At 52.3% G+C, this 140,150-nt stretch overlaps 7 protein-coding genes across 8 annotated transcripts; 3 read left to right on the top strand and 4 right to left on the bottom strand.

Moving 5' to 3' along the window:
* Window positions 1-305: 305 nt before the first annotated feature.
* Window positions 306-17,144, top strand: HMGXB3 (HMG-box containing 3; the record flags this gene model as incomplete). The annotated part of the gene is made up of 20 exons (XM_079542264.1): window positions 306-363; window positions 693-840; window positions 1,467-1,641; window positions 2,103-2,663; window positions 3,295-3,393; window positions 4,791-4,922; window positions 7,479-7,891; window positions 8,258-8,433; window positions 8,717-8,814; window positions 9,375-9,473; window positions 9,925-10,074; window positions 11,700-12,001; window positions 13,084-13,211; window positions 13,579-13,710; window positions 13,975-14,159; window positions 14,736-14,955; window positions 15,035-15,168; window positions 15,600-15,716; window positions 16,106-16,315; window positions 16,680-17,144. The coding sequence occupies exons 2-20, from the start codon at window positions 695-697 to the stop codon at window positions 17,142-17,144; spliced, it is 3,942 nt and encodes a 1,313-aa protein (XP_079398390.1). The 5' UTR covers window positions 306-363; window positions 693-694.
* A 3,433-nt stretch (window positions 17,145-20,577) lies between these two features.
* On the bottom strand, window positions 20,578-37,308 carry CSF1R (colony stimulating factor 1 receptor; the record flags this gene model as incomplete). The annotated part of the gene is made up of 21 exons (XM_079542519.1): window positions 20,578-20,709; window positions 20,991-21,096; window positions 21,729-21,828; window positions 22,070-22,181; window positions 22,300-22,422; window positions 23,119-23,234; window positions 23,380-23,480; window positions 23,695-23,857; window positions 24,118-24,228; window positions 24,511-24,615; window positions 25,092-25,218; window positions 26,835-26,947; window positions 27,474-27,655; window positions 27,864-27,984; window positions 28,253-28,368; window positions 29,228-29,417; window positions 29,913-30,072; window positions 30,833-30,969; window positions 31,518-31,802; window positions 32,582-32,821; window positions 37,242-37,308. 21 exons carry the CDS (start codon window positions 37,306-37,308, stop codon window positions 20,578-20,580), a joined length of 2,907 nt encoding a protein of 968 aa, XP_079398645.1.
* A 6,488-nt stretch (window positions 37,309-43,796) lies between these two features.
* PDGFRB (platelet derived growth factor receptor beta) lies at window positions 43,797-56,510 on the bottom strand (the record flags this gene model as incomplete). The annotated part of the gene is made up of 22 exons (XM_079542564.1): window positions 43,797-43,947; window positions 44,318-44,547; window positions 45,034-45,139; window positions 45,284-45,383; window positions 45,690-45,801; window positions 47,219-47,341; window positions 48,251-48,369; window positions 48,618-48,784; window positions 49,613-49,766; window positions 50,132-50,242; window positions 50,349-50,453; window positions 50,857-50,989; window positions 51,248-51,342; window positions 51,972-52,183; window positions 52,347-52,473; window positions 52,982-53,097; window positions 53,320-53,512; window positions 54,050-54,224; window positions 54,534-54,661; window positions 54,946-55,215; window positions 55,325-55,621; window positions 56,462-56,510. 22 exons carry the CDS (start codon window positions 56,508-56,510, stop codon window positions 43,797-43,799), a joined length of 3,273 nt encoding a protein of 1,090 aa, XP_079398690.1.
* Window positions 56,511-70,411: 13,901 nt separating this feature from the next.
* CDX1 (caudal type homeobox 1) lies at window positions 70,412-79,126 on the top strand (the record flags this gene model as incomplete). The annotated part of the gene is made up of 3 exons (XM_079542536.1): window positions 70,412-70,841; window positions 78,640-78,785; window positions 78,920-79,126. The coding sequence occupies 3 exons, from the start codon at window positions 70,412-70,414 to the stop codon at window positions 79,124-79,126; spliced, it is 783 nt and encodes a 260-aa protein (XP_079398662.1).
* A 4,744-nt stretch (window positions 79,127-83,870) lies between these two features.
* On the top strand, window positions 83,871-93,589 carry SLC6A7 (solute carrier family 6 member 7; the record flags this gene model as incomplete). The annotated part of the gene is made up of 14 exons (XM_079542622.1): window positions 83,871-83,903; window positions 87,407-87,587; window positions 87,978-88,109; window positions 88,930-89,164; window positions 89,451-89,589; window positions 89,857-89,991; window positions 90,258-90,361; window positions 90,669-90,793; window positions 91,239-91,351; window positions 91,433-91,564; window positions 91,876-91,975; window positions 92,306-92,406; window positions 92,550-92,717; window positions 93,377-93,589. 14 exons carry the CDS (start codon window positions 83,871-83,873, stop codon window positions 93,587-93,589), a joined length of 1,911 nt encoding a protein of 636 aa, XP_079398748.1.
* A 7,206-nt stretch (window positions 93,590-100,795) lies between these two features.
* Window positions 100,796-120,137, bottom strand: CAMK2A (calcium/calmodulin dependent protein kinase II alpha; the record flags this gene model as incomplete). 2 transcript variants are annotated; one of them, XM_079542201.1, is made up of 18 exons in its annotated part: window positions 100,796-101,028; window positions 101,559-101,653; window positions 102,352-102,427; window positions 103,028-103,076; window positions 104,152-104,184; window positions 107,309-107,349; window positions 108,508-108,550; window positions 109,246-109,329; window positions 109,436-109,558; window positions 109,947-110,041; window positions 110,175-110,258; window positions 110,401-110,503; window positions 110,822-110,894; window positions 111,746-111,811; window positions 112,172-112,226; window positions 114,326-114,385; window positions 115,697-115,791; window positions 120,076-120,137. In XM_079542201.1, 18 exons carry the CDS (start codon window positions 120,135-120,137, stop codon window positions 100,796-100,798), a joined length of 1,470 nt encoding a protein of 489 aa, XP_079398327.1. The 2 variants fall into 2 exon arrangements, with proteins under 2 accessions (XP_079398327.1, XP_079398328.1); XM_079542202.1 differs by lacking the exon at window positions 104,152-104,184.
* A 5,398-nt stretch (window positions 120,138-125,535) lies between these two features.
* Window positions 125,536-128,542, bottom strand: ARSI (arylsulfatase family member I; the record flags this gene model as incomplete). Its single annotated transcript, XM_079542383.1, has 2 exons — window positions 125,536-126,940; window positions 128,223-128,542. The coding sequence occupies 2 exons, from the start codon at window positions 128,540-128,542 to the stop codon at window positions 125,536-125,538; spliced, it is 1,725 nt and encodes a 574-aa protein (XP_079398509.1).
* Window positions 128,543-140,150: the final 11,608 nt, after the last annotated feature.

Below are 140,150 nucleotides of genomic sequence, written 5' to 3'. Positions count from 1 at the left end.
ATATTTATGCCAGCTTCAGGCACCCCAGCCCTTTCCCTCCTCAGTGCCACCGCCACCCATCCCAGCCGAGAGCCCGCAACAAGAACCCAACGACAAACTCCTCTCCCGGCACCGCTTTTTGACCCCGCGGCCCCGCCCCGCCACGACCCGGAAGCAGTTCAGTAAGCACTTCCGGCGGCGCCGGGCGGCCGCGGAGCCACGGGTCCGTAGCGGCGCCGCTTCCCCCGGGGCCGGCACAGCATGCGCGGCCTGCTCCGCCCGCCCCCATCCCGGCCCCCAGCTCCGCCGCTTCCCGCCCCGCTCCGCCGCGTCCCGGCTGGGATGTGACCGCGGCTGCGTCCCGGTGCTGCCCGGTGAGCCGAGGCCTTGCGTCGCCGTGCCGCGGGAGAGGGAGGGCTCCGCGCTGCTGCTGGGTCACACGGCCGGGGATGGGAATCCTCCCGCACCGCCAGAGCTGTTTCGGAGGTTCCCGGGGTGCTGTGGCTCTCAGTGCACGCGTGCTGCTGTTGTGTTGAGCTGCACGGAACGCTGCCAGAGGTGTTCTCTTCTAAAAGTTAATCAGAAGCTGTCATTATCTTAATTGATATCAACCCTTCCAGTGACGCTGTCGTTTCGCAAGGGTGATAAAGAGCAGCGTTTGTGGGGAGGAAAGTGCTGTGTAGGTGAATGCCTGACGCTGTGTGTGTCTTTAGCGATGGAGGCTCCGTACGATGGCACTGAAGTAACTGTGGTCATGGAGGAAATAGAGGACACCTACACTTACACATCACCAGTGCCTTCCAAGAAGAAAAAGAAATACAAAAGTCCTGGTGATCATGGAGAAAAAGCCAAAAAACCCAGGTAAGTTCTTCCTGTCTTCATTTCTTTATGATCACAGAATGGCCAGGCCAGGGTTGGAAGGGACCTCAAGGATCATGAATCTCCAACCCCCCTGCCACATGCAGGGCCACCAACCTCCACATTTAATACCAGACCAGGCTGCCCAGGGCCCCATCCAACCTGGCCTTGAACACCTCCAGGGACGGGGCATCCACAGCCTCTCTGGGCAGCTGTTCCAGTGCCTCACCACTCTCACAGTAGAGAGCTTCCCCCGACATTCAACCTAATCTTGAGTGTGGGAACAGTTTTCCTTCTACCAGTTGATAAACTTTGCAGTGCAGTTGGAACACATTAGTGCCAAACATACATAAAAAGGCAGCCTTTGGGCTCCTGGCATGCCTTTGTGAGTGCTGCCATTGCTTGTTCTTAAGTTTTAATCACATGACTCAGTGTCTTACTCCTTACTGCAAAAGTTCTCTTCAGAATCTTAACTTTCTTCCAGTTTTAAAAATGCATTTACATGTAGAAATGTATCTCACATGCTTGTAGTTTGACCTTGAACCAGTGTAAAACCTTGTGCTTTTCTTTTTTGTAGTTGCTGTAATGACATTAATTTGACATTAATTTCTCAGTCTGTTGCCTTTCAGATCTGCTTACCTCCTCTACTATTATGATATTTACTTGAAAGTACAGCAAGAGCTTCCTCACCTCCCTCAATCTGAAATCAACAAAAAGATCAGCGAGAGTTGGAGGCTGCTCAGCGTGGCTGAAAAAAGCTATTACTTGGAGAAAGCAAAGCTGGAGAAAGAGGGACTGGACCCAGTAAGTCACCTTTTCTGTCATTCTTTGCCTTGTGAAAAGAGAGGCCAATGGCTGTATTTGTTTTGGCAATAACTGGTCTTACGCAGCACCGTGAGAGAACTGTTAACTGCAAATCCAGTTTGTATTTTTGTTTCAGACTGCCTGTATGGAAGCAGTGTGTGAGGCAGTGCCTTTCTTTTGCCTTCTCTTCAGTCAGAGGATAGTGTTTTGAAATTTGAGACAGATGTGTCATTTCATGCTGATGGGAATGGTAGTTATTTTTGTGTTATGTCAGAGCAATCGATGGTGAAGTGGACGATAAAATGAGGGCTGAGAGGGACTCCAAGCTGTCATGTGGAGAACTCTAGTAGAATACTTGAGGGAGCCATTTGAGCTTTCAGCACTAAAATACTCGTGGAGGACTGAGAACTGAATCCCCCTTTTTCTCTCATTCATTTGTTTCATCCTGTTTCTGCCAACAGAACTCCAAGGTGTCCTCTCGAACTACGGTAGTTCCAGACATTCCAGGTTTCCGCAAGATTCTTCCTCGCTCAGATTACATAATTATTCCCAAAACCACTCTTCAAGAGGACAGGAGCAGGCAGTCACTGGAGCTGCACGTGACACAGGGTCAGGCAGCACCTGAAGGGACAGCTTCCACCAACATCACAAACGCCTCCCACGACGCTGTGCAAAATGTCCTTTCCGTGGACTCAAGCCACGTCGGCATTTCTGAGCAGTGCATTGCCATTGAAGGACTGTCAGAAGAGACCACTTCCTTCAGTCAGTCAGAGGCTGTGGAAGAAGTGGTGGCATCCGAGGTTCTCTCTCACTACGTTGCGCCTGTGACAGATAAAGCGGCTGGAGATGTCCTCTTGGATGAGGCTTCTCTGGAAATGGAAGGGCAGCCATATCAGACAACCCGGGTGGTTATTGAAGAGACTCTGGTCAGCGGCTCTGCAGACATCTCCAGTGGGAGCATCGCTGTGGCCCGTCCTCAGATCCCCGATGGTGTGTCTGTGGTGGCTGTGGTGACTGGGAGGGTGAGTTACTCGAGTAATGCTCCAAATCCTGTCAGCTTCTCACCAGAAGTGTCTGACCGCTGTTTATCACATTGTAATTGAGATTCTTGGTGGCTGCGGGAGATCTTGTATTGCTCAGTAGTGTGACAAGTAGCAGCTTTTCTAACTCAGTGTTTACTGCATCTCTGCCTGCAGGTTCTCTGCTACATGCTGCTGTCACTCATATCTTGAGATGATTGGTCAAAGGTTGATTTTTTAAATTATTCATTATTTTAACAGTACCTGAGGTGGCTTCCACAGTTGTATTTCAAGATTTTGGGGTGAAGAAGTATTCTCTGTGCTCTTGAGCACTGTTTTCTTGGTTGCAGAGAAAAGGGAGTCCATTTAATTTGAGGTGTTGGGGATCTGTTACAGAAAACATTGTGAAGTTTTGGGTCTGCTGATTTCAACAGTTTCAAGATGTAAAGAGTTAGATAACTTACAGAGCAGACAGGGTAAGGCTGTTGCATTTGAAATGGTCACTCTTCTCTCCTGCTTCCTGGTCCCATAGATCCTCAAGGTGTACATTCAGTTGTAGTGTTTTGAAAGGGTGGAATGCAGAACACCTCACGCCTCATTTTCTGCATGTAATTTCCCTTACACTTCATTTTAGGATACTGAAGAGAGCAGCTCTTCCACACCTGCTACACAGTTCATTATGTTACCTTTGCCAGCTCATTCTGTTGTGGAGAACCCAACATCAATTAAACTGGTAAGAAACCCAGTCTTGTATTTCAAGATACGGATATATTACTGTAGGGTTGCCTTCTGCCAGAGCAGGAAAGGTTTGATCATAGTCCAACTTGAAATCACCACATCAGTTAATGCATTTCTTATCCCTGGCTTTGTGCCTTGTGCAGGCAAATGGAGGTCTCCAACCTCCCAGAGCATTTTATAATCCTGTTGCCTTTGTCCTCAAGTTCTTGGAAGCAGACAGAGCACATAGTGGTGTTGCAACCCATCTGGTCAACAGTGGTTTCTGAGAGCAAAAGTCCGCTCTTGTGACAGGAGCATGAGTTCCTGGTCACTTGGATGGCTGTCACTTTAGCCATGTGATGGTAGATGAACAGTGACCTCAGGTTTTGAAAATTCACATTAAAAAGTTTGTTCAGGTTATTGCACAAGGGAGAGTGGCATTATTTCATAGTCTTGTCACTCCAGCCACCCGTATTTCTGTAGCCACTGGGAGGCTTCACTGTGCAGTTAGCACAGCAGCTTTTTGTGTTGTGTAAGGTTAGGAAGTCCTGTTGTCTTGCATCCCCATGCTTCTAGCAGGTGGAACACTGCAGATATTTATAGAAGTTCCTAGTGTGATGTTTGCCTAAGTGTCTCAGGGAAGATGGAGATGCCTCAGGTATTTATTCCTGAGAAGCACCTAGCTTAAGTGGCCTATTTTCCTTAATGGCAGCACTTGCATTTCTAGGAAAAAGACAGAGTTACAGACTGACAGCACAACAGCTCCCTCAGGAGTGGCAATATGGAATCCTGAAAAATGATGTGCTGACAGAAATTCCATGTGTAGATTTAATGTTCTTGGCAAAAATGGAAGACTCTGGTTTATTTGTCTTTGTAAATAGTGCCTGGTGGTGCTGCTGGTATTACAGTAGCTTACAGTGAGTGACAGTAAAGCACCAGGGAGTATTTTAGCACTGCATACAACAAATTACCTTACTGATGAAAACTGTCTCCACATCACAAGCATTTGCTTCCTTCAAACACTGTCACTCTGACACGAATGCATCATTTAAATCTTGCCTCACTGCAGACTGCTGTTCGAATCACTGTAATGTACCATTGTATGATGACTTTTTCAAATTCATTGTTACAAGTGCAAGGTTAGCTTCACCTGTAGGTTATATGCATTGCTTATCTCTGCAATTTAATCCAAATTCTGGTAACACTGGATGTCTGTGTATAGACAGAACACTTGAATTCAGTGCAGTGAGGCTGCTGACACTGATACAAATGAGCGTTGGCTGATGAACAATAGTGAAGGCAGGCCATTTGCTAGATAACACTGGTAAAGTACTTTCTAGGAAAAGGGAGTGATGTGCACAGCTTGGTGTCTTTTCAGCTCTGTAGAGAAATTCTTGACAACTCTTGTTTCAGACAACCACCTACACTCGCAGGGGACACGGGAACTGCACCAATCCTCGCTGCTCGTTCACTTATGTCACCAGGCATAAGCCACCAAAATGCCCCAAGTGTGGGAACTTCCTTGGAGGGAAATGGATCCCAAAGGTAAATTTGCTTTTCATTCTCTTTGATTTCAGAGAAAATTGAGTTGGTGAATGGAAGAAGCGTCTCTCCATGTGACAGCCAAGTTGCTGACATCTCTACTAGCCATGCTCTCAAATATTTGCCCCTTAAACCACAGCAGTGTAAACATATTCAGCTCTCAACAAATAGGTTTGTTATATTAGTGTGAAACAAGACCCCTTGGGCTCAAGTTAAGGGATATTCTCTGTAAAAACTTCATGGACTTACATGAATTTGTCTTGAACTTACTTCATTTTGTGTCTTGTAACACAAAGGAAAGTACAGCAGCAACAACAGCATAGTAACAAAGTCCTAGGATGCAACAAGTGAGAACGTGCTAAAATGCAACAGCCACAGAAAGAAAGAAAGGAAAAAAGCTGCTTACCTTTGGAAGTTTGGAAGGCCTCAGTACACAGGGATCTCCAGTAAGAGCCCCTCACCTCCACTGCCAGCCCTTAAATGAAGTCTGGGAAGGGTTGGATCCTGGCTCCACCCCTTCCAGTCACTCAGGAACATTGCATGCACCTGACCTCCCTTGGGCTGGCCCTGCCTTCCCACCAGGTGCTCAATCACTGGTTCAAGCCCTGACTTGCATTTCTGCTACAGTGTCTACAGCCATTAAGTTTAGTTACAAAAAGTTCTCCAACAGATGGTAGTGTCTGACCTGATGGCTGAGCTTTCCATGTGCTAGGAAACAAATAGTGATGATGGTTTATTATCTTTGGTGCTGTAAACATGCTGAATAGGTGGATAGGTGGCTAACAGTAAATACATGGTTCTGCCTGAATATGTCATGCCTGCTCTGTTAAATCCTACACTGATTAGAACTAAAATGAGGGAAGTTTTCCTTCTCTTTTTCAACTTTATTCTGCTCTTCTGGGAACATGTTTGTGTAAACAGTTCCACTTACGGTGTCACGTCTTGGAGAAAAATATGCATCAGCAATTTTTTCTTAGACTGGTAATAACATCAGTAAAACAGAAACTGAATATATAAACACCTTCCTGTTCCTGAGATGAAAGATTAGGTTAGGAGACGTCTGTTTGTCAAAATCTAGAATATTCTCCTGAGTATAACCTCTGTTGAAAGCTTAGAATCCATATGTTTATCATGCCAGAAACTCTTGACTCCATTTCTCCGATAGCATTTGTGGATTACCTGTTCGGTGCTCCATCTTCATTGACCCCAATGCATAACTTCTGTAGCTTCAATGTTGAAGAGAAAACTTCACTTAAAGTTGAAAAACCTTCACGTGTAATTCTGTGTTTCCTGACTCCCTCAGATGGATGCTTTTCTGAGTGCTACTACAGCCCTTTGCACTGTGCTGCAGTTCTGTCCCATAGCTGCACGTTCTGTGTCGAGGGACCTTTAGTTCCCCAGCAGTGTGGAAGAACAGGCAGCATCAGAGAGCTGAAGATAGGAAAGGTTCGCATGCCACGTGGGCCCTTGGATGAATTTGTGGTATTGATGCTAATAGTGATATTTGAGAGAGTTTAAGGGTGACTGTTTCTTCAAAGTGTCTAAAAATAAAAGTAGAGAATCATAGAATGGCCTGGGTTGAAAAGGGCCACAATGCTCATCCAGTTCCAACCCCCTGCCATGTGCAGAGTCGCCAGCCTCCAGACCAGGCTGCCCAGAGCCACATCCAGCCTGCCCTTGAATGCCTCCAGGGATGGGGCATCCACAGCCTCCTTGGGCAACCTGTTCCAGTGCAACATCAACCTCTGAGTGAAAAACTTCCTCCTAAATCTCCCGTCTTAGTTTAAAACCATTCCCCCTTGTCCTATCGCTATCCATGCTTGTAAACAGTCATTCCTCCTCCTGTTTATAGACTCCTTTCAAATACTGGAAGGCCACAATGAGATCTCCCCAGAGCCTTCTCTTTTCCAAGCTAAACAAATCCCAGTTCCCTCTACCTTTCTTCATGGGAGAGGTGCTGCAGCCCTCTGATCACCTCAGTGCCTCCTCTGGACCCGCTCCAAGAGCTCCACATCCTTCCTGTACTGGGGGCCCCAGGTCTGGACACAGTACTGCAGATGGGGCCTGACAAGAGCCGAGTAGAGGAGGGCAATCACCTTTTAATGCAGCCCAGAACACAGTTGGCCTTCCAGGCTGCAAGTGCACACTGCTGGCTCATGTCCAGCTCCTTGTCTACCAGGACCCCCAAGTCCTTCTCCACAGGGCTGCTCTCAAGGGGTTCTACTTGCTCTTGGCCTTACTGAACCTCATTAGGTTCTCGTGGGCCCACTTCTCCAGCCTGCCCAGGTTTCTCTGGATGGCTTCCCTTCCATCCAGTATAGTGACTGCACCGCTCTGCAATGCGCTCTGCACCAATGGTAGATAGAATATTAACAGGGACATTCCCACTGTAGAAGATGTTATCTTTCTGCTCTTGTGTGCAATTCATTGCTTAGGCACTCCTGATATTACTGTTTTGATCCAGCATTGGATAGGGCACGGGCAAACCAGACTGTGAAGGGAACCTGCTTATCTGTAAAAGCTTAAACCTCTGAAACGTGATCATCTCTTTGTTTCCAGGAAAAGCAACCAAGAAGCAAATCTGAGCCTAATTCAAGCACTTCTCTGAAAACTCCTGCAGCTAAAAGAGGTCAGCAGTCAATGTTCTCAGACTCGGCGGCTGTTGGTGAGAGTACCTCCAAGTCTGCCCTGGAAAGCTCTGAAGCGGTCAGCCAGCTGCTGAATGCTGTGCCTGATGGAGGGCAAATGGAGGAGACCGAGTGGGAGGAAGTAATCATCTCTGATGCTCACATTCTTACAAACAATGTGCTTGCTGAAGATGGAGGGAGTGCTGCTGGAGTGACGCTGGGTCAAGAGAGCCAACTGCGAGGAGATTCTTCTGCAGAGCAGGCAGAGAAAGATAGCACAGGGCTGGGAATGCCACCGTCTTCCGAGGTGCTGAGTACAAATGCCTCTGCAAAAAAGCCTGTGGTGTGAGTCAGTTTTCCATATGTTATGGGAATGTGTGATGTCTGTTGTGTATCGATGGGACAAATCCAAGAGATGGAAGACTGCTGGCAGTGCTTCGCGCGAGACCCGTTCTGCGTACCGTCTGCTTTCTGCCAGTTCAGGATTGTTCCTTTGAGACAGTTCTGTCCATCAAAGCTATTTTTTTCTTTTAAGTGGCAATTAAATTATTGTAGTCGTCTCAGCGCAGATGTATCTTTAGCTCAGTTTTCCTTTCTACTACAATAGCTGTGATGGTCGTGCTAATAAAGCACAGTTCAGGAAAGAGGAGAAAATTGAGGGTGAGAAGGAAGACATGGAATTTTTTTCCGATTGTAGCTCTTGTCTTTTAGAATTGATGCTCCAGCTGCTGCACACAAAGGGCAAGAAGTAAAGAGTAAACCAAGACCGAAGCCCTCCTTGCTGGCTGCAGCAAGGCCCATGCGAGCAATTCTGCCCGCACCAGCCAGCGTGGGGAGAGAAGCCAGCACTGAGCAGGCTAGCAAGAGACAGGCGTTTGCGAATACTGGTAAAATACTGGATCTCTGCTATGCTTTGGGAGTGATTGTCTTTCCTCACCGTATTGAAGGGTCTTTGTCAAATAATGACATATGTCTGAAGGGAGACAGTGAGCTATCCTAGGTAAAAAATACCCTCCTTTTCTTTCTAACCAGAAGGGCAGGTAAATGGTGCATGAAACACCTGCTTGGATCATTTCAAGTTCAGAGGAAAATATCTCATGTGGCTGTGGTGTCATTCACCAAAGACCACGTTCCCATGTCTAACCTGCTGTGCTCTTTTCCTTCTTCAAGACAAACATCCTCCTGTGAGAACGTCAGGCTTGAAGCCCAGTACACTGAAGCAGTTGGGCCAGTCAGTTCTGCAGCCTCCCAGTGCTGAGGAGCGCAAGGTAGCTGGGGTTTGTTCTTCAAGTGCACATTTTTTTCTTTGGCATTTTTTTCCCTGGGCAAGGGATCTGAGCTGAGGGATGGAAGATAGAATATGACAGTGTAGCAGCCTGATGGTGATGGAAATCGTGGCTGATGGTTTTTATGAGGTGGCTCTGAAGCAGTGTGAATTCTAGATGGCTGAGGCTAGGAACTGAACTGCTGTTGCTGTTGGACAGTCCCTTGGTTGGTTGCTTTGAGAACTTCCCAGTAGCTTCCAGAAGATGTTACGAGGTCTGGTAGCATCTTGATAATCTGAAATGTAATACCTTATACTGAGGGAGTCTGTGAAAGATGATTGAGTAAAGAAGCAAAGCTTGCAAATATGCTCAAATACTTCTGTTTGAATTGTAAAGCCTTGGTATGCAAAACAGTGCTTTGTAAACCATGGATATTAATGAATATTTTCAGATTTCTTGAGAGGGGAAAAAAACCCAAACAAATGCTAATATGTATTTGCTTACAAGATGTGAGTATTCCATTGTAGGTATCTCACAGGTGTTCTTTTCTGCTTTCCATGCAGCTCCACAGTGCTTTGACCAACAGGGCATCACAGGTTAAAGTAGTGGAGGTCAAACCAGACGTCTTCCCTTCCTACAAGTACAGCTGCACTGTGACTTTGGTGAGAATTTTTCAGATGATCTGAGTTACACTGTGGGAATTGTTATCTCTGGGTTGAGGCTGCTCTCATGGCTTTTGTTAAACTGACTTACAGAAACGTGTTTTGTATTTAATGTGGGGAAGTGCGTGCCGTGTATGTCATCTGTTGACCTATCTAGCCTGACTGTGATATGTTGCAGTCGTGTTAAGAGCTGGATTATTTTCATACCTGCATTGTCACCATCCCCTGTAAGTGTTAGGGGGGAGATTTGGTGGTTTCTGAGTTGAATGTGTGCAGTATCCGTGGTCTCTGGGATTTGACCCAGAACATTTGGGTGCCAGTTAAAATACTTTGTACAAAGTGACAAGGCCATTATGTAACCTTCACACTAAGTGCTGGGGAAAAGCATACGATATTCCAGCAGACTGTTCTACAGCCAAGGTCAGCAAATGTAATTCTTGTGTCCTTCCAGGATTTGGGATTGGCAACATCACGTGGCAGAGGGAAATGCAAGAACCCATCTTGTAGTTACGTGTATACAAACAGGCACAAGCCACGAATCTGCCCCAAGTGCGGCTATAATCTTGCCAAAGACAGAGCTGAGAAAACAGGAAAATCTCTGGTAAGGTTTGATCTTTCAAAGGGATGTTGTGGAGTGGATGAGGAAGTTTGCAAGTTCCCATGAGAACGTGCTAATTTTACTTTTTTTCCCCGTTTGGTAAGTCTGCTTCTAACAGAGTAACGTACTGCAATGCTTGTGATGATGTTTTCTTCTGTTCAGCTTCTGCAGCAGTGGTGCTTCAGGCTCACACTGAGACTGACAGCACCCCGTTCTACCACTGGATGTCTCTGTAGCTTACAGATGCTTACAGCACGTTGGTACGGGCTTGGGAAGCCAGCCCTCAAGTCACAGCTGTGTCAGCTTAGTGGAACTTCAGACTTCATCAAAAAACTCCCAAGCGTGGTCTCCTTTGTGAGCCGTTTGTGGCAAATGTACATCTTGTACATCTGAGTACGTCCTGTGTCAGAGCTTCCTATTTTTAGGGCTTTGTAGTGCAGCTTTGTGTCCAGACTGAATTTATTTCTGGATGTAGTATTTTTTTTTTCTGTTGTGGAAAGATGTTGTTCAGGATATCTCCTGTTGTTGTACATGGGTGTAAATAATGAATTGTGGCCTTCTTTTGGTTTTGGGGTTTTTTTTGCATTTGAAGTTTCAAAGCTTAGCTTTTCTCTCACAGAATTATTATTTTTAAAGCCACCATTTCAGTCTGTGTGGTAATTTGACTCTTGCATTTCATGTATTTTGAAGAGCATGACTTTGTGCATTGTTTAAAAACAAACAAAAAGCAAAATAAAACTCCCCAAACCCAACAAACTGAAGTGGCCCGTGTGAAACCCACACATAAGCAGATGTGTAAGGAACAGTAGCACACTTAGGTCAGCTTGCATTTTGAGAGGCATGTGGCTTGTCTCTTCCTCATTTATTTTGTTGTTTTTTTCCCTTAATTTTCTGCTGCAGTTGTATTCAGCATTTCAGTTGCACGGCTCAGTGTTATCTCCGTGCTTTTGGACTGGTTGTTTGTCTCATTGCTAGACTAGACAGGAAAACAGATCGAAATTTGGCAGAAAGGTTGGTGTGATTAAAATAGGTTGGTCTGTGTATGTTCTCTCAGTTCTTCTGAGTCACCTAGAGTTTGATCCTGTGTATTTGACTTGGTAGAGGGGCATGTGTCTGAGAGAAAGGATTGTAGCAGATCCATTGGAATCCATCAGTGTATTCCACACATGGCAGGGCTTGGTTGCTGTGTAACACTTGTCTGTTCTGGCTGCTGTGGATGCAGACTGCTGTAGCTGCCTGAGCACGGTACCTAGGAAAATGTGGGTGATGGCATATGGAGACAGGCAGGGATATTTGACAGAAGTATTGAAGGCTTTGTTGCCCTCTTGCTCCTGATCCTTCCCGATCCTCAGTCCCTGCAGTAACGCTCCGGCTTAGCGATAAGCCTATGATGAACTAGTGATACAAGAGAAGTTCCCCAAAAGGCCATGCTGTGAAGAAGTGTTTTGGGTGAAGTGACTTAGGCCTGAAACTACAATCTGCGGTCAGTGGAGTGCAGTGAAGTAGAAGTCAAGTCTTCTGGGAACAAAGGTCACTGTGCTGCTGCTACCTTTGGTGACTTCTGTGGGCTTCTTCATATTTCATCCCCACGCTTGCCTAGTTTAAAATGTGTCTTGTTTGCTTTCTAGGAGGTCAGTCCAGGTCAGCCTGATGTGCTGAACACCAGTGAGCCCCTAAGCCCATCCCAGAAAGAGATCCAGCGTCAATCCACCCTCCAGCTGCTGCGCAAAGTCATGCAGATCCCAGAGAACGAATCGGAGCTGGCTGAGGTCTTCACACTCATCCATGAACTGAACAGCTCGCGGCTCATCCTGTCCAACGTGAGTGAGGAGACAGTCACCATAGAGCAGACCTCCTGGTCAAACTACTATGAGTCTCCATCTGCGCAGTGCCTCCTCTGTAACAGCCCGCTGTTCAAAGGGGGACAGAAGTAAGATTCTGTTTTAGACTTGTGACTCTTTAAACCCTGTGCTGATATTCTCTGTTACAAGTACGCAAGAAATGATTTTTGCTTTGACTCCCATTCTGCTGGTGCAAGTGACAGTATGCTGCATGTCTGTGGGAAGGGCTGCTCTGGATAACTAAGCAGTTCCTGTTTCTCCTCTACCATTCACTTTGCCATGGTTGCTATTACCATGCAGCAGGAGAGCTTCATCAAAGTGTAACTGCTAAGTCTAGGTTTGATTTTGTTTTGAATCATTACTCATCCCCTATTTGTTTTCCATTCTGATGTTTTGAGGCTGACAGGCAAAACTGTGGGATTATAGATGCATGTTATTTCCCTTTTTCTTTCTCTTCCCAGTCTGAATGTTTGCCGTGTGGATCGTTTTGCTTATGATGTTTCCATTCTTTTTATAGCCTAGCATGGGCTTGAGTGAAGCTTTTCTTGGACCCAGTGCCCAAAAACCCCAAAGACTCTGCAACTACCAATGCACAGACTAGATTCCCTTACCTAGTTTTGCATAAAAGCCTGTAGGATATCTCCTTCCTGCCTGCATTGGCTCTAATTAAACTGCTGCCAGTGGAAGGGAGAGCTAACTTTGAATTTTAATTCCTGTTTCCTTGGGTGGGCAGCTGCATTTCTGCCACTAGGGTGCAACTGGCATTTTCCTGTCTGAACTTCCCTCTTGGATCCTTGTGGTAAGGGAATGGGCCGTTCTGAAATGGGACTGATTTGGGCAGAGCCTGTTGTTAGTCACCATTTGCTGCTCTGTGGCAGTATGGCTGATACTTCTCTCAGGGCCTGTACATTTTCTACATCTCTCAAATCCTGTGTGTCCAATATGTGGGAGCTCTACTGCTGTGTAGAGAATGTGAACAGTGACCTGACTGTGCCAGCAAAATCTATTTAAAAATTCAAAATTTTCTGTCTGTTGTGAATTTATGTGAAGAACAGGCTGAGACTGACATGTGAGTGAACTGATCTGAACTCAAACAACTTATATTACTGCAGTCCTGGACTGAAAAACCTGTTGGCTTAACTCTGAGCTGTCTTTTGCTTGTCTGTTACAGTTCCCTTGCTGGTCCTCAGGAGTGCTGGCTGCTGACAGCTAATAGATTACAGGTGGTTACAGCTCAGGTCAAGGTGTGCTTGAACCTGCAGTGTTTGGCTCTCCATAGCTTCACTGATATTTACACAGGTAGGAAAAAAATGAGTGTAGGAACTTACACCATCAGAAGCCTTGGGACTGCATCAGCAAATTGTCTGCACAGAAAAGCCTCTTATGTGCTCCGTTGTATTAAATATTATTATTTTTTACTTGAATTTTCCTGTTTCTGTAAGTAAACCTGTATTTGTATGATTGAATACTCGCCTGGCTTCCTTGTTGTCAATCTCTGTCTAAGGGATAAATGCTGGGGACAGTTACGGAAGCACTGTCCAGCCATATCCATCTATTTTTGAGCTGTACCTGTATAAGCTTTTTGTGTATCAGTAAGAAAGGAATGTATTTCATTGTGAGGGATATCTGGAACCATACAGGCAATAACTGTCTGTTGTAATTGCAGGCCTTTTCAACGTGGGTAACAAGTTACTAGTGAGCTTGGATCTTCTGTTTGCCATCCGGAACCACATCAAACTCGGAGAGGATCCCAGGGTGGCTGTTGGCAATATTCTCAACTCTGTTCAGGAGCAAACTGGTGGGTTTTCCCCTTTGTTTTTTACCATACCACGCTAAATTCTGTGACCTGTTGAAGCCTGTTAAGTTAAAAAGGAAAAATCCACCTCTTCTGGTATGGTAGGTTTCTGTTAAATCACTTCCTAAACCCAACAGCACCTTTGTGACCAGTTCTTAGCATTTCTCTGCAGGACAGGTTTGTTTTTCTCCTGCGTAGGAGTGTTCTGCTACCTCTCCACTGACTTTAGGAAGTGAAAGCTGTAACGGTGGCGTGTTCTCCTTTCAGAAAAAAGCCTGAGCCCAGATGAGCAGGTTCAGCTCCAGGAACTGCTGTGCAATGGCTACTGGGCCTTTGAATGCCTCACTGTCCGGGATTACAATGATATGATCTGTGGAATCTGTGGCATAACCCCCAAGGTGGAAATAGCCCAGAGGAACGTAGAAAATGTTCTGGCACTGAAAAACATAGAGGTAAGCTTTTCAGAGACTTTGCATCCTGCTCATGTTCAAAGCAGACCATAAAGACTTCTGCTGAGTCTGGTCTTTGCAATGGACAACAATTACGTGATGCTTTTGTGAGCAGTTTTCTGCTGATGCTTGGCAAGAGGATGTGGCTGGAGTGGTGATGCTTGCACTTCCTCATAGAGCTGTTTGGAGAAAACAAAATCCTTAGTGCCTGGACCACAGCTTTAGTCCAGCAGCCTGACAGTAGGGACCTTGGATGAAATTTTCCTCCCTCCCGTGATACAAAATAATTTCTTTTTAACTTCTTTTTCCTGGAGCTGCTGTCTTTCCAACTGGAGAAAAATGCCCTTGTAGCACTACACAGAACATCTGGTTTTATGCCAAATAAATGGTTTTGACTTTCACCCAAAAAGAAGTGATTGTGGGGAGCTCCAGGACAGAAAAGGAGCCTGATGTCATCCTGCTATACTTGGGATGACCACTCTTCTGGGTAGTCTTTGTGCTTTGAGTGAGGCTGATACCAATTACCAAGTGAGCTGTGGCTATTTATGTTTGACCAGTCTGTTCTATTGCTCTTTCTAGTTTACTTGGCCAGAATTCTTGTCATCAAGTGAAGTGAATGTGGAAGACTTCTGGTCCACAATGGAGACAGAGGTGATTGAGCAGGTGGCTTTTCCTTCTAGCATCCCCATCACAAAGTTTGATGCTTCTATTGTTGCTCCTTTCTTCCCCCCATTGATGAGAGGAGCTGTGGTCATCAATACTGAGAAGGACAAGAACTTGGATGCGCAGCCAGTGCCAGGTAATGGCTGAGGTGCTTATAAGAACTTGATGTGCTGATGGTTTCTCTACCTGAGAACAAATGTTTTCTGCTTTTGCAGGTAATGGGAGTGCCTTGGTGAGGCTCCTTCAGGAAGAAACCTTCAGGCTTGAGCTGATAAGCTCTTACAGTGAGGAAGAGCTGCGGAGCTTTCTGACACAGTGCAGCATTCCCTGGGAGCCCTCAGATACAAAGGTAATGGCTAATTTGCCCTCAGATACAAAGGTAATGGCTAATTTGCCCACATATACCAGTCTGCTGAGTGGAGCTGTTTGTCACTGTCTTTCCCTAAATTGCACTTGCCAGCTTAGATAATGAACTTCTCATGTGACTGTGCCAGGGGCAGGAGTGGTTTAGAAGGGTGCCTGCAGAAATTGTAGGATTACTTACACGTTGTAAAAGAAACTTAACTTTGGAGACTGGAAAAAAAGAAGCCTGTAATTACCTTGTCACAGATTCCACATCATGTAATTGCTTGGCATCCTCGTGGTGCTGACTGGAATTAGGAAGTTACTGGACAATGTGTAAATGAGCATTTGGAAAACCTTGTCTGCAGCCTGCTCTGTCTTTGGGAGAGTCCATTAGTTTGTCATATACAGACTGTCTCTGGTGCCTGTTTTTTCTAGGACCAGCTCTGTTACTCCCTCCTGGCTCTCTATGACTTTGTACAGAATGGGACAGGCATCAGGCAAACTTCTGCTTACCACACAGGAGGAAAGATCTACAAAGTGTGTCCACATCAGGTAAGGAAGGCTGGAGTTAGCAGTGGCCTTCTCTTACCTGAGTGACCAGTGTGGAGTTCCCTTGTTAAATAAAATCAGTCCAGTGGGTCTCTCTGAGCCTCGGGCATGAAATGTGCTGCCTTGGGGGCTGGTGTGTGAGCAGTCCTGCAGGAGATCTTGAGACTGACCAGTGATGGGAAACCTGTCAGATGCCTCTGCTGAGGTGAAACTCTGCACACCATGAAGTGATGAGGTGTGATGAGGAAACAGTATCTTCAGAGAAAGTAGCCGTCTGGTTACTGTATTGTTTGGAATACCTGAAAAGAAGCTTAATTTATTCTTCTTCATTTTCTATTGTTGTAAGTTTTCAGTTTTATTGTGCTGCTTGGTACTGATCCTTTTCTTTCCAGGTTGTGTGTGGCTCAAAGTACATAGTAAGAGGAGAAAATGCTCGGGATCACGTGGACCTGCTGGTTTCCTCACGTCACTGGCCTCCAGTGTATGTTGTCGATACGGCCTCTTCAGTGGCACTGTGTGCAGACATATACTGTCCTGAGTTGACTTCCCAGCTGTGGGGGAAAAATCAAGGCTGCTTCTCTGACCCTATGGATCCTCCAGCGGTTAGTTATGTTCACCTACAAAAACCTACAATAAAACTGCTTTATATAGTGTATGTAGGCAGGGGGAAGTGCCCCGTAGCAGTTCAACTCGTGAACTTTGGAGCATGTAGCTTATTTTGTCTCACTGCTCTCAAACTACTGCTATTGAGAAATGGGATAGGAAGAGGGCCGCTAGTGCCTTGGGATTATCTGTAGGGGCATTAGAGTGGGAAAGGGAGCGTACAGAACCAACTACGTTTGTGCCATTCAGAAGCGTGACTCAGGTCGCAGTTCTGCTTGGAGTTCAGCTGAATGGTAGTTTTATCTTGTTCTTAATTATGGGGAGCTTTGTTCTGGTTCTACCTAGTGTGTGTCTCTCTCCCAGTACGTCTCCTGCCCCGAACTGCTGGACCAGCACTACAGTGTAGACATGACTGTGGCTGAGCACTCCGTTCAGCACCCAATCACCAAGTCGACAGCACGCCGAATTGTTCACACCGGTTCGGAGCACAACAGTCAGCACGATCGGCACCACTGCATCTCCCTGTGCCGAGAGCTGGAGCCTTACAGCACCGTCATCACTGCTATCAGTGACAGCAAAACTAGCAACATCCGCCAAAGGCCCATCACCTTTGAGAATGCCACACATTATTACCTCTACAATCGCCTTATGGACTTCCTCACCAGCAGGGAAATTGTGAATCGGCAGATCCAGGAGATTGTACAGAGCTGTCAGCCTGGGGAGGTGGTAATTCGTGATGCTCTCTACCGGCTCGGAGTGGCACAGATTAAAACAGAAACAGAAGAGGATGAAGAAGAGAAGCAGGAAGATGATAAAGACGTTGCTTAGTAGCAAACCAACTTGCTGGTTTCTCTTTTTGGCTGTGGGCTGGGCCAGCTTCTGCAGGGCTTGGGCAGCTGTCTGGCTCAAGAACTTATTTTTGCAGGTTGGAGGTGTGGTAGCGGTGGCTCTGACTGCTGTTAATGACCAAAGAGCTGTGTGCTTCCAGAGTGTCACCAATGCTGTGAGTGGGTCTGCCTCGCTCCTTGCTGAAGGCTGCAGCTCCCTCTGTGTGAGGTGTGCGACGGATCCACTCTTCAGCTGTGTGCAGTGTTGCCCTCCCTGCAGTTGGCAAAGTGGAGAAGCAAATGATGTTTCGGGTAGCAGGGGGGATGCATGGCCAAGTGCACAGGTTTCTTAATTCTGAATCTTGCTTGCTGACTTCTTTGTGCATACTGGTGGCAGGGCTTGAGGATATGGGAATAGGTTCAAAAGGCAGACAGCTAATTAGTTCCAAAATATTCCAGACTGATTAGGTTAGGACAGTGGCTCCTGCTTGGAAATCCTGCAGAGCTCTCTCACACATAGGTTTCAGGGAGTCCTTAGCTGAAGAGGAGGAGCCATGAAGCTTTAAGGTATCCTGTCTGAGAGCCTCCCTGGAGGCTGCCATTCTGAAGCCAGGATTGAGGGTACTGTGGCTGCTGAAGCTGTCTGGAATTATTTGTCCCCTCACATGAGCACTAATAATTTAGAAGCTGAAACACATAGCAAGTGAATGATGTTCTGTACATTAAGAGTTTACCTGTCAGGCCCCAGGGAATCAAGTTCATTAAGGGGCTGTATGAGGTGTTAGCTGGACACTCCCATTTCTATGCTGTCCTCTTGAATGCTTTCTGTTGTTGTTTTGTTTAAGGACTTGAATTTCTGTTACTGTGCCCTTAGAACTGAGTCACAAAGACCGTGAGATCAAGGAGAAACAACGCAGGATTGCCAGTGAGCAGAGGTGTGAGGCCCTCCCTCAGAACAGGCACCGGAGACCTGCATCGACATGGTGCCCTAGGCGTCTTATCCACCTTGCCTGTGTCCCACAGCACTTGTGAGTTAGAGGAGCCTCTTGCTGTCCTGGCTGCTTTCTCAGCTCCTGCAGCATGTCTGAAGAACACCTCGGGCTCTGGCACCAAAGCTGTGTGTGTCTTGCTGTCTCTTTGGTTGTCGCTGGCACCAAAGCTGAAGGTTTTTGTTTGCTGTGCTGCAGAGGAGAGGGTGGTGTTGAACTGTGAAGGGAGTTTATTTTGTCTGAGTGAGCAGGGGGGAAGATTCAGAGGCTTGTGGTGTGGTTGAAAATTCCCTTCTGTGAAGGGGAACCTACTGAGTACCGTACTGTAAAAGTAAATGTATCAAGTCTGAGCACATGCAGTAATTATGGCTTGGGGTTTTTCTGTTAAGAACATTAACTTATTATAAGAGATGCTAGTGACTTTTTTCAGTCAGTGATAAAATTTAATAAATTATCTCCAATTTTGGGGGTGAAACTGCGGCCGATTGAGTTGTTTTTTGCCTACAAGACCTGAAGACTGCAGTGGGAAAGGGTACAAGCACTGTGTGTAAACTGTGCTTCCAGTCTGCACAGACAGGAAGCCTGGTATTCTCAGAAGCAATGTGGTATGAGAAGAACAGCTCAGGAAATTATTCAGGCCCTTGTATAACTCCTAGGGTTTTCAGGGTGTGTGTGTGTATATATATATATATATACAAAGAGGCTTCTCAGTACTATCAGTGTTTCTCTGACCCAGATAGCTTGGAATGTCTCTCAGGATACATTTGCAGTTTGTAAAAATGATCTAGATCCATTCTTTCACCTCCAGGCTCAGCAGAGTTCAGATGGAATTAACAAGGTTTGTGGAGCAATGGCAGGTCTATGAGAATAGGATGGCCAGCTCCCCTGGTCAGCCTGCTCTCATTCTGCAGTTCCCAATGACTTTCTGCAGCAGGTGACAGTGACTTCTCTTCATTTTTATTATGAGCTACAGAGAGGCCATTCAGAGTAAAGGCCTTGCTTTTAATGTGCTTTTCTTATTTCCTCTCTTATTACACAAGACAATGGTTTTAAGAACTGATGACGATGAGAACTGTGTGTGATGAACTGGAGCAGAGCTGCAGGGTATGAGAGGGCAGGGCTCTGATCCATTCACCCTAAGAACAGCCCTTTAAAGGCCTAGGGAAGACTTACTTTGTTTAACACTTTATTCTTCATACTGTTGACAGATGGAAATAACATTAGCTTTTTATTAGTAAGGAGAAATGAATCACTTGGTGTTAGCATAAAAACGGGTTTAATACAATCAGAAGTGGCCCCCAACATAATGGGCTGAAGAAGGCTAGGTGTCACACTGCAGGTCTGTCTTGCTGCAGTTTTCCTAAGCCATGTCAGTGCCTGTAATGCTGATCCTTTACCACCCAAGTCAGGTGAAGCTAAGAAGATTTATTAGCTACTTCTGATAGCTACACAGGACCATGTGGGTGAGGCATTAGTAACCCTGAACAAAAATGAGATGAGGAGAAAACTGTAAGGGCATTATGCCCTAGCTTATAGGAAAAAAATAATTATTTCAGCTGTATTATCAAAATACATTCAAGAAAATATGTACAAGAGCATGTCTGTAATCAAGAAGGCGGCAGTGAATTGCTACATGTTTAATAATGCAAAAGTTTTTGTAAGATGTGTTACGTCGAAAACTTCCAGGTCAGTTTAAGCTGCCATTCTTGCCTAGATTGGGGTTGTGGTCAGCGCTCATGTGAAGAGCACTTCTCACCTCTTTTGTTTTGCCTGAGAAATAACTGCCCCTCTCCTGTTGTTGAGGCATGTGCAGGTTCACAGAGCCCTGGGATTGGCTCCTTGTTACACTTCACCCACGGATCCCTGCAGAAGCACGAGCTGCAGAGAGGTAGATTGCATGAGGAAAACTAGAGGTTAATGCATCTTTAATGCTTAGTGGAGATTTATCTACATCTAACCACTCATTCTGCAACATCCAGAGGCAGTCTGGGAAAGGGAAGAGAGCAGGACCCCCAAGGCAGAGGTCTGCTTTGGGAAGGGAGGCAGTTCCCACTTCAAGGGCTCATTTTAAGAGGTACTGCGAAAACAAGGTTCAGGCATGTGAGCGACTTCTGGAAATATCCTACATGGCTGCAACTAGTATTTAAAAAACAACCCAAGTCACCTCACAGTCCCCTTCAGGGGTGCTGGGGGCAGGGGCAGGTGATGGGACCTCTGCACCCTGTAGAGATGGAGATAAGGCTTTTAGGGCCCCCATGGTGAGTGTTGGTTTTGAGTCACTCTAGCACTGTCCTTTCAGCGAGGGAGTCAGTGATGTTCATACTCTCATACTTCAGAAAGCACAGAGAGGAGAGCCAAAGCTGAAGGCATCCATGCAGAATCATGCACTCTGCAGAGAGAGAAGGATAAAGATCCTAAAGATCCACCCCAGGGCAATGGCACCAGCTAACAGAACTGATAGTTGTTGCCTTTGAGAAGGGGCTGCCCACTCTCCTCTTGTTCACAGGACTCCTCACAGCAGCCAGAGGTATCACAGCCACTGTCTTCCTCAGCAGTTGAAGGGAGGTTTGTGTAGTCCTTGAAAACAGGAAGGAAAAAAAAGAGGCATGTTTCAGGCTGCTCTCATTTGCACTTGTGTTGCTGCCCATGGAGGTTGCTGCTAAGTAACTGTATTTCTTCGTCCAGCCTGCTTTTGTTACCTTTCACCATCTGGATACGCCGCTCCACTTTTATAGATAACTGATGTAAGCAGCTCAGTTAAGTTAGGGAATGGCACCAGGAAAGCTGCCCAGAAGCTATGCTGATGTAGGAAGAAAGGAGGGGGGAAGATGTGCTTTCTCCTCCCCAAAGGTTCTTACCTGTTCCTTTTGCAAATCCAGTTCTTTCTGAATAAAGCAGCAGATCTGGTCAAACGTAGGTCTCTGTGTGGGCTCCAGGCTCCAGCACGCCTGCATGATGCTATACCTGCAAAGCCAAAGAGGGACTGAGCTGTGCTGTACTTCTGCAAAGCTGCTGGGGAGTCTGCACCCTTAGTTCTTTGCAGCAGCATATCAGAGTGATTCACTTTGTATCGGTGCATGCAGTCCTGAGCAGCCCCCTCCTCTTTTCCTGTCTATAATACTCCTGGTTCAGGTAAGTGCAGTGTCCCCAGGGAAATGAGAGCACAGGAACAGGTAGAGCAAACATCTTGTGTCCCCACATCTATCTGCAAGAGGCTTTATGCTTGGCACTCCAGCTTAAACTCATTCCTTTCCTGTAAGTTCCTCAGGCTTGACTTCTCACACTCCTAGAGTTACTTTAGCTGAAAGGAGAAAACCAAAACTGCCATGTTTAGGAACGTACAGATAGCATGAGCTCTCCCACCTTCCTGACTGGAAGCAGTGGATGCTGGGCAGAGCATCATAGTCGACTGCTCTGGTTCCTGCTTTCCTGTGTGGGCACGGAAAAACCCTAAACCTCACGTGCCTAACACAGAGCTTCCCTGGGAGCAGCCCACAGACCTATGCCTGACATATACCTATGCCATCACCACCCACTCCATACGAAGCAGCTCCAGTCCCCCTTTCACCTGTTGCACACCTCAGTGCACCACTCACATTTCCAAGGGAGCAAAGTCAGGCCTGGCCATCTGATAGCCCCGCTTCACCATGCTGTAGAACTTGCTGTTCACCGCCATGCCAGGATAGGGACTTTTACCTGTGACAGGAACACTCAGATCAGAGGCAGTTTGGAGCCAATGCCACTCAGAACTCTGAGTTAAAGCAAATCTTCCAGGACCCAATATTTCTAATGGTCCCTCGGGAAATACTGTGTTTCATAGCCCTGATATAGACTAGATTTTTCCAACCTCCCTCCTTTCTTACAAACTTTTCTGCAGACATTAAAGTTGATAAGCCATGGAAAACAAGAGAGGGTTGCAAGCTTTCTTCTTCCTTACCAAGGGAGAAGATCTCCCAGAGAAGAATGCCGTAAGACCACACGTCACTCTGCACTGTATAAATACAGTCAAAGATGCTCTCTGGGGCCATCCACTTCACGGGCAGGCGGGCCTGGAAGAGGAGAGAGCTCTGCAGCCTGGGACAAGCAGGCAGCTTATGCTGCACCCTGCCCATGCTCTGGCTGCACCTCACCCTTGTACCTTCTCCAGTCCCCTCTTCAATTACTTACATTGCCTTTTACAACGTAGTTTGAGTCATTCATGATGTCACGGGCCAGGCCAAAGTCACAGATCTTGGCTACCCGTCCATCTGACACGAGCACATTCCTGGCTGCTAAGTCACGGTGGATACACTGGGGAGAAGAGAGCGTAACTGAGACCCCACTGATGTCCCTACAGCCTCAGAATGTCACCATAGCAAATCCAACAGGAGCAAGGAGAACAGGTGCTGCTTGAAAAGCTCTTGGAAAAGGCACTGTCATGCATAGGGAGTATAGGCTCTCTCCTTTCAACTGCTCCAATTGCAGTGCTACAACACTGTGGCATTATCAGCTGTATTAGTGATGAGCCTTCAACTTCCCCGTGGGAGCAAAGTTTAGGAGCAGGGGCTGCTCACAGTGTCCCATGGGAAGCCATTATACAATTGCCCTCTGCCACTGAGGCAGCTCAACAGCCACTTTCAGTTCCTTATCCCTGGGGCAGCAGGAAGCTGCCAGCACAAGAAAGCTCTGCATCAAGATTCCTGACCTCATGAAAAAGCTGGGCAGAAAATACTGAGGCAGACTAGCATGATGCACAGCCCTGGGTGCCCCTGTAACTCTGTCCTGCTGCAATGGCCTGTCTGAACCCCAAGCTCCATAGCAGATACTGGGCACTGAAGCCCAGCACATGCGAACCCAGAAGGTGGAGAGAGGCCCATTTCTAGAAGCACAGTTCAGTTTGATCATCTCATCTGAAAACCTCCCAAGCCTTGAACAGACAGGACAGCTGGCTGCTGCTGGTGGACTGGTGCTACCTACGAGGGTGCAGTGGTCCTCTTAGGCACTCACATTCTTTGATGCGAGGAATGCCATGCCCTGAGCCACCTGGCTGGAGAACTGAAGCAGGTCAGAGAGGTTAAGGGGCCGGAGGTCCTCTCTGCTTTCATCTTCCTCTGAGCTTTTCCCTGAAATTCAAACAGAAGCTTTAGGGTTGCTGCAAAGATGGTAAGTAGTGCAAGCTGTGTTGTATCCCCTAGTTCCCTAGAAATAAGCCAGACCAGGTGGTCACTGAAGAAATGATGCAAATACAAAGAGGAATCTTTAACTCACCCCTGGATTGCGCAGAATCTGATGATGCTGAAGATGACGATGATGATATGGGCCTCATTTCAACATAAGTTTCCAAACCCTGGCTTGCAAAGCCACTGTCACTGAGTCAGAGAGCAACAAAGAGAAGCAGGCTGTCAGCAGCCTTCTTGGGAAGCCTTCTTGAGTGCCTTCTGCCCTCCTCCATGTCCACTGAGTGCAGAAACCACATCCATGTCTACTTCTGCACCCATCTGCAAGTCCCTGATCTTTGGCAATAATCTTTCCCAGCACACCCTTCATTGCTCAGCCCTGTGGCCACCACAGTCCTGCTCTCACCTGCGGATGTATTTCTTCTCTAGGTCAATGTTTTTGTAATCAGCAGTGCTGTCCAAAGAGGTGTCCAGAGCTGAGTCCTGGATAATTATGTATTCAGCCTTCTTCCGCAGGAAATTCAGCAGATCTCCATAGCGACAGTACTCAGTGATGACAAGAATTGGACCTGGGAGAAAGGCACAAGGAGGTTGTTAAGAAGTGACTTCAGTGTGACCTATCAAAGGATACCAGTCCCTGGAAATTGCTGGGGTAGGGAAGAAGAAGGAGCAGCAGGACCCACTCAGCACATAACCAGCCCACAGATCCTTGCAAACTCATAGGATCAGAAAGAAAGCCACCGGAATCATCAAATCTCTCCAATAACAGCCTTAGAGAAGCAGGCCATGAGAGGATTCTGCTGAGGGAAGCAGGTTTATCGGATCCTACCTCCATAGGTACACGCTCCCAGCAGGTTAACAATGTTCTCATGGTGTCCCAAATGGCTCATGATCTTCAGCTCAGACATGAGAGCCTCCTGCTCATCCGTGTCTGCTGTTGCTGCGAGATGAGGATAATATGAAGGAGTCAGGAAAGGACAACGAAGAGATGATGGGGATGACAAGGGGATAGACAGATGGAACAAGAGGAGACAAGCAGAGAGGAATCTACTCCCTGTGGCTGTGCCTCTGGCCATGTGTCCACAAATAATTGCACCAGCACAAGTCCAGCACCTAGCACTTATGACAGGAACATCTTAACACCCAGTCTGATGGACACACACTACTTTCAGCCCAAAGGAACTTGGGGGATTTCAACCTTTGCAGGTCAGCCCAGGCTTACATTTCAGCATCTTCACGGCCACTTTGAGGACTGAATCTTCTTTTCCCAGTCCAAAAGCAGTGGCTTCTACCACTTTTCCAAAAGCTCCAGCTCCAAGAGTCTTTCCTGCAGGGGGAAAAAAGAAATGTACCAAAAGATGCTTTCTAAAAAGGCACTGAGCAATTGTCCTGCACACAGGGTGGGGATTCCTGCTGAGCTCAGACAAGATGGCAAATGAATAACTCTTAGCCAGACGGTTGTGAGCATCTATGGGGAGCTCTGCTGTGGGCAAAGATGTTATGAAAGAGGCCAAGACTAAATGTGCTCACAAGGCGTACATGTTAAGGGATGACCCCAGATGCTTGAGGAGGAACATGATCCTCTCAATCTTCTTTACAACAAAAGAGGGTTGGAGGGAGGTTGCAGTCCAGTGTTTAGCACCCTGTGTAGAAGAGGGCAGCAAAGCCTGGTTGAGGATGTTGCTGCCATGCCTGGATTCAGCTTTGGATGCTGCCTATTTGCTCTGATTTTGTTCTTTGGAGTATTTCAGCTCTGTGGCAAGCTTCATGCCACCAGGAAAAGCAGCAGGGAAGGTTTCTTACCAAACTGGAGGTTATTCCTGGGAAACTCCCATTTCTCATTGTATGGCAGCTGAGTGGGATCGATAAAGATGTAGTTATTCCCTTCACAGGCCTCAATGATCTTCCACCGCACCTGGTACTTAGGTTTCTGTAGGGAAGAGACTCCAGTCAGTCATTGCTGCTTGAGCCCTGAGTTACCCTCCTCAGCAAGTGCTCCGATTCTCACCCTGCAGTCACTCTGAGAAGACTTGGGTTTAACTCCACCAAGTATATCTTGCTTCGAGTGAGATGTTCAGTTTGGACAGTCTGGTCCAAACAAAGCCCCTCCCAGTCCTCACCCATGACAGAGGGAAGCCTTCTTGCCCCTGTCACTGTAGCTATGACTTGGCACAGCAAAGCTGGCACCATGTCCCACTGGAGTGTGGCTAAGCAGTGCCCAGATGGTGCCAGAGGGAGTTGTCCACACTGTGCCTCCTTCCTCAGTACTCTGGGCAGCTGAGCACAGCAGAACAGTGGAGCTGGCCCAGCCTTGCTTCCCTTCCAGGAAAAAATTAAAAAAGGAGAAACCAAACTAAGAATTTCTTCTTTTTTCTACAAATCTTATGGCAGAAGTAACCAGATGAGGATAGAGTGAAACAGTGCCAGCCCCTGCTGGAAGCAGCTTGTGCTGAATGTTGTCATGGATGTTGTGAGGTCTGGGGACCCAACTGGAGGCAAAAACACAGTGAGGAGCTCAGCACTGAAAAAAACTGTGAGCAGCCTTTGCTCACACAAGGAGATGCGTGCCTGAATGGCAACAGTGGTCTCAAGCCCATCAATGCAGGCAAAGCCAAGTGAGGGTGGAGTGACCACAGCCACAGTGAATCATGATGTGCCCCAGCTACTGGGAGGCGGGCGCTGAAGCACTTCTTTCTCCTCACCACTTCCACCAGATAACTGCAGAGAGGGGCGCACCCTAAGCGTGAGCATTGTTGCTTTCTGCTCCATAATTCATCTAGCACTGCAACAAGCAACAAGCAGCCATGGCTCAAGAAGCCTGTATTATTTACACACATGTTCTGTTTCTCTCGGGCTTGCAAGGCCTTCCTAAGAGCTGTTCTTCAGGGCTGCACACCCCAAAGGCAGCTCTGCCTGAGGAACTGGGGGTGCCTGTTTGTGAGAGGTTCTGCTGGATCTTGTGACAATCAGCACTAGAACTCTGCAAAATCTGCAGCCTTGGTGGGCTGTCAAAGGCAAAGTGCCAAATGGAGAACTGAAAACCAGGAGATTTTCACCCACCCATGAAGCAGAAGTGGCAATTGATTGGTGCAGTTTATGAGAAGAAATTCAACGCCGAAGATAAATCTCACAGAGAAAACGGGCAAGTTCTTGTATAAAAATAGTGAGCTAGCCTTCCTGGAGACAAACATCTTCTGATACCAACCTGCTTCCTCATTAAGGCAGCTTTTTTGTAAAGCAGGATGGAGAAACATTTAGATGAATATTGCAAACTACTTTTTTTTTTCCTAGTTAATTAAGTCTTTATACTCAGAGTGAGCAGAGCAAAACCAGCTGCAACTGAAGCACAGAATAAGCACCACTGTCTGGCACAAGGTACCGTCTGTACTGATCTCTGGGCTATGAGTCTGAGGAACCAGGTGGGAGAGGTGCCAACACACATTTCGGTTTTGGTATATGGGCTTTGCCTTTGGCTGCTACTGAGGCAGTGTGGCCTCTGAGGCTGGACAGGCCTTGCAGCCCTTGCTGTGCAACAGGGAGGCTGACCTGGTTGTACTTGTAGAGGAGGAAGAGGAGCAGCAGGAGCAGCAAGACCGATGTGCACATGCAGGTGGTGAGAATGGGACTGAAGATCTGGTTTGGGGGAGCCATGACACTCTCTGGAGGAGAAATAAATGGGGGTAAGTAAATACTCCTCTTTCAACCCCTGGGTATTTTGCCTAGCTGTCCATTCAGGCTTCCCCTGTATGCAGTGCAACCCAGCAGTGGCCTTGAAGAAACTTAAAAGAGCTGCTGCACTCCAATTTTCACAGCACCAGGTGCAGAGCAGGAGCTGGTCAGGCTGTATGTAGACAGACCAAGAACAGCAAGAACAAACCCAGCAAAAGATGCAGCTTCTGAGGCTGAGCATCAACCAGCTGGCTGTGCTGAGCACTGTACCTAGGTCCTGCAGTTACAAGGGGCTTATTGCACAGCTCAGCCTTTGACATCAGGCTCTCCCCAGCCAGCAGTTCCCACATGGCTTGTAGAAGTAGCAAGCACCAAAGCCTCCCAGCTTCTGTGGTGATAGAGGGCCTATGGAACCTATTTCACCTTTTTTGAAGGACCATTGGAAATCCATATAGACAGACAGGCACCAAAAGCCAAATTCCCCCCGTTCCACCAAGCTGCAAGTTGGTATCTTACTGAAGACTGAGTGAAGAATGTCAGACGTGCTCCCCTTGCTGTTAACAGCCACACAGCAGAAGGTGAAATTAGTCCCTAGATCCTGGAACGGGAAGGTGCTCTCCACCTCCACCTCTTGGAAGGGCAGTGTATTCACCACACGGGGACTGGAGTCATTCAGAAGCAGCTCATAATCCTCATATCTGTAGGGATGCAAAGCAGTACAGAATGAATGTTTCTCTGCAGTGCAGTTGCTCACAGTGAGTTGGTGCTTGTCTCGGGCAAGAGAGGAGACACTGGGAATTATGCTAAATGGCCTGTAGGAAAGCCCACACTGTGCTGCTCAGCAAGCACTAACGTCACAAGTGCACTCTTCAGAGTTAGAGGTGCCCAGTCCTAAATAGTTCTCACCTGTCAGAGTGAGTGGGGCACTGGTACCACTCAATGTGTGGGGCAGGGTAGCCGGTGGCTGTGCAGAGCAGCTCTCTGGAGTCACTAGCCGATACCCTGACACTGCAAATCCTTGGAGGAGCTGTTGGGGAAAGCAGAGAAGGATCAAGCGCTATGACCAGAGGAAGAGTGCATTCCTGGTGATCTGATTTATTCTCCATCTACGGAACAACAGAACTTCAGGAACCCCTGTGCTATGCAGAGAGTAGAGCTGGGTCCCAGGAGCAGCACGTCTGCGTCCTGTGGGCACTGGGCTGGAAGTGCCCTTGTCCACAAGCCCTGCACCCTGCCTGTTGGGCAGCAGCCCCTGGGCAAGCAGCCTTTAGGAAGGAGCAGTGCTAAGCACTTACCTTTCACAGATACACTGAAAGTAACTGATGAGTTGGCCTCACTGTTGAGAGCATAAAACGTATAGAGACCTCTCTCTTCTTCCTCCAGATGATCCAGGAAGAGCGTGTTGTTATACCTGCTCCCACAGAGAGAATAAACACCGTGAAGAAAGCTGTGCTGAGGAAACTCAGGCATTCATACAGCCTTTGCTCAGCGAGATGAAGCTGTTTCCTGTGCCCTGGACTGGATGAACACTTTCCAGCTTAGTGCTGCTAACCCTTGCTTCTCTGGGGAAGCAGCTGATCCTACTGGGCAGCTGGAAGGGTCTTTGCTGAAGGAGAGACACTGTGCCACCAAGTGCAGTATTACTGAAAGGCTGTGGCTGGGTGGATTCTCAGAAAAGAGTTTAGCATCTAAATCATTGTGCTGGAAGAGCCAGGAGACACTGATCTTCCTGCATCTGAGGGAATGAGTTATCCCAAGAAAATGAAAAGGGAATTGCCCAAACTCCACAGTTTGGCTGCAGGCTTAGAAAGAGCATGACTATGTCCTCCTGTTCATGGGGTCATATCCTCATAACAATGTCTGTCTTCTCCTGACATGGGACATACAGTACCTCTTGGTATATATATTCTCCAGACCGTGGAGCATGGAACAGGTCTGAGGAGCACTAAGGGAATCCATCTGTTTGTGTTGTGTCCCCTCCTAATCTTTCTGTGGAAGAGTGCCAACTTGAAAAAGACTGCAAAACTTACTAGTGACTTCTATAAAGTATTTAAAGAGAAAACTGCCAAGTTAGTCAGGGGTGGTGTCCTCCTTGATCTATCAGCCCTTCTCGCTGTGGTTTGCAAGTAACGTTGGAAATAGAAATCAGAAAGGCAAAACAGTTTCCTTCTTTAAAATCGGACTTCTTTATCAGCCAGCAGCATGGGATCTACAAGTCTTAGACTGAAAACATTTTTTGAAACAGGCCACGGCCAGCATAGAACACATACCAGTTGTTTTTAGGGACCATTTCGCTTTTGAGTTTGTTGCTCCCAGGGTTCTTCAGTGAATTCATGTGCTCCCAGTGCCAGTGGAGAAGTTTTGGATATGCCTCAATATGGACCTGGAGTTGCAAACTGTCTCCTTCAGCAACTTCTTGGTTCATGGCTTGCACTGGGGTCAGGATCACATACCCTCTTTCTGCAGGATGAAGGAGAGCATGACCATCAGCAGGCATGTCCACAGAGACCTGAAACAAGCTTTGTAAACAGACTGTTAGTGGAAAGAACAGCCTCAGCTGTGAGACTGCAGCAGGGAACGAGGCATTACACAGACTGCATGCCTCATGATGACAGAGAAATACTTTTAAGAAGTTGTTTCCTTGTCATGATGGCTTGAGCTCTGCCTGTGTAAGAGGTTTTATACGCTATCCTAGCAAATAATGAGGCTAAAACTGTATCTTGTGATCTATATAAAGACAAGCTCCCTTAGCTACCTTGGCTTCTCACTCAGAAGTCTTTCAGAATAAGCCCCTTTTCTGAGCTATGCGCTGAGTGTGCAGTGAGTTTGGGTCATCAGCAAACCTAAGCCTACAAGGTGCAGAGAAATTTCCCTGCTTTGGGGCAGAAGCAAGAAATACTCAAGGATAGGCATGCTTCAGTCCACGCTTTTCTGGTCTGCTGGGAAAGTACCTACCCACTACCCGCAGCATTGTGGAGGCATTCTTGAATCCTGCTGAATTGTTAGCTATGCAAGTGTATTTCCCACTGTCTTCCATGGTCACTGCTGGAATTGACAGGGTGTCATTGATGATGTAGTTCCCATCACTTATGTCAGGCTTTCCATTACTCTTAACCTGTCAGGGAGGAAACACCAGTCATTTGTTTGGAAGCTCAGAGAGTGGAACTGAATTATATTTATAATAAAGATACTTGCTACCCTCTGTTCTGTGCAACTGTACCCCACCACTGAAAGTCTTCTAGATGGAAGCCAACAGGCATATTAAACCCAAGTATTCCAGGCAGTTAGGGTCACACCTATTGTTGGCCTTCTGGCTGCCAGCTGTCCTTACATGTTGAGTTTTAAATACATATCATTATATATTATATATGTATATATATTTTTTTCCCCCAACTCCTTCCTGAATGCAGAGGACATAAGGACTGCTAGCAAATCTTATCTAAGCCTTCAGCAGTTAAGAGTCAGTACAACAGACTTTGAAATGTTGAGGTGCATTCCCTTTCTTCACCCATATTTTTTCTCTGGGAAGCTTTTTGTTCTGAACTTTCACTTTTTGCTTTGTAAGCCTTGGCAGAGAAGGGTGGAGAGATGTCACCTTAATTGGTACCTTGGCTCCTGCTCAATGCGCTTTGGTGAAGCAATGTATTTTTCAGCTCCACAGCAACATCCTGAGAATGGGCAGCTCTTTTTAACACTGTATCATCCGAAGAAAGGATTTTTGGATTTGTATGGCTTGTTTGAATAGTTACTTTGGGCAAGCAGTTCAAGGCTTTTCTGCAGAAAAGTCTCGAGTCCAGGCATTCTTGTCACCCTATGCCTCCTCATTTCTAGAAAAGTCCCATAACCCCTTGAAGCTGCAAAAAACTTTAACTTACACTGTTTGTTGCTGTTACCCATTTGATGTCATACTTATGGGAAGGAGCAGTTACTACACAAGTGACTTCAAAAGGTTCACCCACAATTCGCACGTGGTCTGCAGGGTCCACCATTACCTGCACAGGCTTCTCTTGTCCTACACAAAGACAAACAGAAAAAGATGCACCACCAGCTGGCTCACTGGCACCATGCACTTTGGAGCCTCTCTAAGGCCTGGACACCTCCTCCTTTCCATCCTCTCCAGTCCCTTCACCCATGCCCTTCTCCTGTCCTTGAGATTCTCCCACTTTTTGTACACGTCTACAGGAAGCAATACAAGTCAGGAAGAGCGCAGCAGCCATCACTATGGTTTACAGGTAAGGAATCCTTCTGCCAGTTTCATCCTGACCATCATGGTCCAAAGTCTTTTAGAACATCAGAGACAAACTCTGTTTGTACCTATCATATGCTGAACATATGTACACAGTAGCTATGATAAGCTGAATACTGCAGATCCCACAGAGACACATCTAAAGGAAACAAGTTTCCAAAAGCCAGTGGAATTTTACCTCCTCTAAATACCTCCTAACAACCGCAGGTTCAGAAAGCCTTTCCAGCTGCTGGCTAAGAACTTGTCCTTAATGATCCGTGACCAACTTAGCTACTGCTGTCCCCCTATGGACAGCAACAATCCCAATCCTTTACCTTCAACCACAATCAGTCTCATTCTTGATGACTTCTCTATTTTTCCATTTACCACTGTTTGGCACTGGTACTGGCCCTTCTGCTCGTGTTCCACATGATAAAGCGTTATTCCCTTCTCAGCACTGAAAGAGTAGTTGGCTCCAGGTGAGAGCTTAGAGCCATCATTCCTTATCAGAGTCACGCTGGATCCATACTCGGGAGCAGTGATGAAGCAGGGGAACTCAGCATTTCCACCTTTGGTCACAGAGATCCGGAAATATGGGACGTACCACACATTACTGGGATCTGTGGAGGAGATGAAGTAAACCAGAGAACAGGATCAGAAAAGCAGGCATTGAGCTGAGAGAGATGTTCCAGCAAAGGCGAGTATCCAGCTCTGCTGCCCAGTGGGAGTTCAGTGTTGGGGCAACCTGGCTTGGTGCCCGCCTGACTCAGCCTCTAAAAACTCACATGACAAGCCCAGCTCCACTAAGGCATTTGAGGAGAGCAGAGCAAGCAACTCACAGCTGTATATGCAGGCAAGAGAAACTGAGAAGTATGCTTAGCCCTAATTCAACTTTTCATAACAGTGTTATTTTTATTTGTTAGACCTCCAGCTTCCCTATCCAGGACAGAATCTCTGTACAAAGGAAGGGGTGAACACAAATGGCAGAGATACCATGGCATACTGGAGCTTTGGCTCACATTGTGAGGACGATTCCTGTGATCCCTCCTCATTGAGGGTAGTAGCCATAAAACAGTTCCCCGAGTTCCAAATCTCACTGTGCATTACAACACCAAACAGGCTTTCATCCCTGCTTTTTAAGGGAAGCCAAGGTAAAAGGAGGAAGAGATCCAGGTCATCCACAGGTGTACACGAGATACAGATGCTACTGCTTCAGCCACAGGCCCCATAATATGTGGGTATATATAGTTGTGGGTGAGCAACTGCTCCCACTAGGAGCCTGCACTGCTCTCCAAACTCTAACACAACCATGGATTATAGAGAGGAACTGTCTAAAGGCTGTGCTCCCTGAGAAGAGGCCGTTCTGCCAGCATGCACGGGAGGAATGAAGAATGGTTACCTCGCACGTACAGATGCACAGATGCAACACCCTTGTCGCTGCCGTTGACATAAGCACACCTATAGGTGCCTGTGTCTCTGTGAGTGGTCCTGGGAATACTGAGTACGCTGCTTGTATGGTTGGCAAACTTTTCAGGGTACCATTTAACTTCTGACTCTCCTGAGCAGCTCAGGAGGACTGGATCACCCACGTTGACAACCAGAGCAGAGATATCAGGGCTGATCACAGGGGATGCTGAGCCTGCAAAGGAAAGAGGTGAAAAACAAAAATGATCCTTTTTAGGATGCTCTGCTGGAGTTCACAGTGTTGAGGCTAGGCTTGGGATGCAGACTGGCATTTTGGCAGACTGGATCATTCTGCATCCTACCAGAGCATGGGCCTGTACTCTAAGGAATGGACTTCAGGGAAAGGAAGAAAACCTCACAACTGAACATTCAGAGTATTGAAAGGGGAATAGCAACCATCTGGAGCAGATTAGGCCAAATGCTGGCCTAGAAATTGTTCCTGTTGGGTTTTGCCTGTTTTTGTAGCTGCTTTCCTTTTGCGGCAGAGCTAGAGCTATGATATGAACATGATTAGCCCATAACATCAGTTGGTAAAGTTCAGCTCCATGGCTGGGGCTGTCTGTTGCATTGGTGCTACAATGAGCTGGAACAGGCTTGGAAAGCCGCAGAGCAGGAGTCAGCACACGCATTGTTTTGGTTGCTTGGCAGTAGATTTTGAAGTACACCTACTTATGACTTATCATGAAGTCAAACAATGCATTTTCCTTCCAGCTACCATCAAAACACCATATACTGAGTCAGCATTATAATTCATATTTGGTGGTGGGAAACTGAGGGACAGGAAAGCCAATTCCTCACGCAGGCCTGTGGCTGCACTCAAGCACAATGCATGCCAGGCTGTGCTGACACTGGCATTGCAACCAATGCCATCACTGATGCTATCACTGCCTTGAAGATGGCTTCTCCACTGGCCAAACAAAGGGGAACCAGGGTCCCACTGCAGCCACTTGTGGCACAGGGAAATATTCTCCCCACACCCCACCCCCCCATTTTGCCACATCAGCGAGTTCTTTGAATCACCTCCTATATTTAGGGTGGGGGAAGTGAGAAATGAATCAGTGCCACTGAGCTGGGGAAGAAGCAGTACAGCCACCCCCACAGCAGCCCTTCGGGGAGGACAGGAAACACATTGCAAATGGCTATCTGTGCTCAGGGGGCTGCTCATCCCCCTCCGGCCCCTTTCCAGGGCTATTCTCCCACTTCTGCTTTCCTTTGCAGTTGCTAACCCATCCTCACATCTTAAAGGGATACACACCAGGGTTCAAATAATAGCAAGTGCAAAGAGAGCTGCCCAGTTTATTAGTCTGCTGCTCTTGGTAGAGGAGGGCACTGCAGGCCCTTCATTGTCCAAACTTGTAGGAAGAGAGCAAGGGATGGCTGCTTACAGACACAACCATTCTCTGATGCTGTCTTGGACACCCTCCCTGTAACACAGCTAGAAATGTACACACCTATCATCACACACCCATGCTTACAGCTTTTCCTTGGTGATGAAGATGATGTCCAAGGCATGAATGCGTGTCCTATCAGCTGAGCTCAGGACTTCAGTGCCAGAGCCCATCCACCAGAACTCAAAGAGCATCACTTAAGCTGTCTTGAGCTGATGCTTTCCTCCACGCAAGGAAGGGTCGGTTGCATGGGGCTCAGCCCTGGAGAGTTTTGCTGCTGTGTGATGATGGAGCAGTGGCCCAAAGGAAACCCAAACAAATCCTGTATCAAATTTGCTGGCCCAGCAGGAATAAACAGAAGACATGGAATATGGAATATTTGACTACTTTTTTCCCTCTTTTTTTTTTTTGTGCAATGCTTTTATCTTTCTATGGAAACAGGAAAAGTCTCATTTATCTCCAAAGTGGAAAAATAAAACATCCCAGAATCCTTCACAAAGCCACATTTTCCACTTACCTAAAGTACAGCATTCCTCCCTCTTTGCTAAGCTTTGTTTTCTACCAGCAGGCTTGATACATTCCTGCTGCTTTTACTGTCACTGGACACTTGCATCTCTCCTATTTGCATCCCAGGCTTCAGCACAGTGTGGTGGTGGAGCCAATCTCTGCAGCTCAGAGTTGCCTTCAGACTGGCTCAGGGAAAGACCACACTGTAACTGGTCCCTGGAGAGACCACAGCAGGAGGGCAGCATGAATAGTCAGGTCATGCAGTGTCCTTGCTGTCATTACACTGTGCAATGAAGAAGCCAGCAATGGCACAAACAACCACACAAGTGGGGTGAGAATGGATGGGACAACGATGTTCAGTGCAGGACACTGCCAGGCGAAGGCCACCAGAGCATCTGCTCCTTTGTGTGCGATGGAGAACAAGTCACATCAGTGCGTCCTTTCCCAGAATGGGGAAGCAAGGCTACTGGGGGAAGGCTTGCTCCCTGCTGACCGCTGTGCAATCTTGCACGAAGCCCGAGGATGTCTCTACTGCTCCTCAGCAGCTTCCGCAGCACTGTCAGTAAATGCTGGCCAAAGGTTTTACCACAGGTTGTGTAACCATGACCTCCAGTTACAGCTGTGGGCTCCATCCTCGCCTCTCCTACCCCAGCCAAAACATCGCATTGCTCTGCTGAGGCTCTGGAAAGGATGAGGAAGGTGGAGTGAAGGACCTAGAGGCTGAGGAATCCCACCACAGAGACCAGCTATCAGGACCTGCTTTTGAGGGTCTGAGGACCTGGGAAGGGCCCTATGCTAGGCCAGAGCTCCCCTTGCTCTCCCCTCTGTGATAGGAATGAGGAAGATAGAGCTTCACCTCTGAGGACACCTCCCCTGGGGTTAATTAGAGTATCTGGACAGGGGGATGCTCAACACACCTCTCTGCCCAGGGCTTCTTCAGAGGTTTAGATTTATCCACAGCAAGAAAGCAAAAGAAACCACAGGAAGATCTCTACATGGCCAAGACGACAGATATAAGCTGCTCAGCTTTCACATTCTCCCTCTACTTGACTTAAAACTGGAATTTAAGCCCATGACCTATCCCTAGCAAGAACCCAGATCACAGTTGTTGCACCACATCAGCCTTCGACATACTCAGAAGATATACTTGTGATTCAAAATGCAGGAGAAGGAAGTCGGGCTCCAGCTTGAAAGCTATTGTTTTGAACAGTCGTTGCATGCTGTAGATGGCCAACAGCCATTGCATTCCAACAGATGTGTCTAACACCCTACCACAGCAGGCAGTGCCTGATGAGTGTCACAGCTGGTGACCTGCTATGCCCAGTGCCTCAAGGAACCTTTGGAGACATGCTGACGGATATTATGATCTTTCACCAACGTATATCAGAAGTACTCAGTCCCTATTACCTAAAAACAAAATAAAAATCAAACAAGCAAAAAACCCACACGTAATAAATTAACTGCCTCTATGTCTGGGACTGAAAGAGAAAGAGTCTGAAGCAAGAAACACTCAAGTAATGTGGGCCAGACTCCCTGAACCAGATTCGTGACATAACTCTGCAGCCTTCAAAAACCATCTTCCAGAGCAGCAGACCAAGAAAAAACCTGCACAGCACGACCTGATGTGAAACACCATGCAGTTAACAGCTAGAGGGATACAAGGACTTTCCAGGGCTGAAAACACGAACTCACAGAGGGATACGCTGCTTGTCTGTTCTAATCTGAAATACTTTTTCCCCAGGCCACTGCTCACTTTCCCACCCGAATCTCACAGTGAGGGGAGCAAACTCAAGAGAAAAACAAAGGAAGAGCCACAGTTTTGTGTGTTTGGCTGCAAACCTCAGAACAGGTTTAGTGAGTCTTTCTTGAGGTTGATGGGTTATCGCCTCTTGGCCATCTCTGTAGCCTCAAAAACCAGTCACATCCACCTTCCCTTTCTGGTTGTCTGTTTCCATAACACCCAGCTCTACAGCCCTTTTATGTGGGCCAGCACACCAGAGAACAGCAACTCCAGACATCTTTAATTCAGCACAGCGTTCAACAGAAGGTGCCGATGTAGCTGACATTCCTGACTCTCCCACCTGCACACCAAGCACAGGCTCTCATCCAGTTTGGGCAGAGGGGTATTTCAGAGTTCCCTCAGAGCACACTTTCTGCTCAGCCTCGTCTTCCTCCTAATCCTCTCCAAGACTCAAAACAGGGCAAGTTTTCCTTTCTCCATCTCTCTACTGCCAGTGCTCTTCTTCCTGCACTTACACCTCTCCATACCACTTGCCCATACCTTGGCAGTGCCGCACGGAGCCAAGAGCAAGCTGTCAACACTGCTGGACTCCAGAGTCACAGACTAGCAGCACGCTCTTTCTCTCTCACTGTCTTCTCTCTGGCACAGCAGCCAGCTTTAAAAGGCCTTGCTGTGAAGCAGATGCATTTCCTTGCCTGCTCTCTGTCACACTGATGCTCCTTGAGCCTGCGTGCAGAGCTACAGCTTCCAGAGGCTGGGACCTCCCCACCCTAACATAGGCTTTTGGTAGAAGCAACCAGGAGCTAAGCAGCTATTAGCCCAAACCCTCTCCTCAGCCCACCTGCAGCCATCACCCCACCTCAGCCATGGAGCACTCACAAGATGCCCTCACCACATCCCCAAGCTGCCCCAGAGAGACACGGCGGCCCCAAAGGGCTATAGGATGCTGTTGGACCTACCGTGCCAGACTGCAGGTGTGGTCAGCAGCAGCAGCAGCAGGCCAGGACCCACATCCCCAGGACCCATGGTGTCCCCACGCAGAGCAAGGATGCGTCTGAGGGATCCGTGTGAGCAGCGGCGCCTCTCCTCACAGCACCATCCCCAGCACTCCCTCAGCAGGAGCTTCTCCTTTCTGAGTTGACCACAAGTGAAGAAATTCCTTTTTTTGTGTGTGTGTGTGTGCGTCTGTGTGTTTGTTTTTGAAATGGGAGGGGAAGAAAAAAAAGAAAAAAAAAAAAAAAAACAGAAAATGATTTGCAACATCACCAGTGACGAACCTGCTCGGCCGAAGTGGGGCTGGGCAGCGCATAGCTCAGCGCCCACCACCACGGCGCCATCACCTGCTCCAGGCCCTGCCTTGCAGAGGAAGCCTAGCCCCAAACCAGTGCACAGAAGTTAGGGACAACCCTTGCTATGGCCATCCAGACCCCCAGGGACTGTTGTGGTTTGACCTCTTGGCTGGCATGCAGAAGACTCCATTTTACCTCAGCAGGACAAGCATTACCTCAGGCCTGGCAGCTCTTGGAGGCTTTGTGCCCATACAGGAAAATGGCAGACACCCCACAGAGAGGATTCAGGGTGGGGGCAGCTCCCAGATGGGAGAAGAGCTGCAAAGATGACAAATTAATTTGTTTCAAGGAAAATTGCAACCCTCACTGCAGAGATTCCTGTAGCAAGCCCTACATCAGGGATGTGCTGGGGCAGGGTCACATGCACTGCCCTCCCCAGCAGGGAGAAGTATTGAGGTCCCAGCCCGTAGCCCCTTCCCCTCACTTCAGGTTGACCAGCCCCCTGCTTACCCCCCTCCTGGCACCTCCACACCCAGCCCCAAATCAGGGATGCAGCTCTTCTATCACCAAAAGACAAACAGGGATCCTTCCTCACCTAGCACCTTCCACAGTTGCTCCTGGGGAGGCTTTTTGAAGTTGTTGTCTAATTAAAGGTCTGACAGACAGCTGGGTCCAGTAATTAGGCACTTTGTTAACTCCTTCCTGGGCTGCCCGCACGAATAACAAGTGCGGGTAGGATTGAAACGAAAAAAAACTCTTCTAGGAGCAGTTAGGGCAGCAGAACATTTGCAGGTCAAGGGAGATGGCCTGCAGCGCTCCTTGCTCTGCTCTAGCGCTGAATCATCTCTTGCTGCACTGCAAGTTTGCAGCTGTTTGTGGCAGCGTTGGGCTGGGAAGTGATGGCTGCCACCTGACAGCATGAGGTAGCACAGCACAGGAAGGTCCTCGTGTCTCCAAAATCAGAGAACAGGCTCAGGGGTCTCTGCGGTCAGAGAGGTGCCAGGAGGACAAACTGTTGGGGCCAAGAGATGAGAGCATGGCTGCGCTGAAAGTGACTAAGAGTCATGGGAGCATAGAGAAAGCTTGGGTTTTGGCTAGAGAGATGGCTGGAGAGCATGAGGGAGCCCAGAGAGAAGAAACAGCAGTGCTTGGCCAGGGAAGGTTTCCTCTCAGCGGTTTTTCCTGGCAGATCGTGGAGAAAGAGAACATGAAGTGTCCAGAAAGAGCGCTGTGCTGTGCTGGGGGGCTCCTGCCCAGACCTGGGGGCCTGCTGAGCTGCAGGAGACATCTGCCTGAATATTCTTTCCTCCTTTTGAACCAAAAGGGGCTTTTAAAAGGATGTTTGTTTCCCTCCTTCTTCTTCTTTTTTTTTTTTTTTTCCAGGAACAAATGCCAGCTCATAGAGAACTGACTCACTAGTGTGAATAAGTAGTAAACCAGACAGGTTTAATATAGAGAAGGGAAACAACCTCTTATCCTCCCTTCTCTTTGAGGAGGCTTCTTGAGGAGCCCTGCCAGGCAGAGAACTGGGCAGTGGGAGCTGGCTGGGTTCTGCCCCCTCCCTGCTCCCCCGCAAGCCTGTGTGCTGCAGCCTCTCTGCAGACAAGGTGATTTTTTTTCCCCTGCTGATTCAGCCTCTGGAGGAAAATGCCCAGTCTGAGTGTCAGGGCTGAGCTGTGCCAGGTGACTCAGATCAAATCTGGAGATCATTGACCTAAGCTGGTCGGGAGTCTGCAGTCCTCTGGCAAACTGAGCAGGGTTGGGAGCCTGAGACAAGCTATGCTGGAAAGGGGAACTTTGCTGGGACTTGGTCTATTAAAGTACATGCAAAAATCACCTGCACCATGGTGTCCCCCACCAAGCACTGTTCAGTCTGGCACCTCCTGCATCCCTCCCTGATCTGAGCTCAGTGCCAGCAATGGGAAATGGTGAGCCGGTGCTGGCGGCTGCTGTGTGAACCTCAGGGAATGCGTGTGGGAGCTGCTCCTGGTGGTCCTCCCTCTGCTTGCCTCCCACCATTACAACACGACCCACTGGCTGGAACACTGGTAGATCCTGCCCTGTTTGCAGCCCCTTTTCCTTACCACGTCTTTGGGCTCAGCTGTTGCCTTGCTTCTCTCTGCCTGGCTTCCAGCTTGGCTTTTGCTAAGCACTAGGGTCATGCACAACGTATTAACGTGCTTAGCCTTCACCCACAACATGCTTAAGCTGTATTCCCAACCCTACCTTAGTGGGAGCAAGGGGCAGAGACCAAAACTGGGGGAGAAAAAAAAAAAAAAATGGCACTCTGCAAAAAGAAAAACACCTTTATTTTTAAACTCTTTCTTTAAAAATGATTTGTAAAAGTTTACAGCATAAAAATAATATCTCATGGCTATAGATGTGACATAGTACAAGTCCTACAAATACATCTGTAAACCTAGGAAAATGTTAACTCTTTGGTACCTTAGTCTGAACTCTGTTTTTTTTCCCTTGCCCTCAGGTTGGTTTCTGGCAGAAGCGTGGAGGCAGGTGCTGTGCAGTTCAGAGATGCTGCGGAGCGACGGCGTGAATCCCCTTCTTCAGATCTGCCCAGCTTTACACAGACAGATCTCAAGCTTTCCTGCAGCCCAAACCCAGAGCCCCACGCCTGTGGTGCTGCCCACCCCAGCCCCAAGCCCTGGCTGGGAAGAAGGGGAAGAGCCATTTCTCCCTTCTGGCCCACTTCCCCTGGCTGCACGTCTGCACTGCACTTCTGCCTCCCACGCTGTGGGGCTCCACCACAGTCCCACTGACAGGTGAACAGAGACAACCGAGTTCCATTAAAGTCCGCTGTGCTCTAGGATTCTTAACACAACACAAACAAACACTAAACGTGACACTCTCACTTAAAAAGAAATAGTAACACGCTCAAACCGAGAAGGACGAAAGACTTAGAACCTGTGCACATGTCAGTCTGAGAAGCATCTTAAACACAAAAAGAGACTCCGGAGTGTTGCATTAGTTTCTGGGATACACTTAGGTATGTATGAAATAGTGACTGGCAGTAGGATTATGCATATACTGGTGCTGATAACAATTGACAGCTGCAGAGTAAAATATAATCTACAAATAAAAGATATTGCACTAGAGATGGGCCCAAGCTGTGGCATGTCTCCCTTTGGGAGGGCAACCAAATTTGGGTCCACCTCTAAACACGAAAACACATCCAAACAAAATTAACGATGGTCAAAAGAAAAACCCAGAGGGACCGGATCCCTTCAGAATCTCACCGGAGAAATCATGGCTGCAAAACGGCTGGGCTCAGAATGGCCAACATTTCTGCTGGCCGTGATCCCCTGGGTCATGCCAGGACTGGAGTGTTGGCAGTAGAAAGGGAATGGGGGCTGGAGGCAGGTCCCCACTTGGGGTGAGCTCACCCTTCCTAAGCCATCTTTGAGGAGAGATTTCCCAGCTCAGGCTGGAGGCTTGCTTTGCGAACTGCATGGGTAGGGTGGTGGGAATAGTGGAGTAAGGATGGGAAAGTACCACAAAGTGCAGGAGCTGGCCCTCGGCATCACAGGGCCAATGGCAGCTATTTGGTCATACCTCTCTAGAGAGGGGAATGGTACCATTGTGGCGTACCTGATTTAAGAAAGAAGAGGGAGGTGGGTTTTGCTGACAAATCTGATCCCTTAAACAGCCAGAGCAGGTTTTGATGTTAAGGATACTTAAAATGAATGTACATGGGATAAAATGCAATAGGCATCCAGGTGTAGCTAATGCCCAGCTAATTGGACAGGATGCCTGAGATTCCCCATCAGGGACAAGAGTTAGATGTTCTCTTTCAGGACTGTGGAATAGCGTTTAACAGTGGGAAATTAGTAATTCATCTGTACGAGATGAAGCTTAGCACAGGTTTTGTGAAATAAAGCAAATGGCCAAAGGTGAGAAGGGTTTTATTGACAGGAAAATCTTTGGGCTGGATGGAGGTAGTAAAAGTAGCTCTCCAGGGTTGCTCTTGATGCCTGAAGTATTTAATATTTTTATTAGTTGATCCAGCCCAAAAATAACAGTTTGTTAATGAAACGTGCTGATGACCCAACGTCTGGAACAGCAGGGAGTATTTTGGTTAGAAATGCTGGAAGAGTAGAAAGATGTAGGTGTTAAGGTTGGTTAGGGAATGACTCCAAACTACTGCTATGTTGTGGCTTGGAAAAGGGCAGCATTATCCAAAGCTACACCAGGCAAGACAAATCCAGGACAGACCAGAAGGTATTAATGCCCTGTGTGAGGTCTAGACTTGACCCAATCTGGAGTACTGGATACTTGTGGTCACACTTGGCAGAGAAAGACAAACTAAAAAGGGAGGCAGTGTGGACAGAGGTGATCAGATGTGCCGTCCTATGGGCTCAGGTTGCAGCGACATGCATCCTACCAGCACCTTGCATGTTAGAAAAATACAGTGGTCTGACCCCAAGGACCTCGGAAATCATCACTTCTCCGCAGCTAGGATCATTTCTGGAACCACCAAAGATGGTTCCTTCATTACAATCAGGAGAATCTGGTACGGAATAACAGTTGTCAGTCACAGTGCTTCCCACAGATGATGGGGAATCTGACCACAAGGACTGAAATGCTCCACCGGCTGCCAATAAAAATGCTTTTCCTTAGGTTCACATTTTACCAAGCGCATCAACCTACAAAATATCTACTCCTCTTTTAATTGCACAAATGGCAGCGTTTCAGTGATAAGATGATGTAAGACAGTGTGAGTGTGTGCTGGTTTTTGGAGCAGAAATATCAGATTAAATGAAAAAATTGGGTTTCAGCCAACCTCAAAGCCACTGAAAAGATGCGGATTGAATTTTTAAATCTGCCTTTGCAGAATTTGTGGGATGCACAGAGAAATGTGCATGAGTAGGGCAGCACAAGGGTTAATGGGAGGGACGTGTTGCAGAGCTCTGCAAGGTGAAACTTCTCCTTCTGGAAAAAAATCCTGCCAATTTCTGTGGTATCAGAGCTGGAGCTTTGGGGTCTAGCTTCTCTAGCCCTGTGAGGCTGCATGACTGTACCCACTCCCCAGAAGGTTGTGAGGTGTCATGGCAAACAGCTTCCCTTTCTCTCCCTTTCTGTCTTTTGAGATGGCCCTGGGCTGGTGTTCTGGCATCCTTACTGCTCCCCATAGTCTTGCTATGACTCAGGAAGGACCCACCATCCTGAGAAAGAGGGTGTTCGGGTGAACAGTCTTTCACAAGGGAGCCCTTATTTCCCAAATATAAGACATAAAAGTTTTGCAGCCATAGGGGTTATATGATTCCCCAGCAAATGATCTGGGCTTAGTGGCAGTAGAAGATTAATGAGTAGCTATATTGCTTCCTTATACTGGCCCTGGCTAGTGGATTAATATATTTGTTCCCTTTAAATCATCACTGGAGAATAATTAGCTTAGTGCCCACACAGACAACAACAACACTGAACTGCCCCCTCTTTGCTACTACAGCAGAGTCACTGTGAGAGCATTTTGTGTTCCTGGCCCTTGGGACTCCTGGCTGGGCACAGGATGGCTCTGGGTGGGAGGGCAGAGCTGTGCCCCAGAGCCACGGGTACCTGTAGAGCTTGTGATGCTCTGTCCTCTGGAGAGTCAGGATAGGAAAATGGTGATTCAGTATCTGTGAGACACTGGCTGGACTTTCCAGGCCTTGGCTGTGCTTGGAGGAGAATCCACCCAACAGCTGGAGTTGGGTATCGCAGCTTCTCTACCCCCCAGCAATGGATTCCAAGGAAACTGTCTGTCCTGGTGGCATTTCGCAGAACCACAGTGTGGTTGGTGCTGAGACCATCAGGGAAGTGCTGGTGCGGAGGAGCTGGAACTCTTTGCCATCTAAAGTCTGGAAGGGGAAGAGGCTGGAGCATCTTAGCACATGAAAAGTGGTGCCTCTTGTAGAGATTTAACCCACACCTTCCACTTCAGAAGAAGATGCTGGTCCGTGAGATGTCTCCTTCCCACAGCGGTTTGATCGCTGAAGAGGATGTGGCAGTGATCTGGAAGATGCTGGGCACTGAGCCACCTCTTTGTGAGGAGGGAAGGGGATGGCAATGGGGGAAATGTCTCTGATTCCCCACCTGACAGATGGGAGAGAGAGAAGAGTACCGGGACAAGCATGGATGTCCCAATGAACAAGCACAAGGCGTGGTTCTCTGCCATGCCCGGCTCAGCCCCACACCTGGCCTCGCCGTGGGGAGATGCCATCAGCCCAGCTCTGCCTACAGGAAGCTCTCCTCCACCTCCTGGTGCCCCGGGGCCAGCTCCTGGCAGCCCAGCTGCAGGTCACATTCCGGCTGCTCGTCCTGCTGGGGGCCCAGGGGGCTGTCACAGGATATTGTAGATGATGTGTTGGCTTCATTCAGAATAGAGCTGAAGGGAGACAAAGGGAAAAGATATGAGTGCCTATCCTGAGTTTCCTGATGAGATAGGATTCCCAGTGAATGAGAAGCACATTGAGCTCCTTGTCAATCTTAGCAGCTTTCAGGAGCTCTGTACCCCAGGTTGTGCCCTCTCTTGTCCCCAGCTGTGCTGGCTGACACATGGTGATGAGACAAGACACCATTGAGCTCACAGCCCTTTGGTTCACTTCCATCCCCGGGTGCTCATGGAGGTGACACTACCCTCCTTCTCACCTAGTAAACCCATCCCTGAGCAGAGCATCCCTATTTGCAGTTGAAGCCCCCTTCTTCAGTTTTGGGCAATCCTGGGAAGAGACAGCATTTAGAAATGACTTTTCTACCTGGCCCGGCTGATGGAGGCCTCCTGAGGGAGGTCACAGATTGCCTCAGGCTTGGGGTCAGGAAGAGGGATGATGTAGTCGTTCTCTCCCCCGTTCTGGTGCACAGCCGTGTAGAGGGTTGGGGAGCTGGGAGGGAGCCTGGCGTTGTTCAGCCCAGGGATGGTGGGTCTTGTGCGAACAACAGCGGGGTGGTCGCTCTTCATGAACTCTTCATCCACCTGCTGGTACCTCTGCTCTCACAGGTTACCAGAGAAACAGGAAGGTCTTGTGAGCACAGAAAACACACAGATGTGTTTGCTTTCCCTGACTGCCAGGCTTCTTTCCCCAGGGCTGACATCTAGCTGCATTCAGCTACCCTGACTCCACCACAGACACATCGTGAATGTTTTCTATGTGAGATCAGCAGCACAATTCCACGGTTCCAACATATCAGTCAGCAGCAGGCTTCTGATCTTCAGCCAGTTCTGATTGCTGCCACTGCTGAGAAACCAGCTGCCTGGTGATGACAGCTGTCTCGCAACGTCCCCAGGATTCCCAAATCACCTCCTCTGGATGTTCAAATTAATGTAGCCCAAATCACAGCAAAATCCTCCAGCAGCTAATAATTATTAATTAGGGTCTCCAAACCTTCATCAAATGCTGTGAAACCAAGGTGGCATCCCTTCAAAGAGCACTGACATCTCCCTGGCCCTCACCACACGTTCCTTTGCACATACCTTTCTGTAGCAATCCACCAAGAGGTTTCCCATAAGCACCACCAGCTGTGAGAAGGACGGTCTGATCTCAAACTTCTCCTCCCAGCACTTCTGCATAATATCGTAGCTAACAAAATGGAAGGAAGGGCATGTTGGTGACTTAGCAGGAAAACAGAGGAAGAACTGCTCCTGTCAGTTCTGCAGGAGTTAACATGTGCAGGGTTATGACAACACGTGGAGGCCCAGGGTAACATGTGCAGGCAGCACTTACATTTCATCAGAAGCATGGGTGGGCTTGGACATCCGATAGCCACGTTTGATGGCATTGTAGAACTGTTCGTTCATAGGCAGTTCAGGGTAGGGAGTCCCTCCTGGTGTAAAGGGAGAGCAGGGAATCAGGTTGGTGCAGAGCCTGCCATCCCCGTGCCATCATGCTTTTCACACCAAGGTTTCCTGTTTGCTTTTCGTTTTTTTAATTTACCTGTTCTCTTTCATTTTGCTTCCAAATGCCCACGTCAGCATGGAAAAGAAGGAGACACTGAGTGAAGTGCTACTCTGACGCTGGTAGAGTTGGGACTTGGGGATTAGGATGGATTTCTACCTTCTGGGATTGGGAAGGGATCTTGCTAAAGTGCTACCATGTCTGTGGACACAACCATAATCTCAGGGACACTTACCTAGAGTGAATATCTCCCAGAGAAGAATCCCAAAGGACCACACATCACTTAGGGTGGTGTAGAGGTTGTTGAAGATGCTCTCAGGAGCCATCCACTTAAGGGGCAAGAAGGTCTATGAGGAAAAATTAGAATAAGAAGATAGTCAGCTGCATCGACAGCATTTGTTTCAACAAGAAAGACTCTGACACAGTTTACAAGCAGATAGAACTTGGAGCTGCCTGACAGCCCCAAATATCTGGTGATCAGCATTTCTTGGAGGGATCAGTTTTCTCTTTTGTAGTGCAGGATGAACCCAGCAAGTAGGAGGGAAGAACAGGTGTGCTACATCCACTTCCATCATGGACAACAGCCTGTCTGTCATAATGAGCTGTCACCGTGTGCATCTCTGTTCCCTGCGCCTTGGGACGAGTTCACTGATTGCACAGCGTGATCACAGAACTCCCAGAGGGAGCCCAGAACTATTTGTGCTTTGGAATCTTAAGGCTAAGCTGGAGAGGGCTACAGGATGACAGGAAAGAGCTGAAGCTCCTGCTTTTCCTGTTCCTACACACATGGTGATACAATAAAAGCAGCCTCACTCAATCAGTGTGTGCAGCACTGGCTGTGCTGTTCTGGAGATTCGCTTGCACAACAAATACCAAAATAATCTCCAGGAAGAACTGCAAAGAGGCCCAGTTTCATTTCTTGTTTCATAAGGAAAAGCAGCTATATCAAGGCTGGACAGGAAAATCACAGTCTCTCTGCAGAGGGATCTCCTGGCCAATATGCTCAACACCTGGCTGCCGTGCCATGCAAATGGGACAAAGCAGGAGGGAAGCTGAGTAGTTCATGGAGTAGATAACGACTGGGGTCTGAGGGGCCTGGCACCGCTCTCAGCTCCCTCAGACTCAGTTTCCCTGTCTGCCAAACAGAGCCAGTTACGTGTCCTGCTTTGCTTAGGGTTGCACATTCCCAGAAGCTCAGTGCTGGAGCAGACACACTTGTTGAAAGCACAGGGAAGATTTCAAAGAAACTCAGTAACAGCCCCATCCTCTCTTGCCTCGAAAGACTGGAGATGTCTTTGTGGAAAGTAGCTGCTTGCAGGAAAGCACTTCCTCTTACCCTGTGGTCTGGTGGTTAGAGCAAAAGACTGTGGACCTCTTCCCAGAGTGGCCAGTGACTCACTGCACCACTGTCAAGCTGCCTAACTTTGCTCCTGCCTGCAGCTGAGAACCAGGCTCAGCACCACGCAGAGAGGGGACACAGCACTGCTGCCACTAAAGGGCTGTGCTGTGCAGGGCACAGTCCAACAGTTTTGCTGTTGCAGCCTGGGTTCTTTTACAAGAGCTTGGAGATACAGCCATACAATTCTGCTACTCCACAGTGTGCAGAACACATCAGGTGCACGACGGTTGGCTGGTGATGGTTGACACCATCAGTTGGGACAGCTGCCATGTCACCACCCCTGGGCACAGCAACAAGCAGGGGATATTCTGGTGCCAGGCCCAGAGCCCTACAAAGAAGGGGATGGCATGGCTCCTGGTACTCACACTTCCTTTGGAGATGTAGTTGGAATCCCTCATGATGTCTCTTGCCAGACCAAAGTCACAGATCTTCACCAGCTTTCCCTCGCAGATGAGGACGTTCCTGGCAGCCAGGTCACGATGCACACACTGCAGGGAGGCAGGGCACTGTCACTGGGAGCAACCTCAAATGGCACAGAGAAGAAGCCCAGCTCCAGCACTAGTCCATTTCTTTTGCTGCAGGGACAGGAGTCATCTCCTTCACCTTTATGGACCTATGTAGCTCAAAGCCACTGAAGGGCTACCTTATTTTTGCTGCTTACTGGAACAGACACACTGGCAAGGGCCCTATGTTTGCCAGACACTACCAGTTAGAACAGTAATATTACATCACTGCAAAGTAAGACTGTGGGAATTTAGAGCTCCTCTTCCATGCTTCATAGGATAGCACGGACTATACGCTTGTGGAGATCACACTGTCTAGCTGGAGGCAAAGAGACAAATTTCTTTCTGCATGTCATTCATACCACCCCACCCTGTCTCTTACCCTTGCCCTGCATGATGTTTCACAGAGAGTATGTTACTGCCTGTCCTAGGCCAAAGCCAGATCTTAGGAAGCCCCCATAATCTGATCCACTCCGTTGCCTCTTATTTCTTAAGAGGCTTGGGAAGCTTATAGCATGTGGGGCAGTGTGCATATCCATGGAGAGTTGCAACTTTGCTCTGGAACGCCCTGTGTTTAACACAGCAAGGCTATCTGTTTGCAGCTGGTCACCCCAGTAAAGGAGGATTATGTAACATCACAGCTGTGCTGCACAGGGCTCAGAGTCATGGAATTTGAGGTGTGAAACTTGGTCTGCATCAGGGGTAGCTGGCGTGCAAATACAATCACACAGATCTTCAGGGATATATTTCCAAAGGAAAGTGGTTGGCAGCCCTTCCATTGCACGGCCACTTGTCTCTCAAGGAGGTCAGCATGGGCAGAGGGACAGCGAGATGAAGGTGACCACAGGCACAGCACAGCATTCTTTGTCTCCACAGGCCAGCCTGCATACATACATTTTTGGAAGCCAGGAACTCCATCCCATTGGCCACTTGGAAGCTGAAGCCCACCAAGTCCATGTAGCTGAGAAGTGGAGATTCATTTATCAGTGTCACCCGGTCTGTTCTTTCAGGAGCTGCAAGACAGGCAAACACAGAGATTGGTGTGACTGGCAGACTCACAGACTGCAGCTGGCAGAAGGAACCAGCTCAGTGGGGATGGCTCTGCCCCCATCAACACCAGGACAGAGTATGGGGCTCCCAGCATGAAGCTGTATTAGTCTCAAAGGTGACCTTTGCAATATGACCCATCCAGTTCTGCAAGCAAAGGCATCCTGCAACCCAAATGCAAGTTCTTTCCCTTCCACTACAGCTGAGCTGTTACCTGATGGGGAATAGCTGTCCAGCTCGTATGGGGTGCCGTAGTTAGAAGACTCGATGTCAGCGTACTTGATTTCACCCTTCATGTCAGACATGGGCACATAATCCAGAGACTCATCCTTGCTCATGTCCATGTAGCCCCCATCGCTCTCAACAGACAAGGAAAGGTGACTGGAGGATAAAAAAAGAGAGTATTCAGAGTGGAGGACAGTGAGATGCAGGGTACAGGGGAAATTATCTGAAGAACTGCAGCTCCTGAACCCTCAGCCCCAGCACTGAAATGTCTCATAGCAGGGAAAGAAGCTCTGTGGCATACAAGTGGCACTGGGGATCTCCTTCCAGAAAGAATACTATGGGGCTTGTGAAGCTGTGCTTTGTGCTTAGGAGGATCTCAGCTGCCTTCAAGCACAGGGGGCAGCTGTGATAATGTCCTAATGCTGCTCTATTTTACTGTTGCTTTTGTGTGCTGGAAGTAAGTGCTGCTTTCTAGTTTCCCATGGGAGTGTTTCTCTGCACTGATGTGTCTGCACCTCTTACAGCTGGCAGCTGGATGAAGGATTGTTTCCCTTTCCTCTTAGCACCTCTTGTGCAATTGCACTCCTTCTAGCACTTCTCCCTTAGGCACAGTAGCAACACAAACTGCACTGAAAATGCACAGCTGAGGTCCCCGAAGGCTAAGAAACTCCTCTCTATACTCAGTGAAGGGCTACTGTTATGCTAGCCAAGTTAATGCTGCCAGGGAATATTCCCAGTTGGCACGGAGCAGCCAGGGTATGTGTTAGCATCAGCCTCCAGGACACACAAATTGCCTCTGCTAAATCCCTGCCTGTCAGGAGCTAAAGGTAACACTGGGCAACCATGCTCCCTTGCTAGGCCAGCGTTTATTTTACCGGCCTAGAGGACATGAAAGTATCCTCCTGACACTACCAGCTTCCCTCAGTGGTGTGGGCTAAGATGGTGCAGGCAGCAGGGAGGAGGAGAAGGCTGCTTTCCAGGCACCTCTGCACATGGTCCTCCTTGATGGTGTTCCCATACAGCTCTGCCTCCCGGCGGGCCTTCTCGCCATAGGACTGCAGGAAGGTGTGCTTGTTGCGGTGCAGGTAGTCCACCAGGTCCCCGTAACGGCAGTACTCGGTGATGATATAGATGGGCCCTGGGGGAAAAGAACACTTGTGTCATCTTTACTTGGCCCTGTCTGCTCCCCAGGGCAGAGATTTTTGTCCTTTGGGGACATTACCGGATTGCAAGACCGTGGGGAAAGCTGTCTTTCTGGGACTGAGCATTTTCAGAACTTGAAATTTATGTTTGGGAAGGCAGGTGGGGCTTAACAGAAACATGCCCTCTCAGTTTCAAGTGGGTTGGAAAGAGAGGCTTTCAGAGCCCCCCTGAGGCTTTCCCAGGGGAAGGGTGAGTCGTTCTGAACTAGAGAACAGCAATTATTCTCTCTGAGGACAATTCTCACTCTGCAGCACAATGCAAGGTAGCAGGGAGAAGACAGGGCACCTGGCATTCAGTTACCTCCTTTGGTGCAGGCCCCCAGCAAGTTGACAATGTTGAGGTGAGGTCCCAGGTGGCTCATGATCTTCAGCTCAGACATGAGGGCTTGCTTCTCACTGCTCCGGGCAGTGGCTGTTGGGAACAGTTGATATGAGTGGCAAAGTGAGGAGCGAGCACCTGGGCATCATCCAGCCTTGTGGTGTTGGGGTGAGAGAAAGGGACAGTGCGAGGAACTTACACTTGAGCATCTTGACTGCAACTTTCATGGTGGACTGTGAATGGCTCAGGCCATGTGCCGTTGCCTCCACCACACGTCCAAAGGCACCGGAGCCGAGAGTGCGTCCTGCAGAGAAAGGTGAGGTTGGTATGATCACTGAGGATAGGCAAGAACAGGAGAGGACCTTGGAAAAGGCATGTCTCTTGTCTGAAATGGCACCAGCCATCCTGACAGGAATGGCAGTAGTGGAGAGTGAATGTGTTTGGTATTGAAACTGGTTTGTGGCAAGTTGAGAAGGGAAAGAGCTGCCAGGCACAGAGAAGGAGAATCAGAAATAACCACGTGCCTCATGCCACAGGGAGCAGATAGCTTCCCACAGTGGCCCCAGATGGTCCCTCTGCTGCAGGATCACGTCATATCCCAGGGATCTCTGTGCTCTGCCCGGGTTGCTCTCTTTTTGAGATCCCAAACCGAAAACCATCTCCCCCAGACAGACAGGGTTCATCAGAGGGACCTGCAGAGCCTTTACCTAACACCAGCTTGTCCCTGGGCACCTCCCAGCTGGAGTCATAAGGGAGCTGCATGGGATCCACATAGATGTACTCGTGCCCATCAGAGCTCACTGACTCGATCACCTTCCAGCGGATTTCATAGCGAGGTTTCTGGAGAGGGGAGCAAAGAGACAAGGGAGATCTGAGAAGCTGAGGGTCAGGGAGGGCATGGGGACTGTGAATGGGTTTTGTTAGGGAGTCTTTGGCCTCTGCAGTCATTGCCACCTTCCATGTCTTACAGATGGCAGGAGGCCAACAGAGGCCAATGATCTCCGACATGGATAGAACATCATCATGCAGAAGCTTGCAACTTTGCTCTCCCATCCACCCTGACACATGCAGCAGCCTGCAAATGCAGTTCTTTTTTACCTTCTGCCACAGGACGATCAGGATGATCAGGGAGATGACAGTGAGGACCAGCAGAGCCAGGATGACGGAGATGATGACCACTTTGAACGGCAAGGCTACAACAGTAAGTACAGGGTCAGCAGTCAGACTCCCACCCCTGCAAAGTCAGGGCGACCCAGGGAAAGGGGTTATTAGCACAGGGGGCTCCCTCCTCCTCTAGTTACTGTCCCTTCCTGCTACATGCCTCCCCATCAGACATCAGCCCCAGGGGTTGATGATGGACTGACGATCCATCGTGGACCTTAAATCAGATCCACACATCCATCCCAGGCTGTCCTGTGGGCTGGAGTCTGACTGGGGACAGTCCTGTTCTCTCCTCCTGGTTAGACCTTCCCAGCTGAGACTGTCCTTTCTGCTATTTGGGGAGCATGTGGTTGTTTGGGCCTGTGGCACCATCTAGTGACCCTTGGGCTAATAACAAGACACTAGGGACCTGATCTGTTCTTGCCCCTGGAGGGATAACCCTGCTCAGGGGCGGGAGGGCTACAGATTGCCCTCAGAACAGCCTTTCCTGCTCAACTTCATTTTCCTGCAGGCTTCATTTTGGGCAGAAATATCCAGGCTTTCTGCCTGAGGACTGCAGCTATCAGAGGTTGCTGCTGGCTCCCAGCACTTCCAGACTGGAGGCACAGAGAGGAAAGCCCATCTCCCCACCTCCAACATGAACACCTCCCACAGCACTCACCATTTGGGACCAGAGTGATGTCTTGGGAGTTGGAACCCAGGAAGTTTTGCACAGTGCATCTCAGGAGCAGGGGTTCATCCACCCTGTGCAGCTGCAGGGTGCTGTTTACGCGGTACACCTGCAGCTCTGCATGGTACGTGGCGTTGGTGTGCAGGCCAATCTCTGCAGAGTTGTTCCCCAGCAGCTGGGTGGGCTGCCCCTGGTTGCCACACCTGGACCGGAGGAGGATAAAGGCACCTAAGAGGCAGCCAAACCCATGCAACACCATGGGATGTCCAGCTGCGTGGGTCAGCAGAAAGCAGTAAAATAAAGAGTCTATTGTTTCTAAAAATGCATGAGCCCTGTCATTCCCATGGGCTTCATGTCGCTGCTTACCGTTTGATGTTGCTGCAAGTGGACCAACTGATCTCTGGCTGGGGCATCCCTTCAGCAGAGCATGTTACAGTCTGCTCCCCGCTGCTGGCACTGCTGTTTTCCTTGAGATCCACCACTTTGGCTGGCACTGAAACCAAGAGACACTGGTGGGAATTAATCCTCGGCTGTGAATGCAGATGAGGAAGGGAAATAATGGATCCCCTTCGTGGCACAGGGCTGATGTGACAGTCAGGTGAGACTTAGAGCAATTGTGACTTATTTTTGAAACTAAAAGCAAAACCAGAAAGGTTTGAGGTGGTCATGGAAGAAACCTGCCCCTATCCATTCTGCTTGTATAGCAGAGGAACTACAGAAGGACACCTCTGCATCTGTAGATGCACCTGCATCTGCATCCTTTGGACAACATTCAAGGCCATGCTGCTGGTGTCTGCACTGCCTCCTTGTCCCTCTTGCTATAAGACCAAGTGTGAGATATTTCAGGTGATTTTTTCTTCATTTTATTGCTCTTCTTTTGACATGGATCTACAGTCATAGCTGTAAAGGCTTCAGGCTGAGAATCCTGGAGCAAAGGATGGAGCCATCCCCTGGGACTGCCCCTACACTCCTTGGCCCCACGTCCGCTTGCACATCCTCACCATTTATTTGCAGATGGAAGGACAGCTCTTGTGCATCGTCCTCATTGGAAGCTCGGATGGTGTAATATCCTCCTTCCTCCTGCTTCACCCGCACCAGGACCAGAGACGTCTGGTACCTGGAGAAGACACAGCCATGGAGTGCATGCAGGAAGGTACCTGGTGACTGACACTGCTTGGGAGGGATTGACTCCCACCCAACTGGGGAATGCACAAAATTCACTCACAGAAAGGTCAGCATTCAGCCACCATCCCGTGTCCAACCACCGTACCACACACTACCAGTCTGTGTTGTGAATTATCCCCTCCCTGTCCCCTGGTGAGGGGTGATGTGCCCTCACCTGGTTTCTGACAGGTTCCTGTTGGTGATGGTGAACTCGCTGCTGCTCTCCACGGTCAACGTCTTGTTGTTCTTCAGCCACACAATGTTTGGCTGTGGGTAGGCTTCCACATCTACCTGGATGATGTGGCTCTTGTGGACCTCAGCATACACTGTGCTGGCCAGGTGGGTGTGGAAGCGCACAAAGCCACGCTCTGAGGAAAGACAAGAAGGATACATGCTTCAGGGAGAGACACAGTCACCTCCGCATCCCTATGGGCTATCTGGGATAAAACACACTGAAGTGATGGAGCAGCTCCAGGTTTGCCCCTCAAGGTCTCAGGTCTGTGCCCAAGGAGAGCATGGGTGTGAGCTCACAGGACAGGCAACATGCAAGGAAAGGGCTGTCACCTTTCAGAGATGGGCAGCCTCCCTCAAATGACATGAAAGGAGCACAGGTGTCAGTGGGAGATTGACTTAAGAACACATTGGCACTGCACAGTGCAAAAAGAGCTGTCACACAAACCCTCAAATACATTAAAAACTCCCAAAAGTGATGGTGGGGGAGTTTGGATGTGTTGAAGCCAAGAAGTGGGCAGGGTTGCCATGGGGTGAGGGCTGACTTTTTGCCATGGTTAATGAGGGCAGGGGTGAGAAGGGAAGGGAGCTGGAGGCTGTGCAGGGAGAGGAGTTTGCCATTCTGGAGCAACACCCATGTGGGTTGCTGCCTCAGAGCACAGTCAGTGACGCACCAATCACTTGGACCGTGATGTCTTTGCGGTCTGTTTTCTCATGGTAGCCCTCAGAGACATTGCAGACATAGGTCCCACTGTCCTCCAGCTCTGCATTCTGGATGATGAGGATGGAACGGATGTCATGGGTGGATCCAGGCAGGAAGTCGGTCACTGGCTCCACAGCTTTCCCAGCCTGCACAATGAAGACAAGATACTGCGCGTGAAAAACGTTTCATGCCAACGGAGCTACAGAGCCAGGCTCACAGGGAGGGAGGAGAAATGGGCAGAAGACCTTAGTCAGTCTACAATGGAGACAGGGAAAAAGCACCATCAAAAGCCCCTGAGACAGACAGCCTTCATCCAAGGAGCTCCCCATCGAGCCTCCTGGAATGGCAGCAGCATCTTACTCCTGCCATGGCATGAAGCCTCCTGAACGTTTCTATGATACTGATGAGTGATTGCCACGGGACATGTGGGCAAATGCTGGGGTTGGTGCCCTCACCTGCTTGCGTGGATAATCCCAGTTGAAGTTGACCAGCTCATTGCCGCTGACTGTGCACATCAGGGTAACATTTTCCCCCTGACGCACTACAGTCTGCACCGCGCTGATGGAGACGTTCACAGATGAGACTGTGGGAAGTGCCAAAGCAAGGGATGATCAATAAAGGAAGAGATGAGTGCACACCCAGTCCATTTATCTTAGGTGGATTTATTCACTTGAAATCTCTTCTATGAGGTATAGATCTGACACTTTAGCAGAACCTATTATTTAATGGAGACAGGGCTAAATCCAGCCCCTAAATTGATCAGGGATATCACTAAGGAGAGGGGGAAATCTTTTTGGTCCCACTCCTGTTGTTTTGAAGGAACGGCCACAACAGCTACAGAGATATGCCAAGATGAGGGCAGCTCACCCTGGATCCTGTAGACATAGAAGGTGTCTGAATCCACCTCTTGGTCATCCACGATTGCCTGGCAGTAGTAGGTCTTGTCCTCAAAGAAACCTTTGAAGCCCTGCTGTGGGTCATAAGCAGCTGGAATGGGATTCTCCACTTTCTTTTCATAAAGGGTCACCTGCAGCTCTGGGTTGGTCACACGGCATGGGATGATGGCCTCTGTGTAGCCCGTGATGAAGATGAAGAACTCTTCAGAAGTGATTGCAGGGAGAAAAACTAAGGAGGGATCTACAGGAGAGAGAGGCACATTGGTGACACCACGACCTCCCCCACTGCTTGCTCCAGCGTGCCACACGTGGGAGTTCCCATGCAGAGGTAAGGACGCGCTGCCCCTTACCTGGAACATAGATGTAAAGGGCTTTCCTCTCTGCTCGCTCTGAAGCCTGGTCAGGGCTGTAGAAGCATGCATACTCCCCTGTGTGACGGCCTGTCACGTTCTTGAGGGTGAGGTTGCTGACAAAGACCCCATCCCTGTGCTCCAGCAAGGCAGCGAGAGGCTGACCATCCCGCTCCCAGACTAGCGCGCTGTCCCCATAGCACACGAGGGAGAAGGTGCTGTGGAGCCTAAGGACGAGCTCAGCATCTTCAGGTTCGATGTGCAGCCCGCTGCCCCCAGACGTTACCTCCAGCAGACCTGGGACAGGGGAGAGGTGAGACACACTGTACATCTCTGAAATCCAAGGGCCAGTAATGTCCAGTGTCTGCAGGGGATGAGGAGTAGGAGGCTGGTTTGGGAGGGATTCAGGCACCCGCTGAAACAGAGGGTGCAAACAGGGCTGCTGTGATGCTGCTACACCATCCTTGGGGAGGACAGGGCTGGAAGCAGGAGTGACCTAGACATCTCCCAGATGTTTGCTTGTGTGCATCCCATGCACTGGGCCTGAGGAGCTGACAGCATATAGGACTGCTGACCTAAAAATGAGCTGGTCTCATAAAGCAGAGGTAGGTCTCAGCTGCACCATCAAAAGCTCAGAAAGGCCATGCCTTGGTGGGCAGGGGGAGAGGAGGAGATGAAGGAATTAATTCCCTGCTCTGCTGGCTGCCTCTTCACAGAGACAGTGCTAACATGACACAGGCTGGGCTGAAACAATGTCAGTTTAAAAGAAGGTAAAAAAGGAATGAAAGCAAAGCCTTGCAGGAAATCCTATGGAAGCAATAAAGCAAGCAAGGTCTTCCTGAACAGCTTCCATGTCTCCTGGCCTCTATGTTTTATCCAGATGTCCCAGCAGGGCTGGGAAGTACACGTGTTCCCCCATGGTGTCCCTGTGGGTGGGGTTAGGGTTAGAGTAAGGGCTAGAGTTAGGACTGAGTCAGCAGAGCCAGTAGATCCAAGAAAGATGGATGCAAGCAGTGCAGCCCTGTGCCTTCCCATCCCATTACCCATCTCCTCATCACCCTAGTGATGGGAGCATCCCCAGACAGCTTCTTCTTGAGGGGCCCAGTCCTGCTCCCATCTCCCTGGGCCACCACTCACCAGTGAGGATGAGGAGCTGCAGTGATGCCTTCAGAGAGGGACAGAGCATGGTGGGCTCCACGACCCAGTGGCCCAATCCTGTTAGGAACAAAGCAGGATTAATACAGCACTGCTGGGCTGAGGGTCCCCTCTCCACCTCCCCTCTCTCCAGTTTTCAGCCTTTCCCTTCTGCTGCTGACCTGGTTCTCCCTCGTGCTGGATCTGCTGAAGGAGCAGATCTAAGGCATCTCCAGCTGGGAAACAGGGACTGGGCTGGAAGCTCCAGGAGCTGTGTCAGCTCTTGCTCATCCCAGCTCAAAATGCCTCTCCCCAGCAGCAGAGCACTGCCATTCTCCCTCCCCCTGCCTTTTTCCCCTATTAGTTTTCACTTCCCTCAGTCCCAACGAGATAAAACTTGCTAAAAAACAGATAACCCCCCCCGCCCCCCCCTCCAAAGTCCTCCCACATTTTCTGCTTCTTTCAACAAAAGAAAACATGCCCAAAAACATTCCCTCCGAAAAAACAGAGAATTTCATGTATTTCACTTTCAAAAATATGCATCTTCAGGGAATAATTTTGTTTTAAGATCCCTTTTATCAACATTTCTCATGAAGTCCTTTTAACAGAGCATGCCCAGCCCTCCCCAAAGCAAACTGTTGGCCCAAAAGAGACGGGGCCAGAGCTCCCTAAGAGCACTGGAGCCATCCCCTGCACAACATGGTGACAGGCACAGAAAGGGCTGAGATTCGGGAACCCCAGAGCCAAAGCTGAGGTTCAGAGCTCTCACACCTCCATCTTGAAGCTGCTCCCAAGGCAGACCCCGAGGTGAAGCCCCCAGGAGCTCTCCCAAGGGTTCCACCACCACCTGAGGCTGGTGGCAATCTGAGCTTGCTGGCACTGCCTCTTACCGAGTGGGTCTGCTGCCTCTTGGCTCTGAAGCACTGTCTGTCTTTGCTTGATGTTGGGAGGAAATGGTTTTTAAATGACGTGCACTTGTCAGATGTTTTTATTATTCTCTTGCTTTGGCTCCGCAAATAAAAAAAAAATAAAAAAAAGTCTGATCTACCAGCAAAACTCTCCAGGCCTCCAGCTTACTCAGCAGCTTGCCTCTCCTCCTCCATAAAGCCCCTGGGTGACTCCGCTCTTCTGCATTTGCTGGAGAGGAAGAGAGCACTTAAAGGGAAGACCCGAGGGAGGAGGGAATGAAAGGATGGAGGGGAAATTCAGGCTGTAAATGGACACAAGCTGCCTGTCAGAGAGGTCTGGTGTCACCAGCAGCACCCTGGTCTTTCCAGGATCCCTGCCAAGCAAACCAGTGCTCTGCTGGATTCAGGCTGCAGCGAGAACCAAGAACCCTGCAGCCTCCGCCTGCTGCCTCTGGCTGCCTCCCCAGCATTCAAGGCTGGTTTTAATAAAAACGCTGGTTTTGCAGAAAGCCTTTTCTCTTGGAGATGCTTCCTGAGCAGAGTGGGAGGGTAGCAACATCTCGCGAATAGCTGTGACCTCTCCCTTGTTTGTCTGCTCTGGCTGGAGAGAGAGGCATGGTTGGAAATGCCAAGCTTTGCTTGTTCTGCAGAGCTGCAGAGAGCAGACAGACAGACCTTCCTCTCCTTGTCACAGCAATGTGTGCATGCACACGTGCACAAAGAGGCATTTCACAAGGGATGTAAACGCACCCAGATCTCTGCTTTGAGGACACTTTGAGCCTTGAGGACACCTGTTTCAATCCTCAGTCTCCGATTTTGTTCTCAGCAAGAGCACCAAGATGCACCCTCTGAGTGCCAGACAACGACCTGAGGGTGACCCTACCCAGCAGTCCAGAACCCAGCACACAGACGCAATCCCATCCTTGGACCCCACCATTGTCATCTGCACAGTTCTCAAATGCCACGGATTGTCTCCTTCCAGCCACACGGGTGAAAACGGGGTCACAGACCTCTCAGATTCTTACACCCTTCCCACGGTCCAGCAGATGAGCAACCTTAACTATGGGACGTTCCATGGGCAAGGTCCCTGCCCTGCAGCAATGCCACCTCCTCAGCACAGCCCCGGCAGGCACTGGGGTGACATCCCAGCTCCCATCGCTGTGCTGAGACCCTCCACAGCCCCCCCTCCCCACTACAGTCCCAGAGTGCCAGCACAGAACCTCCCTCTGCCCCTCTCTGGTGCTGTGACACGAGGGCAAGCCAGCCATTTTCTCTTGAGCTGTGTTGTTTATTATTCTAAGAGAGGAATTTGGCCGGGAGAGGAGAGGGCGGCCAGCAGGCTGCATTTATAGACCAAGAGGTGCGAGGGGCAGCTGAGAGCCCTCAGCTTGTTTGGCGCAGAGCAGAGGAGGCTGTGGGGAGGCCTTATTGTGGCCCGCAGCTCCTCATGGCAGCCTCAATGATGCTGGATGCGGAGAAGGGCCACATCCAACCTCTTCTGGGGATGGTGCCTTCCCTACATAAGGAGGGCCATTCCTTCTCCATCTCCTTCTCATTGCAGTGCCTTACTGAGGACCTCAAATGCCACCAAACCTCGTTCATCTATTACTGTTGCTCCATCCCAGACCTGTGTCTTGTTTGAAACGAGAATGCCCAAAGCACAACTGTGTGGGCTCAGTCTTGAAACCTTCTTGGTATTTGATAGGACAAAGGGGAATGGTTTCAAACTAAAAGAGGGGGGATTTAGACTGGACATAAGGAAGTTTTTCACAATAAGAACGGAGAGGCACTGGCACAGGTTACCCAGAGAGGTGGTGGATTCCCTGACCCTGGAGACGCTCAAGCAGCAGGCTCTGAGCCACTGATGTGGGTGTCCCTGTTCACTGTGGAGGAATCAGACCAGATGACCATTAAGAGTCCCTTCCAACACAAACGATTCTATGATGAAGGCAGAAACATGGTCTGACAGTGCTCAGCACACCCCGAGCCCCTTTGTTTCTGTGCTGTGTCCTTTTCTAGTCCTTCAGACTTAAACCACGGGACATCAACAGAAATGGGCATCAGCACCAAGCAACACCCTTGCTATTTGCTGCCCACTGCCTAAGCACACCTTGACCACATTTCTTGCCTCTCACCCACAACCAAGCAGAGAGGTCCTACAAGCATCCCCAGCGCTGTGGGAGCTGAGAAGCAGCCTACCAAGCTGCACACAGGGAGGGATAGGATCTGCACACCCTGCCGCCCCACCACTCCTCGAACAGAGCCCCACTCCTTGTAACCCACAGCCCTCCAGCAAGACGTGCTGTTTGCTGGAAATCGGGGTGCAAAACCCCTCTCAGCACAGCCAGCTGCCCTCACTTTTCCTCTGCCTTTCCATTTCCAGCCAGGCTGTGATTCCCGGCGCTCCCGCTGTACTTGCTGGCCCCGCGGTCCCGCCAAGCAGGCAAAGGACATCTGGTGTGAATTAGTGGGAAGTAAAATACACTTTATTTTTTCTTTGTCTAAACTCATCTGAGTCATTAAGTGAGATCATGAGTGCCCGCGCGCAATGAGAAAGCCCTGCATGGATCCCAGGATTGATGCCCGGCACAGCCGTGGTGCGGGGGCTCCTCCTGGCCTGGGGGGAGATGTCCCACCCCATTACAAGGGGAACTGCTCCCCAAGCAAAGGCTGCTGAGACCCCAGCCTTGCTTGTCTGCCAGTGAAGCTCCTTGGCCTGCCCCATTTCCCTCTGCCACCCTCCCCCCTGCCTCTGCGACTGCTTCTTTCCCACCCTTTAATCTAAATAAAACTGAGCTTTTTTTTTTTTTTTTTTTTTTTTTTTTTTTCCCTTGGCTGGAACTGGCTGGAGTTGCAACATCTCTCCTCTGGGGTCCCTCGGCTCCCATGACACCACATTTACTCACAGGCCAGATTATCATCACAGAGCCCTTTTTCTTTTTTCCCAGCACATGGCTAGAATTAGGCAGCGCGCACACAGGGAGCCCATCGTCCCCAGCCTGTAAACAGCCAATGATAAAACACAGAGGTTGGAAATCTGAAACTGGAGGCACTGGGAAGTCCTTGGGGGTCCCACAGGCCAACCCTGGAGCACAAACCTCCTTTTGCACATCAGCATGCAGACGCAAACACAATCCTGATGCTTCACCCCTGTGCTGGTGACACCGAGGGATGCTCAGCCCTAATCCCCCCTTTGGTTTAAGCCCATGGGAGACAGAGGAAATGAGTGACCCATCCAGCACAAGTTCAAAATAAAATGAAACATCTGTTTGGAGCGGGGCCAGCATTATAAATAATCCCCCAGCCTTGAGTGTTGGTATTCGTGGCCCTTTGGGTTGCGCATGCTCCCCCGCTTCCGCTCGTGGAAAGCAGGCCGGGCACAGGGCTGCTCCCTGGAGCCAAGAAACCTGGCGCAGGCTGTGGGAAAACCCTGGGAGGGGGACAGGGGGCTCTCCTACAGTCAGGAAGGAGGGATGGGGTGCCTTGCTCTTTGCCCCTTGGTCACCTGGACCAAGCTGTGGCACCGCACACAACACGAGATGCTCATGTGGGCAGTAGGATCTGCTGAGCCCCACAGCTCACTCCCTGCAGGCAGTGACCCCCCCCAGGGGGACAAATGTGCCTCTCGGGAGCATTTCACACTTCCCCGGTGCCCCTCTCCACCAATCTGCCCATGGTCATCCTCCAACTCCTCCATCATCTCAGACAGTAAAGACCTCTAAGGGAGCAAACACCACGAGCACATGAGCAACGTGAGTAATGAGTGTGGGTGCAGTGCCCCCAGCCCACAGGGCAGCACCCACACAGCTCCTAGCATCACTTCATTGCCGTCCCCAGGAAAAGATGGCTCCAACCATGCAGCAAAACATGGGGGCTGCCGGGTAGTGGCAGCTCCGAGAGCAATCTGTTCCCTTCATCCTGAGGCTGTAACATTTGGGACACCTCAGGGTGTCCCCATCCACTTGCCTGATGCTTTTCCAGCTGTGTAAGGGTGGAGAGGATCAGGGAAGGATGCAGGGATGAGGGCACCACAGGGGTTTCCTCCCTCTCTTCCTTTAGCAAGGAAAGCTAAGAGCTTTACTAAGGTATGTGTCCCCTGCACGTCTGAGTCCCCCACTTAGCTGGGGCCAAAGGTCCTGGATGGCTCTAATTAACTGCTAATCAAGGGGAGAGCAATGGAGATAGAGACATCCCCTTGTGTTCTGCATCCCCAGCCCCATGTCCCTGTGAATGGAGAGCAACCTGATCCTCGCCTGAAAATGTCCGTGAGATGCGGGTGCTGCCAGGGAGAAGGAAATAATTCCCATGGCTGCATCGGCCCTTCTCTTCTCAGCTGCCTGCGAGGGACCCGAGTTTAATCATTTTGTTCTGGGGTTTTAGGCTCTCGTGGCTGGGATTAGCCACACGACAGCTCTATCGTTGGGGGACGAGGAGCAGGACCTGGTGTGCCAAAGGCAGCAGCACACATGAGGGATGGGGCCTGATGCAGCGCCCTGCTGCTGGGGCTGAACGCACGCCTCCATCTCATGCCCAACACCACATCCCCTCTCCTTGCTGCAAAGCAGGGACAAGCTGCCAGCTCCCTGTGCTGCAAGCTGGGGCCAGGCCCCACCTTAACAGAACAACAGAGAAAACCCCAGCTTCTCTCCGCACTGGTGCTCTACAAACACCTCCAAAACCCCACAGACCCACCACCTGCTCTCCCCAAACCCAGCTTTAAAATCACCGAGTCCTACGCCTGCCAGAGTTTGCCTTCCTGAATCAGACCATATTCTGCCCATCCACTCCCACACTGGAGAGAGAAACTTGGCAGGAGAGGACAGGACCCTCTCGAGGAGCGCCCTGAGCAGAGTGGGGTTCTGTTCTGCAGCCATTTGCTCAGCAAACCCTGAAACGGAGGTGATTTTCAGTTTGCAAGTGGAGAATGCACTTTCAGAGAGCAGAGCTTGAAATGGTTTATTTTCTGCTGGCCCCGATTCAGACAAACCCACAAGCAAACATATTTTTTTGTATAAATAAGACAGTGTGTCTCGCCAGTTAAAGCAATTCAAACATGAATGTAGCAATTTAATTGGTGCCAATTACTGTGTCTCGGTAGCATTAAGATTTCAGTCACAACCTCCTTTGCATGGCAGACGGGCCAGGAGGGGGAAGGCAGAGGGAGAGCAGGATGGGGCCCTGCTCCTTGCTGTACCCTGCACGGGACACATGGAGAAGCCCCCTTCCTTAGCAGGGAAGGCACCTTCTGCCCACGTAACCCTGCTCTGCAGCAGCACCACACGCCTCCTGCTTGCTTGGCAGCATCATTTCTGTGGGAGATCTCATGAGGAATGCTGAAACATCGGCAAGGTTGTTCCACAGCCATGTCCCAGGGATGAGGGGAAAGCAGTGTGTAAGGGCCAGGACATCACAGCCAGCATCCCCTGCTACAAGGCCAGGAAAGGGACAGACCCATGGGACCCCCCTGACCTGTCCCAGTGCCCCTCTGTTCATCCCTGGCACGTGTCCCCATCCCTGTCCCAGCCAGCTCCGCTCCAGGAAAGTGCTGCACTTCCAGGAAGGGCCGTCCTTGCAGAGCGGAGCGGGACAGGGAAGCCTAATTAAGCAACCCCTAAAACAAGCCTCGTTATGTCCAATCTGCCTGGCAGAGCAGAAGGAGCCTTCCGGAGCCAATCCAGCACCCAGGGAACAATCCTGACCTATACCCTCCTCTCCAGGGGATTTCTTCCCCTCAGTTCAAGCACAAACAAACAGTCTGCACCAAGTGCCCCAGCAGTGATGGGATGCATCCAGCCCACCGGTCCCCAGCGAGTCCCCAGTTCTGGGCTAAAGGCAGCACCAATGCCACCACTGGTGGCTGTGGGCCAGCAGTGCTCAGCCACCACCACACCTCTGCTCCCTGCCCTTTGCTGTTGCATCCAGAGAGATGCTTGGCCATCCAGCACCTGCCCTGTTTCAATTTGGCATCTGCTACTGGAGAGCATCTCCTAAGCTCTGGTGCTCACTGACACTTCTTGCCCTAGTCCCAAGGATGCTGTTCTCTCCGTAACACTGTTGTTTTGCATACCTTGGGAACCCACCAAACTGGAGTCTGAAGGAGATCAAGAATTCATTGCCCTGCAATGAACTCCTGCCCACATCCCCCAAAACGCATAGTGCCAAAGGCGCCCCGCTCACCCAAAGTTAGTCTTCCACCCTACTACACATTGACCTTTTCCTTTGCACTTCCCATGCATGGATGCTTCATGCTACAAACCCAGCAACAAGTGAGCACCCAACCTTACCTATCAGCCCCCTCTATCAGCCCTCTGCAGCCTTTCCTGCATGCTCTGAGCCCCCTCTGTGCTTTCCCCAAGCCTTGCCCTGTGTCCATCCCTCAGCACTGCTCTGCGCTGGCTCTGCCCCCAGCCCTGCTCCTTTCAGTCCCACAGGAAGCACTGCTGGTTTCCCCGTGCCGCGCTGCAATCTGGTTTGCGTCCAGCATAGCCTGCAGATCCTTTCCCACAGCATGAACTGCCTGGGCTCTTCTCTCCAAAGATCATGTACACACATTTAATAGTTCCTCCTGAAATACAGTGGGCTGCTGCTCCCAGCCTACTCCTCCCTGAGGATGCAACCTCCCCTCTCCCCATGTGCTGGGGGAGGCAGTCCTCCTGGGGAGGACTAAGACCTGCAGGACCCCACTGGAAGCAGCCAGGACATTCGGTAGCCTCCTCCCAGCTACAGCCCTTAGTGCCAAACCCTCTGCTTTCAGCTCTTTGCCGGCTACTTTAGCAGAAGCCCCAAGAGCTCTAGGGCAGGGATGGAGCAGCACAGCATCCCCTTGCACCCACAGCTCCACTCCCCATTGGCCAATGAGCACAGGAGCAGGATGCCCCATTCCCACAGAGTCCCCAAAAGCCCTGGTGCAACTGTCACAGTACTGCAGGATATGCAGACTCCTGTCCCCAGGCTTTGCTTTGGACCTGCCACCACCTGATGGGGGTGGAAACCCCAGGGACAGCTGAGCGATTATTCACACCTGTGCCCCTTGGAGAGGCCCACCCTGAATGGGTGCAGGCACTGAGTGGGTCTTGCAGATGTTCCCTGCATGCTGGCCTGGCCCACAAGGGGCAGGAAAGCCACTAAGAGCAAGGACTGGAGAGGGGTGGCCTCAGCTGTGTTTGGATGCATTACTGCTGCTCTGCTTGGTGCAAGCACAGGGTGAAGCTGAGCATCACTGCACACAGCAAGGACCTGCATCCCTGTGCCAACCTCCTGCAAACCCATCCTGGAGTTGCATGGAGGTCAGCAGGAAGCCCCTCCTGCTCCCTGCAATGCTCTGCACCAGGCTCTCCATGGTTCCTGGATGGGGCAGTCAGACCCTACAGCTGGCATCCTCTGCACCCAGCTCTGCTTGCAGCCCCTGCCTGCGACAGCTGGTCCACAGTGGTGGATCACTGGGGACAGACAGCAGCCCTCCAACAGCCCAGCACAGCACAAGGAGAGACCAGGGGCTCCAAAGGAAAAGCAGAGGTCCCCCAAGTCTTTCCATAGCCACAGCATCCCTTGGGAGGGAGTCACCCCACATGGCTTTACCCACGGGATGCCACCAAAGTCTCCAAGCCCCCACCCTCCAAGGGCCAGTGGGCCATTTCAGGGTTCCAACCCCCACATAAACCCCATCAGCAAGCCCCCTCTGGAGTCCCACATCCCACCCCAGCTCCCAGCCTTACCTCACGTGGGGTCCCAGCAAGTGAGTGCTACTCCACGCGTCCGCAGCCGCCCCGAATTCCTTTCTCTCCTCCTCCGCTTTCTTTATCTGCAGCCTGCGGAGGCTCTCTGCCCTCCCAGCCTTCCCCAGCTGGCAAGGATTTCCCGCATAGAGGAGAAAAATGAAGGGGGGGGGGGACGAGAAGGAGAAGAGTGAAACAGAACGGGGGTGGGGAGGCTGTGCCAGCACCGGGGCAAAACCGAACCGCCGCGCTGCGCCCTCAGCGCTCTGCGACGCGCAGCAAGACGGCGTGCGGGGCGGTGTGCGGGGATAAATACCGCAGCCCGGGAGGAGGGGGAGGAGCGGCGGGGCTGCCCCGCAGCGGAGTGCCGCCACTTCCTCCCCTCCGCCCTCTGCGGGACACCGCTTCGAGCCAAACTTTCGCTTAAAGCCCAACGGAGCGGCGCGATGCGGAGGGATTAAAAAAAAAAGAAAGAAAGAAAGAAGGAAAGAAAAAAAAGAAAGAAAGAAAGAAAAAAAGAGGAGAAGCTCGAGTGGTGCAGATAGAGGGGAGCTGGGCTGCGGGAAGGGAGCGCCAAGGCCCCGCGAATGGGAAACAAAAGGAGCCCGGAGCAGCCAGGCTTTTCCCTTCAAGCAGAGGGAAGGGTGCTGCTCCCCGTCTCCCTGTGCCTGCTTTCAGTTCTGGCCTTTCTGCCTGTTTTCTTTCTATTCTTTTTTCCCCTCAATCCTCTTCCCCCCCCCCCCCCCCCTCCAATCCCCTCCCGTTTTCTTTTATTCTTTTTTTTTTTTTATTCCTTTCTCAGGATATGAGGGGATGTTTAGAAAATCTGCTGCCCACGCCAGCAGCTGACTCATGTTTTTATTAAAGAAGGCCTGTGCCGAACTGACTCTGTGTATTCCCTTTGGACTCCTGCCCTGGCCGGGCCGGCACTGCCCCCCCTCGGCCCCACGGCCCCCAGCCAGGCACTGGGACCACCAACACATGCCAACAATGCTCCTCTGGGGGACCTTGGAGCAGTGGGTTGGTTGTTTTTGGAACGGGGAATAAAAGATAACATGCAACTGGGATGCCCTGGTGTGGGATGCTGGGGATGTGGGGATGGTGGTGGCCGGATGGGGTTCATTTGGGTGCTTAGGGGTATGGATGTGTCCTGTGCTGCTCTGTGCCCCGGGAAGGAGCCCAGCCTTCCTGACATCTCCCTGTCGTACCTAACAGCTCCCACCTCTGCCATCCCATCCCCTCAGCACCTTTCTGCTGAATGCCCATGATGTGCATGGTAATGTATCTGCACAGATCCCTCCACACACTTTGGTGAGCTCAAATCAATTTTCTGGCAATCTCTTGATGGACACAAATGTAGTTTGTCTGCACTGGGATTTTTAGCAATTTGTTTTGCCTTTATGACAAAGTATAGAGACCTTCTGGATGGAAACTGTCTTCTGAACCACCCATTCTTGTCTTGTTTCTGCCTTGGAAATGTGCTTTATTCTGATCCAAGTATAAAAATGCTATGAAAATGCAGCATCTCTCATGAATGAGTTTTCCTGAGAAGATGCCCTTCTTTCTCCTTTTTTCTCTTCCAAGAATGAAAAGCCCTTCCTGTAAAGACGGCACTGCTGAGATCTGAGGTTGGATTGTTTGCAAGGCACCATCCCCTTCCATCCTGCTGGTCCAACGCGGCACAATGGGCACAGCTAATGATTGCCCAGCCCTGGAGATTGCTGCTTATCTCCACTTATCTCAGCACTCACTCTTGACTGATGAGCAGCCAAATGGAAGGGTTTTCTTTGGAGATCTCTTTCATTTGGCAGAAGGCAAAAAGATCCTGGCTGGTGGCATCCTCGGTTGTTGGCATTCAGTGGGGATCTGTCTTCAATTATTGGCATTCAATGGGGATCTGCATTCTGGTGGGGCTCAGAGCCCATGCTGGCGCTTTGCCATGCCGAAGAGTGCCCAAGAGATGGCTCATATGGGCATGTGGCTCTTTGTGAGGCTCTTCTCAAGGGATAAGGACATGCAGGGTGGGTCCCTCCGGGGGGGCACGTGTTCTGCTGGGAATAGCTCAGCAAAAAGCCATTTCCCAACAACAACCCCATTCTCGGAACAGAAGAGGGAAAAACCTGATGGTGCAATCCTGTGCTGGGTCCTCTGTACTGGGGATGGGCTCCAGGCACAAACAGGTCACGCAGATCCCCCTTCTCCTGCCTGCAAATGGACGACCCCGTGAACAACGCGGGCACTCAATCTTGCCAGGAATCAGCCAGGGTCGAGCAGTGATGCTTTGGGATGCGGCGAGCGCACGGCGCTGCACGTCCCCAGCCAGCAGCCGGGGCTGGCGCTGAGTTTGGGGTCACAGCAGCTCCTGGGAAAGGCCAACCCAAAGGAAGCCCCACCGCCGGAGGGACTCGCGCCTTGCGAGCGTGTGGGTGGAGGGGAGCGGCTCGCTGACCCCTGCTTTGCTCACCTCTATTTTGGGCTCCTGCACCTCCGTTCGTGGCACTTGCGGGACTTAGTGGTTCCCCCAGGACTGGGACAGCTGCAGGGGAGGCTGCCAGAGTTGCTCTCTGCGGGGGTTTGCAGACTGCAGCAAGGCCAGATAAGCAGAGTTAGTGCTAACGAGGGAGAGCAATGCTCCGTGGGGTTTGCGCTGCTCGGGCATCACCAGGATCACAGCATCTTTGTGACCTCCATTGCAAGTTGAGATGGAAACCCAAGAAAGAAGGGCCACTTGAGCCAGGTGATTTGGCGGAGTCAGCAATGAGTCCCCTGTGCCCACAAATGGGAGGCAGGTAGGGAAGAAGCAGCAGATGATAGACTCATAGAATTATTTGAGTTGGAAGGAACCTCCAAAGGCCATCTGGTCTGACTGCCCTGCAATGAGCAGGGACCCACAGCTCCATCAGTGCTCAGAGCCCCGTCCCTGCAGACACTCAGTGTCAGGCTGCACGGGCTGTAGGTGTCCCTGCTCATTGCAGGGGAGTCAGACCAAATAGACTTTAAAAGCCCCTTCCGACTCAAACGATCCTATGATTCTATGACTCGCTCTGATGTAGCGGAGGTGCAGTGTTGCGTTCCTACAGCCACTATCTGTCACCTCCCTGGGGTTCAGGCACTGTGATTAGGCAGTGGCAGAGGATGCTGCCCCACTGCTTCCCCTCCTCGCAGCCTTTCCGCCCCTATCCCACGCACTTTCCTCACCCCCACGATGAGCCCCGGTATTAAATGTGCAGCACAGAGCTCTGGAGGCAGCAGCAGGCCGGGGGGTGAATACTAATAGCAGTGAGTCCACTCGTCCCAGACTTTCCCACACATCTGCAGCCACTTAATGTGGGAATCGTTAACCCTCTGCTGACAGCCTGAACCAGGAGGAAGGAGTGAGTTTCCCCCACCTCCAACCACTTCTGGGACACCACGTTGCCTCCTCAGGCATCTCCCCATCCTGCTGAAACCACAGCAGAGATTCCGAACAAGCCAGGTGCAATGCAGGGCTTGGCTTCCTGTGGGGAATGCCTCCTCCCCAGAGCAGGGGCAGTACTCTGCCCTGCAGAGCTCCATTCCTGACAGCCTGGCCCTGGGAACCTCCCTTTCTGGCCCTCCTGCTTCCAGGAGATGGCATCACTCGATCATGGATAGCAGTGCTGAGCCCTGGGGAAATCCTGGCTGCTCCTCTTCTCACTGCATCAGTTCGGTTTCCACCGGGAACCTCAGGTAGGGAGGGCTGGAAGGAGCCCCCCCCAGCTGGGTTGGCGCTGAGGGTCTCTGGGTGGGTGCAGAGGGTCCATACGGGGTTTTGCTGCCCCTGACCTGCTCTCCTGTGGAACCCCAGTGTGGGTGATGTCCCACCAAGCTGAACACCAGAGGGCCCCCCTGTTGCGGACAGTGGTCCCAGGGTCTCTGCAGGGCCACCCTCCACTCACAGCCATGAAAGGCTTTTCCCTGGCATCAGTTCTTCCAGCCACAATCCCCTCCAGCAATACATAGGCCAAAGAGGAGGAAAAGAAGGAAGTTATCACTGGTGGATCTTTATGGCCCAGTCCACCCTGGAGCTGGTGGCATGCTGCTAGCTGGCACCTGGCCGTGCTGCTCTGTGCTGAGCCCTTCACCTGCTGCAGGAGGGTGCAGGTAGGGTGCTCATGGACCCATGGAGCCCTGCACCCACAGCCCAGCTATGGCTGGGACATGCCTAGTAGCAGCAGGAAAGCGCTTGTGTGCTGTATGCACTGAGCTCCTCAAACACAGCAGCTTTGCTGGCTTTGTTACCATTTTCCTTTTAACCCCATGAATCTGGAAAGCAATCCCACCGTCAAACGTCTTCACAGATTCATAGCTACAATTGCAAAAAACTGTGAAAGTTTGCTGTTTTATCCTCTTCTCTCAATTGCATCTTAAACCCTTTTTCCCTTCCCTTCCCTTCCGCATACACTGGGACCATGCAGAGGTGACCAGCAATGTGCTGTGATGGCACAGAGGTGACCTCAGTCCCTCACCCCCTCTGGAACAGAGGTGTGCCTGGCCTGCCTGGTGACAAGTGGATGGCCTCTGCTTGGGGACAGACGTGCTTTTGGGGCATGCATCCATAGAATCATAGAATATCCCAATGGAATGAACCCATAAAGATCATTACTTCTGGCTCTGTCTGTCTGACCATCCTGTTTTCTGTGGCTGGGCTGAACCTGGCTACAGGGCTCGAGGGATGGGTTTGCCCCCAGATGCTATAAATGGAGGGGGACCCAGAGCCACCTGTTCCCACCAACCCCGTTTCCAAAACAGACAGATGCAGTGGAAAGCAGTGCTGGGGTTTGGTGTCCCCATCAAGGGTGATGGGGCAATTCCATTCGGCGGTTTATGGGTGATTCAATCCTTCAGCCAGGATTTGATGTGAGGGCTCAGCCCAAGCTGCCCTTCTCCTGGAGCACAAATGGCTTTAAGGACAGGGTGACCTCCTTTGGGGCATCTTCAAACACAATCCCAGCTGTGCCACACTGTCCCCAAAACCAGCCGGCATAAAGAGACCACAGCTGGTGGCATGGGGACAGCCCGATGCTGGTGACCACAGAGGGAACGCGGGGCGGTGGGAGGTTCGGATCGCCCCGCACCGCCGGGGTTCCTGCACTTTGAAATGCAACCCTGCCTTTCAATGCAAATGCTGCGAGAGGTTGGGCCCAATAAAAGCCTGTGGGCAGGGAGGTGCCTGGCCCCGGGACACAGCTCCCCAAGGCGCCCAGGTGAGCGCGGCGAAGGAGGGGCGGCCGCTGCGTGACACTCGGCCGCTTCGGCACAGAGCGGCGCAGCGCATCGGCACAGCATGAGCGCAGAGCCAGGTAGAGAAGATGTATGTAGGCTATCTTTTGGATAAGGACACCAACATGTATCCCAGTCCCGTCCGGCATCCCAGCCTCAACCTCAACCCCCAGAACTACGTGCCGGGGCCACCCCAGTACTCGGACTTTGCCAGCTACCACCATGTGCCAGGGATTAACAACGACCCGCACCATGGGCAGCCGGCGGCCGCCTGGGGCTCACCCTACACCCCTGCCAAGGAGGACTGGCACTCGTACGGCACCGCTGCCGCCTCTGCCGCCACCAACCCGGGGCAGTTTGGATTTAGCCCCCCGGATTTTAACCCCATGCAGCCCCATGCGGGCTCTGGACTCCTGCCTCCAGCCATCAGCAGCTCGGTGCCACAGCTGTCCCCTAATGCACAGAGGCGCACCCCGTACGAATGGATGAGGCGCAGCATTCCCAGCACCAGCAGCAGCGGTAAGGAAACCCCCAGCCCTACACACGGACTCCTTCCTTCACATGGGAGCTCTCAGCTTGGAGTCCTGCAGGGCTGGATCCTGCTCTGGGAACGACTCCAGTGGGGAGAGATGTGGGGCTGGCAAGGTGGCATGGACTGAGGATGAGCGTGGAGAGCATTGGTGTACGGGTGACCCTGTTCTGGAGAATGAGAACTCTGCTCTGCACATGGGAAGTCCTTCTCATGGCCAGTCCAGGGTAGTCCAGGCTCATCGTCCTGGTGGTGGGGTGCTCCTTTTGGAGGAGTGCTGTGCTGTGTGTGTAGGGTGCTGCAAAGCAGTTCATGTGCACAGCTCACTGCACAGTCAGCGGGCACATAGGGGTGATGCTGCATGCTCAGGGTGCATGCAAGCTGCGGTGCATTGGGGATGGTGCCACATGCAGGGTGTGTGTGGGTGCTCTGGGTGTTGCATGGCACACAGCATTTGCACGGCTCCTGAGCCTGGCACTGGGCAGCCATACTGTCCCTGTGCCCTATCTCCTGTCCCCATGTCCCATCCCCTGTCCCTCTGTCTTATCCCCCGTTCCCTGTCCCTGTACTCTGTCCCCTGACCCCGGGGTCTTGTCCCTGATGAACTCCTGACCCCGGCGGGGTGGGGGGAGGTGGAAGTGTCTGTGCCCCGCAGCCCTCCGCCCGTGGCCGCCCCAATGCCCACTTCAAAGGCGGTGGGCAGTCCCCCCTCGGGGCCAGTCCAAATTGACACGGGCTTCGCTTTGTCATGGAGATGCTGCCGGCTCCTTTGGCATTGAGGAGAGGTGCGGGGAGAGCCTTTGTCCTGCCCTGCTCGTGCCCTTTCATGTTCCCCTCCGAGGTTCCCAGCCCGACGGCCGTCCTCTCCCTCTTCCCCTTGTCCGGGGCTCCCTGTTTGAAAATGGTGTAAAATGCCTCATTTGTTGGCTTGCTTCTGATTTCCTGGCATCACTGCGTTGGGTTGTCCCCATGCACAGTGCTGAGGATGTGATGGCCAAGAGCCACACAGTGACCTCACGATGCTGAAGGGTCTGGGCACGGCGATGCGCAGCGGTGCCCACGTCCTCACTGTCCTATCCCCTGCTCCTCTGCCCCATCCCCAGGCCTCATTCTCTGGAAATTGCGTGGAAATTGCTGTGAGACTGTGCTGGGTGCTGGGGTTGTGATCATCCTGGTGGGAGCAGGGGTTGTGGTGGGGCTGAGCACCCCAGGAGGTGGAAAGCAGCGAGCTCTGCTCTGCAAGAAGGAGGGAGAGGCAGGGTGGCATTTCCTGATTCATTTTAAGCACTGAATATAACTCTTCAGGAAAATTGCCCTCCTTCCTCATACGCATTGAATGGGAGCCCACAGCTTCTATGGGATTTGTAGGTCCAAACGTCTCAGTTTGTTCTGGTAAAGGTGAGAGGGAAAATGAAAGAGGGGAGGAAGGTATAAGAACACCTCTGGATGAAGGGAATGAGATGTAATGAGGGCAGGAAAGTTCCCCTGATTGAGTCACACAGCAACAGAGTGATTGAATTCTGGAAAAATCAGTAGTTGAGCAGTTTGTATCTCTTAGATTAAATGCATACAAAGGGACAAATGAGCCAGCTGTTCTTCCCTGCACGTGGGGGCAGAGAGGGTTAGCAGGAGCAAAACCTCCTTGGTTACAGGGGACACCTCTGCAAACCCCCCCAGTCCTGGGGTTTCTGCTCATGGGACTGTGCAGCTGAATTCAAGCCCACGGCGCCTGCCCAGGCTGCCTTTACATAAACCAAGAGGTGGGTTTGACATAGATAAGGGTGAAATGTTTTATTGGAATCAATAAACTGTACATTAATCAGTCTGGATGGGTTATACCCCTCTCCACGCTGTGGGAATAGGAAATGAATGCGCAGGCTATAAATACAGAGAGCTTCATTGCGAGCGCTGTAAATCATCAGAGGGCTGTAAATTACGGTTCCCTCTGTCTTCCCTTGTATAAACAGCCATCAGCCACGGCGTGAAGGTGCTCAGAAGGAGCTGTGCCATGCTTGGAGGCAATGTTATGCAGGGATAGAGCGTGCCAGGGGGTTCTGCTGGCGTGATGCAGAGCTGGGAGAAATTGATGAGAAGTCTCCCGGTGACTCAGTGCAGAGTCAGACCTCATGGGGCGATGAGCTGATATACCTGCTGCTAAGAATGTGTGTGCCTCACCCAGCAGGGCCAGCCACGGCGCAGGGCAAAGCTCAGCCCAGGTAACGGATGCTAAGTGCCCCAAATTGGGAAACGGAAGGAACAAGGTGTCCCTATGCCTCCTTTCTTCCCAAGCATCAGCCTTTTTTTGCTCATAAAATCTTCACGAGCACAGTGTCAAACCCTCACGCTTCCTCCTTATTCGTAATCATTTGCAAACTTCCTTGTGAATGACACCCCTGCTCTATAAAAAGCTCAGGAAGGAGCTGGAAGCGGCAGTGTGCTGAACTTTGAAGTTCACCCCCCCACACCTCGTTAGCTATGTAAATGCTGTGTGCAGCCTGCAGGTCACTAATGAGCCTGATTGCAGCACTGTGTTGCAAGGGAAAGTGTGCCCGGACATCCCTGGGGAGGTGAATGTGCATAGGGAAGTGCAGGATGAGCAGCCATGGTGGGAACATCCCGGGGTATGGATGCCACAAGCATGGGCAGAAGGCAATGCACCGAGTGTGCAGCTCTCCACTCTGTTCCAGCTCTGTTTTCACTGTTTCTGGCTCGGTTTTCCAGCTCTGCTTGTTCAGCCCTAGTAATGCTGGAGGAAACATAAAATCCCCATAAATGAGACACCAGTCCAGGAGAGGTTTGCGATGGGTGTCGGGGGTGGCTGGAAGACATGGTCCTGTTTTAGGGACACAGCTGTTCCCCAAGAAACCCTCTGCTCCCTTGGGTCACCTGGAGCGCTGCATGCCACCAGGGTCCCTATTGGTCCTCTCCCCTTAAATTATTAACCCACAGCCTGCTCCTGGCCTCTGCTGGGGTTTGCTGAGTGCTTAGCCTGCTGGCCAAGGTACAGGTGGTTTGAACTTTCTTAGAATTGACTTTCCTTGAATAAAAAGGTCTTCCCTGGGGGTACCTACGTGATGGGCTTGGCTGGCTAATACCCCGGGATTAGCTGAGGGACAGTTAATGCTCTGGCCAATGGCCAGTGCTTCCTGCAGGAGACCCTTCAAGGACGCCCACCCCAGTGCTATTAGCTTTGTGATTCTCCTGGATAAGGGGATGAATCCTTCCCCTGAGGGCTGTGAAGGGGCAAGAATCCCAGTGCCCACCTGGGACCCCCACAGTGCCACCAGCTTAATCTGGAGTGGGGTGGCAGCTTTGTGCCCTGGGTCTGGCTGTGGATCCACACCATGCAGGCGATGCTCCGTGCCTGCAGCCCACATGTCCCTGCATTGTGGTCTTTGACCCAGCGCTGCAGCCCGGCTGGCGGCACTTGGTGAGGTGCTCATAAAACCAAGGAGCAGCCCCTGGAATGCGCTGGTTGCCAAAATAAAGGCTTGAATCACTGCTCTTCTGGGAAACGCTTGTCCCAACACCCAGCCTGGGGCTGCTGTTCCTTGGCTGGGGAGTGGGTCTGGGCCGGGGATGCTGGGCAGGGCCAGACTGCTCTCCCTGGCCCTGGGGGTCTGAGGTCTGTGGACTCAGCTCTTCCCTGCCTGCTCTGTTTCTTCCCAATCTCTTTAGCCCTGGGTGCCGGTGTCCTGGTCTATCCTTTTTGGATTTGCCCTCCAGCATATGGGCCCTGCTCTTACCGATAGCAAAGCCATGGGGCTATTTCGAAGTGCAGAGTTTGATCCTCTGTGCAGAAGACTATAAAACCACTGGGAACTGTGGTGCGGTTTTGTAACTGAAACATTCCCAGTGTGTGACATATCAAAGCCAAATGAGTTTTTATTGCCAGTAGGGTGGCACTGCTGCTTCCTCTGAGATCTTTGGCACCAGGAAGATCTCCCTGGCTTGGTTTGGTGTTGGCTGACAGCCCTGTGAGGAGCTGCTCTGGGGGCTGCAGGGCTGCCTGGGAGTGGTGGCCACAGCGAGCCCTTCCTGCAGCCCAGCATCTCACAGTGCCCGTTTGTGCCACCTGGAGCAGGAGCCAGGGCAGCCTGGGCAGGGCCATCAGGTGGGGGCTCAGCCAGCATCCCCTCCCTCTGCAGTGCAAACAGAAAGGGGCTGGGGTAGATCTTCTCACATGGTTTTGGAAACCCAGCAGTCGTCTAAATCCAAGGGAAAAGATCTTGGCAGGATCTCATGGAGGTGGGATGTCCTCTGGTTGACAACAATAAGGGGGCCCATGTGGCTGCAGTCCTTCATTCCACGCTGATCACCCCATCCATCACACCACGCTTCCTGAGGTGGCTGGGAAATACTTGAAAATACTGCATGGAAAGGGGAAGTGAAAGCCCTGCCCACTGGTTCCCAGCAGGCAGGGGTAGCGGTGGGGCTTAGACTCCAACAGTGTGGTGAGCATACTGGAGATGGATCTTAGGGGGTTCAGAGTGTGCATGGGGTGCTCAGGCTTTGGGGCCGCTATTTCCAGAAGGTTTGGGAGCAGTCACATGTTCTGGGCTGTCTGAGCTGAGAATCAGCACGGTGTGGCTGTGGTCCCCTCTGCTCAGCAGAGGGAGCATCGACCTCTCTGTGCAGGCACAGCTGGAGCACATCTGGCTGCCAGATGATGGTGACCCAGCTAGGAGGGTCCTGAGTGCTGGGAACAGACCCCAACCCTTGTTCCAGGGCTGCATCATGCAGCATCGTTCTGCTGGCTGCCCTCCCTTTTGCAGTGGGAGATATGAGAGGGTGGAGGGGCAGCTGAGTTGCCCGTGGCTCTGACCCCACTCTGACTCCACTCTGATCTGGTATTGCTTCTGTGACTCAGTTTCCCTACCCATATCATTGCCCAGGCTACACTGGGATAGGGGGAAAGTTTTCATAGAGAATTTTCCTGGGAAGAAATGGGAAATAGGGCTCTCATCCATGATGTGTTCCATGCACTGCTCTCAGACCGCTTGGGACAGCCCAATCTTTCCGTGCCAGTCATGCGAAGAGCTGCTGGGCAGCAGGGCGTGCAGAGCCTCAGCTCCATCCCCACCAGCACCTCCCATGCTGAGTGCCCTGCACAGTGCCTGGCGCCCGGATTGCCATGTGCCTGTGTCCCCAGGCCTGGGGACCTCTGCAGCTGGCAGCGGCACGGCTCTCATCTCTCCAGCTCCACAGCCCCGCTTGCTGTGCTCTGACCTGATCGGAGCCCTGATGGCTGCGGTGGTGCTCAGAATGGAGCCAGGACTTGCAGCCACTGTAATTTTGAGCTGCTTTGACCTGTGAAATGGAGACCTTTGGGGAATAGCATAGGATTATACTCTTGCCTGTTTTGATCTAGCATTTGCTACAGCTGCCCTGCATCAGCCTCAAAACATCCCACCACTCCACTGCCCACCTCTTTTAGGGGGTCTGTGTCTTGTTGAAAGCCATCCTTTACACAGTCTAGGGCTGGAGAGGGTGAATTATAGCCCCCTAACAGCCTCCGTCATCCTGTGGTGCCTTCCTATGCCTGTTTGTGACAGTAGCCCTGTAGGTGCAGAGCTGAAGACAGAGAGCACAGAGCTGGGGTTGGGTTTTCCTCTCCTCTGCCTCTGTTCTGGAGGGAGGGAAGCAATAATGCTGTGTCACTCAGGCTGCATGACCTCAATTTAGACACTCCAGAGATGCTATAGTACTGTGGTCAAGGGCAGGGAACTCCTGTCCTCATCCCTATCCTCATCCCCATCCCCATCCCCAGGGCTGCCATGTGGAGCAGATCAGGGCAGGGGGTCTCCCTTAATGTGTCTGTGAGTGCGTGTGCACACACACTCAGGAGTGTGTCCTCTGGGGCCTGTGCAGCACATTGAAGCTATTCCCTTATCTAATCGTGGCTCAGGTGAGTGCTATTAGGGTTATACATTAACAGCAGTAACGATGCCCTCTCCCCAAGCTTTGGGCCCTGCCTTGATCCCAACGCTGGAATCCTTCCTTCTGGCTCCACGGATGGCTCAGTTTGGCTGCTTAAGCTATTCCTTTTTTCTTCTGGGGACAAGAAGGAGGAAGTTTGAATGTGTGTTGGGGCTGGATGGTGCTGGCAGCAGGAGGACCCTTGTCCCATCCATGCTACCACCCATGGCCCCCTCCAACAGCCGTGGGCCACATCCTGGCACAGCCCCAACCCCAGATTGCCCCATCCCACTGCTCCTCAAGATCCCTGCAGGCATTGGGGTCTTACCCACAGGTATGAAGGGTCACCATGAGGAGCCACGATGGCTCATCCCAAATTTCCTCTTTCCTTTCCCAGAGCCATAAAAGGGCCACCGAGGGCGAGTTAAGCGTAACCCAGCATTGATATTCAAGGTAGCCGCATTATTCATTGTCAATAGCATTTCTTGCAAGTCCCTTTCTTCTCCTTGTGAATCGCTCACAATACATTCCTGAATTCAGCAAACATCGCTGAAAACTGCAATTAGTCAAGGCGAGGAAATCTCCATCTCTGGGTTGGTGGCGAGCAGAATCTTTGCTCCCTGGTATTTGCAACGAGCGCCCAGGGCTGCGCCGGGGTTCGCCAAGGACGAGCAACGACAAGAGAACAACAGAGCGCAGGCAGTGATGGATCTATTTACGGCTGCAGCAGGAAATAATAATCCCTGCTAGAATTCCTGGCAGATGCAGTATCCACAAACCGCCTTGTTTCGTTACTCTTTAATTTTTTTTAACGTTAGCTGTCAGTTCCATTGCGTTCCAGCTGTTTTTTTTCCACCACGCAGTGGCATTTAAATTGCAATATCGCAAATAAGATCACTTTTCAGTCATTATCTCGTCAGAAAGGGTATTGCTTCCAAATGAAAAAGGAAAAAAAAGAAGAATTTATATGCGAAAGAAGATATCTTGAGCCCTGGTTCCGGGGGATGCAGTTTTCATCCCTATCCATGGCGCAGCCTTGCTGTACCTCCACCTCCTCAGATCATGGGAATATGCACTGTGCTGGGGGCATGGGCAGGGCTGGACCACTGCTACCCAGTGCTATTGCCCACTGTGTTCTTCTGATAGGAAGCAGTATTGTTGGCACCATGTGCCAGCTATCTTCTTGCTCAGGTGAAATGTGGGGTTCAGTGGAGCTCTGATGACACTTGGGGAGACCCTAGGGCAGGTGCAGGCTGGTTATGGCTGAGCAATGCTGGCTATTGAGTCCACCACAGGGAATGTTTGTGCTTACTGTGGGCTCTCCCCATCATATCTTCAATAACTACACCATTCTTTTGTGAACACAGCATGAGATGATGAAAACCTCTCTTGGTGGCAGAAAAATGCTGTCACTCCTGGGTTTTCCCTCTTTTCCTGTCCTGATCTGTGTGCCTTCAACTGATGGCACTGTGGGTTTGGGCTCTGTGGCACAGAGCTGGGCTTCCTGCAGCCCTCTGGGCTGGACTTGTCCAGGCAGCGTGTCCTCTGCCTGGGCTGCAGCTCTGCTCCTCTTGAGGTGATGATCATGGCGCATAGAATGTGGAGACCACTATCTTGGGATGTTACTGAACACCTCCTTCCCTTCCTACCGTGAACAGCCCCTATCCCCCGGTGCTTTCCAGCATGGAGAAACACCCTGGTACTACCCAGGATAGGTATCAAACTCCATATGAGCCAAGGACTCCTATCCTCTGGTCCCACATTCCTCCAGAGCTCTCTGTGTGTGTGCTCATGCAGTTCCTCCATGCCATCAGCGATGCTCCTGTCCCCCAGCCCTATCATCTCACCTCACTCTGCTCTCTCTGCCAGGCAAGACGAGGACAAAGGACAAGTACCGGGTGGTGTACACGGACCACCAGCGCCTGGAGCTGGAGAAGGAATTTCATTACAGCCGCTACATCACCATCCGCCGTAAGGCCGAGCTGGCCGCTGCCCTGGGGCTCACTGAACGGCAGGTGAGTGCTGGAGATGGATTTGAGAGAGGGCAATGCCATTCCCATTCTGCTTCCAGCTCCCGTGGTGCCCCTGGGGTGCTCTTCCTTGTCCACGTGCCCTTTTTTTCTGCATGGCTATCTGTGTCTTTCCACAGGTGAAAATTTGGTTTCAGAACCGAAGGGCGAAGGAGAGGAAGGTGAATAAAAAGAAGCTGCAGCAGCAGAGCCAGCCCACCAGCACAACCACGCCAACCCCCCCAGCCGTGGGCACGCCGGGGCCCATGGGGACCCTCTGCAGTGGCAGTGCCCCAAGCCTTGTCTCCTCGTCTCCGCTCACCATCAAGGAGGAGTTCATGCCTTAGCCCCCTCCGCCAGCCACAGACACTGAGAGATAAGCACTACATGGCAGAGCTTGTTGCTGAGCACCCAAAGACACCACGTCCCCTGGGGCACGGTGGCTCTGTCGCCTTCCCAAGAGGCTGATGAGCTCTGTCCTACACAAAGCCCCTATGTTAGGTAGTGCTGTTCTCCTGTAGGAAACATGCGCTGGTCTCTGGCATTGGTAGCCCAAAACCAGTGGGATGAGTCTTTAGGTGATGGTGGAGGACCCTTTCTGTGGAACATCAGAATGAGCCGGTGGGATGCTTCCTGCGCGGTCTTCCTGGTGGTCCAGCTGCCTGCTGCTTTGGGGCAGTTCTAGTGAGGCTGAACTAAAGAAAAGGCTTGGCTGGACTCAAGGCAGACAAATCTCAACTGAGATTGTCTGTGGAATCTGCCATGCCTGGAGCGAGATGGACAGCAGGAGCTGGGTAGGACCCTCAGCACTGGGACTGGAGGGGGAATGGGGGCTCCTTAAACTGAGACAATGGCAATGAGCGTCCCCCATGTCCCCCAGCTACCATCCCCAGCTCCATCCCTGTGGCAACAAAGGACCATCGTGAGACCTGCAGACATCTGTCCTACAGATGGACCTCCCTATGGAGGTTTTGAGACCACCTTCCAGCATGGAGGAACAAGAACAAGGTTGGCAGTTAGAACAGTGGACAACTCCAGGTTGCCCAGAAGGGCCACTCACCTACCCATGGCATTGCAGAACCTGCACAGCTCTGTGCTGCATCAAGGCACTACCAGCTGCCAGGACCATCATGGTGATGGGACATGTCCTGGTGCAAGATGATGGATTGCTGGCTTCCGAAGAGAGACATGGGTGGGTCTGTGCTGTTTACTCCAAAACAAAAAAGGCTCTGAGTTGTGCCTGCTTTGTACTCCTCCATCTGCTGCACCATTGGTAACCAATGGCTTTTTTTTCCTGCTGGAAATCAGAGTTAAAATTCCCCTTAATCCTTCTGAATCCTGGGATCTCTACTGCCTCAGCTACCTTACAGCCCAGTTTTGGGTGCCCCAGAGGGTGTGCTGGGACACAGGAGGGTTTGAGGCTCCTACTTGGGGCTGTGGCTTCCCAAGACCAAGGTGAGGGTTCAGCGGCTCTCATGATCCTCTTCTAGCACCATCACTCTGAGCCCCGGCAGGAACAAGAAGTGGAGATGTCCCTGTTGCCTGCAGAGCCCCTTGTCCGCTCCCAGCCCATTCTGGCCTAGAACTCACAGTGTTTGGGGTTTCATACTGCACAGCTCCTTGACACCCACTGCACCTACAGCCCCTTAATAGGGTCTGCGTCCCCCACCATGGGGACCAGTGACATCTCCCTGGGGCCATCACTGCTACTTTACACCAAAGGCAGACGCTGGTGTTGGCCTGGGACTTCAGCTCACAGCTTGTGTACAGAAGGCAGAACATTTTATTTTCTAGGCTGTGGTAAAAATAAAAGTGAGCAGGAGCCCTGTGAGCTGTGGGTGTGTTGCTGCCTCTCCCCATGTGCCCACATCGATGTCCCCAAGTGTGATCAGACCAGTGCCATCAGGGAGGGCATGGGCAGAAATATCTGGAGACAGCAGCCTGGCCCCATAGCCTGATTGCAGTGTGCTGTGTGTCCATCTCACGAGGGCAGCATGGCTGCAATGTGGCATGAGGCAGCCACGTCCTGTCCCTTGGGTACAGTAGGGATGGCTAAGGGACGGATGGTTTCCTGGGGACAGCCGGGAAAAGGGTGAGGCTGGGCCTTGCTGGTGCTGGAGGCCAAAGAACAAGGCCAGCTGCCCACCGACGTGGCTGCTGCTGATTGGTGCCTGCCCGCCTCTAATCTCATTTTATGGCTGTTGATGGGCTGAATATCCTCCTTGTCCAAGAAGAGCAAACAGAGAATGAGGATATGAGATAGAGCTTGGGACAGCTGGCATCAGTGCCTGGTCGTGACAGAGCTGGCACAGGTGGTCCCCACTGCCTGTGCTGTCCTCTTCCCCATCTAATCACTGCCTATCTCCATCTCAGCCACATCAGATTTGGGGCTGCCATTAAATCCCTGCCCAAAACAGCTCCTCCAGCCTCAAAACATACAAAGATGTGCTGGTGGGGCAGGTGGATGTGTTGAAGGCTGAAGTCCTTCTGGGTAGAGGAGATAGAGGAGCAAAGGAGGGATGGGGCAGAGAGAGGGGCAGAGCAATGGTTTTTTCTGTGACCTTACAGGAGTGGCTGTGCCCAGTGTTGAGCCCTGCTGAGTCTGGCACATGGCACAGCAGGGCATTGGTGGCTAAAACAGGCTGGAGAGGCAATGGGAATGGAGCTGGTGCCATAAAGGGAAAGGTACCGGGGTGGGTGGGTCTCCTGCCCAAGGAGCGGTGTGCCATTGGACGCTTTGGTGCCTGCAAGAAGATGAGAGCCACACAGAGGGAAGATGCTCTGTCACACCCTGGAGAAGCTCCCGGTGCCGTTGACAGCATGAAATTCCAACTGATACCCTAATCAGGCGCCTGCCTGTTTGCACAGCGGGGTAAAAGTCCAGCGAGCTGTGGGCTGTGCCCTTGGGTTGCTGCAGCCTGTGTGTGCACAGGGAGCAGGCGCTGGTGAGAAGAGGCCATAAATACGCCCACACAGCCAGCACCCCTTCCCCCAACACACACACAGCCCTCAGCCCCGCTGACAAAATGCATCTGCTGTGTCCCCGCTCCCATGTCCTCCCCTGACTCTCTGCCATCATGCTGGCAGCGCCGTGTCCCCGCTGGCTTTGGCATGCCCACTTGTTGGCTGTGCCGTACCCATATTTGCACCCCTGGCAGGTGACAGTCACTCAATTTCAGCAGCTATGGCACCTACCCCTTGAGTTGCACAGCCCAAAATTGCACCATGGCCGTATGGGGACACTGGGTGGCACGGAAGAGGGACCCTGAGGGCTGTCCTCTTCAAGCCCCTGTGCTTTCTGCCCATTACTTCCCCTGTGCTCACACCGCCTGCTTTTGCACCCTCCTTGGAGAAATCTTGAAATAATCATCAAAATAAGGCCACGCACAACAGGTGGCCGACAGCATGGCAGCCTCCGGCATGGCACAATTCCCAGCAGTGACGAACCGGAGCGCTGCTGCGGCTGCTGCCTTCCCTGTGTCCCATGGAGCAGAGCTGGGCACGGCCCCATCCTGCTGTTGGGTAACTCCCTGCCCGCCCCAGTGGAGGGCTGGGCTGTTTGTGTAGGGCTCGGCCAGTGCTGGTGATACAGGGCTGGGGCTGAGCCACGCTGCCAGCAGCTTCCCACCATGAGACTCTTCTCTCTAGGTAGATCCCAAGGGAAAAAAAAACAATGGGCTGGTTCAGATCACACAGGCACGAAAGGCAAACAAAGCATCCCTGCCCCAGCAGGAAGGGTGAGGATGGGACAATGCGCCATGCAGCTCGGCGCAGCATTCCCCATAGCATCCCAGGAGAGGGAGAAGCAATGGATCACCCAGAGGGAAGTAAAAGCTTGGAGGCTTCCCAAAAGCTATGTAAAAAAAGAGATGTTTGTTGGATGATGTATTTTGCTCCTTCCTCCTTTCCCGCTGGGAAACCCAGGTAAATGTTAGCTCTGAAAGACCCACTGTGCAAACTCAGAGGCACTTCATCTGTGCTGGGTTTTGCAGAAATGTATTTTCATGCTCACAGTCTGATTCCTTTGGGGGAATTTTTACAAAAGTGTTTGGAGGGCTGTAGGAACATGACTCCTGTTAGATAGCAGGGAGTTTCAGGGCTTCAGTCCTAGCTCTGTCTCTCTGCATACCTCCAGCAGCTTCTGCTCAGCCTTAAAGTGGCTGGGGACACGTTTGGGTCAGGCTGAAGTACCACAAAGTGTTTGCAAAGAAATGGGGCATACACACTCCTATGGGCACAGCACAGGCAAAGTGAAACACAAGAAGGAAAGAGGCATTGCCCTGAGGCAGCCAGCAGCTCTCCTTGTGGCCCCAGAGCATGTGAGATCATCCCCTCCTGCAGTCCTGCTGGGGACATTGATACCACAGAAGGAGAAAAAGAGTCAGGGACCAGCTCCTTGCCTCCTCACCTGGAGTTTGACTGAGCACAAAGGGGAAAAATCCCAATCCCCTGAGCTCTGGGTCTGTGGGATCCCACTCAGCACGAACACTCACATTCTAGGGAGATGAGCCGTGCTGTAGGACCTGTCCCAGGATGGCTCCAGCCCCCAGCACTGAGAGGCACTGGTCCTGCCCAAAGGGACTGAGGGCTGTCCTGGGCTGGGGGCTCCAGCTGTGTGCTGCCCGAAGGAAAATCAGCGCAGGGCTGGCCAGAAAGCTGCTGAGAGCTGCTGCACTTGCCCTGCTATCACCACCCCTTGGGACATGTGGGAGCCCCGTGTTCCCAGCAGCAGGCTGTCTGAGACCTTACACATTCACGGCACATGTAAAGCAGCATCCTCTCCTCCTCGCTGCTCTGCTTGGGGCCGAAGCCCCAGACCCCCCCCTCCAGCAGGGGTACGTTTGACAGACAGCCCTCCTGCAGCCTGCCCAGAGCCGTCTCCTCCCTCCCTCCCTGCTCAGCGCGCAGCCAGCCCCAACTCCAAGCAGAGCCTTCTGCCGGGCTGTGCCCCCCCCCCCGCCCCCTGCATCCATCCACCCCGGCACCCCCCTCTGCCCGCCTGCTCTGCTCCCCCTTCTCCCTCCCTACCTCCGTCTGCGGAGTGAGAGAACAAGTGTCGGATCGGGGAGCGCATAGCAACAGGATTCTGGGATGAAGAAGATTCGGCAGCAGCAGCTCCGCAAGGTGAGAGCCAATGTGGGAGCGCGGGGACATCGCGTGCCATCGCCCCGTGGGGTGCATGGCTGGGGGCACGGATTGCAAATTGGGTGAGGGGCATTTGGAGACGGGTGGGGGTCATTTTGTAGGGACTTGGTGAAGGGATGCGTCCCCAGCCCCTGCCCCCAGGCAGGTGCTGCTGGCAATGATTTGTGCCAGGGATGCCCGGGAGGGTGGGCACCAGGTGCTCGGTCCCACAGTGCTGCTCATGAGGATGCTGCCCCCTGATGTAGGGAGCTCGGAGGCTCCGGGTTCCCCCATGGGATCAGGACACAGCTGGGCTGCTTCTTCCCTGCCCAAGGCTGGGGTTGAGGGTCTCAAGGGACCCAGGTGGTTCTGGATCCTGAGCTCCCCTTTTACCCTTTGGAGGCCAGTGGAGCTAGGAATCCTCATGGGAGCTCTTTGAGACCCAGCTCTCAGACTTCCCCATGCCAGTCTTGCCCTTCCAGTCTTCCTGCACCAGGGACAGAGCCCCTTGCATTGCCCTTCCCACATGGGGCTGGGTGCTGTGGCGTGGCTGAGTGGCAATCCCAGCTCTCATGCTGCTGTTCCTGCATGTGGGTGCTGCCCAGAGCACGCCCAGGCACTGCCCTTCACCTTTTTGCTCTGCCTGCTAACCGCAGGGTAAGGATGGCTCCAGCCCGTGCCCAGCCTCCAGCTGCAGGAATGAAAACCCTAAGAGTTTTGTCCATGACAGGAAATTCCTGGGATGCTGGGACATGATGTAAAAACCCAGTGCTGGCCTGGCACAAGGCAGCAGCTCTCTGGCAGCCTTCTGCTTTGCTCCGTGCTGCTGGGAGGCAGCTCTGTCCTCTCCCATTTCCTACAAATCGCTTTTTCAGATCACTCAGCAACTGCAAGAACCATTCAAAGTTCTCCTCGTCCCTCCAAAGGCCTTTCTGAGACGTGCAAAGAAATTTCTCTGCTGCTCACGGTCCTGTTTAGCATTTACTCAGGAATCCATTTAGTCCCACAGCAATCAGCCTGAATGGAAAGCAGATGACTCTGGAGTTATTTCCCCATCTCCGGTGCTGCTCGGGGCCCTTCACCATCCCAACCACTCACAGCCCCGGGTGGAGGCAGGAGGAGGTGTCCCCTTCAGGTGGCAGGATGCCATGCCTGACCCTGGGCTGAGGTTTCTCTGGAGCTGCTGGAACCACTCACACAGCCCCACAACCCCAGCAGCCCCTCCTCACCTGCATCCGCTTCCTGTTTGCAAGCCGGGAGTTTCAAGCCTTTCTACCAGACATATGGAAATTCCTCCTTAATAGAGATCTTTCTCAGGCTCTAAGGATTTTTGCTTTTGCATAATAGTATTTCCGTAAGGGCTGAGTGGATTTTATTTTATTTTTTTCCTACACGGGATTTCTTACATGCTTCAGGGATTATTTGGTGCAAGGGTGGGAGCCTGGCACTGGGATGTCCCCATTCCAACAGGTGCTGGGTGCAGAGCCTCCTTGTGCCATGCCACAGCCTGGCCCATTGCAGCCAGTGGATTTTTTTTTCTGCAAGAGATTAACAAGCAATTCAAACTGATCCGGAGTGACTCACATGGCACAGACGCACTGTGCTCACGGCACAGAAATCTGCCTTTGGGTGGCATTTCCTCAGCCAGACGCTGTAGTTCACACACAAAATTGTCAACAAATCACGGACAAAACAACGAAATGATGCCAAAAGTATGAATCGAGGCAAAATACGATGAAAAAAATCAACCTGGAGCTGGCTGGCTTCTCACAGCTCCAGCTTTGTGACTGTTGAGTTTTGTAGAGGTTTAATTTAAGCAAAGCAGTTTGCAGATAGTAATTAGCACAGGATGATTTCACTGTGGAAGCCAGCTCGTATCTTACCAGAATCTCAAACACCTTTTCTTCTTGGTGCCCTTTACTTTGCTGACCTCTTGGGGGCATCCCCTGGATGCAAAGTGGTGCAGTGCTTGAGGACAGTGATGCCAGGGGAGCGGATGGTCCCTGTCTGTCTGTAACCGGTCTGAAAGATGGCAGCTCTGCATGCAAAGCACTGGCACAGAGCTGTGTGTCAGCCTCTGCTGGGAGAGAAAAGCCCTGTTATGAGAGAGGCTGAAAGAGGTTATTAGTCTTAAAAAAAAAAAAGGGCTGAAAGAGAGCCTCAGCGTGAGATATCCACCTGAATCAGTGAGGTGTGCAGCTCTCTGTTGTCTGGGACAAAGGTGGTCTGGAATCCTTAAATACTGCATTTTGCAATTTGTTTTCATTCAGATATCAGCCCAGGCTTTGTGTGGTGGGTGAGGATCCGGGCAATCTGGGTGATGCAGTCCCTTCTGTGCCTCCCCTACCCCTGTGCTCCCACTGCCCCACCTGCCAGAGACCTCAGGGAGCACAGCTGATGTCTCAGCAGGGATGCTGCGGCACAGTCTGTCCACCGTCTGCAAGCATGGTTTGCTGTGGGTTGTGGCTGTGCGCTGGGTTAATTAGAGGGTATGGCCAAAATGAGGAATTGCTTAATCAGAGAGCTCAGTTAAGGAGCTGCAGGAGGGCTGCCAGGTGGCAGCGGTGTTTTGTAGTGATGGTATTATATTTAGGTCATGGTTTTACTTTGCAGCCTGAAGCTTTTCCTCCAGCCCGTACCCTGTGGTTATGGCATGCAACAGGGATGGGCTTTTAGGGGTGGCTTCTGCAGCCAGGGTTGGGTTTTGATGCCAGCCTTTTGCTCAGGTGAGCACCTCAGGTTGGCTCTGGGAAGAGCTGCCGGATCATCCCACACCAGGTGGATTCACTTGGTGCTGGTGGGCAGGAGCAGGGTGAGAGCGTGCAGCCAATGCAGAATGGCTCCTGGTCTCCATGGGAACTGGCAGCAGGATCAGCCCAGGCTGGACGGAGAGGAGAAGAAGGATGAGGAGGAAAGGGCTGTGCCACCTTGTACAGACACTGCATCCCAATGGGAAGGAGGACCCACAGTTCTGAGCTTATCCTCCCACGTCCGCTTCTCAAAGTCTGGCTCTCTATGGTCTATGAATTCAGGCAGAGATGGTTGTTTTTCCCTTTTAAGACTCCAGAAGAAGGGGAATCCCCCTGCCCTGGTCCTGGTGTCCTGTTTGCAGGGACACCTCTGTCCTCTTGCCTCACTGGAGCTGAACCCAATGCTCGCCACAAGGAGAGGGCTCTTCCCATGCCATAGTCATGCTTGTGTTTTGAAGATGAGAAAACCTTGTTGTGGCCCCTTGAGATGATTTCTTGACAAAACTGCCTTTCTCAGAGGGCTCTGGCCATGTGGGATGGATTTGATCCCCTTTCAAAGGATGTCAGCTTGCTTTAAAGCCATAGGCTTGATGGTGTACAGAGAACAACCGGAAAGGAGACAAACATCATCACTGTGACTTAGTGGTCGTGAATTTACACCTCTCAAAGATCCTTCCTTCCCTTCTTCCCCTGCTTTACCCCTTCCTCCATCCCTGGCCATCCTCTTCTATTCCTGCACCCTCTCTCACTCAGCCGGTGACACCAGAGCTCCTGGTGAGCCCCAGCAGCCAGGACGGAGAGCTGGGCTCCCAGTGCCCAGAAGACAGAGGGAACTGGACGGGACGTCTGGATTTCCTCCTCTCCTGCATCGGGTACTGCGTGGGCCTGGGAAACGTCTGGAGGTTCCCCTACAGGGCTTACACCAACGGAGGAGGTACTCATGCATCCTTCCAGCCACGTCCCCTTATCACTGAGTTGGGCAGGTCCCTGAATAGACAGCCCTCCCCCATCTCGGGGCTGAGGAGCAGCAATAACTGGAGAAGATCATGGTGTTTGTGAAAGATTTGAGGAGAAAACATTTTGTGTATGTGGGCAAAGCAAAGCAAGGTGCGAATCACACACCAGGGGCACGGTGCCCTCTGGGATCTGGGGTGGGTGGTATTGTGGGGAGCTGCTGCTGCCCCTGTCTGCAGAGTTAATATTCTGGCCCCTTCCTGGGAAGGCAGTGGGAGGTTGTGGTAAGGATATTTTCCTTTTACTAGGTGGGCTTTAGCTGTTCACTCTGCATTAATTTCAGGGTTGTTTTCCTTTCTGCTTCCCGTAGGAGCTTTCTTGGTTCCTTACTTCATCATGCTGGCCATCTGTGGGATCCCCATCTTCTTCATGGAGCTGTCACTCGGGCAGTTCTCCAGCCTGGGGCCGCTTGCTGTCTGGAAGATCAGCCCTCTGTTTAAAGGTGCGTGAGTGAAATCCAGAGCCCCCGCGGTGCTTCCATGAGAGCTGCTGGATGGGGCCATGGACCAGAATCATCATCCCACTGTCCTCAAAGGTTAAACGCTGGGGGAAAATGGAGCTGGTCAGGCTGCTGGGTCAGCCATTTGGGTAGCTGCAAGATACGTATGAGCTACCTGTCGTCAGAGTCTCTGCATGTCCTCATCAGCTCTAGAAATTATATGAAATTGTATGAAAAACTGAGTCAGACAGTGTACAAAATACAGCACTGAAGCTAAGCAATGGCTGTTAAAAAGGTAAGAACAAAGTGTTCAAAAAAAGTTCAGATCAAACATTGAGCTGGAGCAAAACTCTCTGTGTAATGCCTGAAAGAAGGTTGTACTGTTGCAGGGGTTGATCTCTTCTCTCAGGTTGCCAGTGATAGGACAAGAGGGAATGGCCTTGAGTTGCACCGGGGGAGGTTCAGATTGGATATTAGGAAACATTTCTTCTCAGAAAGAGTGGTGATGCAGTGGCACAGCTGCCCAGGGAGGCGTTTGAGAACTGTGGAGATGTGGCACTGAGGGACGCCATCAGTGGGCATGGTGGGATGGGCTGGGGTTGGACTTGGGGATCTTAGATCTTTTCAAACCTTAATGATACTATGGAATAGATTATCAATTCACATGCAGAGAGGTCAATAAAGGAGATTCCCCAGCAGGTGAACCTCTGCCTTGGAGCTGGTTAACCATGTGACTGCTGAACCCCAGTGTCTGACCCTGGATATGGATGCACTCTGCTCCGGAGAGATGGCTCACTTCTTCTTTACCCTCTCCTTCCTCCAGGCATTGGCATGGGCACCATCCTCATCGTCTCCCTGGTGGCCATTTACTACAATATGATCATTGCTTACGTTCTCTTCTACCTCTTTGCATCCCTCACAAGCGACTTGCCCTGGCAGCACTGCGGCAACTGGTGGAACACTGACCTGTGCCTGGATCACCGCATCCTCAAGGCGGGGAACACCACCCTCCCCGTCAACATCTCCAACACCGTCAGCCCCAGCGAGGAGTACTGGAGGTGAGGAGATGTGGAGAACAGGGAGAGAACAAGGATAGAAGGTGGGCACTCATACTGTGGGTGCAGTGACGAGCTCACTGTCAGCATTGGGTGTTCAGCCATTGTGACTGTGGGATGTGTCCACTACCTGGAGTTGCTTTGATGGCCTGGAAATACTTTAGAAGGAAATGTATCCCACAGCTGGACCAGCCAGGACTCACTCATAGCCAGGCTTCCCTCGCAGCTCTGCAGCGCACTGTGGACAAGTCCCACCGACTGCTCAGCAGCCATTCTCTTTTCGCCCTAGCCGCTACGTTCTGCACATCCAAGGGAGCTCCGGGATCGGGGATCCTGGCAGGATCCGCTGGAACCTGTGTCTGTGCCTGCTCCTTTCTTGGACCATTGTGTACCTGTGCATCTTAAAGGGAGTCAAATCCTCTGGCAAGGTAAGGGCTGGATGGTCTCTTCAGGGATGTCTTCCTGTGTCTGCATTTCTCCTTGCATCTGGGAAGTGAGAGCCATAAACATTTGCTAGACATGGGCTATTTGGGGGTGGCTTGAACACCCTGACACCAATGCCCGCTGGCCATGCTGCATCCCAAGGACCTCAGCACTGCAGGTGATTCTGGGTGACCCAGTGTCCCATCCCAGGATGTGCTATAGGGGATCAGGTGCACTGCTCCAGCTCTGCAGCCAGCTCTGCTCTCCCACAGGTCGTGTACTTCACTGCCACCTTCCCATACCTCATCCTGGTGATGCTGCTTATCCGTGGTGTGACACTGGAGGGGGCCTGGAAGGGAATCCGCTTTTACCTCACGCCCCAGTTTGACCACTTGCTGTCTTCCAAGGTGAGCAGGGCTTTCAGTAATTTGCCCGAGACACAAAAATGAATATTCTCCTGTCATCTCCAGCACACAACAGAGGCAGTTTCCCTGCCTGTGGGTCTTTTCTGGCCAGCTTCTGGCCCAAAGTTCTCCCCCTCCTCCACCAGACCTAAAATATTTCCAGTCAGCAGCTTGTCTCTGCTCCACACCTTACCTGTGCTGTGCTTCCCACCCCTATGTCTCCAGGGGGTTTCCAAATCCAGGCTTCCTTTCACTCTGTTTCCCCTCAGGTGTGGATCGAAGCAGCCCTGCAGATTTTCTACTCCCTTGGGGTAGGCTTTGGGGGCCTCCTCACCTTTGCCTCGTACAACACCTTTCATCAGAACATCTACAGGTAGGAGCCAGATACCATCTCCTCAAAATCATAGCTGGGGAGCCACAAAAGCTTCAGCTGTTCCCTACTGCAGGCACAGGCAGAGAGGAGACTCTTGGTGCTGGGCTGATTCCCTCCACAAGGGAAAGCAAGTTTGGGAGAAACCCCACAGCATGACCTGTGTCATTAGATACAGGTTCCTGGTACCTCTGGAAAGTACCCACTGAGGGAGGCCCTTGGGAGAATCGCATTGCAGCGAAACCAGGGCTGGCAAGGCCACCCCAGCATGGGGCTGCTATGTTCAGAGCATTTGCTTTCTTCTCTGTAGGGACACCTTCATAGTCACCCTGGGCAATGCCATCACCAGCATTCTGGCGGGGTTTGCCATCTTCTCTGTTTTGGGATACATGTCCCAGGAGCTCGGGGTCCCCGTCAACCAAGTGGCCAAAGCAGGTGAGGTCAAACAAGGACCTGTTTTCCCGGAATCTCTGCCAGGGCACAGCAAGGAGCTGGGAAGGGGAGGTGTGGGGCAGATCTTTCATTCCCTGTAGCACCTTCAGCTGGGATGGGGGAGATGGGAGACTTCCACCCCACTCAGGCACGGGGATGAAAGGCAGCTGAGGATGTCAGTGTGAGGGATCGAACTGCAGGCTTGGTTGGCCAGGAAAGGGAAGGAGGAAGATTGCTCCCTGCCATGCAAATCTTAAACAGCACTAAGTGATGCCTAACAATGGCATGAACAAGAAACAGGCTTATTCTGCACCTCGACACCTTCTCCTGCCCATCTTGCAGGGCTGTGGACAAGTCCCCACTGCAGTGTCATGCTGCTGGAGCCTTCTTTCCTCCATGCCCTGCTCTGTCACCCCCTTTTCACCCTGCTGTCCTTTACCTCCCCTAGGTCCTGGCCTGGCTTTTGTGGTGTACCCCCAGGCCATGACAATGCTCCCCCTTTCTCCATTCTGGTCTTTCCTCTTCTTCTTCATGCTGTTAACCTTGGGCCTGGATAGCCAGGTAAGGACAGAGCCCAGCAGGCCAGCTGCAGTGCCAGGCATCCCAGGAGGATCAGGGAATCCTCTTTTCCTTCCCATTCAGTTTGCCTTCATGGAGACCATCGTGACGGCAGTGACAGACGAATTTCCCTACTACCTGCGACCAAAGAAAGCTGTTTTCTCAGCTGCCATCTGCATTGGCCTCTTCCTAATGGGACTGATCCTCACAACAGAGGTAAGGTGAGGGGATGGATGCACTGGGGGCTGACCAGGGGTTCATCCTAAAGACAGAGACAAATATATTCATGTCAGCTAAAAAGGTGGGAGAGAGATGACTGATGGGGCTGGGTTCCCTGCGGATGTGAAGTCCCACGGGGAGTAATGCAGCATTACTGTCCTTGTACCAACCCCAGAAGAGAAGTGATGTCTCCTGAGGCTGCCAACATGGGGCAAGGGGTATATGATCCCACAAGTGGGAGGATGTAGGTAGGATTTTATTGGGATGCTGGTCCCAGAGATGCTGGTCACTGTGCTTGGACTCTGCAGGGCGGGATGTACTGGCTGGTCCTGCTGGATGACTACAGCGCTGGCTTTGGTCTCATGGTGGTGGTGATCACTACCTGCCTGGTAGTGACACGTGTCTATGGTAAGAGGGTCTGTCCCATGGGGACGTGGGGAAGAGCGGGTATGACAAAGAGGGGGGGTAGAGTGACAAAGAGGTATTTGGAGGGAACAGGACGGGAGCCAGCAGCCTCACAGTGTAACATGAGGCACATCTTCTTGTTTCTCTTTCACTGGATTCGCTTCCCAGAGATATCTGTGGGACTGAGCCTGGTCCCTCAGACCAGCTGGGTCCTCCTTCCTGCATTTCCAGCTGGGAGGAGAAATGCTTCTTTGCTTCTAGAGGAAAATGCTCTTGCCGTTCTGGTCCTGGGAGATGGCAGCTGCTGAATCCTTGTCCCTGTCCCTTCTCTAGGCATGAAGAGGTTCTGCAGAGACATTCACATGATGCTGGGCTTCCAACCAGGGCGCTACTTCAGAGCCTGTTGGATGATCCTGTCCCCAGCTACGATGATGGTAACCACCGGGCTAGACGGTGCTAGAATCCCTGGTGACCTCCCCTTGTCACAATTTGCTCTACTGACCTCTCAAAGGACCGCTCTGGTTCTGCTGAGACTTTGGGGAGCTCTGAGCTGACTTGCTTTCCCCCCACCCCACAGGCACTGCTGGTGTACAACATCATCAAGTACCAGCCCTCTGAGTATGGCAGCTACCGCTTCCCTGCCTGGGCTGAGGCCCTGGGCATCCTCATGGGACTCTGCTCCTGCCTGATGATTCCTGCAGGCATGCTCATGGCTGTGCTGCAAGAGGAAGGGACGCTGTGGGAGGTAGGAGGCCCTGAAGCACCCCAAAAATGTGAACAGCTGATCCTGAGCCCCTGCCCATCCTGTGCTGTCTGGTGATTTGCTGCCTGTGAAATGCATGGAGTGTTGTTCCTTTCATGCGGGGAATAGAGACATGTGGGACTTCACAGCCATTTTGCAGTAGAAAAGGCAAAACAAGGAAGCAGTGGTGCAGAAAGGCTTTGCCCAGGGGCAGGCTGTGTAGCTGCTTGCAGCATCCCAGCCTGGGTTTTACCTTGCTGCTCTCCCCTGGCTGCTATGAGCAGAGCTGCAGCGCTTGCTGCCCTCCCCAGGCTGCAGCCTTTGGAAGGAGGAGCCTGGTCCTGGGCATGATGACGTGACCAGGAACCACCTTGATGGATGCTAACCCATTACCTAGAAGGATCTAATTCTACACCATAGCCCTGCACTAACTCCCAGCTCCCACAAGCCTTCCCCACCATCCCATGCAGACCAACAGACCGCTGCAAAGCACAGAAGGGCAGTGAGACACTGTTGCTTTCCCCAAATGCTGCAGGACAGTCTTTTGGCCCCTTCCCACCCACTCTGGAGCTCATCCCACAAAGGATATGAATGATAGCGGGGAGCACAGCAGGTGCCACGCCACAGTGAGCACCCACACCCCTCTACCCATCCCTTCACAGCGCTTCCAGCAAGCCAGCCGTCCCACCATGGACTGGGGCCCATCGCTGGAGGAGAACCGGACCGGTACATATGTGACCAGCCTGGCTGGCAGCCAGTCCCCCAAACCACTGATGGTCCACATGCGGAAATACGGGGGCATCACCAGCTATGAGAACACGGCCATCGAGGTGGACAAGGAGATCGAGGAGGAAGAGGAGGAGTCCATGATGTGAGGGGATAAACTCTCCTCTTTACACTTTAGCACTTCAAGCTGGCTCAGGGCTGGGGAGGCTTTTAGGATCTGCTGGCCCTGCTGGACCCCTCACCACCACCCCAGCCCTGCCAGGACAGAGATGCTGCCTGTCCTGTCACCCCTAAGGTGTTTGTGTTCAGTGTGGCAAGGTGTGCAACGAGTCCATATGTTCATGTGACAATGTCTGTGCAAGCATCTGGGTTGCCCCAAGCCCTTGGCCCCAGCCCAGGGATGCTTGGTGCAGAAGGAGGCAGTCCTCTGAGTTTGTGCGTTCTCTGCTAATATGTGTTTAACTCCAGCAACCCACAAACACATGTGAGAAAGAATTTCAATATCCTAGATGACCTGAGGAAGGTCTGTGTCAGTGCCCTCAGAGACACCCCAGCAAAACCAGGGTGCATCAGCATCCTGCTGAAATCTGACCTAATAAATGAGCAGTAAAAATAGTAAGAAGGAAATAAAGCGCTTTATAAATAAACTGGCCTGGGACATCCTGAGATTGTAGGTCCGTACAGGGGCAGGGCTCAGGCAAGCTGAAGAATGGGAAGAGGCTGGATCTCTGTTTCCCCATAAATGCAGGAGCTCGTGCACAGGAGTCAACCGGATCCAGCAGCAAAGCATGCTAGTGCAGCTGCCCCAGGGTACCTCCTGCCTGGGTAGAGGAAGAGGAGCTCACACAGCATCCATAAGGGCACATCCAGAGGGGATTCCAGGCACGTGGGGCACAGACACCTGCTGCGTTGTCCAACGCATCTCTGTTCCGCTAAGGTAAAAACCACAGTGAAGAATAAACAGAAAAATGAGGGCTTATGTCTGGGTTATGCCTGTAGCCCTGATGTACTGGGCTCTCTCCAGGGCGAACCTGGCACAAGGCTTTCCTGGCATGGCCATGTCATCACGTCACCCACGTGTGCCAGGCTCCACTGTGCTGCACAGCACATAGCCACCTCGGGGAGAAACCAGCCAGCCCTCCAGCAGCACCCAGCAGCAGTCTGCGCTGCTCCTCAGTGTCCCTTCCCTCTCACTGTGGGGGATTTAATTATTGCCTTTGCACCTCTGGGTCTGTAGGGATGTTCTCCAACGTGTCTTTCTCCTGCTGCTTTTCTCTCCACGCTGGAGGCACTGAGCACAACTCAGCTCGCTTCCCAGCTGGCTCTGACCTTTATTCTTCCTCATCAGACCCCTTCCCTGGGCCCGTTGGGCTGTGGCAGTGCGACCGTGCCGCAAAGCACCTCCGTCCGCTATTCCCTGGGTTAATCATTAGAGGCCGGCCATAAAAGTGTCGCTGATGGAAAGTTCAGGCTGTGGCGGCTGGGGAGCGGGGAGGGCCTGCCATAAACATTTATGGCCCCAATGAATCCTCGCTCTAACCTTGACACTATTTGCTGAGCGGGAGGCCTCGGGAGGTCACGGTGCTGCCCAGCCACCGTGGTGTGCGGGCCGGGGGACCCCAGCCAGCCTGGCCTTGTTGAGAGATGGATGTGATGGAGCAGGAGGTGGGCTTGGGCACTTCATGGCATCACTGCTGGCCACGGAGTGCTGGAGGCACTTGGAACACCCTCACAGGATGTGGAGATGGAGAATTTTTGAGCTGGGCACTCTGCTCTGGGCTCTGCGTGGCTCCGTGGGGTCCTGGCCCCACATTCCCCCATGGAATCCTACAGGCTGCATGCCTGCCATCGCTTGGAGGTGCAGTGTGAAGGACGGGGCAGGGACACGTCCCCTGGGCACAGCACACTGGGACACAGCACTGCATCCATCCCTACGCCTCCACGCGTTCCGCCCTCTGGGGAACACCCTGCTCTGCCACCGCATTGACCTTGCAGCAACACTTTTTGGCACGGAGTGACGGAAATACTGCCAAGGGGCAGAGGTTGGCCTCGGGACAGGCGCTGCCCGCTTCCCGCAGCACAGCCTTCTGCTGACACCTCGTGGGACCGCAGCACCACTGCAGGCGCGGAGCCGAGCCATGCCACGCCGCCCCACGGCTCCGCATCACCCCTGAGTTCCTCCTGCTGCCCTCAGAGCAGCCCAGCGCTGTGTTCCCATCACCCCGCAACGGGGACAGCCAGGGCTGGGGGTGACGTGAAGCTGCCCACGGTGAGCCCAGGAACCCAGGCTTTGCTCTAAGCCTCACTGCTTTCATGGGCAGCAACGGAGGGATGCAAACGGTCTGAGTCACTGCAGTGACGGAGAATCACCCGTTTCCATGCTCAGAAGTTGTTAGCTATTTATTGCACTTGAACACCAAGAATAAAACGGACAATCGCCCTCCCGCCCCGCGCCCGGCCCCCCCGCTGCCCTCCCACGTATCGCATCCGAGTCGAACAGTGATCGTTCCGTTTGCAGCCACAGGTTCTGAAAACAAAGGACAAGGAAACGATACCGATCCCTCCCCCCCCGCATCGAGAGCCCACAGAATCCAACGTGGTCGCACTGCTCGAAGGATTGAGTAAGCATACAAAAGGATAAAGGCTTCAGCTGCAACCGTATGGACTTACAGACACAGGGGACGGGCAGCCACCCCTCCCCAGGGCCTGGTTTATGTTGCTTGACAAAGCTTAGTATACTCTTAATTAATATATATATATATATTTTGCAGTCATCTTAAATAAATATTTCCATAGAGAATTCCTGTATGCATATATATATATTTTTATATATATATAATATGAGAGAGAGATCTTGTTTTTTTTCTTAAACCACTGTGAACGTATTTTCCCTGCTTGTCCAAAAAAAAGGTTACAAAAACCCTAAAATTGTGCAACAGTTAGAAAAAGGGGACAACAACTCAAGGAAGGAAGGAGCCACTCGATACGGCCCCCTCCGCACCCCCTCTTCTGTACCTAAGGGCAGAAAGGACTGTCTGCTGAGGAGGGTGGCCTCTGGGGGACAGATGGCACAGAGGCCACTATCCCCTACTGTGATGTGTCCACAGCCCGTTCAAAATCTGAGTTTCCCTGTCTGGAATGAAAGGGCTGGGGTCTGCATTTTTGGAAATGGGCAATGGCAAAGTGTTCGTCCAGCTAGCAGGAGTGTGTCGTTTGCATCAAGATGGTTCTGTAGACCATGAGAAGTGTCCCGTGATGGAAGATGAAGGTTTAGCCCAGCTCCTGGGATGATCAGAGGATTTGGTTATGGGATTTTCTGCTGGCAGACAGCTCTTGGTCCATGGGGCTACACAGACAGTGTAGCTGCCCTTTGAAACACACCTCTGCTGTTTGCTGGTGTTTCTCAGAAGCCCATGAGCTCCAAATGCTGCCAGCTCCATCCTGCATGCCTCCACAGGGTCATAAATTCATGTTGGGCAGAGGGAGACGAGGCAAATTTGTGGGGTTTGGTGCCTGGAAAGTGGAGCATTTATTCGGGAAGGGGAAAGAGCTGTCCTGGCTGTGCCTGCCTAGAGGGAGGAGCGGAGCATTTGCTCTCTCCAGCAAAGAGCAGAGGCCCAGGGGTGGCTTCTTCTCCTTCCAGAGTGGATATACCAGCAAGACCTGAGAAATGAAGGCGTTGCAGCTGAAACTGGACCCTGGCAGTCCAGAAAGGAAAAGGAGCAGTTCCCAACTCCACCTGTGGGTCTGTGAGCCTGAGAACGCCATAGCAAGTCCTCAGATTCAGTTATCTGCAGTGGTCTGAGAGATGGAAGAGATAACAAATTGGAGGACTTCTGAGTTTACACTGACCTGGATGGACAGACAAGTCAGGCTGTACCTGCACTAGGATATTAGGTGATCTCTGGCCTTGAGGATACTGGGGACAGGAAGACCATGGCAGTGAACTCCATCCCAAGAAGGTGGCATCATCCATATTGCATATTGTAAACATCTCCTGGACCTTGTCATCACTTGATGACAGAACTGTGGTTGTATTGCTGGGGCAATACCAGATAGCATGCAATACAGTTGGTGCCAACAGCACAATCTCTAGCAAGAACATCTGGTACAGATGTAACTGCAGCATCCCTTGTTCTGCAAGCCAAAAAAAGGCTGTGGCATATGATTATGTTGATTTTTTATAAGGTTTTCCTGTAAGTTCAGGCAAAAATCAAGAAATGCAAAGGAAGACAGGCAAAGTTTTTCGCAATGGCTACTAAAAGAAAAGGTGTTGGCTTATCAGTGCTTGTTCAGAGATGTTCTGGGGATACAGAAACCTGCTCTGGAGAACCAGGGTGAAATGGGGAGAGAAACCAGGCAGAACAGAGCTCTAAAGTGCAGGTGCTTAATGCTGCCAACTTAGGCAGGTTGGGAAGTTGGGTCTTCCTTGGTCAGGCTTTGGCTTGACTGGAAGACTAGAAACAATTGGAAAAAAGACTATACTACCCTTAGAAGAACTGGGAGCATTTTGGGTGTTGCAAAGACATCCAGGTGCCTCGCAAAGAACCTGTCCTTGGAGAGATGGCGGTAGGGAAGCCTCAAGGAAGAGAAATCACCTCCGAAAAACAGCTCAAAGCCTCTCTGGAAACCAGGATATTCTCCTCAGCCAGCAACTGCTTGAAGTGGGCTTCTAGTAAAAGGACACTGCATCTACCCCACCATCCCATCCGTCAGACCCAACAAACCCTACACAAGATCTGTCCCAGCCCTTTCTCCAGCACTTGTCTGCTGGAGCAACTTCCCAGAGCTGTTGGCAGCTCCAAAACTAGGCTGAGCCCCACAGCATCCTGCTTTCTTGTCAATTTCACACCCATCTGCAGTACAGCTCTGACATCAGGAGGTGGATGAGACCTTTGCCATGGCTGGCTTCAGAGCCAATGCTGGGGAGGAGGGAGAACCGTGAAAGAGCTGAGTCCTTCCTTTAAAAATGAAAAAGGAAAAAAAAAAAATCAGCACTACGCAACTACAGGAAGAAAAATGGGTCTGTGAAAGCACCCCAACTCTGTCTTAAAAGCTTGTTCTCTCCCTGAATAGATATCCCTGCTTTGGGGGCAGTTCTTGCAAGCCAACATAGCTCCACAGTCAACCAGCAAAGGTCCACCAAAGGCATGGGGACATACACTCGCATCCGAAGAGGACCATTGAGATTTCTTTCCAAAAAAGTCTCTCCTATGCAACATTGCCAGCAACAATCACGGTCCCTGCACAGTGAGACGCAACAAAAACTTCCCACAGCCTCTCAATACCCCAACAGTTTGGATTCCTGCCCCTCCATCCAGTAGGAAAATATTTTTGCAGTCTGCAAAGACATGGCTGCATTTCGCGAGGCAGCCATCCCTGCCTAGACAAAGAGCAAAGCATTCAAAACCACAGAAAAGGCAAAATACACACCCAGAATTTACATGGAGAAAACATTTCCTTTTTTTTTTTTTCCTTTTTTTCCTTTTTTTTTTTTTCAATGTCCAAAACAAGTGCTTCTTTTGATAATTTCTTTGTTTTTCAACACACGCACCGTCTAGAAAGTTAAACGCCATGCAGATGAAGAGAGTGCAGCTAGAAAGTCCTTGGGGCAGCAGCACTGCAGGAGCCCAATGTCAACGAGAAAAGGGCTTCCATTGGAAAAAGACAACAAGAAGCTGAAGCATTGCTGGAAAATCCACCACCCTCACGTCTGTCAAACCTCTACCTGATGGCAGAGGGGCAGGACCAAAATTCCCTGTCCTGGCCCTGCCTTCCATCCTAAAAACCATACCTTGGTGGCTCAGAAGAGTCCCCTTCTGGGTTTGCCATGCAAGCAGCCCCCTGCAGAAGCCTGGGGACACTGGTGTCCCAAGGACACGGCTGCCCTGGGGACGTGGTGCCCTGGTGTCGTTGCCTGCTGGCAGCCCCGGTGGGAGCGGCATGGCGTTGCAACCCCTCTCCAAATGTAAACGCAACAGAAAACAGCAACCCCCCAAAATCCCCCCACCCCCCGACCCCAAACAGTTGAATGTTTCTAGATATTACATAAAGATCCATTTCAGCAAATACTCAAAATCAAGTTACGAAATACACAGTAGGTTGTTTTCTTTTTCCTATAAAAAGGCATGCGCTCAAAGTAGAAGATAGCTAAAGGCTTGTTTGTTTCTTCAAAGCACAACCAGATTCTGCAGAGTTTTGTCACTAAAGCTTGCATTCCTCATCTTCGCTGGAAGGTGTCGTGTGGGCAATGGTGTCTGTGTCTCCAATCAGTGGCCAGCTCAGCTACCTCAGCCTTTGTGCCATGGGGAGCTGCAGATGCTGCATGCGAGGGGTTGGGGGCTAGGATCCAAAGGGATGGGAGCAGGGTGTGGAGAGATTTGCTGCCCCAAGCCCACTGGTGGGGCTGGGAGAGCTCTCTGGGCTGTGGTGATAGACAGAGGTCATCTTTCTCCTCTTTTCTCCCAGCTTTGCCAGTCCCTGCTCCCAGGAGAGAGGGGAGAAAGGAGAGAGAACATCCTGGTAGCTTGCCAAGGCGCAAATCTACTTACCCTCCTGGGAAGAGAAAACACCAGGACACCTTTACTCACCCATCCACGTATTCCCCTCCTCACCCAAGATGCACAGAAGCTGAATTTTGCAAATGGTTTAAAACCCAGGTTCCCCAGCTGAGGCTGCCGGGACGCATGAGCTCAGGGCAGCGGGCAGGGACCTTGATAGCAGCAAGGCAAAATCCACCGGCGTGCGGAGGGTGTGTGGCACAGAGCAGCTCCCCACAACCTCCTCTTCTTTGGGGAGCTGCCAGCAGAAGTGGCAATGGAGGTGGATGAAGAGTCCTGTCCCAGTCTGTGGGATGTATGGGACTGCAGGGCTGTAGGGGGGCCTTTTGCCCTGGCAGGCATCAAGTGCTCAGATTTAGGTTCATGGTTTTTCTTTTCTTCGTTCATGCAGAGGAAGGGGTCCTGGTGAAAGGGGATGGAGACGGGATGTTTGTAGGTGCCGCTGAGGCCGTTGCATGTGTGCAGTGAGAAGCGAGGAGCTATTCCAGCAGGAACCAAGCAGCAGAGCCAACAGCCAAAATCCTGTAGGTGAAGAGTTGGAGGGTCTCCCCTGGCAGTCAGTCAGTGACAAATCCAGCACGGGCCGTACCACGCTTCAGCTGCAAAACACCAACAAGCAGAGCAGGACGTTGTCTCAGCCATCATTCCAGCAGAGCATCCCTCTCCCACTGCCCTCTCATGACCACTGCCCATCTCCTCCCCAACCACAAATCTTACAGCTATGCTCTTTGGGATGGGATCCCACCCTTCCACCTCATCTGCCCCCCGATCGCAGCCCCTGGATGCTCACAGGGCTTACTGCGGTAGGACAGAGGGCGCGCCAGATCTGTGGAAGTGGACAATCTGCCATTTGCCATCCCGGCGGTGCCAGATGCGGGTCTCTTCAGACTGGGCAGTGCGGGGGATGCCCCCTGCGTCCACGTACTGCGTGATGCGGATGTAGGCGATGCAGGCGGACTCATCTCCCATCAGGTGAATGTGGGGGTTCAGGATGGTCGTGTGCACAGGCTTGCTGTTCCGGGACCACACTAGAAAGGGGATAATCAGGGTAGCCTGAGGCAGAGGAAGGACTTTAGGTGGCTTCTCAGTGTGGAAGGGGAGGTCCTGGGGTTGGAAGACTGAGGATATAATGGGCTCAGGATGGGTGCACCTAGGGAGCTAGGACAAGTGGTAATGGCCTTAAGTTGCACCAGCTTGAATATTAGGAAAGTTCTTTCTTGGAAAGAATTACAGTGCATTGGAATAGGCTGCACAGTGAAGTGGCAGAGTCATCATCCCTGGAGGTGTGCAATAAATATGCGGACGTGGCACGGAGGAACATGGTTAGCGGGCATGGTGGGGGTGGGTTGGATGTGGTGACCTTGGAGGTCTTTTCCCTCTTTACTGATTCTATGACTAACCAAACAGCTCTTCATTCACCATCTGGGATATTCCAACCTAGCCTAAATGCTCCCAAAGCCACCTTTTCCCTCCTGTCTTCAGCAAGCTGCTAAAGGTAGGGACGTAGCCAGGCCATGGGAGGTAGGAAGGGTTTCTCAGGAGGCAAGGGGCAGCTTACGGTTTTCAAAGTAGAATCGGTGAAAATCCAGGCCTTCCACAAGGTTCCCCAGAGCCTCAGGCTCAAAAGCAGTCATCCCAGGATCACACATCTTCCTGGGAGGTGGAAGGGAGAGGGAAGGGAGAAATCATCTCATTGCTTCCAGCAAGACAGACTGTCTTCAAGCAGAAGCCTGGCCTGGCCCTGCAGGAAGCCAATACACCCTTTGCCCCCAGCCCCACAAGTTCAGCTGGGACCCCGATGACACAGGTCCCTCCATCACTCAACACCTCCTGTTAAGCACTGCCGCCTTCTTCGTAAGAGATAGGAGAAAAACAGCAGGGAAAAATCAATTCTCTCTGCTCTGTATCAAAATATCTCTGCTGCTGTCCTCTGGGGCAGGGAAGCAGACCTGCACTCACTCAGATGCACTAATTAAATAGGCCTTGGACACAGAAGAAGTGTAGTCTGAGGAGCTTCAAACTCAGCAAGTAGAGAGCAGTCCTGCTTCCAAGCAGCCCGAGGCGGTCTGGGTGTAATGATACCAGAGATGTAATGTTCCTTCTTCCACCATAAATCACACTTGCAGTTATTCATCTTTCTGCAAACCCAGAAAACAGGCGCATTTGTGCTAACAAGACCAGAGAAATGTGGTCATCTCAGTGTGAGAAAGCACGGGGTTGGGAAACCAATGTTTCCTGTGTCTCTTGAATGGTGTCCACGTCCCTCTGCCAGGTCACCCTGCCCTTGGCAGCAAGGTCCTTTGGCACTTGCTCTGGGATGCTGAGCCCAACCCACAACTGAGCACACTCACGTGTAGGACTCGAAGTCGCCATTGCTTATTGCTTCGATCAGCTGCTCTGTCACCTTAATGATTTCTTGCTTCCGTACTGTTGGTTTAAAGAAGAATAAAAATACAAATTAAAATCAAAAACACTGGGGTTTTTGTTTGGTTGGGTTTTTTTGCTAAGATTATTGAAAAGACACACAAAAGTCACTCCTAATAGAAAGGAAGACTGTCCTGTACAGAGCATCACCGGGAGGCCTGCCTTGGGAGGACACGTATCCAACTAACATATCTGGCTATGGCCTATCTTGTGTTGCGCTCAGATCATTTAGTCAAGAGACTTTACAAATTAGCACCAATAAATGATTCCCTGGGTTATTCTTAGAAAGCTGATTCCAGTGGGCAGGGAGGAGAGATTTCTCCTGGAGTCTTTTCTTTGAGGGACGTTGGTCTCAAAGGAGCCCAGACCTCAGCAAGGATGCAGGAAGGGAATGGTATCATCCATTTCCAGTTTTGTGGGCCTCCTCTCTACACCAGCAGTGTCCCAGATACTCCTGGTGGTGACCCAAAGGTGAAGCCACCTATGCTAGCAGTGCACTCTTAAGGAAACCCAAGGCACTGTGCTGATGCTGGGCTTTCCCATAGCCAAGACCCCATTAGGGGCTGCTAGGCTAGTGGCCTTGGCGTACCCCCACTGGTGTACCTTTGGTGTCTTCATCCTCAATGGTGGTGTTGGTGCTCTCCGACGATTCCTGAGCAAAGAACAGAGAGGAGACAGCACGGTGAGCCCAGTCTTCTCCCCATGCCAGGAGGAGCTTGTGTGTCCGACAGCCCCCCGAGTCCGACCCCACAGCGCTCGGCTGTGCGACTGGACGGCAGCCGAGGAAAACGCCGGCAGCTCCAACCCGTCCTCCAGCACAGCTCGAGCGCAGCGCCGCGCTGGCCGAGCCCCCCCGGCCGTGTGCCAAGGGAGCATGGACTGGGCTCAGGAGGGTCTTGCAGGCACGGCGCTGCCTGTCCTACCGACGCCTGCAGGGACACAGAGGTGGGGCAGGTCCGGGGCGGCTCGGCGGGGTGCCAGGAGGGCAGGGAAGGGGCTGCGCAGGGGTGGAAGACACCATGTTGACTGTACGATAGAGAGAGATGTACAAATTAACAGCGAGGAGGAGCTGGGATGAGAAAGAGGGGACTGTGCAGGAGTGAGAGAGACCACACTGACCGCAGAGTAGGGAAAGAAATGTACAATACAACAGAGTGCTTCCAAGACCCACATGGACCACCGAAGGCTGAGACACAGCTCTTTCCATCAACAGCTGAGCACTAGACAGATTTGGGGTGGAGGGGGTTCTGACCCCCCGTCTCTCTCCAGGAGCCCCATCAAGGCGACTCTGCTAGCGGAGCTAGAGCAATGGCTCTGCTAGCTCTTCCCAGCAGAGCCTTGCTGATGTATTACCCATAGTACCCCGATGTAGGTTGGCAAGGTGTCCCATGACCATACAGTCCCCGCAGAGGCATGGAAGGTGTTTCTCCAAGGCTCCTTGGACCGATGCAGCCTGCAGACCTGAGTCAGGAGAACTGGGAGAAACGGCATGAGAACCCATCAGCAAGAACCAGGGCTGGTTTCCCACCAGCAAGTGCCAAGTGGCCAGCAAGTGCCTGCACCAACCCTGTGAATGGGGACTGTGGGTGATACGGCTTTGAGGATGTTCCCTCCAACCCCGGTGGCCCTTCTTCCCTACCCCGAGGTAACTTCCAAAAACGGGGGAAAGCTGGAACATGTGGAGAGGCCCAGCAATATCGGCATTGAGGAAGACGAAGGACACTCACCATTAACTGAACGCTGGAACTGGACTTTCTTTTCTGGAAAAACAAGGAGAAGAGATGGAACAGGAAGAGACACAGAGTGAGAAAGGTAGAGAGCAGCACGAGAGAGGCAGCAGCTCCTGAGCCACTCTTCATGGTCCTCACGGAGGGGTAACCAAAGGCACGAGGCCAACCTGGTGCTCCTGGAGGGACGTGCCACCGCACAGCGGGGCCGTGCCAGCTCCTGCCCACATTTCCACTGTCACCTTTTTCTCCTGACCTGCCACAATCCCTGCTGTTGCTCACCCCGAGGACCTGCCTAGCCCAAAGGTCTTGCAGAAGTAGGTGACTCCTCTGTTGGCTTTCTGTCCAGGCTACCAAGCCTACAGAAGCAATATGAGATGCCTAAATGCTCTGGCAGCTTTGCCACCCGCACAACACTGTGGTTTGGTTATGAGCACCAAAATGAAGTTGTACTGACTCTATCCATGTGATGACCAGTGTGGAAACACCCAATTGTCATCCTGGACTTTCACTTGTCTTCAGCACAGAGCTGGCTGGTTTGAAGCCAGCACAGCTATCGCTTCTTAACCCTGCAAGGCAGACACACCATAAGAAGCCGTCCTGACACAACTCTGCTGCCCTGAATCAAATTTCCTCCCAAGAGACAGTCTTGTATATGCACATATTCGTCTCCATCCTTGACCACTACCACTAGGCACTAAGGCTTTGGAAAAGAAGACCCCATTGCTGCATCCCCACTTGCAATCCCAAATTAGTTCTAGATACTCCATATTTTTCATGCAGTGCCCCCCTCTGCACTAAGGAAATGCACACTGGCCTTTCTCCACCTCCAGTTTGCAGGGTACAAATCACAGCTGGTGACAGGAAGCACCAATGCAAGAATTAGGAGCTGCAGTGCCAAATAAGCAGCAGTTTACCAGCACATTTAACAAGGCACCATTTCTGCCTGTCTCACAGAGATAAAAGCAACATGCACTGTGCCAAACTCTTGGAAAAACCCATGCAGCAACACATTAGGGTGAATAAATAGGCTGCAGTAGGAAAACTAACATCCATCCATCCTCAGTGCTCTTTTCACTTCCTAAACGGCTTCTACCAGCATCAATACTGAGTTTCCCCCACGCCAATGCACTGTCCTCTCCTTCACTGAGTCCTCTGCCATTCCTAACCCCTTCTTCCCTGGGACGACAGGTGTCCCTGGGGCAGGGCACGCTGCTGTGCATCAGGAGGAACCTCAGGGGGACGTACAGCCAGAGACAGCTCCCAGCCTCTGCAAATCAAGGACAGGACACGGGGCAGTAAACTGCAGAAATTTCAGACGCAACAGAATGCAACACAAAGCAGTGACTGCGTCAAGTTGGGACATACAGTAACAGGATGCAACACGGGGCAGTGAGCTCATTAATTTTGGACGGGACAGGATGTGACATGGGGCAGTGATTTCATTAGTTCACGATGTGACAAGATGGGACACTACACAGGGCAGTGAAGGTATCGTGGCTGCTGGGACCAGAACACCTCCTGGAGACCCCAGAGCAGGGGTGGAGAGGAGTTTTTGATCCTGTGAGCGCTTTTTGTAGGGGGAAACCTCCTTGGGAGAGTGCTTTGAGCTCTCCAAGCCTGGGCTAGCACCCTCCTGGTGCCTGCTCTCATGAAGGCTGGCCCAGGTGATATCTCCAGGTGCAGACAACTCTTCCGACGACAAACCCCCCGTATGACTGGGCCCTCAGCCCCCTCCCGACCTGCCCACCCATCCATGCAGGATTCCACATCCCTGCCTTGCTTTCCCAGTGAGATGGAAGGAAGTGACAAGCTGCCAGCAGTGCACTGCCATATGCCAGGTACCTGTGCTGGGCCACCAAACTTTGGCCTCAGCAGCCAGTTTCCCAGGCTAACATTCACACTCAGTCTACTTGGAAAGCCAAGAGAGATCTCTGTTAGGATACTGGGTCAGCAAGTGGTCTTCTATCATGACACCTAGAGCTGAAATCAAGGCAATTCCTTTTTGCTGGAAAACATAATTCAGGGCTGTGCCTGACGAAGTGTCTGCAGCCACCAGTGCTTTAAAAAGCTTCTCCCTGTTGAATCAGCTATGCTCCAGCAACTCACACTGTGGCACCTCTACCTGGGATCACTGCTCAGGTGGCTGCAGGAGCAGCAGATGAGGGCTGGCAGGCAGCTTGCTGGGACTCCCGTGGGGTTGTGCAAAGCCAGCAGTCCTGCCCTGGGAGCCATGTGACATCCCACTGCCCAAGGCAATTTCCACTCATAGCAATGTAACCCATCAGCTTCATGTTGCAGAACAATGCTGCGTGGCCAGAATATTTGATTTTGTGGAGCTGCGTGCAGATTTTGTGTGGTCTCAAATCTTGCAGGCTTGGCATGCCGCAACTAGTGGGAGGGGAACAAAAAGCCATCCCCAGCCCTTTGGCTGCACCAAACTTTTAGGCAAAGGAAGGAAGAAAACAGCTGAGTGCACTGCTCTTCCAAATCCTGGAACCCTCACAACAGCAGAGTCCCTGCAAAAGGACCAGAAGAAGAAAAGAATCTGTGCTGCAATCAGAGTCCCAGAGCACTGCCTCACACCTTGCATCCCTGCCCTGGAGCAGAGGATTGTGATCGTGCAAGTTCTCCACTGTTGAGCAATAGTTTGTATCCAACAGGACAAGAAAAAGACTTTTGCATGGGCCGTTCTTCCTGCAGCCCTTCCAGCACCAGCTTGTTCCCAGCACATTGCCAAGTTGGAGTGCTCATTTTTTCCATCTACAGCAAGCACAGGAGATGAGAACGGGGTCGAGAGGGTTAAACATCTCCATGGACCACTGTGGGGATAAGATGGTGCTGGGGGACCCTGGAGCAGCAGGACTGCTCTGAGGTGGGGTGATAAGCCCACCACCAGCCTGAAGCCCCAGAACAAGCATGTTTCTGGGGCAACAAAGCAGCAGTGAGACTCCACTGTGCTCTGTTGCTCCTGGCTGCAGCACCAACCCCTTCCCTCGCCATGCTGAAAAGCTGCTCCAGTGGCTCAGGAACACACCAGGAAAGCAGTGCCAACAACTATCCTTCAAAGCACAGGGTGCCTCAGGGAGCACTGGCATAGCACCAGGACCCCACTGCCAGCGCCAGGGAGCGGAGAGGCAGGCAGGAGGGGACTTACCTTCACGCCGTCATTCTTCTTGTTGCCACCGCTCTTGCCTCCTGGAGAGAGGAGGAAAGAGGTGAGCAGAGCCAGGCAGGGCACCAGGACCAGGAGGCCGAAGATCAGCAGCATGATGCCGGGCAGCAGAGCCGAGTAGCGGCTCTCGTCCTCTCACAGCCCCTCCGGCGCAACCCTGCGAGCTCAGGGATGACCTCTCCAGCACCGGCCCGTCCCACCAGAGCGGCTCTCCATGAGGGACATCAGCGTCCCCAAACGTCACGGCGAGGCAGTGGGGTGCCCCATAGGGAGCCCGCTGGCTGCGGGCGCTGTCGGCGCGGCGCTGGAATGGGCCGCCCGCCTGCCGCCCCTCTAATTTTAGCCCCATGCTGCTGGGATCATGTGCTGCCGGCCCGCCGGCCTGACAGCTGCAGCCCACATTTTGACAATGATGAAAAGCAGATGCCTTTCCAGTGCCCACCTCCAGCTGCTGGCCAAGCGCCGAACCCCCCGGCTGAACCAGGGACCCCACATCCTGGAGCGCCCGTAGGAGCAGTCCCGTGCTGATCCTGTTGCCTGCTGGGGTGGGCAGGGGGCACGGGCAGCCCCTGGGTTGCGTGGATGGGAAGTGCTAGGAGAGAAGCTTTTGGGTTTCCTGCCCTTTGATGCTTTGCGCCTTTCGTAACCGGATCCGTGCCAGCTGCTGGACTCCTCCAGCCCCACACACGCTGCCCACAAGTGCTAAATATGTCAGCATGATCTCCCCACCCCCCTGCGACAAATGCAGATGCCAATCCTGACTGTGGCCATTTGCTCCTGGCTGGGCCAGCTGCCCCTGATTCTCCCTGTCCACACCAAAACCCGGCTCCTGGAGTATCTCAGCAAAGCACTCCAAAATTCCCAGCTGAAAACAAGCCATGCTGTGCTGAGAACCCTGCAAACTGCCATGCTCCATCCCTGCCTCTCAGTGCAGCCCTGGGGATGCAGGGATGTGGGAGAGGAGCAGCATCACTGCAGGGTCAGCGTCCCGAGGTGGATGAAGTGGGGGGACCCTGTGCTGCTGGGGCATCTGGAGGATCCACATCACAAACATCTCCAGGAGGGAGGGTGCCAAATCACCACCTCCCCAGAGCACCCAGCTGCAGTTTCAGCCCCACTGTAGCTGCCCCCCCCCCCACCCAGCTCTGCCCTCAGGGGAGAAACCCAGAGACAGCACCTACCGGAGAAGTTCCTGGTGGCCAGCATGGTGGTGAGGATGGCTCCCTGCAACACACAGAAGGCAGAAAGGAGGGGAGTGTGCAGAGCACCGGGTCCCCATGCTCCCAGCTCTGTGTGTCACCTGTCCCCCACACCCTTTGCTGGAAGGAAGCTGGCCCACAGGCTGACCCGACTTCTTATCCCTAACGCCAGGGCATTGGGTTGCAGGCTCTGAATCTTCCCTCAAAGATTAAAGGGATATTCAATAACCCAGGGCACATTTCAATCCCATTCTTTGCTGGCCGGGGTGGGCAGCTGGTGGCAAGGGAGCCGCCGGGAGCGGAAATGGATGTGATTGAAATGAAAGGGATGGGGATTTTTCATGGAAGCCACCCATACAGCAACACTGCAAAATAACACCCAGAAAAATGCTGCCCCTTCTCCATCTGACTCTACTAACTAGTTGCTCAGCGTATAATGAGATTACTTAGGACTAATTGCCTGCAGTAATGGATTACCATTTTGAAGTGCATGCCTGAACTAATTTGATTACTTGTCTGGCTGAAAAGTAATAACAGTTCATAGCCAGTTTCTTTTCTTGATAATCATGTTAGTAGCCTGCAGCTGCCCTACTCTGTGTCACACTGCGTGCAGCCTAGTGCAAATCCACACAAACCCTGACTCTCCCCACTCAGCACCCAGCCCCCACAGACCCCACCAAGCATTCTGCAGCAGCCTGGGTAGGACAGCGTGCAAATTACCTTTAGCTTCCTCCGAGCGTTGAACTTCTTCAGGCAATCCACCGTCTCCTGCCTATGCATGCATGAGGCCACGGTGGCGCGGTGCTGGGAAGAGAGAGACTTGGCTCAGGGCACATGTGTGCAGGGTCCCAGTGCAAACCCCTATGCCCACAGAGCTTGGGTCCCTGTGGGTGAGTGCCACCCAACTCACCGATATCCAGGGGTGCTTCAGAGCCTCCGCTGCCGTGATGCGTTTGGATGGGTTGATGGTCAGCATCTTGTTGATAAGATCTTTCGCTTCGGGAGTGACAGTGTCCCACTCAGGGGAGGGGAACTGCCAACAGAGGGATGGGTGAGGGATGGCAGGGAGCAAGGCAAGGAGCAGCAGGCCTCGGCGATTGGGCTGGTTCTCCTCCAGCCCCAGGTGGGAGCAGGCAGAGGAACTCATGGAAGCAAATGGGAATCGCTGCCAGTTGGGGAGCAGAGCTGGAGAGAGGACAAGACCCAGGACGACACCCATCTGTTCTGCAAAGTGGACTGAAAGGTGCCAATGTGTGACTTGGGCACGGCATCTCAGTCAGCCCTCTACAACCAGAGCAAGGGAAGGGAACTCATTCCCATCTGAATCATCCCAGTCACTCTTCTGGAGCAGCAGACTGCAGTGAGGGGGCAGTGGGAGGAAAGGGTGGTAGTGGAGGGAGCAGAAAGAGAAATGCACTCACATCATAAGCCCCAGCCTTGATCTGCTGGTAGAGGCGGTGCTGGTCTTCATCCCAGAATGGTGGGTACCCAACCAGCAGGATGTAGAGGATGACGCCTGTGCAGGAGGGGACATGGGGTCAGCAGGTGAGTGAGAGGCACTGCCCTGCAGGTGTGAGCAGACCCATGCTAGGGACCGGCCCAAATCAGGGAGAGAAACTGAGGACATTCTTGAGATTAACTTCCCTTACCACAAGCCCACAGGTCCACAGCTTTGCCATAGGGATCCTTGCGGAGCACCTCAGGGGAGAGGTATCCTGGGGTGCCAGCAAAACCTGTGACAGAGAACCAACCCATCATACACCCTGCACGCTGCAAGCATCCCCATGCATGGCTTGGGGGTGCTCAGCCCTCCAGGCCTGATACCACTGACCCAACCTGAGCAGGGCCCAGTGGATAATCCACAGCCATACTCACCAAACCAGGCTTGCTGGTCTCCCTCCACCTCAATGGCGAGACCGAAGTCAGCCAGTTTGACAGCAGCCCCCTTCAGTTTGGAGGCCAACAGCAGGTTCTCAGGCTGCAGGAGGAGGAGAGTGTCTCAGAGAGAACCTATGGGCTCTGCTATGACTTCCAAACACATCTGGGGGAAGGATGGATGTGGTCCCACTGCTCTGTGGGGCTACGTATCCCAGCACACCATAGAGGACCATGGTCTATAAGTACCTCTCTACCCACTCTCCCTTGAGTTGTTTTGCCCAAGAGCTGCCGAATCTTTCCAGGAGCTCCCATATGGCATTCCTCCCCACCCTGGAGGGTGTCAGGCATTGCCCCACAGGGTCTTGCACCACTGATGGGTCCCCACACCCTTCCACAGACCCATCCCTGCAGCCCATACCTTCAGGTCCCGGTGGACCACTCCCATCTGGTGGCAGTGCAGGACAGCTTCCAGGATCTGCTGGATGCAATGGCTGCAAAGAGGAGAAATCTCACACAAGTGCCTTAGTTACGTCCACGTGGCTGCATCTCACCCCCTGCCCTTCTCCCATCGCCACGTCCCACCTGCAGCCCCGCAGAACAGTGTCCCTCTCCACCACATCACTTGTTGGCCACCAACAAGTGAACAGGGAGCTGAGGCTATGCGTGCACCCGTGGGCTCCCACAGAACTGGCACCAGGAGCTGGGGACTGATGGTGCAGACATAGTACCAGCCCAGTTTGGTCTCTAAAGAGGAACAGAGCAGCTGTGCCCGTCAGCCATGCAGCTGATGCTTCAGCCCCATTTTCCCAGCCCTGTCTAACATGGGTGGCTCTCGCTGTGTCAGTTTGCTTTATGTCAAGTTCATTAAACTCCAGCCTCACTGCATGCATGAGAAAGGCAGGGAAAAAGAATGAGGCTATGATCACTTTTGTTCCAAAACAGCTGTCTGTAAGGCAAGCCTTTATTTACTTTTATGTTATTTGTATGACACTAATAAGAGGATGCGTTGGAAGTAGATTCAGTGCAAGCAATCTGTTAATTATGATTGCTTTTTGCCTAGAAATAGGGGATATTTTCACGGAGGCAGAGGTAGCACAGAGCTCGGCAACCCCTTAAGCATTTGTATGGACTATGCCCTATCCATGGGGCAAAGCCAAGAGGCACAGAGGTACTTGGAAACTGCACCCTCAGCCATCCTGCCCCAACCAACCCTCCTTAAGGCTTCCAAGTGGTGAACATCAGAGCAAGAGTTCGAATTTCAGAAAGCAGAGTGCATAGAGCCCTGGGAAGCTGTGGGGACGTGGGACACCTCTTGTCCTTTCCTGCCCAGATCCCTGCTCACCTGGCATCCGCTTCGCTGTAGTACTCTCTGGCCACGATGTCCTCAAACAGCTCCCCACCAGTGACCCTGGGACAGAACAAGGGATTCACACTGGGCGTTGCAGCAGGGCTGGGTGTGCTCACAGCATGCTCAGCCCTAGTAACCCATCCAAGTACTGCTGCCATGCACGAGGGAGTGGGGCAGGGACAGAGTGTCATCTGCCTGGCATAGAAGAGGATGGGATGGGATATGGGATGGGAGGAACTGACAAAGAACAAGTCCAGCTGCCAACTTTAAGGACTCAAAGCTTGGCTCTTCCCTCTCTATGCAGAGAAGGACTTCAAGGCAGCCCACAGCAGTGCAGGGATGAGATGGGGGAGGCTATGGGGCACATCACCTCGATGAGAGCATGCAGCAGATTAGAAGATGAGTTTAAATGGCACTCACAGGTCAAATATCAGGTAGTGGTGGCCCTCTTCAGAGATGCTGTCATGGAGCCTCACTGCAGCAGAGACAGGGGGTTATGGGCTGCCTGGGGAGCCTGGGTGCCCTTTGGCATAGCAGGGATATCTGCTGGGAGCTCATCCTCCCCCCTGCCCCTCTTCCCATTGCCACTGACTGGCAGCAGCCCCACTCAGCCAAGGGCCTCCACGAGCCATAGTTCAGAAGTCACATCTAAACTGGGGACAGCCAGCAATCGGCTGAGATCCCAGCTCAGGTCAGGATAGTGCCAGGCTGCCAACCCAGCCCTGACTCTGACCTGTCTCTGTAGTTATTTTTTCCCTCCTCTTCATGACCTTTTTTCTCTCCTTGGGAGCACTCCTGCTGGGGATGTCCAGGAATCATCACGGGATGAGATTCCCTGAGCAGGAGCACTCTGTCCCATCCCCCTGCCTGGCTCTTCGCCCTGCTCCAAGGGATGCCCCTGTGAGAGCACGTTGCCCTTCAGCTCAGTTCTCACATCTCAGCAGTCAGACGCATGGCAAAGGTGCAGAAAAAGGTGGGACAGAATCTGGTGTGCAAAACACAGTCTGGCATTGTCTGCCCACATCTCACTTCACCCTGATTTCACTGGGGCTGTGTGTATTTAACCCCTCCTCACTGCTCACCTGACATCACTTTCAGCCCATTTCTCTGCACTACACCAGCTGTGCCCTGTGTGGAAACATTCCTTTTAGGCTGTGGGTGTTAACGATAAGGATGCTCACCCCATTCCCTGCTCGTTCCTCCCTATTGATGGTCTCCACTCCCCTATGCTCCGTCACCTGTGTTTGCTCAGCACTTCTCTCTGACACATAATCTCAGCTTTTCTGCCTTCCTCTGTTGAAAGCGCCACATTTCCTTCTGTTTCATCTCATCTGAGAGGGATTTGGGGGTATTGTGCTGGGATCTTGCCAAATCCTACCATGTTCAAAAGGGGATTAAGCAAATTCGGTGCGGATGGGGTGGTGTAACTCTAAGCAGATGGTCCGGATACATCCCCTGCTTGGGGAAGTCCCATTGCCCGTGGCTGCCAGGAGCCAAGGGTATAATGAGGAGCAGCTGCTCCAAGTATAGCTCAGTCCTGTGAGCATCTGCTGCTGGCCATAGGCTGAGCACAGCGGCAGCGTCAAACTGCTCAGTGCTAAGAGCTTTGGACGTAGCACTGCTCCCCACAGTCACAGGGCAATGGGTATTCACAGCTAAAGCTGCAGCACTGGATGTAGCCAAAATGTCCCGCTCTAGAATGCCTCCTGGGTAATGCAACCTGGTGAATCTGCACTGCTCCTGACACAGTGCTGTGACACAGGGCTGGGGGTGCAGCTTCCCAGCGCAGCCCCTAATGCATGCATGGTGCAAAGCAGGAGCTGGTCCCTGCAGGCTCACGTCTGTGCAAACCCTGTCTGCACAGTCTGGCGTTCCTATGGGAGAGGAGGGCTGGGGAGGCACTGCGGGCGATTAGAGAGAGCCTCACAGCCCCTCAGTGATCACAGCATTCCAGCTTCCTCATGCCCCCAGCTGTGCTGGCTCTGATGGGATCTGCACATCCCATGCTGCTCGAAGCAGACAGCTGTTTTGTCCCCGTGTTGGACTCCATACCAGCACTGGGCACAGGCAGCCTGCATCAGCATCACCGTCGAGGCTAAGCTTTGGGATTTTTGCTGCAATTTTTTCCCTTCTCCTCTCTCTCCTCCTTGCCTATTTTTGTCTTTTGCAGGGGCTCAGGAGTTTTCCTGAAACAGCTTTTCTGAAGGAGGCTACTCTCAGATGGACGGCCGGTGGGAAAGTCTTCGCTTCCCCCTCGCCATCGCCTCTCCCACGCCGCTCTCTGCTGCTGCTCAGAGCTGGAGCCGCTTTTTGGAGCATGCAGAGGAACACAGCATCCGAGGAATAAAAATAGTCCCCATGCAGCCCTGCTCCTCCCGCAGGGATGTGCAGCCAACTGGGTTAGTTGGGACCTACTTAGATCCCCCCTGCGCTTGGTGGGGGCCGTTCTGTACGTGACCCCTTTTGGAGAAACTTCTTCCTGATGAGGAAGAGGAGGGAGCCCCGGTGCCCACCTCACAGCCCCACATGAGGGGTGGTGGGGACGGGGCAGGCAGTGGTGCAGGGTGTGCTTACCGATGTTGGGGTGCTTCAGGAGGCGGCAGATCCGAGCCTCTCGCTCCAGCTTCTGGTGGTCTGAAAGAGGTAATGGCCCCACATTAGGCTCCGGTTCCATGCCAGAACTGCTTGCTGTGCCTTCCAGCACTCTGCAAGTGCTGCCTCACCGCACCTCTGTCTGAAGGCATTTGGCGATAGCAGGAACCCAACAACGGGAGAGGTGAGGATATAATTAGGGCTGTGTCTCCCGGCACCATTGCAGCTACCTTGCAAGCTCACACCTCGCTGTCTTGCTCTGCATCAAATCTGCAACCACTGACATGTGAGACAGGAGAGCTGCTTTCTGCCCCAGCCCCAAGGTGACATTGGGTAAATCACCCTTCCCCACTCTCTGCCTCAGTTTCCCAATCTGCAGTTAGTTTCCCATTGGGTTTCCTCATCTGCAGAAATTGAGATTAACCAGCCAAGGGGAAGTGCAGAATTGCTGCTTTTTGGGAAGGCAAACGTGCTTGCTTAGGAGAAGCCAGTGGTCACAGAAAGGAGATGGGGACAGCAGTGGGGACCCAGCTCCACCTGGCCACTGGATCGTCTCCCCCACAAATCCAACTGCAGTCTGCACTCAAAAATCATTTCTTCCTCATCTGCAGTTTCTCTCCAAGCATGAGAGAGAGTTTCTCTCTTTGGTAGCCAAGCATGTCCAAAGGCACCCCGGGGTGTCCTGCAGCATCACTCCTCCCTGCACACCATCCCACCATACCTTCGCGTGTGGCATAGCTGCTGGCATATCTCAATGGCACACATCCCTGTGGGACACATTCCCACGGGCCACCAGCCCAATGCATCCCTCTGGGGACAGCTTGCAGCCCAGGCAATGGCCAATCCCATGCTACAGCACTGCACAATGGGGGAGAGCGTGGGTCTATTACCACCAGAAGCCACTGGTTCCAGCCAGCAGAGCAGCTAAAATAACCTGAGGCTCTCTCCAGCTGACGGATGGACACAGAGACATTGCAAACCTGAGGAGAGGATGGAGAGCAGCAAGCTGTGGGGGATTTCCACCTCCAAATGGGGGTTTGGAGCCGAGCTCCTCAGTTAGGCATCAGTGCTGTACTGCATTGGCACGCAGTGGTTTGATTTGAGGTCAGACAGCAGCTTGTCACCATTTTCTGTGCTTCATTTTTGCTTTCAGATGTGAGCAGTGGCGTCAAGGAGAGCAGCAGGAGCAGCGAGTTAATTACAGCCTCCCAGCAGGGCGCCCACTGGCAATGTCCATGCATTTAATGGCCATTCATCGAGGAGCTCAGGATGCACCACAGTGAGGATGGAGTGGGGCAAAGGTCTTCCCTGCCACCAAACCTTGCCAACCCCCTGAGCACCCCCAGCACCTACCTCGGGCAGACAGCTTCTTGGTGTTGATGATTTTGGCTGCATACTCTTGTCCTGCCAACACCTTCACACATCTCCGGACAATAGAGAAAGCACCCCTGGGAAGACAAGGAGCAGAGGGAGGTGAAAGGCTCAGTACAGGCAAGGACACAGGACAGTCCTAATGTTCTGGGGGGCAGTGGTGAGGGATGGGATGGGATGGGATGGGATTGGGATGGGATGGGATGGGATGGGATGGGATGGGATGGGATGGGATGGGATGGGATGGGATGGGATGGCATGTCATGGCTATTGAAAGAGAAAGGGTTTTTGAGAGTGGGGGAGCAAAGTGGGTGCTTCCTGACACTGCAGTCCTTGGGGACATGGGAAGGCAGAGATAGCCCTGGGGATGGCTGCAGGATTCACCCCTCAGTGCTCTCTCATCCCTTTCAGTTCTGCTTTATCCACTACTGGCAGAGAAAGGGCAGAGATTTACCAGGAGCTCCTTGGGGACACTGGGAATGGACACAGCTGTTGCACTGCACTCAACCACTTCACTCCATGTGTACGAGTGTCTTTGCCAGCTTCAGATCTCTCACAATCACTGCAGCAATTTTCAGAACCAGCTATGAGCGCTCACCATGGCTGCAGGCAACCGGTGCAAGATCCCTGTGGCTGCAAACCCACCGCAGCAGCAGCGCACTGCCCTGCTGAGCACAACCTTTGTACCGGGCTCCCTTTGCTGCCAAACCCTTCCGATCGCTGAAATAACAACTATCAAAAGCAATGCCACCTCCTGCTCCATCTTCCCCCGCTCCTGCTCCATGGCGAGGAATAAAAGGCCGCAGTTTGCGAGCACGCTGCCAAGCAGCAGTGGATAATTGATTGTAGTGGTGGAGGTGGGTGGAGATGGGCAATTTGGGGCTGAGTGAGATCTTTAGCAGAACAGGCAAGCAGCGGGGTGCAGGAGCCCCAGCAAAGCTGCCAGCCCGTGCAGCATCACCTGAAGCACGTGTCAGAGAGGAGCTGGAGAGGAGAGGAAGGAGCTTGATGCTTCCTCATTCTGCAGTTTGACCCTGGCCTCTGGAATAGCTGAGCTGTTCCTATTCCCGTAGCCTTGAGGGCTTTAATTGGAAAGGAATTGAGAAATCCTTCTTATTCAGCTTGACGTGATGGGGAATCCGGAGCCATGCTGCTCCTAGTTCTGCTCATCCTGTCCCACCAGGAGCCCCATCAACTCTGGGTCTGGAGGCTCCTTCCTCCCCCGTGACCCATCTTTGCTTTTTTTTCCTAAAGATCCACCTTTGCTTTGTGGCAATGCAGAATACTCACGGCAGAGAAGTCCCAGGTGCTCGGCCCAACTCCAAACCCAATGTGGGGCTCCGCTGCATGATCCTACATAGGGCTGGAGGGACGTGGGTGCCCCAAGGCTGTACCAGAGGCTAGAGACACAAGTCTGGACTATGTCCCCACCCCAGGTTAGCAAGAGGGAAACAACGGTCCCTGGTTCTCCTGCATTGCTCCTGGATATTCTCAGCCACTGATGTCCAAGCACAGACAGCTATTCAGCCATTCATTCATTTGAGCCCAGCTAAGCTATGGGGTTAGGTACAGAAGCAGTACATAGGCACAGGTTGCACAGCCCAGATTGGACCTCATCCGTGCGAGCTCCTGCCACTGGTTCGCAGCCCCATGGCCAGTGCCAGTGTCCCCTAGCCCAGGTGTGACCCCCATGCCTTGTCCCTAAGGTCCTGCAAGCCCCCCCAGCTCCTCTGACATGGGGATGCTCCGTTCCCCCTTCTTCACACCTTCCCTGCCAGCTCCAGGCTGCGCTGCTGCCGCCCTCCCTCTCTTCAACACCTCCTCCTCCTCCGAGGCATTTTATCTCCTTTCTAGAGAGAAGAGTGTGGGCTGGGGATTTTTTGTTCCTCCATATCTTTTTTTTTTTTTTTTTTTTTTTAATGAAAACCCTCTCCTGCAGCTCTGGTAGCGGAGGGGCTGAGCGCACACTAATTGCCGCCAGCCTCTCCCTGAACCTGCTGTGGGGGCGGATTCGGAGGCACCCAAGGAGCTGCTTCTTGCTGTTTGTCCTACCTGGATGGCCGTGGGCAGGATCCTCTCCCTGCTGCCCCCGTGCTGCCCCTGCTTCTCGCCCCATCCCTTGGCTCCTGCAGGTTGTAGAGGGGGTGAGGGGGAGTGTTGCAGCCCCTTGCCAGCTTGGCGTCCTGCAGGGATGCTGCAGATGCAGGTATCCCCTACAGGAATGTGGGACTAGATCTGTGTCCTGTGTTTGGGACAGCCCCACGGGATGCATATCACGATGGTTGGAAGCTGAAGGAATGGCAAAGGGGTTGGGAACAGCTGCCTGGCACCCCGCACCCTTCACTGGTCTTCCTTGGGTAGAAAAGAAACACAGGCAGCTGGGGGAAGGTGGAGGGGATGTGCTGATGCCCCAGCACATGGCACCAGCTCCTTGGGGCTGTGCACTGGGAATGCCATCACCCTTGCTGGGTTTATGGGCAGCCGCTGCCGCAGCGAGCCATGCAGCACTCCGTCCTGATTTCCCTTCCTGAGCTCACATAGCAGAAATTTCCCCCTGGGAAACCACTGATTGTTGAAAGTGTGGGATGCACTGGAAACCATCCCAGTGGAAAATTCCCAACCTGCACCACATCACACTGACAGGTCAGCAAGGGCTCTGACTTGGGAACGTTTCTCAGCCTTATACCTGCCTCTGCCGAACCAAGGGGAGGTGTTGTGGGATGCACGGAGCTGCGAGAGCTCTGGGCTGAGCTGCTCTGCTTCTGTGTCAGGGGATGCTGAGTGCTCCAGGCTGGCTGGGGTGCAAGCTACTGCTGCAAGGTTTGCTCATTAATTAGTGAAAGTGGAGAAACACATCTGCCGGTCTGTCTCATCAGGTCTGGGTGCTCACCCCGTCTGGCAAAGCCTCACTGCCATCCCAGGCCTCTCCCATCACACACAGCCCAAAAGCTCCCCACCATGCTCCATGTACTGCACCGGGTCCAGCAGCATCCCTTGCGGGCACCGCTGCTCTCCCACAGAACCTAGAAAAGCTGGGAAACCTCTGGAAAACCAGGTCCCAAGCCATACCATGCCCCAGGTCCCGGGCACTCTGCTTGCAGCATCAGCTGGGACTCTCTGCACAGCACAGAGCTGCTCCCCAGTCACCGCTCCTCAATCACAGCTGCCCACCAACCCCCAGCACCTGCCCCAACTGCAAGTAGATGTATGCGTCCATCAGCACACCCCAGGACCAGCGCTCTGCTCTGCACTTGTTTGCAGCAGCGACCATCCGAATGGGGAGCACCAGCTGCATCCCGCCTGGCACAACGTCCTCCCCTGTGTCAGCCTCTTGAGTTCTCCATCTTTGTCCTCTCCTTTTTCTCTCGCCCCCGTTCTGCACGCCCTCGCACGCATGGGTGCACATTTCAGCGAAGGCTGCCCGGCGATGCAGGGATGCGGGTCTGGAACAAGTTTTCATGCCTGCAGACTGCCACAGCCACACACCTATCTGACAAAGGGCACCTCACCAGCAGCAGGGGCACCCGGCTCTGGGGCAGCAGCAAAAACGGGCACCAAAACCAAACCAAAGAGAGGCATACGCCTGCTTCCTTGTACACTCAATTTACAGCCACTCTCTCCCCACTGAGACATGGAGCATCCGCTGCCCAGCACTGAGGACATGTGTGTTGCTGGGACAAGCACACTGCTCCACCTCAGGGTGCTCAGTGCCCCCCCAGAACTGCTCCAACTGCTATCCTCTGCACCACGCACACACCCTGATTTGCAGCAGGCAGTGCCATGCAGACCCACTTAGACCTCCCTGCAGCAAAGCAGGGGCTGAGGCTCCTTATGGGGCACTCACACATGCAGATGGGATGGGGGACAGGGTGGGTAGATCCCCAGCTCCGAGTGGGATTTCCACAAGGGCTGCCCTGCAGGTTGAGTATCCCACGGGATGAGTCAAACGCTGGGGAATCTGCACAGAGAAATTCCCTAAAGGAACTGGAGGGCGCCCACCACTGGGGCTTTCCCCCTCGGCTGTCCCGTCCCTCCTCCCAGCGGGGGAAGTTACTGGGGGAGCCGGCAGCATCCTCTTCCAGGAGTGCTGGTTTTTTTTCCATAAGAGGGGCAGCCAACCCCTCCCCAATCCCAAAATGCGGTGCACTGGGTCTGCACCTATTGGCATGCATTTGAAGTCAGGAGGAGATGGAACAGGGACTGGCAGACCCCATCCCGATCCCAGTCCCCCCACTGCTCCCCGACGCTCCATGCCCATTGCTTTTCCCCATATCCACTGTTTCCAGCTCTGCTCAGGCACCTCCCCAGCCCCACTCCTGCTCCGAGTGTTGGGGGCGCATCCAAGCCCCTCTCCAACTTACTTGCCCAGTTCCTCAAAGAGCTGGTACTCCTCGGTGAAGCGGTTGCAGGTGATGGTGGCCATGCCAAGGGGCTGGCAATGCTCCCTCCCCGGTGCGGAGTTTGGAGCAAGCAGCTCTCCTCTCGCTCCCTCCCTCTCCGTGTGCTCCCGGGGCTCTCTCCTCGCCGAGGTAAATAAGGGAATATGTTTGATTGACAAGCCTGGAGATAATGATGAGGGCAATTTGTCTTCTCAGCCTCACAAGCCTTCGTCAGCATCCCCATCCCCATGGTGACCACCGCTGCCAGAAACGCCCTGTTTCTGTTGCCGGGGCAACCGCTTCCCAAACCCATCGCCCGCCCTGGGGACCGCGGCCCTGCTGGGGACCCGGCCCTGGGGGCTGCCTGGGGGGTCTCACAGCCACTATAGGGAGGGGGGCTACTCCAAAATGCAAATCTTAAAGGCAAATTGAAGGAAGTGGCAGTGGCAGAATAACTGGGGCAAAAAGGTTTCCATGGAAACCGTGGTTTCTATGTTGCAGGAGGATGCTGTCGCCCTGGCAACTGGTCCATTTCTACCTCCCCCCACCCCCAAATGCAGGTCCTGCTGGTACCCTGCACCAGAGTCCCTGGGGGGCTGCAGGGTGGGGGACGGGCTGCTGCAGAGCGGGGCGGGTGGCAGCAGATGGAGCAGAAGTGTGTCAGGCAAAGGCAGCAAAATGATGGCAGCTCCCCAGGTCCCTGTAAGCGCCCTGCCAGCAGCTGGGCTCTCACTGGGGCTGGCCCCAGTCACTGGCACCCGGGAGTGGCTTGGCCTAAAACAAAGCCAGAAGGGGAGCAAAGAGGGAAAAAAGCAAAAAGTGCTGAAAAAAAAAACCCAGGTTTTTCAGTTAATTAAAAAATAAATTTAAAAAGAAGAAAAAAAAGGAAAAAAAAAAGAAAAAAAAAAGAAACTGGAAAAGAGCACTAAAAGTGGTACTCAGAGACCTCGACTGAAAGGTTTTCCCTTAAACCCACTTTGCTGCCAACACCCCACCTCCAGCAGGCATCATCCCTTGCACCCTGTGGACTCCTGACCCTCTTTTGTCCCATTTCTGGTTGTTTTTGCAGGAGGAAAAGGAGCACTCAGAGCCCCAGCAGCAGGGTCTCTCAATGGAATGCATTGCTTTGGGCAGATGAGATTGGTTTAGTTTCCTTCCGGGCTGCCACAGAAGGGTTAATAGGAAAAGAAAAGGCTCTAACCAGACAAAAATAGGGAGAAATCTTTGAGGGGAGAGAGAGAGAGAGAGAAGGAGGAGCGGAGAGAGGGAGAGAAGAAAGGAGGTGGAAGTGGAGGAGGACAGCAAGTGGCGGAGTGAGGAAGAGGAGGGGGAGGAGGAGAAAGGCCTAATGGCTTTTCCATTAATTGCACCATTACCTGCTCTCATCCCCACACCGAGCCGTAAGGGCAGGGACCCAATTCCCACCATTGGAGCACAGGCACGGGGTCCCCAGTGATAGTGGGAAGGGGACAGGACTTGCCCCGATGCCTCCGTGCTGGTGTTGGTGCTGCTTCCTAAGCGGGGGTTTTCGTCTCCAAGCTGACTGACAGGTGCTGCATCCCCTTATCTGAAATCTCCTTTCCCACCCAGAAATCTGCTCCTTCACAGCTCTGGGATGCAGCCGCCAGCAGTGCTTGTGTCTGGCCACCTGATGGAGACCTTCACCCCCTCCTCTCCGTTACCCGCCTGCCTTTCCCGAAATACCTCCACGCACGTCCCTCAGCTCCATATGCAGATATTTCTTTCCTGCAGCCTGGCATGGGCTCTCCAGTTCCGGCCCAAGGAAGGATGCTCTCACTGAGGATTGCACACCGAGCCCTGAATGCATGGATAGGCAGCTGTCCAAGGGACTCAGGAGGACCTGGTGTGTGCCAGAGGGGCTGCAGAGTGGCCACCCCCCAGCACAGGCCTTATACAGGCTGACAGAGCCTGCAGCCATGTCTCACAGACATGCTAAGCACGGCTCCGAGTCACATCCTGCAGAGATCCCAAAATTACTGGGACAGTTTCACACGCAAGCTGGGGTCTGGGGGATGCTCAGTTGCTGTCCTCCAGGAAGCTGAATTCATGGTTATTTTTAGGTGAGGATTATAAATACCTGGGTAAGGCGAGCATTTTTACATTTAAGGTTGTGTTTGCAAATGGCAAACGGTCTGTGGGCCTCTGCACTTGTGCCAGCAGCAACACAGAAACTGCTTTTGGTGTGATGGGAGGGCCCAGGGCCACCTTTTCCCTCATCCCAGGTTCTGCAGTGAGAGTCAGCCCCTTGTCGGTGCTTCTCTCTAGAAAGAGGTGCCCAGGGTGCCCTGCTGTCCTCCCAGGTGGCAGTTTGCTGGGAGACGTCCATTCTCTTTCCTGCTGCTTGCATCTTCATCAGCATCACATCTTCATCAGCATCTCCATAGCTGTCTCCTTGCCACCTCGACCCTCATGCCTACCCCATCCCATCTCTAATGCCATCTCTATGCCATCACATCCCCTTTCCCATCCTCATTCCAGTTCCAATCTCCATCCATCCTCATCTCTTCCCCACCTCCATTCCCATCCCATCTCCAATTCTATCTCCATTCCCATCTCCTTCCACTCATGTCTCTGTTCTACTCCATCCTACCCCATCCCATTTCCAACACCATCCCCATCCTGTCACCACCATCTTCATCCCCACTCCCAACCTCAAACCCATTTCCATCCCCTTCTCTATGCCAACCCTCAGCCGTACCCCATTCCATCCCCTGCCCATCCCTCCACAGGGCCGTATTTTGCCCTACTTCCCAGCCCGGGGCTCACAGCACTCTCCCAAGAGTGGGACACTGAGCTCTTGGCATCCCTATGTAAACAGATCTCTGTGCTGCAGCATCACAGCAAGGCGAAGAGCTCTCCAAAGCCACTTCAGCAGCGTCTCGCCCATCAGCTACGTTAACCCTTTCCCACCCGGAGCCCATGAGCTCTCCCAGGGGGGATGAATGGCGTGAAAACACAGGATTTTGGCACATCGCTGCTTCTCTCTCCTTGTTCCAGAGCTGCACTGCTGGATCCAAGCCAACTGGGACCATTCACGAGCAGCGGTGGGACAGGGGACAGGCTCTGCATTCCCCAGCACCCAGAGACACCTCTGCCCACTCTTCCTCTTTTCAGGAACTAACGCTTTTTTCTTTTTTCTTTTTTTTTTTCCTTCCATTTTTTTCTTCCTTCTAGAATTCAGAATGCTTTTTTTTTATTTATTTATTTAAGAGAGAATTCAGACCCCAAACTCCGGCTAGACTGACTGTGCAAAACCAGCACTGGCCCCAGAGATCAGAGCTGGAGATGAGACAAGACGAGCATTTTCAATGAGATATTATTGAACCCGTTTGGAGAAACATCAAACGTGTTTTCATGGAAATTTCCATTTTTGAAAAAATAATTAAAAAAATGAAATAAAAGAAGGACTAAACTTGGACATGTTTATATAAATATGGAAATGAAAACTGTTCCACACGCCTTGCCACCGCCCCACAGCCAGCCCCACTCCTTCTGCCCACCCCAGAATCTCAGGTGAGTCTCAGTCCAAATGCTGATGCGTAGATGTGGCACTGAGGGACAAGGCTTACTGGGCAATAAGGGTGACAGGGTTAGATGTGTTGATCTCATGTTAGATGTGATGATCTCAGAACTCTTTTTCAACCTTAATGATTGTGTGATTCTCAGCATCCTCCTCCTGCCTTAAATTTGGCAACCACTTGCCAAGAGGCTTGGCCAAAAGGCAGCAACAGAGCGCCTTGCTGGATGAGGCAGGGATGGAGATGGGACATTAGGGATGGGGAGGAGCTGAGTGCCCCATGGGTCCTGTCCTGGAGGGCATTGGGTGCCCTTGGGCCAGCAGTGTGGTGGTGGATGGATGGAGCAGCAGGGCCAGCTGCGCCAACAGCCAAGCCCCAGCATTGCGAACTCCTTCCCACCTCTACAAGAAGAGGCTCTCCTGCAGGATGCCTTGCTGTCAGCTTTTTTTTTTTTCTTTACTTCTACAGAAAATCCCAATTCCCTCAAATAATCCAGCTAAGAGTAGAAAAAAAAAAAAAAATACAAACGTGTCATTGCATTCTCTTCCTGTCCCCGTCCCTCTCACACACAGGGCTTGAAAGCGCACTGAAAGGTATTCAGTGTGCACGCTGCCAATTGTCACATCTTTCAATGACAGATTTTAAATGAATGTTATTTTGCAAAGGAAAAAGAGGGGGGAAAAAAAAAAAAAGGAAGAAAAAAAAAAAAAAGCCCACACTGCTCATCCAAGAGCTGACAAGTCCTAACGGGCCTCATTTTCCAGAGACAAAAATAACTATTTTCAAAATTCACAGCAGGGCCTTCGCCTACACGCGCTGCACCAAGAGAAACCTGTGGGGAGAAATGTAAAACACATTGTGTAAATGGAAATGCACCGTGCATCCAAAATGCTTTTAAAGCTATTTACCCTCTTTCATCCGCGCCAGCTCCCGTCGGAGCGCACGTCCGCGGGGAGCGCGGGGGCACAGCGCTGTGTCCATGGCCAGGGGATGTGGTGGCACATCCTGCCCACCTGCAGGAAAGGGGAGGGTGAAAGGATGGTGAAGGGAGGGTGAAGGGATGCCCCCCTCCATGACCCTGGGGCTCCGTGTCCTGCGGTGATGGAGCAGATCTATGAGATCTTCCTGAGGTCTTTCGTCTGTCCTGGGCTTGGTTGTAGGATGCACAGAGAGGAACTTAGGGGTGCCTCCAGCTGTGCAGCTGTGGGATCCGACCAGGCAGAGCTGGGGATGAACTACTGGGGACCTTTGGGACAAAGCTGCCTCCCATGCATAGGGCTGTCCAGAAGCGTTTGTCCTCTGCATGCATCAAGGCACTGATTCCAACCATGTCCTTGCAGGCACAGCTCCAGGGCTGCTCCTGGCCTCCCCGAGCCAGTGGAGAGGAGAAGCCATGGCCAAAGGTGAGGACCTCATCACAGCAAGGCTGAGTCAGGAAGCCATCCTTCTATAGGGAAGTATAAAGGGGAAATGCCATTGTCTTGGGTTTGGGGAAGCCCTCGAGTTCCTAGATCAAGAGCAAACCAAGCAGCTTCTCAGCAGCATGTAGCAAGTCAGCAACACATATCTACAGAGAAACACCAAGGCAAAAAATGCAGCCAGAGTGACTGAGGCTGGCCTGACGCCCTGCACCCCCACCCTTGTGCTGCTGCCACGGCCAGAGCTCACAGTCTGCATGGTCCTCAAGAAGAAGAGTCTGGCTCTGAAGGGGCTGCGCACAGCCATGAACCCGCACTGCCCATCCCTGCTGGTCTGTCTGCCCTCTCTGTGGTTGCTGGTCCGGCCAAGTGCAGAAGTGTTCGGGGTGAACCCCCGTCCATCGCTCTCCCTCCATCCCACCCCATAGCACTGCCATCTCTATCTCCACCCTGGCCAGGCTGCGTCGGCGCTGGGGACCCTCCGCTCAGATGCGGTTGGACATGAGCCTGGTGTTCAGCTTGCGGAAGAAAGAGCGCAGTTTGCAGATCTTACACTTCTTCTTCTTGCCCCGACCCTTGGGGGGGTCCCCACCACCACCTTCCCACTCCTCCACCTCGTCCTCGCTGGCCCAAGGCCCCCAGGCACCTCCATTGAAGTCGGGGTGGGCGCGGGGGTTCTCAGCAGGGTAGCGCACTGGGATGGCCGTCCGGTTGTAGTGCACCAGACGGGTCAGCAAAGCTCGGACGATGTCGGGGCGCTGCTCCGAGAGGTCATAGCGCTCGTAGGGGTCTGCGGTGATGTTGAAAAGCCACACAGATTTTCTCAAGCCGTCGGTCAGCCGCTCCAGGTTCCACCAGCTGCCCGGGAAGTTGGTCAGCGTCTGCGGGGGGATCCAGTCGCTGTAACCGGGGTCCCCGGTGAGGAGCTTCCACTCCCCGACGCGGATGGAGGCCTGCACGGCCGTGTTCCAGATACCGAAGCCATCCTCCAAGGAGCCGTACTTGGCGTGGTTGTAGAGGGGGTCAATGTTATGCAGGATTTCAGTTCGCGGTGACTCCTTCCCCTCGCTGATGGCAGGCCAGACGTTGTAGCCATCCAGGCCTGGGACGTTGCTCAGGTTGCCCCTGGCCAGACTCACCAGGGTCGGGTACCAGTCTGTGATGTGCACCAGTGCCCAGCTGGTCCGTCGCTTGCGCTTGATCAAAGGACTGTGGACAAAACCGATGCCACGCACACCCCCTTCCCAGTACGTCCCTTTGCGGCCCCGTAGCGGCCAGTTGCTTCCCCCAGAGAATGTCTGCCCACCATTGTCCGTGGAGAAGACAATCACACTGTTGTCATAATAACCATACTTCTTGAGGGCCCAGGTGATGTTCTTCACTGCCTCATCCATGCACGTCACCATGGCCGCGTACTTGCGGCGAGCGACGTTGCCCATGGAGCGGTAGCGGTAGATGTACTCCTTGGGTGACTGCAGCGGAGTGTGCACTGCCTGGAAGGCCACGTAGATGAAGATGGGCTCCTTGGGGCTGTGGGATGCCAGGATCTTGCTGACACGCTGGGCGTAGAGGAAGGTGGAGTACTTCCCGCTCTGGTCCCACGCCACGTTCTCCCCTTCGTGCAGGTCATAGCCGCAGACGCCCGGCCCGTCGCAGTTGTCGTAGGTGTAGTAGTCCACGTTGCCCGTCAGGGAGCCCAGGAAGGTGTCGAAGCCCCTGCGGGTGGGCAGGCACTCCTTCTTGTAGAAGCCGAGGTGCCACTTGCCCACCATGTGCGTGGAGTAACCGGCTTCCTGCAGCTTCTGGGGCAGGGTGACCTGGTCGAGGGGCAGGCAGTTGGGCTGCCGGGGACGGATGATGGAGTGCTGCAGCCCTGTGTGGATCTGGTACCTGCAGGAAAGAGCCAAATCAGTGGTGATGAGAGTAATGCTGGGTGGGACATGGCGGCAGTTTGTGTTCTGGAGACCCCAGTAAAGTGCAGCTCTCTGTGTCACGCAGCCATGGAGCAACTCTGTGCCAGATACAGAGAGCTCCTTATCATAGAATCACAGAAGGGCGCTGGCTCAGGAAGGAGGTGGCTCCATGTGCTCTTGCTTTTCCCCATGGAACTGTATGGTTGGAATAGTGCTCAAAGATGTCCAACTGTCAACCCACCACCCCCACCATGCCCACTGACACCACCCCCCACCACGTTCCTCAGCTCCACGGTTCTCAAACACCTCCAGGGAAGGTGATCCCCCCACCTCCGGGGCGCTGTAACACTGCATCACTGCTCTTTCTGAGAAGAAATTTTTCCTAATAGCCAACCTGAATCTTCCCTGGTGCAACTTGAGGCCTGAGTGCAGATGTATCCTCATCCTCTTTTGCACACCCCAGAAATGCCTGAGCTCCCTCTGGAGCCATCAGGAGAGAGGAGAGGGTTTTGTCTGGAGCCCACTGAGCTCCACCACCCCAGGCAGTAGGTGACCACATCCATAGCCACCACATCGAGGGATGCTGATTAAATGTCTCCTACAGAAAATGCTGGGAAATCATACCAGGGCAGGGAAATCATCCCAGTCTTACTCCAGGGAAAGCCCCATCAGTTCCCAGGAGGCTAAAAGGCTCACGATCAGGAAACCAGGATGTGCCCAATGGGATGGAGAAACCTTCCACCCACCCTGCCCTGCTCAGTGCAGACTGAGTGAACAGCAGGAAAAGCACAGCCTAAGGGAGAGATGGCAGTGCAAGGGAGCATCCTTCCACCTGACAGCCCAGCAGCCAATTCCCACGTGAGAAGAAACCAGCCCAAAGTCTGCAGTGTCATCCAAGTGGAGACACCTCGCCCCACCACCAGAGGACCTCAGGGGCAGGGACTGCCTTTTCTCAAAGTGACTTTTGGTTGTTAGGAGCAACATTTTCACTGCTGGTGACCTGCCACGTGCTATTACAAAACCACGCACAAATCAACTCTTTACCCAACAGGGCCAGGAAGGCTCTTTTCTCTAGAGGATCTCCAGCACAAAATCATAGAATAACCCAAGTTGGAAGGGATCCATCATGAGTCCAACTCCAGCAGCGATGAAGTATCTACCAACATATGGGGATACGTGCCTTGCGATGAGCGGGGCGTGAGCCTTGCAGAGCTATGGGAGAGGAGAGGTCCGTATAGGAATGAGCAATGGGGGCTTACCGGCCGGTGATCAGCTGGCTGCGGGACGGCGTGCAGATGGGCTGGATGTAGTAGTTCTCCAGCTTCACGCCCTCGGCTGCCAACCTGTCCAAGGTGGGCGTCTGGATGTCAGAGCCGTGGTACCCGACGTCGTGGTAGCCCTGGTCGTCGGTCAGGATGAAGATGATGTGCGGCGGGCGGGCGAAGGCGGGAGGCAGCGATTTCTCCATGGGGCTCGTAGCCACGTCGGCCACCAAGCCAGGCTTCATCCAGTCCCAGGATAAATAGCCAAAGCTGAGCAGGCTGACCAGCGAGAAGCCGGTGAGGGCGTACACAGCCATCCCAGAGCAGTGTGTGCTGCCCACAGAGCGACCTACAGCCCCGGCATCACAGCGACACGTGGGGATGTCCCCTCCTCGGACAGCCCCCAGCTTAGGGGATGGCGGGTGGGAGTGGAGCGGGACGAGCTCCCATCGAGGCACGCTCACACGCACACAAAGAGCCCGGAGCGGCGGGGCTGGGTTGCGATCGGTCAAAAGAAAACAAGCATCGCGCCGCTCCAATCAAACCCACATGCACGGCTTTCCTTTCCTCACGCGGTGATTAGGAACAGCCCCAAAGCAACTCGGAGTGCTACAAGCACTCTTTGGCTTCTCAACGCGTCTCTTTTTTTTCTTTTTTTCTTTCTTTTTTTGTTTTTTCCCCCCTGTTATTTCTTTCCAAAGCAGCACAGAAAACCCACTCCGCAGTGAGCGGCCGCCTTCTCCTCCGCCCCAGCGCCGTTCTGGCTCAGGATGAGCCGATCCTTTTACTTACACTCCCGCAGAAGAGGGTGCTAAAGTTCAAGCCCAGCGGTGCCGCGTTCCCTTCCTCACCCTTTGGGAAACAGCCGCTGTGTCCTTTTCTCACCGTCTTCTCCCGAAGAATTTCTCGACCAGCCCACACCACCATGGCTTTTTTTTTTTTTTTTTTCCTCTTTTTTTTTTTTATTTTTTTTATTTTTTTTTCTTCTTCTCTCTTCTCCCAAAGTCTTTCTCAGTCTGGAAACTCAGCGCTGTGGGTTGGGCAGGAGGGCTGCGCAGAGCCACGCGGGGGGTGAGGACACGGGGACGCAGCCTCCGAGGGACACCGCGAGTCCGCACAGCTGCCCGGACCGTGGGCGCAGCGTCCAGGTTTATGGGGAGCCGCAAGCTCGGCCCCTCCCCGCTCGCTCAGCGACTCCAGGAAAAAGCTGGGAAAACCCAAAGCGTGCAGGGTCCTAAGCGGGGCTGCCCGCCTCTCCGCAGCACGGCCCCTGCGCTGCGATGCTCAGCCCCGACCCGCAGCCCCACGGCACCCGTCCAGCCCCGTGCAGATAGCGCACGGGCAAAGAAAGGAGAGCTGCAGAAACTTGTCGGGACGTCTCCGGTGGTGAAGCAGGCCGCTGCAGGGCATGCCGATAATTAGGAATATGTATGTATTATGGGATGGGGACTGCTGCACCCATTTTATAAGTGGGGAAACTGAGGTAGAGAGGGAGTGCCATGGTCACAGACAGCCCAGGGCAGGGTTTGGTGTAAAATAGGTGTCCATGCCCATACAAAAGTGCTGATCTAGGTGTAGGTACTGGGACAAGGGGCCACATTGTTGCCTCAGTGCTTTGGGGGAGTTTTGGGAGAGCTGAGAGAGACACTCCTGTGTAACTCCTTTTGCAGGGTCTGCATCCATGAGGGATCAGGACAGCACTGTGCATGGCACACACCTCTCTCCTCAATTTTCCTTAGGGCAGGACTTGGCACAGGACAGGGAGTTTGGAAGCTCGCACTGTTCACAGAACACAGATCCAGGTGAGCAGTTTGGCACCATTATGTCCCTTGTGTGGATGGGAACGGAGGGCTCCCAGCACACAGTGCAACCCAGCATGTTTCCCCTCAACCCATGCACACCCCATGTCTGACTTCAGGACCGCAGGGCTGCTATGGCAAGGGCTGAGCGTGGGCTTTGGGACGGCTCTGCAGAGCTTTAGCTCCCAGGAGCAGCTGAGCCAGAAGGCTCCCCTCTGTAGGGCCCCCTGTCCCCTTCCTCTGAGCCCCCCCCCCACCATGCCCTCCCTTCCCTCTGTGGGCCCCCTACTCACTCCCCCCACCCCCAGACTTCCCTTTGCCAGGTCCCTCCACCATCCTCACACCCTCTCCCCTGGGCCTCCCCCTGCTGTGTCCCCCCCGGGCTCTGCTCTCTTAGGTCCTCCACATCCCCTCCCCTGCACACCCCTTTCCTTGGGCTCTCCTCCTCCACATCTCCTCCCTGGGCCATCCCCACATTCTCTGCCCCAGACACTCCCCCATAGCCCCCCCATCCCATGTCTCCCCCCCACCCCACATCAGGCATGCTAGGGCACAGAAGTGGGGACATTTGGCACTTAGCTGTGCCTTTCCCTGCAACCCTTCAGCAAGGTTTGATTGACTCCCGGGGGGTTCATCAGTTCATCTTTCTTTCCTTCTGCTGCTCCTCTCCTCCCTTCCCCTCTCTCCTTTGCACCGCTCTCCTCCTGCACGCCTCTCCGCTCTCCCCTGAATTCCTCAGCTTTGAATAATTCCCTCTTTGTAGAAAACAACTGGACTTGATGAAAGGGTGCTGCTCAGGAAGGAGGTGTCCCCACTCACCTCTATGATCCAACCCCAACCCATCCCACCATGACTGCATCCTTCAGAGCCACATCTCCATACCCCTTGAACACCTCTAGGCAGAATGACCCCCCTGGCTCCCTGTGTCAGATTTTCCTAACACCTAACATGCATAAATGGTGCTGTCAGAGCAGCCCTGCTGGGATTGTTGGAGGCAGGAGATGGGAGCAGCTGGGAAGGAGGAAGAAGAGGAGGGAGAGGAAGAAACGAGAGCTCTAAGGTTCAGGTCAGGACGATTGCAGCCAGCAGCAATGCTGCTCTAGGGGTGATTAATGCATCACAAGGTCCACACATGGAAAAAGTGCTCAGGGCCTGTAGTCACTCCTCTCACTGCTGGGAACTGACGGCAGTCACTTGCCCGGTCTCGCTCTGAGATGTCTCAAGAGCTGGGAGCATCCTTGGAGAGCTTCAGCATTGCACAACAGGGAGGATTCCCCTGGCAACCCGCCTGGCTACAGCTGCTGATGTTGGCATTCTCAGTCCAAGCCCTCAGCCGCTTCGGTCCTGCATCTGCCTGGCAGTTCTGCCAGCCCACAGCAATGGGAGCCCCGTGGGGTGAGAGCTGCAGGGCTGGCAGCATGGCAGCACGCAGAGCATCCCCCAGACCGAGCACTTCCACGCACCTACAGACACTTGCCAGTTGAGACCATACCTCTACAGCAGCGATGGGTGAAGCCACCAGACAAAGGCTTCGGGGCTTCTTTTGGTGCTTTCCAGCCCGGAGCAGCACACGAGATGCTCCCCAGCCATCAGCACAAGGCGGTGAGCATTGACCGATGTCCCTGCAGCTGGCACAGCGGCTCACATTTGCACAGCTGTTTCTCTAACCAAATATTTGGATATTCGCTCTTTTTTTTTTTTTTTTTTTTTTTCTTTTTTTCTTTTTTTCGTTATTAATTTAATGTGGCCTGGGGCAAGAATTAAAATAATCACAGCCCTTCCTGCTTTCTCTCCCCACCACCTCCAGCTCCGGCCGCACTCGTGTTTGGGCTTCAAGAGCATTTGCTGCACACCGGGTTATGCAAACAGCTCTCTGCATACTTCTCAGCGGCTGCGATTTACCATAAGGGCCACACAGCAGAGTTTAAAATTAAGCCTCAAATCTCCTTTCCCCCCCACTCCCCTCCCCTTTTTCTTTATTTTTTAACCCTTTTCAAAGCTGGAGCCCCTTCAGCGCTCAATACTGCCTTTCTCTCGCCATCAATGAGGCATTATGAGCAGGGGAATTATTGAAAGCAGAACTCCCAGGCTGTACAATGGGAGCTCTGTGCAAGGCAAATATTGCACAATCTGTTTGCACGCTGCAGGCTCGCTGCCCTGCCCCCTCAGCAGCCCCACTCCCAGCTCACGCCTCAGCCTCCGGACAGCCAAAACGGGACCTCAGACTGAGAAACAGGCAAGGTTTTAACAAGTCCCCTCTCTCTTCCTTCAGAGCAAGAGGCATCTGACCCAACGAGGGCAGAGGGGGCCTTGCAAATCACAGCGCCTCGCTCCCAGCTCTCAGATGTTTAAGGGTTTCCGCTCTCCGCAGCCAACATGTGATGCATTGGCTTTTTTTCTTTATTGGCGTGATGAAAGAGCTGAGGCAAGTCTGGAAAAGAAGCGTGCGGTCCTGAGAAAGGAGAGAGCTTGTTATTTTGTCTAGAGGGGGAAAAGGGATCACAGGGCAGCGTGAGGCTGTGAGGAGCTGAATGCAGGGCTCTCCTGCGAGCTGTTCTGCAAAGGGAAAAGCTCAGAAGCGTTTCACTGTTGGGAGAGGGGTGTCAACAGAGCTTCTAAACACACCATCCTTTGCTCCCTGGAAGCTGAAATCAAGGGAGGAGAAAATAGCAAATTGACTTTGACTCCTGCTTATGCAACCCTCATCATTGCCCAAACAGTGAGGATGGTTACAGCAGTGGGGAGCAGCGTGCTGCCGACGCAGGGAGCAGTCCCTGCAGCACAGCAGCAGTCCCTCTGGCAGGGGCTCAGCAGCACCACTGGATGTTGTTCTCGGAGCCAAACGGCTTTCCAATACCCTGCCCGTGTTCCTGCCATTTGCTCAGTTGAAAATAATCATCATCATCATCAAAACACACTTAGAGGCCATCATGCAACATTAGAGCCTTCTCTAATGTAAACCATCGCCTCTCTGGGCTTGGCCAGGGTTTGTTCCTACTGCTGCTGCTGCTCCCCTTGCTCCTCTCCTGGCTGCCTGGCACCACAGAAACAAGTAAAATCCTTAAATAAGAGTCAGCTTGTCTCAGGGTAAGGAACATTTCTTCCGTTCTGGAACCCAAATGACACATCTCAATGACTCTGGGGGTTCTCTTCTGAAGTCAGTTAAACATTCCTGCTCACATTAGTTTTCCTCTGGCAGACCCCAACCCATTGGCCTCACTCCCTCGCAGCATCCCTCCCTTTTCCCAGCTCTGTGCACTGCTGTTCATCACCTTCTCCTTCCCTCCCCTCTGTAATGACTGGCATGCTCACTTTGAAGAGCTGGATAGGAGCCTATGGGTTTGGCGTGGCTCCTTCCTTCCATGCCTTACAGCAAGCTTTCCACTCCACTTGGGTGCTCTCCTTCTTCCTCCTGCCCCAGGCATGAGTTTCCAGGCCCCAGATCCAGCCCTGCACAAGCCAGGCTCTCCCTTGTGCCCCGTGGTGCTGCTGGAGATGCTGTATACCATGGGTTAGGTGTGAGGAACCCCCCTGAATTTGGTTGGGAAGATGGAGGGCGCTGTAGACAGATGGTTTGTGCCTTGTCCCATCCATTCTCACAGTTCAAGTTCCATGGGTAGAAATGGCTTTGTCCTTCACCCTGACAGAAGGTCAAGCTTCATTTACAACAATAATAATAAAACTAAAAAACAAACCAAACCAAACCATCAGTTTCCTTACCTCCAAACCCCTTTGAAGCAGAGAAGGACCCAAAGTGGCAGAAGGAAGGATTTTAGCATTTAACATAGTTGCTTTCTGGCCCTGCTGCAGCGTGACCCTGGTACTGGTTTCCCCCCACCTATTGGTTTTGGACTCCCCACCCTCATTCCTGTGGCAGTTTATCACAGGATACGCAGCACCCCCCAACTCCTCAAAGCACGCAGGGCGCAGGCATCACCTCCAGCCTCACCCAGCTCCATGAAAAGGCACAGTTCTTCCCAGCACCACCTGGGCACAGACGCAGCCCCACGCACCGCAGTGCCACACTCCCTCCCACGGCTGTGGGCACCCCCAGCTCTCTCCAGCCCTTTCCATCTTTCCTTCCAGGTGCAGCCTCTTCAAAGAGCTGCATTCTGGCTGGCAGGGATGCAAGGTCCAGCAGCGAGATGCTTTCCTAACACACGGGAAAGGAGGGGCATAAAACCCCCGCACTCCCCCAGCTTGGCACAAGTGCTTGCAGCATACAAGGAGCCCTTTCTTGCTTAGGGATTGCCTGCTTGTTTATAGCCCTGGCCCAGATCAGAGCAAGGAAAACACACCTGTGTGAGCCAGCCGGGCTTGCACCTGCGAGCCACTAGGGGAGTGGTGCCTGTTTGCCCAGGATGTGTTTTCTTCGTGCCCAACTTCTCCCCACAGCACCATGAGCTGCTTTCTGCTAGGGGCTGCTGTAGGTTCTGCTTGCTGGAAGCGCGTTGGAATAGGCAAAGAGCCCAATTAGGCACTGCATTGCTTTATACAAAAGGTATCAATAACCCAGCAGAAGAGCTGAGAGCTCGCTCTCGCTGGAGATGCCAAGAGCGCAAATTGCCTGCTTGTAAGAGAAAGGCTTAATTTCCATAGAACATGACAGATTAAAGTGAGAGTGGGTGGGTCCATTCTATTATTCATCAGCACTCCCTGCTAGCAGGAGGTGCCGTGCTGTTGCTTTGAAGTTTCTTCGAAGGCATGGGGTGCCCAGGGCCGTCCTGTTGTGGTAGAAGGCACAGTACCCAGAGATGGAGCTCCCCCCACCCCGGCACTGCGACACAGCCCCACTGCTGAGGATGATGATTCCCAGGCATGAGTCAGAGCAGAAGGTCCTCATTGAAACCCGGAGACCTGGCAGAATTCTGGACCCTGACCAAGGGATTGCTGTGCTGTGGTGTTAGTCATGCCCAAAGGCCAGCAGAGCTTCCTCTCTCATCGCTGTGCGGTGAGCTCTGTCAGCCCGGAGCGCATTCTGGAGGTTGGATTCCTCACTCCTGAATGGGAAACAGAGCAAAACAATGAGAGAAAAACCAAATTTCCATCAGCTGCATTTCTCAGGGAGCGTTTCACTCAAGTGAAAAGCTCGAGGAGTGATTCTTTGGCACTTTTCATTTGCAGCTAAACCCTGCAAGAGGAGGAGACTTGGATACTGTAAGAAAGTCTGTGGGGCAGCCCCCTGGTGCAGCAGGGTGGGGGAGGTGTATTTACCCCCACGTGGGCAGCAGGGAAAGCACCGGGTTCAGCACAGAGCAGCGGTGACCAAGCAGAAGGCAGCGAACCCAACCGTGGTGGGCTACCACCACTAAGGGGACAAAAGGATACATCACCTCCTGCACTGCTGCAGGTAGAAAACCCTTATTATTAGCCCTCGGGTATGTTTTCCTGAACGTTTCTGCTAGAAACAAATCCCTTCTTGGGCTGTTGTCGCAGGATCTGCAGCGCTGTGCCCAGATCTCCATCCCACCCATCGCCACTGGGGGTTTTCTGCTCCCCGTCACGTGCAGGGCGGTTGTCGGGAGGCTGAGAGTACCTATATCGATGCTGCAGAGGGTGATTCATTATGATCTGCAGTAATCCTGAAGCTATACAAAATCGCTAATAATAGGGCTTCGAAAGCGACACGTTACCCGAGATAAAAACTGCCTGCAGCCAAACCCAATCCTGCTTTGCTGAAACTATAAATAAAAAGGTATAGCCCATACTCAGCTCCCAGGAACGAGAGCAGAAGGTAGAGCTCAGCCCAGGATCTGAGATTGGGATTGGGATCCTGCCCTAAGAAAGCACACACGAGTGAGGCAGATGCCTTCTGTTGGTTCTGGAACGGGCAGAATAGCAGCCCCGCCGCCGCTGAGGCCTCGAAAATCTCTGTGCCATTAACACCGCGTGCTGCAATGGAGCGCGGCGCTGACACGGCCAAAGTCAACAAGAACTTTGCAGGGATTTTAGTGGTGTCGGGGGCAGCTTCACGGCTGGAGCCAGCTGAGGATTTACTGTCACCGTTTTCACCAAGGACCGTAAAACTCAGCGTGCCGCAACTTGGTCGTTAACGTTGGCTGCAGGCTTTCAAGGTTCTGCCTTGGGAAGAGCGTCGCTCCTCTCTTTCATCCCTATAGCTCTGCCCGCAGACCGGGGCGATGTTTTCTTCCCTGGGGAAGGCTTTATACTGCATCCAGGGCACAGGTTGGGGAAGGAGTGGGTCTGCCCCACCTCTGCCCACTTCCCCACCGCGGCTCCAGGGAGGCTCAAAGGAGCCCTTCTTAGTTTTTTGTCCAAACAAATCGCGCGGCGTTTCACACCGACCACTTTAAACGAAACCAGACTGTTTAGTCCAAGTGATTACTCATAAGCAGCATCTAATTACTTCGAGTATTTGAAGAGAAAATAGAAAAATCTCCTTGGAGTATGCAGTGCAGCTTCGAGGAGAGCCCATGAACGCACGTCCTCCTTCCCCATTGCAGCCTACACCAATACACCCCATGTCTCTGGTCCCCACACACACCCCAAAGCTCCCAGGGGTGTGATTGGCCCTTTTTCCGTCTGAGCAAATGCTCCTGATGTACTCTATCAGTGCGTGCACTGGTGCAATTCTCCTTCCTGATACACCCTGTCAGTGCGTGCACTGGTGCAGACCTCCCTCCTGCTGTACCCTGCTGGTACACACAGCGGTGCATGCACCAGGGTGAGATCCAACCCCATTCCGTAGGAAAGCAGCTGATCCCAGTGACACAGCGAGCTCCCACCCAGCAGCCGATAGGATGAGGGCTGCCCTCCTGCCTGGTGCTCTGCAGGCGTTCCCAGGCCAGCATTGGATGGAGTTAGGAGGGAGCTGGCTGGAGATCAGCGCCGGAGATGTCATCAAGCCCACACCCGCTGCTCTGGTCTCCTGGGATGGTGGAGGATGAGATTCAGCCTTGGAAGCATCCCAGAGCACTTTAATCTTCTGTCTCAGATGTTGCCTCGGGTGGCTGCTGTAAAAGCAGAAATGCAGAGATGGCTGTACAAGAAGCTTCTTGTCTGTGTTGCTCACTGGGGATGCCCTGGCTGGAAGGCAGGAGAGGGGACAGGGGTGGGCAGTGGAACTGCTGCTTCCCCCAGGAAAGGCCACAGGAGCTGGGATCTGCCCTGGACTGCCCATGGGGACAAAACACCACGAGAATCCCAAGCACAGGGGCTTTGCAGATGCGCCCAGGATGAGCCGCCTGGACGGCAGGAGCTTGAAAGGGATGTGTGGAGCAACTCTGAGCTCCAAGGCCACAGCCAGCAGCAAGTCAGCAGCATGAGTGGGCAATGTAGGAACAGAAAGGCCCCAAGCCCCAGCAGCCAGGAGAAGCAGGGCAGCACTGCGTTGCCTTCGGACATTTTCGTTTTTCCAGAACTACTCTGAAACATGGTATTTGCATTAGACCACCAATACAGAGCAAGGGTGAGGTTTCTTTCCTTGCCTGCTGCAGCAGTGGTTGGGAATTCGCCCCTCTTTTGGCAATGGGAACACGTTGCTGATGCCAGCACCAATGCTAACTGAAACCAGGTGGAAAAAAAGTCCTCAGCTTCCCAGCACCGGGATCCCATTTCCAGCCAGCAAAGCCTCCAGCAGGGATTTCCAAGAGCCTCTGGTCACCAAAGGGCAGCTCGGTCCCCACTGGGCTGAGCCCTGCACCATCTGGGGACATCCCTGCGTTTGTCCAAAGCCACACCGCGCGATGGGACTCTGTCACCCTCTTGTGGCTACACGGGCTGACGTTGGCTGGAAACGTCCCACCCAATTCCCAACCCACTCAAATCTCGGAGAGGAAATCAAAGGCAGAGGGAGGCTCACTCGGCTCTATCTGAAAGCCATCGTGATGATGTCCAAGTTGCTAAAGAAACTTGGATAAAACCCCAGAGATTAACAACAGCTCAGGGCTTTTCTGCATACTGGAGTTTTGTCTGCTTCCAAGAGAAACATCTATATGTGCTTTGGTGGAATTTCTCTGTACGTTTTTTGGCGGAGCGGCCACAATAAATCCCTTTACTGCAATAAGATAAGGCAAGGATCCCTCTGCAGTTCCCCAGGAGAGGCTGGAGATGGCTGTCCACCCCATGTGTGTGTGTTATGCCTGCATGAAACCTGAGCTGTTCAGGTACACAGAAATCCATCTGCACGGTGCAGATGGAGGCAGCGTGGGGTACATCCCAATGGAGCTGCTCCACACCCCAAGCTGCTCCCTCCGTCCCCTCCTTTTCCTGCCTCCCAGCTTTCGACATGAGTTAAAGCAGCAGAGGAACGCCTGGTGGGGGAAAAATAATCCCCCAAAGCTCCGGTTCAGGAACGCAAACACAGCCCCCGTCCCACTCCTTCCAGGTAGAGCTGCTGCAATCTGGGTAAATACAGCAGGGCTGCCCCGAGTGTTGGTGTTGGCTGCACTCACCTCGGGGCTGCCAGGGCTTTCAGCAGGGCTATGCTTACAGCTGGCCCTGAGCAGGGCCGGGAGGGGGGAGTTAATCACAACAGCCCTTCTGCTTGCTCCATTGACATAGATCTGAGAGAGAAACGAGGAATTAAAGGGTTCACTGCTGCCATGCCAGTAGGCACAAGCAGTTGGATATACCCAGTGATGTATTTCCCATCTAGATTGCTAAGATTAAGCATATTGCAACCAAATTTTAATGCCACGTCTTCTACTCATTAGAGTTCTCAAATCTGTTCTCGCAGCTACACAAACTAAAAGGCTGCTTTATATTCTGTAGGTTTAGAGGTGACTTTTTTCCACAGTTAATTAGTTTGAAGCTAACAGGGCTGGGTCTATTGGTTCCAGTCATGGAGCCATTGGGATACGCATAGATACAGATATAGTTTTTCACTTCTGAGCTGCTGTTTCTCATCTGGCAGCTACTGAGTCAATATTATTTGATGCCGGTCTGCTTGCTTAGGCGAAATGACCCGACCATCCCTAGCAAACCCCAGCAGCAGGAGACCACATCACAGCCCCTGGGTTTGGCTCTGCATTCCCATCCCAGCAACACGGCCATGGGGCCAAGGGACAGGCATGGGGATATGGCCCCACTCCCCAAAGGGACCGCAGGTGAAGCTGGAGCTGGTGAGGATGGCTCTGCTGTGTCAATCCCATTACTGGGGACAGAGTCCCTGCACCTTGTGTAGGAATCCTATAAATGTAACGTGGGAATGCAGTGTAACGTATAATCCCTGCACAACCAAAGGCAGCCTGGAGTAGATGCTTCAGAGGGCTCAGCTTTGCCTTCACAAATGTGGCTGGTTAGTTAGCTAATGTCACTTGGACAGCCAGGTCCTGGAGGGCACCTGCTGCTGGAGATGCCTAAAATGACCCTAATTGTGTTTGGGAAGCGGGAGGCAGAGTTGCTTGAGCGAGGCCGAGCCACAGCGGAGCCATGTACACAAAACAATGCCATGATTCATCTGAGATTGCCATAACCCATCACATTTCATCAGGATGCTGTGGCATTTAAAATGGCATTTCCTCCCATCTGTTGTGCATTAGCAGACAAAGAAAAGGAGGAGGGGGAAGAGAACAGCTGAATAAGAGAGGGGAGAAGTGGGATTCTGGAGTGAGGCTGTTCCTGTGGCAGCTCCTCATGAAGCTGTGGGTCGAGGCAGGGGAACTGATTGCAGACCCTCAGCCCCACGCTGCCCCAGCTGCAGCCCACGCTGCTCCCCTGGGCACACAGCGAGGGATGCTGACGGCCTGGGTGACTCAAAGCCTCGCAGAGCAGCACCTGGCAACCCACTGTGCACACAGAGATGCGCAGTGCTGGCTGAGGGCTGGTAAATCGGGGGCAGGAGGAAAGCAAGTCCTTCAGGCCCACCGCTGTGGCCATTTCCTCCTCTTCTCCTCTGATTTCCCACTGCCTGCTCCCTTCCCTCTCTCATTTTCCCTTGGAAATAAAACTTCTTCCTCCATCCCAACTTCTCCCTTCACAACACCCCATTTCCTCTCACTCTTTTGGTCCTGTGCTCTCACCTTCTCTCCCCCTTGTCCCTTTGCAGTTCCCTGCCCCATTCCTTCCACCTCCATCCATCTCTCTTATGCTCCCCTCATCCTGCTCCATCCCCATTTTCCCGCAGGAGCATCCCAGCAGCAGAACACCAGAAAAGCCATGGAAC

The sequence above is a fragment of the Tetrao urogallus genome (assembly GCF_951394365.1).
Source record: "Tetrao urogallus genome assembly, chromosome: 14".
In the NCBI taxonomy this organism is placed as follows: domain Eukaryota; kingdom Metazoa; phylum Chordata; class Aves; order Galliformes; family Phasianidae; genus Tetrao; species Tetrao urogallus.
This window is presented reverse-complemented; position numbering and strand designations above follow the sequence as displayed.